The sequence below is a fragment of the Pyrus communis genome, chromosome 14, assembly GCF_963583255.1.
Source record: "Pyrus communis chromosome 14, drPyrComm1.1, whole genome shotgun sequence".
Taxonomy (NCBI): Eukaryota; Viridiplantae; Streptophyta; class Magnoliopsida; order Rosales; family Rosaceae; genus Pyrus; species Pyrus communis.
In genome coordinates, this window is record NC_084816.1 from 2,869,166 (window position 1) to 2,978,895 (window position 109,730).

At 37.0% G+C, this 109,730-nt stretch overlaps 10 protein-coding genes, 2 long non-coding RNA genes and 3 pseudogenes across 20 annotated transcripts; 6 read left to right on the forward strand and 9 right to left on the reverse strand.

The window, feature by feature from the left end:
- The first annotated feature begins 15,937 nt into the window (after positions 1–15,937).
- LOC137716420 (putative 4-hydroxy-4-methyl-2-oxoglutarate aldolase 3) lies at positions 15,938–18,762 on the forward strand. Its single transcript, XM_068455872.1, has 2 exons — positions 15,938–16,065; positions 18,138–18,762. Exon 2 carries the CDS (start codon positions 18,146–18,148, stop codon positions 18,644–18,646), a length of 501 nt encoding a protein of 166 aa, XP_068311973.1. The 5' UTR covers positions 15,938–16,065; positions 18,138–18,145; the 3' UTR covers positions 18,647–18,762.
- Positions 18,763–20,640: 1,878 nt separating this feature from the next.
- Positions 20,641–26,022, reverse strand: LOC137714176 (ABC transporter C family member 10-like; annotated as a pseudogene).
- A 3,188-nt stretch (positions 26,023–29,210) lies between these two features.
- On the forward strand, positions 29,211–30,104 carry LOC137714118 (putative 4-hydroxy-4-methyl-2-oxoglutarate aldolase 3). Its single transcript, XM_068453402.1, has one exon. It carries the CDS (start codon positions 29,343–29,345, stop codon positions 30,102–30,104), a length of 762 nt encoding a protein of 253 aa, XP_068309503.1. The 5' UTR covers positions 29,211–29,342.
- An 8,648-nt stretch (positions 30,105–38,752) lies between these two features.
- LOC137716583 (putative disease resistance protein RGA3) lies at positions 38,753–42,372 on the reverse strand (annotated as a pseudogene).
- Positions 42,373–43,276: 904 nt separating this feature from the next.
- Positions 43,277–46,912, reverse strand: LOC137714223 (COP9 signalosome complex subunit 6-like). 4 transcript variants are annotated; one of them, XR_011065420.1, is made up of 7 exons: positions 46,115–46,911; positions 45,623–45,918; positions 45,127–45,205; positions 44,920–45,012; positions 44,693–44,793; positions 44,162–44,217; positions 43,277–43,533 (listed from the first exon to the last, which is right to left on the reverse strand). XR_011065420.1 is itself a non-coding variant. In XM_068453486.1 (6 exons), the coding sequence occupies exons 2-5, from the start codon at positions 45,224–45,226 to the stop codon at positions 44,164–44,166; spliced, it is 348 nt and encodes a 115-aa protein (XP_068309587.1). In that variant the 5' UTR covers positions 45,227–45,918; positions 46,115–46,878; the 3' UTR covers positions 43,277–43,533; positions 44,162–44,163. The 4 variants fall into 4 exon arrangements, 1 of the variants encoding a protein (XP_068309587.1); XR_011065418.1 differs by having other exon boundaries at positions 45,712–45,918; positions 46,115–46,885; XR_011065419.1 differs by having other exon boundaries at positions 44,920–45,205; positions 46,115–46,912.
- A 744-nt stretch (positions 46,913–47,656) lies between these two features.
- Positions 47,657–50,582, reverse strand: LOC137715640 (putative disease resistance protein RGA3). The gene has a single exon (XM_068454982.1). The coding sequence runs from the start codon at positions 50,486–50,488 to the stop codon at positions 47,657–47,659; it is 2,832 nt and encodes a 943-aa protein (XP_068311083.1). The 5' UTR covers positions 50,489–50,582.
- Positions 50,583–51,946: 1,364 nt separating this feature from the next.
- LOC137715642 (uncharacterized) lies at positions 51,947–70,457 on the reverse strand. Its single transcript, XM_068454983.1, has 8 exons — positions 70,243–70,457; positions 70,027–70,162; positions 69,583–69,642; positions 69,172–69,250; positions 68,965–69,057; positions 68,738–68,838; positions 53,162–53,217; positions 51,947–52,142 (listed from the first exon to the last, which is right to left on the reverse strand). The coding sequence occupies exons 1-8, from the start codon at positions 70,455–70,457 to the stop codon at positions 52,061–52,063; spliced, it is 822 nt and encodes a 273-aa protein (XP_068311084.1). The 3' UTR covers positions 51,947–52,060.
- On the forward strand, positions 54,524–58,534 carry LOC137714093 (uncharacterized). Of its 2 annotated transcripts, XR_011065392.1 has the most exons (7): positions 54,524–54,846; positions 54,921–55,007; positions 55,090–55,164; positions 55,345–55,428; positions 57,114–57,275; positions 58,212–58,297; positions 58,420–58,534. It is a non-coding gene; the product is annotated as an uncharacterized lncRNA (long non-coding RNA). The 2 variants fall into 2 exon arrangements; XR_011065391.1 differs by lacking the exons at positions 57,114–57,275; positions 58,212–58,297; positions 58,420–58,534 and adding an exon at positions 56,130–56,378.
- Positions 58,862–62,762, forward strand: LOC137716426 (uncharacterized). 2 transcript variants are annotated; one of them, XR_011065674.1, is made up of 7 exons: positions 58,862–59,472; positions 59,546–59,632; positions 59,715–59,789; positions 59,970–60,053; positions 60,927–61,011; positions 61,902–62,063; positions 62,716–62,762. XR_011065674.1 is itself a non-coding variant. In XM_068455883.1 (6 exons), exons 1-6 carry the CDS (start codon positions 59,193–59,195, stop codon positions 62,008–62,010), a joined length of 720 nt encoding a protein of 239 aa, XP_068311984.1. In that variant the 5' UTR covers positions 58,862–59,192; the 3' UTR covers positions 62,011–62,246. The 2 variants fall into 2 exon arrangements, 1 of the variants encoding a protein (XP_068311984.1); XM_068455883.1 differs by lacking the exon at positions 62,716–62,762 and having other exon boundaries at positions 61,902–62,246.
- Positions 62,956–63,467, forward strand: LOC137714834 (uncharacterized). The gene is made up of 2 exons (XR_011065468.1): positions 62,956–63,072; positions 63,195–63,467. It is a non-coding gene; the product is annotated as an uncharacterized lncRNA (long non-coding RNA).
- LOC137715528 (putative disease resistance protein RGA3) lies at positions 63,671–66,436 on the reverse strand (annotated as a pseudogene).
- A 570-nt stretch (positions 70,458–71,027) lies between the features above and the next one.
- On the reverse strand, positions 71,028–74,510 carry LOC137715561 (putative disease resistance protein RGA3). 2 transcript variants are annotated; one of them, XM_068454909.1, is made up of 3 exons: positions 71,575–74,510; positions 71,415–71,479; positions 71,028–71,304 (listed from the first exon to the last, which is right to left on the reverse strand). In XM_068454909.1, the coding sequence occupies exons 1-2, from the start codon at positions 74,403–74,405 to the stop codon at positions 71,461–71,463; spliced, it is 2,850 nt and encodes a 949-aa protein (XP_068311010.1). In that variant the 5' UTR covers positions 74,406–74,510; the 3' UTR covers positions 71,028–71,304; positions 71,415–71,460. The 2 variants fall into 2 exon arrangements, with proteins under 2 accessions (XP_068311010.1, XP_068311009.1); XM_068454908.1 differs by having other exon boundaries at positions 71,028–71,479.
- Positions 74,511–75,743: 1,233 nt separating this feature from the next.
- On the reverse strand, positions 75,744–79,484 carry LOC137715563 (COP9 signalosome complex subunit 6a-like). Its single transcript, XM_068454910.1, has 9 exons — positions 79,046–79,484; positions 78,866–78,954; positions 78,564–78,657; positions 77,745–77,806; positions 77,559–77,637; positions 77,352–77,444; positions 77,119–77,219; positions 76,587–76,642; positions 75,744–76,018 (listed from the first exon to the last, which is right to left on the reverse strand). Exons 1-9 carry the CDS (start codon positions 79,383–79,385, stop codon positions 75,937–75,939), a joined length of 996 nt encoding a protein of 331 aa, XP_068311011.1. The 5' UTR covers positions 79,386–79,484; the 3' UTR covers positions 75,744–75,936.
- Positions 79,485–80,283: 799 nt separating this feature from the next.
- Positions 80,284–89,141, forward strand: LOC137715855 (peroxisome biogenesis protein 5-like). 3 transcript variants are annotated; one of them, XM_068455205.1, is made up of 16 exons: positions 80,284–80,403; positions 80,494–80,650; positions 80,766–80,900; positions 81,001–81,157; positions 81,858–82,051; positions 82,310–82,561; positions 83,155–83,277; positions 83,859–84,020; positions 84,821–85,011; positions 86,178–86,424; positions 86,685–86,769; positions 87,056–87,165; positions 87,329–87,553; positions 88,103–88,168; positions 88,456–88,550; positions 88,644–89,141. In XM_068455205.1, exons 2-16 carry the CDS (start codon positions 80,534–80,536, stop codon positions 88,720–88,722), a joined length of 2,238 nt encoding a protein of 745 aa, XP_068311306.1. In that variant the 5' UTR covers positions 80,284–80,403; positions 80,494–80,533; the 3' UTR covers positions 88,723–89,141. The 3 variants fall into 3 exon arrangements, with proteins under 3 accessions (XP_068311306.1, XP_068311305.1, XP_068311307.1); XM_068455204.1 differs by having other exon boundaries at positions 80,304–80,650; XM_068455206.1 differs by having other exon boundaries at positions 80,304–80,650; positions 80,769–80,900.
- A 12,056-nt stretch (positions 89,142–101,197) lies between these two features.
- LOC137714861 (scarecrow-like protein 18) lies at positions 101,198–102,571 on the reverse strand. Its single transcript, XM_068454018.1, has one exon. The coding sequence runs from the start codon at positions 102,569–102,571 to the stop codon at positions 101,198–101,200; it is 1,374 nt and encodes a 457-aa protein (XP_068310119.1).
- Positions 102,572–109,730: the final 7,159 nt, after the last annotated feature.

The window sequence follows — 109,730 nt, forward strand, 5'->3', positions numbered from 1 at the left end:
ATGGGTGACCCATCAGGAAGTTCTCGTGTGAGTTCCTAAAAAAAAACCGTGAGGGCGTGGTTGGGGCCCAAAGCAAACAATATCATGCTACGGTGGAGTCAGGCCCGGGAAGTGGTCCCGCCCGGGCTGGGATGTGACAATTTGGTATCAGAGCCTAACCCTGGCCATGGTGTGCCGACGAGGACGTCAGACCCCTAAGGGGGGTGGATTGTGACATCCCACATCACCCAGAGGAGTGATCCTTATATGTATATTCTCATCTCTACCTAGCACGAGACCTTTTGGGAGCTCATTGGCTTCGGGATCCATCAGAACTCCGAAGTTAAGCGAGTAGCGCGCGAGAGCATTCCCAGGATGGGCGATCCATCGGAAAGTTCTTGTGTGAGTTCCTAAAAACAAAATCGTGAGGGCGTGGTTGGGGCCCAAAGCGGACAATATCATGCTACAGTGGAGTCGGGCCCAGGAAGTGGTCTTGCCCAGACCGGGATATGACAGAAACGCACTGCTTTGCCGTGATGTATGATAGATTAAAATCATCTGAGATTGTTTAGACTTGTAAGACTGCATTTTAAAGTTTGTAATAAAAATCGAACTTTTCGTTTTACGTCCAATTTACTTCTTTTTTACTTCTTTTACATTATGCATGACTTCCCTGGACTTCCCAAGATTCGACTAAAGTCTATTTAAACTTTAAGGCTACTATTATAATCACCATTCAAGAATTATTCAAATAAACCGTTCGGTTTTCTCCCAAAATCTGATGGATTCCAAAACATTGTTCTTCAAGGGCTTATGTTGATATGCATTCTTCACTCGTGTTGCGCCACATTATTCAAGATTATCACTACAAAATATGAAATACAACAAAGTTGGAAAGTGTTTAACCATTTGTTTAACGTTGTGATAACAGCAATAATCAAAATAGTGAACAGACTTTTTATTTCATAACAGTTACATAAGTTAACCGTTTTTCAGTTGGTTGATTTGTTGGATTGATATATTTACTTGATAACAATTATATGGGTATATAATTTTTTTAGTTTGTCGATTTTTTTTTTTAATGATTAATTGAAACATTCACTTTATCTATTTATTTAGTAACAGTTAGATAACTAGATGATTTTTGAGTTTGTTTAATTTGTTTTCTTAGATGAACATTTAAAGGGGCCTATAAAATGGGCACTTTACAATGTTTTCATGATCAGATTAGGAGGGAAAAAAAAAAAATCGGAGGACAAAGAAAAATGGACCTAGCGTTCATCTAATGTAATATCACATCTACCACATTTATTAAATATGACCATGTTTTTTATACTCTTATTACTTTTTGTCTATTGATATTCTTTAATTTATTCGATTCGACGATAAAAAATTAAGAGGAACATGTGAGAAGTAAAAATGGGTATGTGGATAGCACCACCCTTTATATATGTAGGACTCAATCTATACATAAATGAGTCTACTATGTATTTACAAGAGACGTAATGTAGTGTAATTAGTTTTGTTTCATCACTCTCACCCTTGTATGTACTATGTACTAATGTAAGCATATTAAGCACCAAGTACAACGTAGGTTACATTCCTTGGTAGTTTTGGGAACAGAATCTTTAAATGCCAACACAAATAGATTAAAAATAAAGTTGAAACACTGAATTTACTTATTAAATTTATAACAGTCAGATGACTAAATAATTTTTTATTGGGTTTTGTTTTTAGATGAATTTTAGAAAGTGACTTGTAGAATAGACAATTTTGTTGATCAAATTACATTGCTAAATGAAAAAGATAAGGATGAAGATTGGTGGTGCCCTTTTCGTATTAGTTAGTTTTGTTTAATGTTTTGTGTTGCGTGGCTTCGGCGAGTGTTGTGGCCTTGTTGTTTCAGCTATGGCTATTTTAGCAGTGGCTTATGTGTGCATATGGTGCTTGATTTATCGCGTTTATCATCTTTTTCAACAAATTATACTTTTTGCATTTAGTTTTTGTGTGTGGTAGCATGTAGAGGTTTTATTTCATTTGTTGATTGTGCGAATTTTTCTCGATATCAAGAAATTGATCACTGCAAAATAGGTATATATTTACGACCTCTTGTAAATTTAGTTTGCGTGAAATCTTTTTGTACTTGCTTGTCAAAAAAGAAGAAGAAAGAATGAAGATGGCTTGAGTAAAAAAAGGAGCTAGCATTCGTCACTGTCATTTTTGTATGTGCTATTGTAAGCATATTAGATACCAAATACAAAGTGGGATACATTCCTTGGTAGTTTTGGAAACACAATCTTCAAATCCCAACGCAAATAGATTAAAAATAAAATTTAGATCGACCCAAAATATATCAACAAGGTTATACATTTACCAAATCAAAAGACAATTGAGTTGTATTAATCAATGTTGAATAAAGAGGATTTGTCTGTTGTACCTCTCTTTATATTGTTATAGCTTCTTACAAGTTTTTTTCTTGTCTCGAACATGTATGCGAATCTAGTGTATTTAAATCTTTATCAATACAGAAACCTTTAGCTTTCACATGGAAACAAAATATATATGAAACATTTCGAGTTTGATTGGAGTTTAAATAGCTGAAACCGTTTTTTGTGAAAATATTTTTGGAACCAATCGTTAGGAAACACTTCAAGTGCTTATTATGAAACTCAAAAATATTTTATTTTCAAAAACGTTTTTAGTCATTCTAAAAATGCTAGTTCATGATTTACTCGACCTGCGTGATTACTAAGGCCTCTTCATACATTGACTGTGTCACATCCCGACCCGGGGGGACCACATCCCGAACCCGCTCCACCATCGTAGCACCATATTGTCTGCTTTGGGCTTACCATTCTTTCACGGTTTTGTTTTTGGGAACTCACGAGCAACTTCCCAGTGGGCCACCCATCATGGGATTGCTCTAATCCCCTTCTCGCTTAACTTTGGAGTTTCGACAGAACCCGAAGCCAGTGAGCTCCCAAAAGGCCTCGTGCTAGGTAGAGATGTGAATATACATATAAGGATCACTCCCCTAGGCGATGTGGGATGCTACAATCCACCCTCCTTAGGGACCCAACGTCCTCGTCGGCACACCATGGCCAGGGTTAGGCTCTGATACCAAATTGTCACATCTCGGCCCAGGGCGGACCACATCCCGGGCCGGCTCCACCACCGTAGCACGATATTGTCCTCTTTGGGTTTACCATTCCCTCAAGGTTTTGTTTTTGAGAACTCACGAGCAACTTTCCAGTGGGTCACCCATCATGGGATTGCTCTAGCCCCCTTCTCGTTTAACTTCCGAGTTCCGACAGAGCCCGAAGCCAGTAAGCTCCCAAAAGGCCTCGTGCTAGGTAGAGATGTGAATATACATATAAGGATCACTCCCCTGGACGATGTGGAATGCTAACTGTCACATAAATCTAAGTTATGTTGAATAATACTCTACTATTTACGTAGAAAAAGAGGAGCAAGAAAATAAGCATGAAATCAAGCAAGTGTTTCATACGTAATAACATTGAATAAAATGGTCTTAAAAAAACTATTTTTAAGACTCAAAAAGTTAATAAAATACCGAGCAAGGACTTTAGGTTTAAAGTTGTGGACGTTCATTGCATGAGTGAAAGGAGGGAACTAATATATCGTTAAAATAATTTCGTGATTGAGTAAGTGAATTGGTCACCGATAAACTGCTCTCCAAATCCACAATTTATGACTAAAAACTAAATTATTGCTTAACAAGGTGCCAGCCAGTTAAGATTTTCTTGCTAGGTGTCAATATTTTAATATTATTAATTGGAACTGTCATTCAAATATGAGGGTGCCATATAGTCAAATATCCTAATGAAGGAGGATATTTTTCTTAGGATTCCGTGATCGTGACCGTTTATCTTATATCGTGCCGTCAGTTTTCGTTAGGTACTATTTATATTTAATTTAAAAGTTAAAATTTAAAATAATTTATAATCATACGATATAACAGTCAAGATCACGAGATCTCCAAGACCTCTAGGAAAAGGATCCTCGCCGGATCCTTTTCCCCTAATGAATAGGGTGTAAGATTTCCACCCTGCGCTACTTCTCTTTTATAAATGGGGGAACTTGATATAAGTCCAATTTTTTGAGCCAATAATAGGAATAGTCCGGTTTTTTAAAATAAGTCCAATTTGTTATATTTAATTATTTAATTATCAATAGTTATCTCTTCAATAATAAGATTTATTATAAAAATTAAATTTCTTCACAATTATCTCTTTGCTTATTTCTTTTTATTTATCTTTTTGTTATTTCTTATTCTTCCTCCTGCTTTAAACCCTATTTATAGATTTTATTTTTAATTTTTATAATCAACCTATATCATAGGTTAATTATATTTATCTACCTATATGACATATTCTTTTTTAATAATCAACCTGTCACAAATTATTGTGTCTTGCTTGTAGGTATGTTATGTTTTTTCTACCTTTTAATTAGGTTTCATATCTTACGTATAGGTATTATATACATTCATATATTTGTTACTTGAGTTAGGATAGAATGTTTTGTAGATAAATTTATGTTAGTATATTAGTTTTTTTGTTATAAGATATTAAATATATTTTTTTGGAGTTGGAAAATGCATAATATTAGAAGATTTTAATTGATTTTTAATATTTTTAGAAAATATAAAATGAGTATAAAAGAAATAAAAACATATAATTAGATAACTTGACTCACTCCTAAAAACACTCTACGTTTTTGGACCTGGATCTAAAATTGTCACATCCCGGTCCGGGAGGGACCACTTCCCCAACCCGCTCCACCACCGTAGCACGATATTGTTCGCTTTGGGCCCCGACCACGCTCTCACGGTTTTGATTTTGGGAACTCACACGAGAACTTCCCAATGGGTCACCCATCCTGGGAGTTCCCATGGAACCCGAAACCAGTGATGACACACCCCGATCGAGATCAGGGCATGCTGGCCGTCACGTGGAAGTGACGTAACCATGTGCACAGTGCGGAAGCTAATAAAATAATAATGTAAATAGTACGAATAAATAAAAACTAGTCTTACATAAAGTAATAACAACGAGTGCAAGCGTAAGTGCGACGCTAAGTTCAGAGCATAAAAGCCTAATGCAGTCCAGGAGAAAACGACGCAACAAAAGTACACCCGAAGGTGATCCTACACTGGTGATCGTCTGTCACATATTCCGGGAAATCCTCAGGGAAGCCACCAAACGTGCTAGCCAACTAGAACCTGGAGGGGCGCAAAACAAAAGCGTGAGTGGGAAAAAACAAAGCTTTTCGAAAATCATTTAATAAATAAGTTCTAACCCCTCGCCGTAAAACCTGTATACTTCCCAGAAAATAGAATATGTGTGTATATATATATATATCATGCTCAAGAATATGTTATGCCAAAACCTCAAAGTAAAATGCAAGTGCTCAGGTAATCACACGTCAATATCATATAATCTGTCGCCCGGAGTCACCTAACGTGACCTGTACGGCTGAATCTAGAGCTCAAATCTCAATCTCACTAACTAGACCTGCACACGAGTCGGAACCACCTAAAGTGGTCTGTACGACAAGCCTGGGTGTAACATATATATACGCTCAAGTGCTACGATCACGTGAAGGTTGTGCGAATAATCGCGGGTCACCTACGAGTCAGAACCACCTAGAGTGGTCTGTACGACAGGACTGTACACCTAACTTGGATCCAAGCTGAGCGTGTGGTGCGGGAGGTGAACATCACGTGAAGGACTGTGCCCAACTCTGGGCGGGAGCACTAACACCGGGGGTGCAGGTTATGAGCTCTCTATGCATCTCAAATCACTACTGAATGTAAACATAAATCACAACTCACCTGGCACTTACCTGTGCGTCCGCAGCACCAAACATACATATATATAAACAATTAACAATGCATAAATAACGGCAAAACTATAGGCATGGCATATAACGAATAAACGTTCTAAATGAATTTCTGGGAAAATATAAGTATATAGGTATATACGGAAAACCAAAAGCCCACTCACTGGTACGTGGAAGGGTCGTAACCCCCCTGCTTCGAGTGACCACGCTCGTCCTCGGGATAGGATTCACCTATATGCGAAACAACTATAAAAACGTTAATTTTAAAGCACATAACCAAACTTAAGAAATAAATTCTCATACAATGCTCAAATGGGGTGTATGAATACACCAACGTGATATACTCAACCTCAGGAACATCCCCATATTTTTAAAATAATTTTTCACCGTCGCACGTGCCCCCACGTGTTGGCCACGCGCAGGCACGTGCCTGGCACGTTGATGGCGTCATTTAACGCCGTCAGGAATATTCTGTTAACTTTAATGGATTCCGTCAACGGCGTTAGGAATATTCCGTCGTCTTCTCCGGCGAGGCTCCGGCGCCGAAAAATCGGGAAATTTTCAAATCGTCCTATCTTCTTCGTTTTTCAACCAAATTTCACAAAATTGGTACCAAAATGAAGCTTACAACGAGAGGAACAAAATCATAAGAATTTACATGTGCATGAACAATACCAAAAATCGGGTATCCCGAGTTCGACGTGAAAACGAAGGTATTCTTACCTGAAATGGGTATGGTTGGACTCTAATGAACCTTACGAGCATGGATATGTACTTTGTTTCTTCGATCTATGAAGATTTGATGTGTTTGTGTGTGTGTTCGTACGTTTGGATGGAAAATGGGAAGGGAAATGGCACGGGACAGGGAAAGGGTGAGTGTGTGTGTGTGGGGGGGGGGGGGGGGGGGAATGTGTGGTCCACCATCAGCCAACAACCAACCAAAAACAACCACACAACGTAAAGAAATCGCACTAGGGGCAAAATCGTCTTTTCACGCGTACGTTTTAAAATTTCCGGAATAGGCTGTCACAAGTGAGCTCCCAAAAAGCCTCGTGCTAGGTAGGGATGAGAATATACATATAAGGATCACTCACCTGGGCGATGTGGGATGTCATAAAAAGCCCCTTTATAAATTATTATAATAATTTTGAACTCTTTTATCTTTTTAATAGTAATAAAATTAAAAAAAAAACTAATAAATACAAAACTAAAATATCATTCAAATTTCTGAAAAAGGAAATACATTGATAAATATGGATGATTTTGGGTAAAACTATAAACAAAAAACATCAAACTTCTACTCCACGGACAAAATCTGTGCAACGTGATACTAACTCAACTCTTTTACTGTTTAAACGTCTTTTCACATTAAAAAGAGAAAAATATCAGTTAATTTTATAAATGTTGATGATGAAGGATTTGCCTTACTCTTTAATATACACAAAGCGATTAGAAAGAATCAAGATCCGAAATTTAGCTATCAGCTACAAACATAAGCTACTTCTATCCCGTTCATAGCAATTAGAAAATGCTAACTTCTCGATAAAACAACCCTTATGTCCCCCATCTCCAAAATTTTATTTAAATAAAAAAAACAAAGAGATGCAAACGGGAAAGAAACTAAGACCCGCAAATAGAACAAAAAAATTCAATGATAACGAAAACAAGATGAAAAATATCACTTGATTAAAAGCGAATAGGGCTACTATTTTTTATTTACGCGTCTCTCGTGCGTATACGGGCGACTTCGAGTCACTAAAATAATGTGGTGGTGGTGTTGGTTGATGGTATAAAAATAGAAAATTTCGAAAAGCTGAGAGAAGGCGCGGGGCGCGGGACATAGGGTTTGGCGGATCTCTCTCGGTCTGGGGTCTCTCGCTCAAAACTCCAAAAACCTAAAACTCCAAGTCTGCCAAAATATTTGTAGTTGTTGAGAGGTTGTAGCTGAGTGGGGGTGCATTTTGTCAGTATGCTTTAGACACGAGTGCATCGATTTCTTAACAAAGAATAAGGCAAAAAAAATAGGTCCCAAACCCCATCAGCAGCTCCGCTAGATTCGTACTTTGCACGTAAACCAACAAAATAATACAATTATTAAATAATATAATAAGAGAAATGTTAATGAGACTTTTAAAAGTGAAACTCTTTGCCGCTTATTTTTTAGCATAATATTTTATAACGTTGACATGAGAATTGTGTCAAAAAGTTGAAATGACGGACAATCTATAGAAAATCTCACTTTGAGAATCTTCTTAGCATTTCTCGTATAATAAAGTAACTAGGACTATCATGAATAAAATCTTTAGTCATCTTAATTTATTTGTTATTTATCATATGAGTTAAGTTACAAATTTGCTCCTTAAATTTTAGTCGTCGTTATGCTTTGGTCCTTATGTTTGTTTTTGTTTGAAGCTGGCCTTTAAACTTTTAAAAACCTATTAAGTGAGGATAATAGTGACGTCAATTACAAAAGTTGATAAAATTAGTAGTAGGCACAATTCAATTTGGTTAGTTTTTGGTTTGAACATACCACGCAGTTCAATTTTCTCATAATCATTTTTCTTGAGGTGAAAACTATTTTTTTTTTACTCGTTAGTTTTTGTGGCGTTTAAGCATCTCCAAACAAAACTAATCGCATTGGTTTTGACCATTTCTTAGCTTAGAAGCTTCCTTCGATACAAAAGTGGTCAAGTGCTAATCTATAGAAGACATTTTGAGCAAGTAGGTAAGTTAAAATGTCCTTCAAATTGAGTTCATGTGCTATTTAGTAAACTTCTGTAACAAAAATCACTTTCCGTCTTTATTACACATACTTTCAAATGTTTAAGAATCAATAAAGTTGGTGGATTAAAGTGGAAAATTCCAATAGTTTAGGAAGCAAATATGAAATTAACCTTTATAAATCATTGGCAACATTGTCAATGTCATAACACGTATGATTGAGAAATATAACAAATAAACGAAAACAAAAATGTTGTTGCTTTAGCTAAAAACAGCGGAATCCTCGCGAAGAAAGCAGACTGATTTATGGACCGTCCCTTTTATTAAGCAGACTGATTTATGGACCGTCCCTTTTATTTATTTATATAAAGTTGGTAATGAATAAAGTGCCAAAATCCACCCTACCCCATGGTTTCCCTCCATGCCAATGGCTATATAAAATTTCAGTGAGAGAATTTTACCACATAAGACTTCCTAGAGTTAAGATCCTTTCGGGTTTTCGCTATCCGGAATCTAATGATAAAAAATCCGGATAGTTCAAGAGAAAGAAAGATTCGGGCTCTTGTTTTATATGAGGTGAATTAGTGTAATGAGTTAATAAGATGCGCAAAATTTAATTTATGTGGTTCAGATTTCTAGATGAATCCGAACAAAATTCGGAGATGATCTCAACTCGACTTCCGAGTTCCTCTCCCCTCCCTTGGGACCAAACTCAACTGCTTTTTGACTCAAGAGCTAAAGCTATTAGCCATACCTCCTTCCCTTTTCACGGGTTCTTCAACCTTACTCCTCCTCTATACTATTTCTGTCCATTTATGGATACCATTTATTATTTGTTAGGTAGGTATTCATTGGTGCATAAATGCCAACTTAAATATTGTTCACGCAAAGGTCGTTTTTTCCCTTCCCCTCTTGGTATGGAAATGATAAAACTCTTTGCACTATTCGTTGTTGATCCTTATATATCTCGTATAAGTTGATCTAATTATATAAGTGAATTTCACATTCACGATGATTAACAATGTGATTAGTATATAATAACAAAATCATTTTATTCATATTTATCAATTACATTGTAGATTACATATAATACAAGGCAAGACTTATGTAGAACTTAATTATTCAAGTAGGTTTGATTTCCGTTAAGATGTAGTTAGCAAATAAGCTACGTACGTATAACAATACTCAATTAGTAGGTGGCATTGCTACATGTTTTGCTCGTTTGCTAGCAATTTTGTATTCACTATTTTTCTTAGTTATTAGTCTATTGTAATCGTATAATATTGGCTCCCTAATAATTGGGACGTAATTTGCTCCAATTTGTCTGAAGACGGTTTTTGTTAGTGTCTTTGTTTGTTTCTGCTCGTTTTTCAAATTGAGTGAATTCGTCTGCTGTCGTATTCTCATAGTTTCTATTTGTTTTGTGTCGTGTGATCTACACATGTTTGTTTGACGACGATTATGCAAGAATTTTTGTTTTTTCTCGTTGCTCTAAACCCTAGACCACCCGTTTAAGGGAACAAGTAAAATAAAAAATTCTTACATAAGTTCTTGTATTGTTGATTACCTGTAATGAGACCGAAGTTTCACTTTGGTTTCAATAGTTTCAAAATTGACATGAGTCCTATAGTTTGTTAGAGATTGAAAACAATTGTTAGAGATTGAAAACAAGGACGATAATTAAATCTGTCAATTCTTTTAATAGAATTACCACATTAGGGGGTACATTTGAAGTCAAAGGGAAAGTCATTACTAAAACAAGTTCGATACAGAAATATAATTTAGTGAGCATAAAGGCCCTTCGTCCAATTTAATCTCACATTTTTCACTCATAGTAATTTTGTCGATTTTTTTCTTACGAAATTAAGATATTGTCCTTGAATTGCCACAATTAATATGTATACTTAAAATCACAAAATAGTTAATGAAACTCCGCTCAAACTACAAAAATCAAAACCATTTTTTAGCATAAGGAAAAAAACATTTTTCTCTTTTCATTTTTCCCGTATACAAGAGATTATGTAGCCAATAACGTGACTGAGTCTCACCTGTGCAAAAGCATGTTATAAATAATCTGATTAGATATACATGTGATTAAGTTTGATTAATCAAACGAATAGAAAGTTTGGAGTGTTCCAAAAGGGAGAAGCAACAAAACGTGCCATGACTCTTCCGGTGGCCAGGAACTTTGGTCTGCCCAAAGTAGGGACGTCTAAGGAAGAACCGAAAAAGTGGAGCCAGGTCGATTGCTGGTGGAACCCTCCGAAATATTTGACTTTATTTGTGAGTTGGTACATTGCGTTTTCCATGGGAGATCTAAAATTCAAAACGTGTCATTGAGACCCTAGCTAGGGTTAGTTGAAATATTGGTTAGCATGTAAATAGATGTCTCAATTGCTTTTTCCACACCAGCACGAAAGTTCTATTGACGTTGTCCTATTTTGTTGTTTCGGATTTTTCTTTTTCTATACAAGCGATATTAAAGCCCATAAAACTAACATAAGACGTTATATATATCACTCAAGTTACAAACTTATTGTTTTACTCACAAAATATAATGAACGTATTTGAATACGCTAAATTAATGTTCTTTAACTGCATGTGACAAATTGATGAGAAACCTGAAGCAAATATGAAATATTAACAAAAGCGCTTTAGCTCGTGAAATACACCCGTCCTTAGCTATATAATCATTACTTGGGTGATACTGTTTACAAGAGATGGAAAAAAGTTTGATTGACACGAATAGTATTTTCGCTTTTCTTTTCAAAAGATTATGAAAGATGTTGATATTAATTATGAGATTTTTGTCTCTAATACTAAGAAAAAAAAGCTTTGTCTGCTCGTACTTTTTCTAATGTTGGACCAACGTCGATCACTTTGATGATGAGGAGATCAAGCGATTTTAGCTTTGTGGATGTGAGTCAAGTGAGCAAATAAGAACAATAGTAAGAAATAAATATAAATAATCAAAACCATGACTTTGATTTCTCTAAAAAGTAAATGAAACTAGAGCTTTACTGATCGTGAGATTTTTTTAGTATGCCAGAAATACGGTTTGATATATCAAATGTCATTATACAAGCGGTTGATATTTGAAAAAGAAATTTCAACCACTTTTATAATAACACTTTGTATACCAAATCATGTTCCTGACATACTCTGATGGTCTATGTTAATAGTCATTGATGGATGTTAACTTTGTAGGGCTTACGTGCGTTAATATTCGTTAATTGATGGATACTATCTTTGGTAGGGTTACGTTTATAGTCGTTAATGGATGAATGCAATCCTTGCAAGGTTTCTGTTAATGGCAATGTACGTCAGCAACTCACTCATTTAGATTTTTTTATATATTTAATTTTATTAGCTTTTCATCATGCGAGTGTTGCACAATGATATTGATACCTGAATAGTGAATTGTTTACTTAGCCTTTAAAGATCATTTCAAGAAAAATAACTAAATATAAAAATGCTTATACATATACCGTAATGCAAGGGTAATACTCTTCTTCACCGTTATAATAGAGGGTCACTTGCGTAAAACAGAGAGTTAGAGAAAATAAAATAAATATGCATGAGTGAAAGACTACTAACATCTCCCTTTAATAGTTTTTACTCATCCTTCATCCTTGCGTGAACATGCTTGGCTCTATTAAAATCTTTAAAAATTGTTAGAATAATGTCACCAAATTTGTACATTAAATTATGTGGCACCAATCAAAATTGTGCTTTAACTCAAGTTGAAATTTTATTAATAAATTATAATAAAAAGGTTAAGATTTGGCTATAATACTTACATGCAGTTAATACAATCACCATCTCAACAATCATATGGTGATAGTACTAAATACATATATTCACATGAATTATATCTAATCATCAGATGGTGATTGTATTAAATATATGTATGTATTGTAACTAATTCCAAAAATTTATATGGTATAGAATGTGTCATATTATTTAATGCATGAATTTGATGTATGTAGCACCACCCAATTCGTTTTCCTTATGAATTAACATGTTACATGTTTCTAACCAACTAAAATATCAATGGATAAAATTGTAACTTTCGAGCTATGTGAGGGCATTGAGTAACTCATGTCGCCATTTTGGCCTCGACTAGATCAAATCAAATAGAGTATATCTAGCTAAAGACTTTTACGTGATATGGATTATGGAAGATTAAAGGGATCCATATTTCTTACCTGTAAATCATGAAATATAATCATGGGTTGGGAAGGTTAATTTTCTTCAAAAGTTATAAATCGTGGGTACCACGTTTATTTCTTAAATATTTTTCTTCAGACCTACCATACCATTAGTTGTCTTCAAATTTTCTTTTCTTCCCCTAATAACCTATTTGCTTTGACATTTTGGGCCGACCAAATTAATAAGTGAAAGCAATAGATAAGAACCAAGCTCGTGTGACGACATAGTCATATGCCATATCAGTTCATGATATTGATATAAACAACTGTTCTCTTTTCTTCATGAACGGTTGAATATTCGAGAAAGAGAAATATGCATGTGTCTTAAAATTTCTATTACTTTGTTTTTGGTAAGGTCAATTAGGAGTTGTTTGTGATTGTGTCATAGAAATTCTTTCTTAATAAGGTTTGCTATGTACTTCTTTAAAAAGTACTTCTAAGTAGAAGTGTATTTTAGCAGAAATGCTTATGAGTAGAAATGTTTTTTACAAAAACAATCTTGTACAAGTTCTTACTTGTTAGTATTTTTCTTAAAAACTAACAATATTGAGTAAGGAAAAATCCGAACACAACCTCAGACAAAACCTGATCGCTAATACCTTGCTTTCTTACTTGTAATAAGAAGGGAAAAAAAAATGGAACAAAATGTATTAACCAGAAAGGGTCAGCTGCTACTATTTCTTAGCAACAAAAGCTGCTGCAGATATAAACTTTGCAGCTGCTCCCTGCCCGTGAGAAGCAAACGCGGCTGGAACTGATGTTTAAATGATACAATAAAGAGTTGTGCTACGTTTAGTCGCCCACATGTAAATGCTTCACAAAATCAGGAAAGGGAAGTTATCGTTTGTTTTTTCAACTTCCACTCTTTTGCATTTGTCTTTCAGGGTATCATAATTTTGAGTGTCAAAATTGCCACTCAGTACTACAGTCTAATGATAATCCTCTTCATTTGTAAGTGAGAGGTCTGAGGTTCAATTCTCGCCAAAAACGAATTTAAACCACATTATTGTTAGTCCATTGTGAGGCTTAGCCTACTCTCCCACCCCATTAGTATGGATAATATTATCTGTTCAAAAAAAAAAAAAACAAAAATGAGTGTGAATCAAGGCTTAATTGGTGGTTGGGTGTGGACTAAACTATTTTAGTTAAATGTGAGTGATATTTTAGTTAAATGTGAGTGATATTTTAGCCCTTACTAGCAAAAATGCCCGTGCTCCGCCGCGGGTTTTGAAACCTTAACCACAATTTAACACATCAATTTCTAAATAATTCAAAAAACAACCAAAGTAGATGAATCCACATGGTAGAATAAGTCTTTAAATTTGCATCTATATTCTATTGAATTTACATTAAGAGCCTATGTAGAACAAAAAAGTGGATTTCTACATATTTAGCTATATACAGTTTACATGATGAGTTTTTCATGCAAATTTGCGAGTGATGGTTGTTTAATTGGTATCTAAGGTGCAATAGTAGTTGGTGGTGATGTGGCTAAAATGAGAGACTCAAAATTGAGTATGATTCCTTGTAGCATAAGTAGAAAAGGAGGTGGCGCAACACAATTTGTCAGTGTAAAGTTACTTTTATCAAAGCTAAACTCAAAATTTTCTATAGGTATCAACAATAACTTTATGCATATTTGAGATAAAGTTGAACCTGATTTAGAGAATTGTCTAAAGCACATGTCACCACTATTGGCTTGAATGCTGCATTTGAACCGCTAATTTATTAAATAGCTTGAATGTTGCATTGGAACCGTTGATTCCCATCACAAAGAACTTAGGATTCTACATTGTCATCACCATTGATCTAAGAATATGCTCAAAAGGTTAAAAAAAAAACAAAATATCATCCTACAATACATAAGTCAAGGCACAAATCTATCTGCAATTAATTGAAAATGGTCTAATTATATTGGAATCATGTTTGAAGCAGGATTAGCACTTCACTCCCGCTACTTCGCCCACCACTCTTTAAAAACCAAAAACATCAATTCGATGCTATTCCAACTTCGTCATCCACCATTCTAAAGTTTCCTATTTGTTATTCGATTCTACCTTCAATTTTTTTAAGGGAGTCGTAGTGAGACACTCATGGTACTGTTTACTTTTAACGTTAAGGACATTTTTAGCCTAAAAATTCACTCATGGTACTATTCACTTACACCTTTATTTTGTCATTTTGATTAAAACTAAAGTTTTTGAGGACTTTTCGTTAGTTTTTTTTTTAAACCGCTGCTCGATCAATCAATCCACATTCAATTTTTTAACTGCTGCTCAAGAAGACTTTGATGGATTGCTTTGCATGAAGGAAACTTTAGAACCTGAAAAGAAAAAATAAAAGGTAGACTTCGATTGAATCAAAATCGAATTCTAATCCAAACTCAAATGACAAAATAACCAGAATACCAAACTGACTCTTCCCCCTCCAATAGCCACAATACCAAAGCATACAAATTCAATAAGCCCAAAGTTCCTGAAATCAAACCCATTATAACTTCAAAATATTACAGAATACCAATTTCAATGACCCCCAACAGTTATTCAAATTCAATAACCCAGAATACTAAATTCAACTCGAACATAATCCATAACAGCCCCAGAAGTCTAAATTCAGGGCTCTAGTATATAATAATTTGGAGAACTCATAGTAATTTAGATTCAAATCCAATTTTGTTTGTCCCATAAGCCGATTGCTTTCGGCCCTACTTAAATTCGAGTCTCGTTCGAACCGAGTACTTTTTTTTTGAGTCACTCCTATATTGGCCCGGACCGACCCCAAATTATTGTGACAAAACTAACCGGTTGCCTTCTAAAATAGATAAACTGACTTAAACCGGCTCTATAGTTGCGGGTCGACTTGGCTCGATGCATTTACAGGGCTGGGTCGGCCTATGGACCTAGTTTATGTGTAGCATTTGAGCCACATTTTCCGGTTCAGCGTAGGGTTAGTGACTAGTCCACAACATGACCCATGAAACCTCAGGAAATTAGTAGCCCAACCCTTCCTTAACTTGGACTAGCCCAAGGATATTCATAGAGGGAGGGAAAGGCTATTAAACTAACATTGGCGGGTACTGCAACTTCAAGGAAATTTCAGGGGGCACAGAACCCTACAGGATAATCTGTTGCCAAATTGGTAACTACAACTGAGACTCTTCAAGGCTGATATCGGCTGCTTTTGACTATCTTTTAACTATTTTATGTAAAAAGAATGAAAGACTTGACCGACTGAGCAAACATAGGAGAAGAACAAGAAGAAGAGTAAACACTGTCATCTCGTTCTCTTCTGGGTAAGCTTCAATTCCCTGTTTTCAGCTTTCCTCATGTAAGTTTGTCTGTGTTAGATGCTACGGCATGTTATTGGCTTGAAATACTGTCACTGTTCTTGATAAGTTTGCGTGGCGTTCCAGGTATAAATAAGTTGACGTCGGAATTTGGTATTTTAGAAAATGATTTTTGCGTTCTCATTTTCTCATCTGCTCTCGTCGCTCGAATCAATGGACCAAAACGAGGAGAGGAGTGCAGACGGGAAACCTGGTACTGGGGGAAACTACCCTTTAGCATCTTGTCAGATGTCACTGATCAATCCATTATACAATTAGATGAGTGCTAATGGATCAAAGATGTTAGATGCATGGCTTTTTTGTTCTATTTTATTTGAATTCCTCATGTTTTATTGGTTTTTTTGTCCCTAAGTAAAACTTTGTGAGTTTATGCCTCTAGTAATTCACTTAATCAAATTATTCATCCCTCTGTCCGCTCCTCTTTCCTTTTGCTAACTAAAGGACTGTTTAATCTCCTGCTGCTCATTCAACTTTTGGGGCATTTAGGAAGATTTAAGCTTGTCCTCATTAGGTTTCTCTAGATTTCCATCTGAAGATGTGGGATTTCGTTTTCCATTAGTTTAGTTCGTGCTGCTAACCTTGATCCATACTTTGGAAAGTAAATTTTTTGGAGGAAGGGGGAGGGGGGGGGGGGGGGGGGGGTGGGGTTTGTGTTTGTGATTGTCACTCTGTCTCTCTTGAATCTCGGTGTTGTTGACTGGAACTTGCCTAAAAAATCCGGCTTGTAGGAACCAAGGAAGCGTGCTCAAGAGCTCTTAAACTGCTCCAAGATACACTATTTTTCAGATAGTGGGACAAATTGGATCCTAGTAAACTGTGTCCTAGTATACTTTTTCACTTAATTGGTTATATCGAATGCAAATATGGTCGATGAATTTACCGAGCTTGCTTTTATATAAATCAGTACTCTGCAGTATACACAATGCTGGCGCCGTACTCGTCTAAACACTAAGGCCTCATTTGGCAGCTTGTATAATGAATCGGATAGGATTAATTATACGGACTCGGTGTTTGGTGCACTTCGGTATAAAATAGTTGGCCTCTTTTATACGGTCAGCACCCGCTTACTAATAATCTCGAAAGGCGAAGGATAATTAGTCCGGACACTGAATCAAAAACACGCTGTGCATTCTCTCTTCCCTCTTTCGATCAGAAACACACTGCCGTCTGGTTCCTCATCTTCTTCTCCAACCCAACAACCTCTTTCTAGGTTCTCAAAGCTTCAAACCATAATCTCTCTGTCTCTCTCCTCTCGATCTGGAAATTTCAGCAAATTTAGAAATTCTCAAAGTTGTCTAACTCCTTGGAAATCCTCTCGAACCATAATCTCTCTCTCCCCACTCTATCTGGAAATTTCAATAAATTAGGAGATATTTCATCTTATTTTTTCGGTTTCAAGGGATTAGAAGCCATGGAGATCATGGTTTGTAGTTGGTGGTGAGAAGCACAATGGTGGCGATGCTACGCCATGCTGTTTTTTTATTTTTTTGCTGATTTTTTTTTTTAATTTTTCTTATGTGTAGTTACCTTTTTTCTTCATTTTACCATTAATCATTATTTAAAAATGATTAAAAAATAATTATTATAATCTAAAGTTCTGTTAATCCAGCACACAATCAAACATAGTTGAAATTAGGTTTTGCTCAAATATGGGGGATTTTTTTATTTGCTTCTTGTTTTGAAGATAGGATTTGAAAGTCTTTCGGTTTCTAGATAATAACAAACACAGTATAAATAATACGACTATTAGTCCGATGTTACACCAAACGTCCGACTAATTTAGTCAGTATTATCCGATGACTATTATCTTATCCGACTTAAATAGTCAGTACAGTCCAACCTGCCAAACGAGGCCTAAGGTTCTTTTGATCCCTCTATTTTCTCGAGTATACTAGAATTCTAGGAATCTTTGAATGCGACGAGAAATTATTGTTTGTTTTGCTTGAGCTTATTCTTAGGCAGTTTTTATTTGCATTACCACATTTTAATAACGATATGCCGATTGTATGTATCTGCAGGCAAAAATATGGCTACGTTGGCAACTGCTGAAATTTGTGATTCGAATACCACTCTTTTGGAAAGTGGATGTTTGCGTGTGCTGCCACCAATTTTCCAGACATACGGACAATCTCGAGCATTCTCAGGCCCCATTACCACACTTAAGGTGTTTGAGGACAGTGTCTTGGTCAGACAGCTTCTCGAGACCAAATGCGAGGGAAGAGTTCTGGTTATTGACGGCGGAGGAAGCATGAGATGTTCTTTGGTTGGAGGGAACTTGGGACAGTTGGCTCAAAACATGGGATGGACAGGTATTGTGGTGAATGGCTGCATTAGAGATGTAGACGAGATCAATGAGTGTGACATTGGGGTGAGGGCTTTGGCATCTCATCCGGTGAAATCGAACAAAAAAGGCGTCGGAGAAAAGCATGTTCTGATCAACATTGCGGGAACCTTGATTCGTGAAGGGGAATGGTTGTATGCAGATAATGATGGCATCCTTATTTCAGCATCTGAATTGTCTGTTTGAATAAGCATTGTTGATTGATTCCCATTTTATTCTTGTCCTACCAATAAGAGGGATTGAGTTTTTAAATTCAGTTGTACTTGGAATTTCTTGTTTAAGTAGTTTTGTTAGCATATCAAGTAACCTTGTTTTTGTTATATTGCTTGACATTGGTGATGGGTTTGTAGATGTGTGTGGCCAGTTAGCCAAGGTTGTGTGCTTGCTACCTTGCACCAAATTTCAAGTTACCATCACCCTTAATTTTTTAACAAATATAAAATTGATAGACGAGTTCTTGAGTTTGTCCACCATCAATTATTTTGGTCATTTTGTGAAAAATCTCTGATAAGTAAGACTAAAATGACCAAAATACCCTCAATTTAATAAACAATGAGCCAAAATGATTGGAAAAAAATTGAGGGTATTTTTGTCATTTTTTGTCTTACTTAATAGAGATTTTTCACGGAATGACCAAAATGATTGATGATGGACAAACTTAGGAACCATTCCTATTGATTTTAAATCTCAGGAACCAAAATGAGGAGTTATGAAAATCTTAAAGACCATTTTGGCTAAAATGCCAATTTTCTAATATATATACTTGCCTCATTCTCATCCAGATAATTAAGGATTCATGTCACTCACAATTAAATTTTATATCAAACGTTGACATTAAAATGTCAAAAACACATTCATTTATTTAATAAACATGTATTCCTTGTGTAAACAGATGACCAATATAACATTTAGGGTAAATTACATAAAACTGCCTCAACTATTGAGTCAATTACAGTTTTATATCCCATCTTTAAAATATGTCAATGTCATACCTCATCTTACGAATTTGTTACAATTTCATACATTCCGTCAGTTTTTCTGTCAATTCTTCTGTTAAATAGTAACGTGGCTTGAGATAGAACCCACTCCCTATTATAAAAATTAATAAAATTTTAAAATTTTAATTAAATATTAAAAAAAAAAATAATTTACCTTTAAAAAATAATAAATAAATAAAACCCATCTTCCCCGACCCCTTCTCCTTCCCTGCAACCCAAATCCAAAACCACCCCAAACCCAGATCCCACCCACGCCAACATCGCCCCTCAGACCTACCTTCTTTTTCTTTGTTGCTGCCACATCATCCTCCTCCTACCCAACCCCAAGCCTTTGAGCTTGGCCACTGGGCATCCGCATCACTCTTGAAACAGCAGCACGGCACGGCCATTCGTCGATGCCATCCACCTAAGCTCGGTCATGAGGCACTCGTAATCAAGATTGCCCTCACTGAAGCAGCATAACTCGACTACGAACAGCATGGTAGCGAACAAGGCGACGAAGCCGATGACATAGGGGACGGGAATGTGGTGGAGGTGGAGGGTGGAGTGAGAGAGGAGGAGCGAGAGGGAGTTGAAGATGTAGGAAAAGTAGGAGGTGATGAGGAAGGTCCCGAAGAAGAGGACGAGAATGAGGATAAGGAGGTCGAGGGTGGCTGACGGCGAGTGCTTGTAGAGGAGGGTGCAATTAGGCTTTGAGGATTTGGGCATGGGGGTCAGATAGAAGAAGGATGAGGATGACGTGGCAGCGGTAGAGAAGGAGAATGTGGGTCTAGGGGGAGATGTTAGCGTGGGTGGGATCTGGGTTTGGGGTGGTTTTGGATTTGGGTTGCAGGGAAGGGGAAGGGGTCGAGGAAGATGGGTTTTTTATTTATTATGTTATTATTTTTATTTTTTAAGGGTAAATTATTATTTTTTAATATTTAATTAATTTTTTAATAAGGAGTGGGTCCCATCTCAAGCCACGTTACTATTTAACAGAAGAATTGATAGACAAACTGATAGAAGGTATGAAATTGTAACAAATTCGTAAAATGAGGTATGACATTGACATATTTTAAAGATGGAGTATGAAATTGTGACTGATCCAATAGTTGAAGTAGTTTTATATATTTTACCCTAACATTTATATCAACAAAAGTTCACAGGCAAATGAGCTTGTATGATCTGCAACCCGTTTCCTTATCAATCGTCTGAGTGGATGCTGACATTGGCAGCACGCGACCAATATTCTTTGACAAGCTGCTTAAATAATGAGCCTTCATTCTTCATCAGCTTCATTGGTTCATCATACTCTACTAATCTCCCAGTCATGGTAAATTTCGTTAATTACCATCACTAATATATATATTGCAATGCTTAATTGCTTACCATCACTAATAGTAAGCACTTTAGTGCAGTCCATCACGGTTGGTATTCTATGAACTACTGTTATTACAGTGCAGTCTGCGAATTCGGTTCTTATAGTTTTCTGCAGAATAGAGTCTGTTGCGTTGTCCATTGATGCAGTGGCTTCATCGAGGACTAGTATCCGGCTCCTCTTCAACAAAGCGCGTCCCAGACAAAATAGTTGCCGCTGTCCCATGCTCCAGTTTGTTCCATCTTGTACAACTGAAATCCAGGCATTAGCTCTTGTCTTACAGACATGGCCGAAAAACAGATTTCTTAGTCCTAGATACACAATTTGCTTACCTAAAGAATCCAGGCCCTCTACTTTTTCTTGAATGGCCTCTCGTAATTGACATTTCTCGAGAACCTTGTCCACATTGATAGAAAATAATGTTAAGTTAGAAAATGGAATGTATATAGAGCATGAATTTATTTACAATTCAACAGTAGTATACAAATAATCAAAAACCTCACCTCCCATATTTGATGATCTGTATGCTCTGATAAGGGGTCTAGATTGAATCTCACAGACCCGTTAAATAGTGTAGGATCTTGCGGGATGATCCCGAAACGCGATCTTAAATCATGAAGTCCAATTGTAGAGATGTCATAGTCATCTACAATTACTTTTCCGTCTGAAGGCTCTACCAGACGAAACAAAACGCTGATAAGAGTAGTCTTTCCACTCCCAGTCCGGCCAACAATCCCAATTTTGTTCCCTCCTTCAATTGTGCAACTTATTCCACGAAGAACTAGCGGAGAATCTGGCCTATATCTTACCTGCATAAGTTTCATTCAGTATATATCAGTATATCACACACAAGTCCCATTGTTCTTAAGAGTTTGCATTTTTTTTTGGGGTACATCGTTGTCATTACTGACCTTTAAATTGCAAATTTCTACTTTGCCAACAGTAGGCCAAGTGCGTGCAGGTCGGTTCTCCTCTTGTACTTCTGGAGCCTCACTGGGAATATGCATGTATTGTTCTACCCTTTCTACAGAAATGATTGAGTTTGCTAGCAGGCCCTGAAATTGGACTGACATTACGAGAAAGGCATTCAATGAGAGTCCGTATGACAGTGTCATCCCAATAAGGCCTGCCAAAAGATTAATCAACAATGTTAGAAGATAAACGAGATAGATGGTGTTACATAGACGATGGAAGCTGATGTTTACCAACCAGAAGAAGAAAAGTCAAACTGAATCAAAATAATGCAAAGTGCAGAGGCTGAGAGAACAATAGCACATAGCAATTCCAGACGTTCAATCAACCACTCATTTGCTGAAAAGTTGTGGAAGTCAACACTAGCATTTGCATCAATCAAGTCCAAGTTTTTTTACCAGAACCGATCCTCCTCTCCAAAAGCTCGGATTGTCAGGGCTCCGGCGATAGATTCAGCAAGGTGGCTTGCAAGTGCAGACTTCGTCGTGCCATTCATTCGCATCAACTCTTTTGCAGAAGCGAAGTAGTAATTCTATTTGCAGGAAAAAGAGAATCAAGCAGAAGATTTTCAGTTTAGAGAAGGCAAGAAGTTTATGCGGACGAATTCAATGATTGAAGTAAACAAGGAGGATGGATTTTGTTAGTGTAATACCTAAAACAGTATAGTAGCATAAATTGTCGGGGCAATCAGAAACATGATTGGCCAAGTACGATACACCAGTACCAACAATGTGCTGTACATGTGAAGAGTTCCCCCAACAGCGGTTAGAAACTTGGAAGCGACTTCAAGGTCGATGATGTTCATATCAGTAGATACCTGCACAAAATATTAGATGCCTTCCAGTGTGAGCGTCATTCGTTAAATGTAAAGCATTCTATTGACGTTTTTTTTCTTTGAAGCTCGAAAGTATTACCCGACTAAGTATCCTTCCCACTGGTGTTGAATCATAAAACAGCATCGGAGCTCGGAACAGAGAGTTCAGTAGTGTATCAAAAATAGATTTTGATGCTCCACACCCTAAATCGACTAGAGATAAAGATCGAAAAAGAACGGACAGTATCATGACACACATAACCCCGGAATAAACTACAAAGAGTTTGACTCTGGATACTCCATTATCCTGAAGATTGGAAGCCAACCAAAGCACTTGAATGAATTGCCCAACTAAGAACATCACATGGAAAAAAAGTGACAATGAGAAGTAGAAAAACCCTTTGCCCTGCTTCAAATACTGAATGTATGGCTTGAAACCCATGTCTCCGATTTCTCTCTCTTCTTGCTTAATAAATTGATTGCTGCCCGAAATTTTGTTCGGCTGTGACTCCGTTTCAAGTTTCTCAATCTCCTTTATAGATGCTTTGTGTTTTCTGGTGGAAGCATGTTCAGCTTGCCTTTCAGAATTTGCAGTGTCATTGTGTGCATTGACAAGGTCTTGGAACTCTTTACAAGAAGCTAGCAATTCTTGGTACGGAGCTTCTCTTTAAATTTTCCCTGAAGACATCAACTGTGAATAAAAAAAGGTTATATTTCGTGAACAGATTGCTTAAAGTATGAGTAATATTTAGCAGTTCTTGTAAATTACCAGTACTAAATTGAATGCCGGAAGGAAGTCTACTTGGTGTGTCACAAGCAGAACCGTCTTCTCCAACAGAGCTCCCATGACATATTCCTGGCAAACTTTCATGTCATACTTTAGTAGAAAAAATGAGACCATATTGTTAATTGCCTTGAGCGAAAAAGTACGAATTACATTGAATAGGCTAGTTGCAGTATGGGCGTCAACTGCGCTGAAGGGTCATCCAAGAGGTAGACATCGGCACTTTGATAGAGTGCACAAGCGAGTTGAATGCGCTGCTTCTGCCCTCCACTTAGATTGACACCTCTTTCTCCTATCTGAGTGAGATCACGGAATGGAAGCATCTCAAGGTCCTTTACTAGAGAACACTTCTCAAGTGTTTCTTGGTATCTAACACGATCCATAAGAGATCCGAACAGAATATTTTCTTGAATAGTTCCAGTTTGGATCCACGCAGACTGAGAAACATAAGCTATCTTCCCATACACCTGAACCTGCAATGTAAGGAAGACGTCGATCAGCTTACTAGCTAGACTTTCCCACCTATAATAATTCAATGAATTGTTTAGAAGATAAATTATTACATACAATGCCATTCATGCGTGGAACTTCTCCGAGAATTGCAGCTAAAAGGGTTGATTTCCCCGAGCCAACCTCTACACAAATAGCTACTTTTTCACCTGGTTTAACCACCAAATTGATGTTTCTTAATGTGGCTTTTGTATCATTAATACTATCCAATGAAATTTCGGAGGACCTAAAGATAACGGAATGATCCCCCTCTTTACCACTGCTCTCTTTCCTTGTCTGTCTGTTTTCCAACTCTGGTGCATCAAGAAACTTTACAATCCGAGAGAACGAAACCTTTGCTTCAATAAATGCTCCAAAAATGTCTGGAATCAACTTAATAGGCTCCTGAACTATGCACAAAGTTGCGAGAAATGTAAAAACATTGCTAGCAGACAGTGTAAATCCAATGACATAGCATGTCCAGAAAGTAACGGTTGATACCAACATAGGAGATGACCAGAACAAAACATTATAGTATCTTTTTTGCGACAATAATTTAGATATCCATTTGAGTTCTTCCGTTCTTAAGCCTTCGATGACATGTTTGAAATTTTTCTCCCAATAATACAGCTTCAATATCTTCATATTCGAAAGTGCTTCTGTGATGGCCTTCAGCCGCCTATTTTGCGCTGCCATGAACTTAGATTGATACTCATGCTGCAACTTTGCCATTGGAGAACTTGCCAGCAGCATCACTAGTAGTACCGTCAAAGCTGCAACGGTTGCCAGCCCCACACAGTAGTAAACAATGATTAATGAAAGGCACAGCTGAAGGCTTGTGGACCAAATCTGATGAAACCAGTATGGAAACTCGCCAATTCTGTAAGCATCCACCGCTACATAATTCACTATCTCACCAGGAGAATGTTCCAGCTTGGCAGAATTTGAGAGTCGTAGTTGCTTCTGATATATTGCTGCAGATATCAATGATCTTACTTGGAGTCCTATCAGTCTAGTTTTAAAGCACCATTGCCTCTCTGACAGTGACTCCAAGATTTTCATGATAAAGAGACCAAGAGTCAGCGCGTAAGCCTCGTATTTAAAAGATGAATCGCCTTGAGCAACCTTAATGAAGGCCAGGAGAAACAGTGGATTACTTGTCAGCGTGACAACCTTGATAAATGCAAATAACCCCGAAATCAAAATAGCTCTCCTCTGGCAATAAAAGATAATGGATACAACAGACGGGGAATGAGATGAACCTCCTTCCTTCCTTTTCCTCAATTGCTCCGTAAATATTAGGTACCAAGTTCTTGCTCGATCAGCCTGTCGCAATTGTGGAATATCTTCACTTCCAAGAATCTTTTGCTTGCCCTTCTTCATTAGTGGATTCAACCACCAAAATGACATTTTACTAAGTAAGCCTGCTGTTTCAAAAGGAGTTACATTATCATTCGAACAGATTTCACCTTTGATACCAGATTCCGCCCCTTGCAAAGGTGTGTAGAAAGCACCATCATGCATTTCTGGATCACCTTTTGCTAAGAAATTGCTTCCCTGAAAGGCACTAAATATCAAAAGGATTGATCCAGGGAAATATAAAACGTTTAAAACAACCTTAACCGATACTGCCTCATCAGTAACAGCTTCCCAAATTGATGAACTGCAAAGGAAAACTGCAAGCAAGAAGGCAAGAACTGAAACTGTTATTGCAATATATGGGGGGTGCAGCTTGTTTAGGCTTATGGTTAAACCGAGAACCAACCACATGAACCCTTGGAAAAGCAAGACAAGCCATCTATGGAGAGGTAAGGCAGTCTGCTCTGCAATTACTTTGTCAATGATTGTCCATATTCCAAACCCCAAGTAGGCCAAAGCCAAACCAGCATTTAAGCTCACTGATGCAATTGACACTGCAGAGAAGGTGTACTGAGACTCTGGTGGTGCTATAATCTTCTTTGATGATATTCTATACACGAAGAAGCATAACAAGATGAGTAGGAGCAAGATATCAACCGAAATGATCAAAATATTGTTGATACATGAATCTGGATTGATAATTGATAAAATTCCAGGACTGCATTCATTTCCAGATTCGGTTGAACAGTCTGAACTAGTGCAGAATAAGGTCCAGAAACCCTCCCCCATGTTTTCTCGTTGGTAGAGAAAATCTGCAGAATCACAGTGACAAAGGTTTTAAAGCAGAAAAGGAGCTCTATCTTAACTTAATTGTTTCACGCAGAAATATGGTACGTAGTATAGAACGGCACTGAATTAATTAAGGGGACAAATCTGCAGTGCATGAAATAAATAAGGCGAAGCAAAAACATGAAATTGCAATTCTTCGTGTTGTTCAAAAATTGTGGTGGCATGTTTCAATGTAGTCAGCCAAGTTCTGTTTCTACTCAAATGCAGCTAGAACTTCAAAGGTATACCGTTTCTCATGAGTTTACTTGCACCTTTACTTCCACTAGAATCAACAAGTAAAAAGAAACCGACCACCGACAAATCTCTCCATTCAATCAAAGAGCTCGAGAGAGATCAATCATCAACCTAATGTAAGGAATAATCATGCCACTGTCACGGCTTAGCAAGACATGTCATGGCATAACTTAACAAGACACAGAAAAGCCAAGGCAAGCCGTGGCCTAGACAACCCAAGACATGTCACGGTCTAGCACAGCATCACTCAGCAAGTGTAAGTTGTAGTCCAAACAAAATACATAGATACAAAAATGAACTGATTGACATTTGAACTTCAAAACGTGATTACATGGCTAAGAGCCTTCCTCTTCACCAATTTAAACAGAGCAGCATAGGAATTGGCTGTCGATGAAGCTATCATCAAGTTGGAAAGTAAATTATACTATTCAAAAACCAAACATATGTATGGTGAATCAACAGCATGAAAAGTACTCGAAAATGAAAGATTGCAATACCGTTCTATATCATGGACGTAAATGCACTTGGCCTTCGGAACAAACCCAGAAGGCAGAAAATCTCAGTATTTAACTCACTAGCATATCATCCCTCCTGGTGTAACTTGCTCTTGAGGGAAAAAACAGATCCTCATATGCTTGCATAATCTCACTAACTAAGATCAGCACACTAATTCTCCTTAATTTACGGATCTCTTGATTCGTTAGTCATTTTCTTATTCTTAAACTACCAGCTGCAACTTGTGTGTATGTATATAATTCTTAATCATTAATGTGAAACACGATGAGAGCTTGTCCTCCTCCTATTTAGTTCTTTTTTACTTCTTTTAAGCAGTTTTTTTTCTTGTACGCAGGAGACCTTTTATTTTATACAACAATTATCGCTCATGAGATTTGAACTAAGGATCTCCTTTCACACATGGCCTAGACCAATTTTAAAGGTTTCGTTTGACAACTATGCAAGTATTTACAATGTAGTTGTATTATGTATTCATCAACTGTTGTTTATAAAATTGGAACTTACGATCTCTTCCAGCATTATTCTTAATAACCTATGATATAATGTGTAATTAACCATCAATTCTAGCATCGGATTATAAAATAAAATGTTAAAATACATATGAGCACACCACCTGGTTAATTATAAGCATATGCCAGCATTTGAAGAAAAGAAAAATGTCCAAAACCTGCCAAAGTACTATGTTCAGGATCTCATGTTCTATTCTGCTTCAGCAAGCATATGGCCAATCCGTGGCCTACCCTCAATGGCCACATGTCGTCCATCAATAGCCACGGCAAAATCCATGGCCATTGCTAAAATTTCTAGTAATGTAGACCGCAATGTTGTCGTGGAAAATTAATGAGGCACCTCACAATTTTTTATACAAACGGAAAAAAAAAAATTAAAATCATAACCAGAAACATAAAGATCTATTTATAGCAAAATAAAAACAATTGTTCGTTCAACAAATAACTCCCAACTCACTAAGATTATAAAAAAAATCTCTAAAATTATTAATAATATGCATTTTAACCAAAATGTTACTTGAGATTGACATGATTTATTTTTGTTTGGCGGGCTACATTTGTCGTTAGCACAATGTAGATGATCTCATCAATTCACTAGGGTTCCATTAATTTTCACAATAATGAACCTCACCCTCAACCTCAAGAACGACCTAAAGAATAGACGTTTTTGATTAGTAAATTGCAGTGCATAATTGTGTGAAAGAAGAGAAGATGTTGGTGTGAGAATTCAAAAACTACAGAAAGAGAGTGAAAGCACAGAGAGAAGAGTTTATAGAATCGCAAGAAATGTACTACTTATATTGGTAGATATAACGCTGCGGGGACTACCCGAACTCAATAAGTTAATCTTATAGGGTAAAGATCCTATGTAAGATTCTCATCTGAACTAACTCATAACAGCTCATAACCAACTTGTCTAATAACTCCATTGATCTTCTGACAAGTGGGAATCTGTCATCCTTTGATGTCATAATTCTTACAGTTGGCATGTATCTTAAAATATGAAAACACCCTTCTCTCCGGAAGTTGATCGGATAGCATGTGATACATATAAAAACCATGGCAATTACCTTCCCAAGAGAAAGCTGTGGCATGCATCACAGAATCTTGTATTGTATTTCATTAATTTTGTCATCGTTGTCAATACACGAAACACGTTTCCAACAAAAAAATAATGAGAAACGTGGCTGGTTGTAATGTTGTATCGTTCCAAATTATAATATTATTAAATAAAAACTCAAATTTTGTCCCAGATTCGTCTCATTAAACCAACTCCAACCCTTGAAGTAAGTTCTAAATTTTCCCTTCTATTCCCCCATTTCATTCCAACCCTTATTCTAAAATGGGGTTAAGTCTTAAAACTAAAAAAAAAAGCCAAATTCCAACCAAGATTAATGGTGAAGTCCACATGTGAGAGTGGAACATATGAAATTGGACGACAAGCGCCCAAATTCACATGCACCACTCAAGGCACGCTCTTCAGCCAACTTCAAAGCTGCAAAGTGCAGCCCTTGCGGCCCCCACCCACATGGGTATGTCTCCCACTTGTCTGCCAATAAAATTGAGCCCAACGACTCTTTTGGTTGATTAATGGCTCACATTTAAATGGACTGTTGGTTATCCAACGGTCCATATTTATTAAATCTCATTATCACGAGTATCACGCTAAAAGATTTTAAGTTCACTTTTGTTAATTAATTAATAATACAAAACACGTGATCACAGCTCTTGATTAAAACCCCATGATGTTATAGCCATCAGTTTATATAACTTGAGTTTTTCTTACCCATTTTCTAGCCAAACAAACCACAGTTTTGTAGCTAGTCCCAACTTAAACAAATTCAAATTATAATGAACGTACCACACCCTAGTACTCCCACAATCCAAGGGTCTAACAGTTCTATCGCCATACAGAAAATAGACAGTATAGTACCAATAAAGCTGCAGCGTGAGAATTACCTCTTCTGGAAGTTGCTGTTTGAGGCTATCTTTAAGCGCTACATGCTCACCGGCATTGTTGATGGAAGTGAACCTTGTCCCTCAACTTTCTTGGCCGACGAGAAAGGAAATGATCGTGCGAATCCGGCCTTCGACATTTGGCACGAGAAGGATCAGAGCATCATAGCCTTGATGAAAGCAACCATCTCTGAAGATGTTCTACCACTGACAGTTGGATTAACTTCTTCACGCGATCTTTGGCTGAACTTGGAGAAAAGATTTGGAGTTGCAGGTGTGTCTTCAGAGTACCGGAGAAAACTGGCTGCTGCTTCTTTGGCCACTACTGATGTTTGTGATGCAAATGCTGTTCTTTTGGAGAGTGGAGAGTTGCGCCTTGTGCCGCCGATATTCCAGAAATATGGAAAACGTGAAGCATTTTCAGGCCCCATTGTGACGGTCAAGGTGTTTGAAGACAATACTCTGATAGTGGAGCTTCTCGCAACGAAAGGCGAGGGAAGGGTTTTGGTTGTTGATGGTGAAGGAAGCTTGAGGCGTGCCGTTACCGGAGGAATGTTGGCAAAGTGTGCCGAAATTATGGGATGGTCTGGGATTGTGATAAATGGGTGCATCAGAGATGTTGATGAGGTAAATGGATGTGAGATTGGTGTGAGAGCTTTGGCAACTTGTCCTGTGAGACCAGTCAAAAGTGATGGTGGCCAAAAGCATGTTCCTATCAACATTGGAGGAGTCTGGATTCATGAAGGAGAATGGTTGTATGCAGATGGTGATGGCATCCTCATCTCCACATCCCAATTGTCTATTTGAATCCCCATAGATGTTTGTTTGCTTCGTATCTGAAATTTTTAAGCCCGGCCAATAAGACTAATCAAGGGAAAATGCACTTCTTTTCTCTCTTACATTGCTCATATTTATTTATAGATCTAAACATCCCAATAAATATATTTAATTTGAAAGGAATGAGAGCAAGTTTTCATCTTTTATAATCATATTAATTAATAAAAATCCATCTTTCCGAAGAAAAAAAAATCATTTTAATTAATCACATAATCGTAAAGTATTTATAATTATATTTATATGAATTAAACTCACGTATCATCAACAAAAAAAAAAAAAAAAACAAAAAACAAAAAACAAAACAAAAACAAAACAAAACTCACGTATCTACTATATCAGGCCTTAGCTCTAACATCCTCAATCTCTTAAGTGGCTACAACATAAGTTCTCTAATCATATTTTTTTGGGTAAATTATAAAAAATCACCTCAACTATTGGGTCATTAACGATTTCATACCTCGTCTTTAAAAAGTTTCAATGTCATACTTATCTTCGAAATTTGTTGCAATGTCATACCTTCCGTCAGTCGTCTGTCAATTCTTCTATTAAATGCTAACGTGACATGAGACGAGCCCACTTTTTATTAAAAAATGATTAAAAACTAAAAAAATATTAATTAAATATTAACTAAATATATATAAATTAAAATTATAAATAAATTTAAAAAAAAATCTAAACTAAACCCAGATCCCATCAACACCCCCCCCCCCCCCCCGGGCGGCCGCGTCATCTTCCCCATCCATCGTCCCTCCCTGCACCCATCCTGCACTTCCTCCACACACCCATTTCCCATCTTCCCCCTCCCCCCCCCCCCCCCAAAAAACCCGAGCCCAACCTGCAACCCAGAAGAAAAAAAAAAAAAAAAAATCCCCATCTTCATCCCCCCTTTCCTTGCAACCCAGATCTCGTCTTCTTCAATGGGTGTGGATTTAAGGAGTGGAGTGTGTAGAGGAGGGAAGAGGGTGGGTGCGCTTTTTTTTTTCTTCTTCTTCTTCTTGGTTACAGGTTTTTTTTTTTGGGGGGAGGGGGGGGGGACGAATTGGGGTTTTTTTTTTTTTTTTTTTTTTTTGTCTCTCTTTTTCTTCTTCTAGGTTGCAGGTTAGGTGAAGGGGGGACAAATTGGGTTTGCTTTTTTTCCTTCTTTTTTTTTTTTCCTCTTCTTCTTCTTCTTTTGGGTTGCAGGTTGGGTGTGGGGAGGGACGAACTAGGTTTTTTTTTTTTTTTTTTTTTTGCTCTCTTTTCTTCTTCTTCTTCTTCTTTTGGGTTGCAGGTTGGGGTTGGGGGGGGGGGGGGGGGTTGGGAACGAACTGGGTTTGCTTCTTTTTTTTTTTTTCTTCTTCTTATTCTTCTAGGTTGCAGGTTGGGTGGGGGGAGGGGGGACGAACTGGGTTTGCTTTTGTTTTTTTTTTTTCTTTTCTTCTTCTTCTTCTTCTGGGTTGCAGGTTGGGTAGGGGAGAAGGGGTTGGGGTTTCGCGCCAGGGGGGTGTTTGATGGGATCTGGGTTTAGTTTTTATTTTTTTTAAATTTTAATTAATAGTTTTAATCTTTTTTTTAATTAATTTTTTATTAATTTTTTAATAAAAAGTGGACCCCGCCTCATGCCACGTCAGCATTTAATAGAGGAACTAACAGTCAACTGACAGAAGGTATAACATTAAAACTTTTTAAAGACGAGGTATGAAACTATTAATGACCCAATAGTTGAGGTAGTTTTTTGTAATTTACCCTTTTTTTTTTTACAACGTCAGTTTGCCTACATACAACTATACAATTTTATTATTTTGATTTCTTTTTATAACTCAAACATAGAGTGCACTCAATCGGAATATGACAACTAAATTTCATCAACATAAAAGCATTTGAAAATTAATTTCCGATATTTGAACGTAAAAGCCATTTCAATTTCCTTAAAGAATAATTTCAATCATAATTTGTACCTATGGCCACAACACATCAAAAACTACTTCTTGAAATTCATATCAATCTACTAATTTATCCAATTCATTGAAAAGCAGGAACATTGAAACCAAACTATAGAAAAACTTGATTAAATCTATGAATAGAAACTAACATTCATCAATCACGATTCACGAAATTAGATAATAATGAATAAAGTTTCATTAAACATCCACAACGTAAAATTCACATCAAAACTCTAGAATTAGAAACCAAATAATAAAATTCACAGTTACACTTTATATAGGTAAAATTCACTTTTTTTTCCTGATAAAACTACAAAATCAATCTCACTCCGACATTTTCCACGAGTAGGGAAATGAGTGGATCGGCCATTTTCAGCTAGTGTTAGAGATTTGGTCGACAGCCAATAAGGAAAATAAATAGGAAAGTATGTATGAAATAAATGCAGGATGGTTGTGGTATTATTGCTTTTATCCTACCACACCCATTAGGAGGCAGATTCTTTGCCCTCCCATTTTCCATGTTCTTCTGTGCTCTCCTATTTTGTATGGTTACGGTTAAGCCACGTTAATATTTTATATTTTTTTATAGAGATAATGAGACAAAAATAAATAGTAATATAAAATATTGACGTGATTTAACCGTAATCACACAATAATAGGAGGGCACTGAAAATGGAAGGACAGAGAATCTGCTTCCCACCCATTAGACAGCCAATAGGATCCTCATTCATAAGACAGGGACACCCTTTTCTTCTTGTGGTCCACCCACGTGGGTGCATTTAAACAAATTAATTAAATTAAATTAAGGCTAATTTTATAACTCAGTATTATGGTCTGGTGATTTTCCTCTTCACTTGAAAGTGAGAGGTTTTATGTTTGAATCTCGTTGATGGCGAATTTGATAGCAAATTATGTTAAATTTACAAACTATAGGAATGAGTATATTTATCAACACTTAAGAATTACCCTTAAATTAACACACATACATAGAACCACCGACATATTAATTAAATTAAATTAAATTAAACACACTTAAATAAATAAACACATTTTTTAATTAATTATGTTTGTTTATAATGCTATATTTGCTTTGTATTTAAAATTAAATTATAGAGATAAACAACGAATTTTATTTTCAAAGAACAAACCTACTAAGTACACACTTACAAGGCATACAAAATAAAAATATATATTTGTAAATAGTAATTGTCATTTTCCTTGCCCTCCTCCCTCTTTCCAAATGGGTAGATTTGTACAAAAAAAAAATACTATTTAAAATTAATAGGGGTTCGTTTAGATGTGTTTTTAAAATAATTGAAAACGTTTTTAGATAAAATGTTTTTGGGTTTCAAAAACACTTTAAGTGCTTTCTACAAGAAGTACCAGTTATGTGTTTCTTTCAAGAAGCACTTTAAGTGATTTTCCAGGATTTATTAGTATTTTTATTAAGGGTTGTTTTAAAAAATATTTGCACCAAAAACGTTTTCAGTCATTTTAAAAGTATTTCCAAGCGAATTCTAATAAGACCAACTTCATTGCCCTTACTCTTACCTTACCCTTGTCCTCCTAAAATTGGTGGAGATGCTCTTATCAAAAAGGAAATGGAAATAATAATGTTTTGCCAAAGAAAGAAAGAAAAGAAAAGAAAAAAATTAGATGGTGTAGATAGGAAGGTGATTTTTGCACCATTACTGGAAAACATAATATCGGAAAGCAACTTTTGTTGCGGATGTAATTGTCATATTCGGTTGATGATTTGTAATTTTGGGATAAAAACTTTACTCAATTCAGGTAGGACTAGTTTTATTTTTCAACTCGATTGGAACGGTTTTTTTTTTTTGGACAAGGAAACTTTATAAACCACAAAGAAACATATTTACAAACGAAAGGCCCAAAAACAGAAAAACATAAACAAGCAAAAGACGGACCAAACACCAAACGAGCAAGAGCCCAGCCAAACAGTTGAGGCCGAAAAACAGAAAAATACAAAAAAATCGAGAAATCCGCTGCTACCGTCTCTGCCAGAACAGTGCATCTCGACCTACAAATCCATGCTGACCACTAAACATCGCCTCGCCGATCCCATCATCCAACACCGATATGCTCCTCGAGCATAACCATTAAGTAAAGATAACCACAAACTGAAAAAGATCAGTTGGCTATCGAAGGACAAAAGCCCATGGAACACCATGAGCAACACTGCCACACATGGCAGACAACAGAAAGAAGGTGGTGGTGTTGGGAACACTCACGCTGGGAGAGAAGCTCTCTCACGGAAGGAGAGAAATGATTGGAATGGTTTTTAAGGGGATTCAATTTGTTATGTCATGTTTTTTATTTCTCGAGCCATGTAGCGCATGAGAAATTTTTTTGGTGAGTCAGGAACACAACTCATTACATCAAGTAGAATATACAATTGGTTAGAAATTTAAAGAATAAATAAATTTTAACCAATTGTATTATGACAATTGGTGTACCCAATTGTATTTCTGATACATTAAAAAATTTATTGTAGCACACCCCCTCACAATACATTCACATCCCCCACACAATATATTCATTCACATCCCCCAAATTCCTTACATGTGAGACTTCCCCGAAGATTCTTCAAGATTCTCAGATCCCCAAATTTTATTGCTTCTTGATTGCGACTGAAAAAACAATACACTCATCAAGGGTTTATGTGAGCGGTTTAAATATTTTTAATTTCAAAATCTAGCGTGGCATATGTAGCATATGTTACTTATTAATATGACATCAATGAGTTTTGTCTTCTTTCGATAAGAGATTTCATCATATGATCGATTGGATATCATCTCTCATCACCGGTAGCTTAACTTCATGAAATTATCGAAACAGAGGTCTGGGATCGCGTAAGAGACCGAGGAAAGGGATACTCTCCGGATTGACTTTGTGGGGATTATAGAAATCCTCATATTCTAGTCGTTCATTATATATCGTGTGGTCAGTTTTCATTATATATTATTTGTGTTTAATTTTAAATAAAAAAATTAAATTATTTCTGATCACATAATACACAATGAATAATTAAAATGTTAAAATCTTTAAGATTCCTACAAAATAGATCCAGATGAGATCCACAGTTTTGGACTAAGGAGAATAGGAGATCCAATCTCATTTTAAGTTGCAGGATCATAGGAGCTCGAAGCTGTTGAAGATCTCGATAGTGCGGCCCCTCTGAACCCTTATAACGCAGCCGAAGACCCACGTGCACGAGGCTGAGGAGGAAGAAGAGGAAATTGTGGCATGTGTCACACGAGACTTGTATTGAACATCCAAACCAAACCATATAAAAATTTGGTTATATCTATTAATAGAAACTAACATTCATCAATCACGAAATTAAATAATAATGAAAAATTATTAAACATCCACAATGTAAAATTCATGCTCAAACTCTGAAATTGGAATCCAAATAATAAAATTCACACAGTTATGATACATATAGATAAAATTCACATTTTTTTTTTTGCTGTAAAACCACAAAGTCAATTCCACTTTAACATTGCTATTATGGGAAGTGAAGAAAGTTGAGGTTTCCCATAAAATCAATTAGTAATTATATAGCGAGTATCACAACTTACTTATAAGCTAATGCAAAGTCTTTCCTCTTATCAATGTGAAATTCATTTTCAATATATCTCTTCATGTGTGGCGAATTTTCAAGCTTAGCACGTGTGATAACACAAATTGAGTGACATGAAACATGTGTGGCCGTTGAGTTTCACACATAGAACAACCTGCTTTAATACTGTAAAGAAAGTTGAAGTCCTACCATAAAACCAATATAATTTTCATTCTCAATAGGTAGATTTATTAAAAAAGAAGAAAAGTATAATTTGTCAAGGGGACCATAAAAAACTAACATTGACCATAACAACATCCATAACAAACAAAACTTCAACAACCAATACAAGACATAAAAAATTCACATTGAAGCTCAACATTACTATCATGAAAAAAGACATTATTATGAACTCACATTGAAACCCTAAAATTGATGGAATCCAAATAATAAAATTCATTGAGCCATAATATACACATACACATGTAGGTTTTCCTCCTAGGGAGAATAGTTCTCCATGTGCAACAGCAAAGCTTCAAGGCAACATAAAGATCCCAGGCCTCGGTAGGCATTTTAGTTCTTAGTCTAATACTACACCAAACATTTTACTAAGTCAGTCCAACTTAGTTTAGTCTAAAGCAGTCCAGCTTAGTCCAGCTTAGTCCTTAAAGCTAGTCTAATCAGAAATAGTTCGGTGCAACAAACGCACCTTTAAAATGTCATTTGCTAACCTATTGAGAAGTTGTGGCATGTTTTTTTTTTTTTTTTTTTGGTAAAACCTTTATGAAGAAATGAGACAATTTTATTTCAAACACTAGATTACAAAAAGAGGCCCACATACAAAAAAGTACCAAACACACAAATGGACCTCCCAACAAACCCAACAAAGCTCAACAAAAAGAGCCCAGCACTGTAGACAAAACAAAAGAAGTTTCTTGACCCTAGCGACCATCGCCTTCAAAGTTTTCCCGATCAACCCAGAACCAATCCTCCAGCCAACACCAAATCCAAACAAGCATCTCAGCAGAACCCAGCCACGAAAGCTGTCCCGATCGCCCCCGATCTCAGTCAGAAAGTGGAAGAAATCCGTGGGAACACCCCAAACAACACTGCAATCGAAGGCATATAGAGATAAGGAGGTGGTGTTTTAAACACTCGAGCTGATGAGTCCACCGAAGCTCTATGCACCCTCTCAAATGATCGCAATAATTTGCGTTGAAATCTGAATGCAGATCGAATTGAAAGTATTTGGGGAAGACATGCTTTGTGTAGAGACATTTTGGTTGAATCAGGAATAACTAGGGGGAAAGTTAACCCAAAAACTAAGAAACAGATGACAAAATGAAAAGCTTTCCTCCAACCCCCGCTACAACGAGGGCCGTCAGCAACGATTTTATACGGTGGGGAAATCACTCACACAGATGGTGGAAAAGACTCTCAAGAAGAGAGAAGGAACTCTCACACGGAGAGAAGATACAATGATGAAAGATTAAATTGTGGCGTGGTTCACACGAGACTTTTATTGTATATTGAAACCAAACTATAAAAAACGTGATTAAATCTATGAATAGAAACTAACATTTATCAATCGCGAAATTAAATAATAATGAAAAAAAATTCATTATACATCCACAATGTCAAATTTACAATAAAACTCTAAATAGGTAGATTTATTAAAATAGAAGAAAAGTAAAATCTGTCAAGGATGACATAAAACCTAATATTGACCATGACAATATCATTTTCATAACGAACAAATCTCCAACAACCAATACAAGATATAACAATTTCACACTGAAACTTTGTTTTTTAATTAAAACAACAATATCAGTTCCAATGCAATATTGCTATTATGAAAAGAGACATTATAGTGAATTCAATTCTAAAATCGATGGAATCCAAATAGTAAATTTCAGAGTTATAATATACACATATATATACGCATAGGTATTCGTCCTGGGGAGATTAGTTCTCCATGTGCAACAGCAAAGCGTTCAAGGCAATATAGAGACCCACAAACCTCGGAAGGCATACTTTGATGGTCTCTACACGATCACCCTTTTAGCTTCATCACTAGACTCCTTGAAACGATATGAATTTAGTTCTAAATTTCAGGAATCGGCGTCCTGGTGGTTCGATTTTATTTAACCAAAAAGATAATGCAGTGCAACTGAACAAGATGGAGTTGTAGGAAGCATGATCAACTGAAATGAACTGAGTTGCTGCTGAACTGAGTCGCTGTAGGAAACAAGATGCGGTGCAATGGAACTGAGTTGCTGCTGCACCTCCATCAGATGGTTTAAGATGGGCAACATGATCAACTGAAATGCGCTCAGCTTCCACCGTCTTTGAAACGTTAACACTCAGAAGACAACAAATAATTTAAACAGACAAATGATAAACCACAATAAATGCTTCTAGTAGGAACCAAGAAAACTGTACAAATCCCACAAGTTTTCCATAAGATATGAACGTAGAATATCTGGCCAACAGAAAAATAATTAGAAAGCCCCTTGACTTACAAATATTGAGACCCTAAAACTCATTGCACAAAGATTTCACTAGGGGCCATGATTTCATGAGGCAAATAAGAGTTGCCGGAACTAGTAATTTATTAGACGAAACATATCAAAGAGGTAGTGAGCATCGTATACAATGTCATCACACATAATTAATTGTAAATCGCTAAATTAGCCACCTGAAATCGGCAGGAGAACCCACCCGGAAACCCAACTTTTTCTGGGTTTTAAATTTTCTTCCAATCCGAAACTGATTCGTGCATGAAAAGCTCGGATGTTGGCGGAAAGGATTACGGCTCGGTGCCTCAAGTGTGGCCTCGGTCCACCATCAACCACCAGGACGCGACGATCTCGAATTCCGATTCGATTCAGCCATCATAGGCTTCTTTGTCAGCAATGGTTTACTCGGCCTCATTAATCACCGTCCTCCACCACCGAGGACGAGTCGCAGTTGTTGTAGAAGAGAGGGAATAGAGGTTTGGGACGCCGGAGAAGGGAAGGAATTGTGCCATTGGTGTCGCCGGAGAAGACAAGCCATGGCTGCCATGGTTGGAAGATGCGCAGATTTGTTGGAGAGAAGACGAAGGGATATGTTTGGTCACAGGATTAAACAATAATGAAGAAAAACTCATTAAACATCCACAACGTCATATTCACATAAAAATTCTCAGATTTATTAAAAAACAAAAAATACAATCCTTCAAAGAGGACATAAAGCCCGACATTGACTATGACAACAATCATAACAAAAAAATCTCAAACAACCAATACAAGATGTAACAAATTCACACTGAAACTCTTTTTTAAATTAAAACAACAATGTCACTTCCACTCTAGCATAGCTATCATAAAAAAAATACATTATTGTGAATTCACATTGAAACCCTGAAATCGACGGAATCCAAATAATAAAATTCACACAGTGCAACAGCCCGAGAACTCGGGAGGCATACTTCGGTGGTCTCTACATGATCACCCTTTTAGCTTCATCACTAGAATACCTGAAACGATATGAACAAATATTTTTACTAAAATATGTTTGTCTAATATAGCAACACACAACAGATTACATGAATTTAGTTGCAGGAAACAAACATGCACAGAACAATACCTTTTCAAATAGGATTACCCACAGAAGATGCCTTTGCGAGCCCCCACTAGTAATCAATAACTAAAGATTCAGCGGCCAAATAAACCAAAAAAAATGATGATGTTAAGCCACAGTCGATACATAAATGTATATCTAAAAATCAAATAAAATAAAATAGACGATCCAAATTACCGGATGATGTTTGGGATGTGAGAAATTTTAGGCCACTCCTCTCCACTGGCTTCTGTACAGCGACGGATAAGTTTCGGACATCTCCTGATGGTAAGATTCTGAATTGGTATTTTGCAGAGGAAGTCTGGCAGTGTTTCTAGCTCTTCGCACCACTCAATAGTCAAGGAAAAAAGACAAGGCATGATTGTAGGAAATTTAGAATCCTTTTTCTTCCACCCTCTCACGCCTTCCCACTCTTTCCAAGCCCACATCTCCCCGAAGGTGAGGTCTTTCAGTTTTGGGAATATCGAGGAGGATGATTTGAATGCTGCTTGGTCGTCTTCTTGTCCCAAAAATTCACCACCAACCTTTTCTATGAGCCTCATCTCCGAAAGCTTCAGTCTTTCAAGGAAGGGCAATTTACCAAGAGGAGGCACAGTTTTCCAATTTACACAATGACCAAGAGTAAGGAATCTCAACATATTTAAATTCGTCAACCATCTCGGCCAGGTGGGAGCCACAACCCCATTGATGCCTAAAGATTCCAGATCTTCTTGCGGTTGCAAGGCATTCAATATTTGAAGACTACTCTCTGGAGTCGTAGGGGACAGACTCAACAGAGTCCACCAATCAATTTGGAGATTAAAAATTTGTTTTTTATCAACCAATGGAAATTCCACAACCTCGCTTACATCAACCATATCCCCGGTAAGTAATATTGTGAGACTGCCTCGAAGGTTTTTCAAGCTTCTCAGATCTCCCAATTTGAATGCTTCGTCATTGCGACAAAAAAAAAAACACGACACTCATCTAGTGTTTGCAAACCTGTTAATCTCCCTATCCCTTTTGCCAAGTACTTCAGACCAGATCCCATCACATAAAGATGCCTTAAATTAATCAACTTGCTCATGTTACGAGGCAAATTTGAAAGTGAAACGCAACCCCGAATGACCAAGGTATACAAATTGTATAAATTACAAATAGAGTCCGGTAATTTCTTCAAATTAGAATTCTTAGACAAATCAAGATGCCTCAAATGTACCAATTGACCAATCTCCTCTGGGAGTTCTTTAATGGAACTACCGATCAAATTTAATGTCCTAAGACATTTCAATTGCAAAACAAAACTTGCGTCTATGCATAACAGTGATGGTCTTGAGCTAAAAACTGCGAGGGTACGTAGTTTTTTGCAATTGTAACATGAGGTAGGAAGTGAATCTGAATTGTCGGGAACAAATGTTAAGGTTAAATGGCGAAGCTTGCTGCCCAATCCCTCTATCTCACTGTTAGCACCTTGATTAGCATCCGTAATTGAACATTCCTTCTTGGTGAGAAAGTGCACAAAGTCATGTACAATATCATGCATTTTACAACATATAATCTTACCACTATCGTCATCTTCCTCAAAATCTTGGAAAAACGACCGTGCAACTAAGTTATCAAAAACAATGTTGCCAATTACGCCCTTATCTTTATTCCGTTCCGAATCAAGATAATCTTGTGCCATCCAAAGATTTATCAATTCATCCCTCTTTAACTCATAATCTTTGGGAAAAATTCCACAATATAAAAGGCAACATCTATCTACAGGGATCAAATCATAATAACTTAGAAGCAGTGGTCGGAAAACTTCTTCCTCTACTTCTTTCCAATCCCATAACTTACTATTCAAAACATCTTTCCATTCCTTCATTGTTCTCTTATCGCGCATGAGACTACCCAAAGTCTTTGCAGCAAGAGGCAAACCCTTACACTTCTTTACAATTTCCCTACTAATATCTCCAAACACTTCATACTCATCTGCTTCACTATTAGGAAATGCCATGTGATTGAAGATTGACAAACAATGTTGTTCACTCAACTCTCCAAGATTTATCGTGAAAGTGGTTGATCTCACCATACTAGCAACCCTTTCTTTTCTTGTGGTGACCAATATTCTACTACCTTCAGCACTATTTCGCATCAATGGTACCTTTAACTGGTCCCACTGTGTACTGTCTTCATTCCACACATCATCCAATACTAGAAGAAACTTTTCTTCCTCAATAGATCTAGACATACGTTGTAAGACATAATCCAACTCATTTGAACTTATGGACTCATCACCAATAATCTTTTTTGCAATCTTCATGACATCAAAAGGCTCTGACACACAAATCCATATTTTCTTTTTAAAATGGGCATTGACATTGGCATCATTATAGGCTAGTTGGGCTAAAGTTGTCTTTCCCATTCCTCCCATCCCTACAATAGGAATGATGAGGAGGCCCTTCCCTTCTTCGTCACTCACCAACTTCCTTACCAAACTATCCTTTTCTGTTTCTCGACCAAATATCCCGGACACATCAACAATAGACGAAGTTTGAGGTTTTTTAATAGCTTTATATATAGGTTGAAAATTAAACATTTCTTTTTTCTTACAGATTGCAGTTAGCCTCTCATTCAGATCCTTAATCTCTTGAGCAATTTTATGACGAGGAATTACCCGCCCAACATGGCCACAACAAAAGCAACGCCGGAAAACAGAGAAACGTACCTGTTTCTTAGGAACAACAGCACTTGAACCTTCCTTTTCTTGCTTCTCGACTTGTTGTCTCAAAATCTCACCGTTCCAGTCATCCAGCACATCTACCATGTCGTAGGATATTTCCTTGAGATTATCCATCCAGTCTCTCACGCTGGCCTCTTCCACTTGCCGTTGCTCTGCATCCTCAAGCACAGCCCGAATTGCTTTTAGATTGTCATCAAATTCTTTAACTTCTTTCTCAACGTTCAAAACAAGTTTCACCTCTTCGGCTACGTATTCATAAGCCATTGAAGCTAACTTTTCTAGTAGTGTGGAGATAAGCGCATCGGTCATTTTTAGGGTAAGGAACTTAGAAATTGGTTGACAGAGGATAAAAAGAGAAGAGTTGGAAAAGGGAAGCTGTATATGAAGAGAAATGCAGGATGTGGTTGTGTGCTATTGCTTTTCTTCTAGCTAGTTCATATAGACAATGGACATATATACCGCGTAGGTCTTCCCGTTTGCTTTCTGTAAAGCAAGATTCTTTGCGTTAATTACCAAAACGAAGATGGGAATATGGTACCAAAGAAAAGAAGAAGAGAAACGGACGAATGTCCCTCTTCTGCAATTTATATGCACTCTGTGGAGGGAAAGGAATAACAGGAACTTTTATGAGTGAATTTATTATTGCTACTGTCAGCAAGAAGGCTCATTTCCTTAGAGCATAATTAACCGTGCTACAGAATCTGAATGTCTTTCTTGAGTGAAGATCGACTTCCTACATGGAACTACGCCTTTCGTTTGGATGGCTGTTTGTTTGATTGGCATTCGTGCCTCTGTTCGCAAGCAAGCTCATTTCCTTAGAGCCTAATTAACCTTGTTACAGAATCTGAATGTCTTTCTTGAATGAAGATCGACTTACTACATGGAATTACGCCTTTCGTTTTGATGGCTGTTTGTTCGAATGGCATTCGTGCCTTTGTCATCAAGCAAGTTCATCTCCTTAGCGCCAAGTAACCTTGTTGCAGAATCTGCATGTCTTCTTGAGCGAAGATCGAGCTTCTAAATCCTACATGGGATTACGCCTTCCGTTTGGGTGGCTGTTTGTTCGATTGACATTCATTTGTGCCTCTTCTTTTTGTGTGGCTCTTGGGCCTTTGTTAATTAGTCCTTCTCGGGTGGAGAATTTGTACGGTGGTTAGTTTTTTCGAATTGTTGTTGCTTACAGTGTTCCTTTCTCTTCCCTTGATATCATATTTGAACTTTCAGGAAAAGGAAGGGCCGTTTTTAATAATTTTTCAGCCAATCAAAATGGCCGTTAAAGTGAGCCAAAAATAATTTTTGTATTTCAATAAACAATGAATTGAAATATAAATGATTTGGATCGTAGAGAAAAATTGTAAAGCGAGTTCTAATTAAGTGTATCAGAATGTAAGGTCTAGGTCTCCTAAAGATTTCAATTTCTACACCTCTATGCAGTCAAACGAAACCAGCAGCACCCAAAAAGTTGTCAAAGAAACTTTCAGAAATAAGCAGTCCGTCCACCTCTTCGACTGTGCCTTATCATATGCGGTGTTGAACTTGTCGACTAGCTCATTCGTTGTACTGCAAAAAAAAGAAATAAACGATAAGGAAGCTTTAGTATCATTGAATTTTGGATACATTGCCACATTCAACTACTCTACTGTTCACCCAACAAAAATATACGCACGCTGCAGAGTACAGGGCTACGCAAACTTGGTAATTGCATTAGTATCTCAGAGGTTTGGATTATGATCCTAATTGTGAATGTAATTCGTAAATTCAACTTATGACAACACATGTATTATAAACAACTTTATTCTAGTTGTAGGAACAAAATTCGTTACCACACATCACCTGAAAAAGATTGTAAAATCCCCCCACCCCCACCCCCGCACCCTACAATCGTTCAGGGCGCAGGAAATACTAGCAATTTCTAGATAGGTAGTCTCGGGTTTCAAACAGGAGAATACATGGGTATCAAACCCATGTGCCTAAGCTGCTCCCACTGAGCCCCCATTTGATCTTCACATCAAAGTCATTCACATGGAAAAGTTTATGTTTACATTCTATTGTTTATCTTTTTGCTGCAACAACTTTTTTACAGGACTTCCTTTGTAATAAAACAATGGACATTGAAAAGTTTAATTCGGTTCATAAAAATCAAATGCAGGGGAAAACATATTAGTGCAAGATATGCCACATCTCATACCTTCAGCAGTTGGTCAGCACAGCCAAATATGTAATCAACAAAGTGTCATTGTATTCCTACCAAAAATAAAAAAAGAGGTCAGCAACAAGAGTGATTCACGGGATAAAGATGTCAGCTTAATCAGCAGCCACTATCCACAATCATACATTACGTGAAAAGAGAGGAAAATATCTCGACAAAGAGGCCTTGCTTACAGTTATGGATCACAAAATCTTCCAATCCAAATAAACGACAAGATAAAGTTGATAAGTGGAATTATGAAGCTTAAATTAAGAGTTTTTCTGAACCACGAAGCATAAGTAATGAGCTCTACCGAATACGGCTCTTACCAATAATATAACAATTTTATTCTGATGAAACATATATAACTGGGAAGGGAAGGACCAAATCTTCTACCATTTTCCCAACACCATCCAAAATTATTATGCCATCTTCCCATTTTTAATCAACGTTTATTTCTCTAACAGTACAATTAAGTGCATTACAAATGCCTCTACTGGTGAATTCGCAATTGAAACGAGGAACACTCACCATCAAGAAGTCATCTTGAAATTTCCCCGACTCTATGGCAGGCAACCTTCTCAAAAGACTTGATACTTGTTGTAGCAGCGAATTTTCACAAGGTATGTCACCTGCAAGTAGAGAAACAAGAGCAATTATTATCAGTTCTGGACCTTTCTAAAACATGGCTCCCAGCAGTATGTATACATAAATCGCCAACACAAAAGCAACTACTTATACTAAAAGTATGTGCGTACCTTTCTGCATAGCAAGAAGATAGTGATGAAGCACTCTAATTCTGCTATTTAGCATCTTGATAGCACTGTGGATTCCTGTAAGATGAGCAGCCACTGCACACAACCCAGGTTGTATTAGTTTGTATCAGAAATAGATGAGCACGTCCGGTTACCTTTTGTGGGGAAGAACCGGTGTGAGATAAGCAACATAATCAACTGAGGACTCACATTGAGTCGCTGCTGAACCTTCATCAGATGGTTTAAGATGGGCAACATGATCAACTGAAATGCGCTCAGCTTCCACTGTCTTTGAAACACACACACACATACACACACACAAAATAAGAACAAAATCGTGCTTGAGCTGACAAAGATTAGCTGTGGAATCCCATCAATGACATGCATATCTCTACAGTTGTAAAGTTAACACTAATAAACAGATAAATGATAAACCGCAATAAATGATTCTAACAGGAACCGAAAAAACTGTCCAAATCCCACAAGTTTTCCATAAGATAAGAATGTGGAATATCTGGCCAAAAGAAAAATAATTAGCAAGCCCCTTGAGTTAAAAATATTGAGAGCCTAAAATTCATTGCACAAAGATTTCACTAGGGGCCAAGATTCCATGAGACAAATAAGAGTTGCAGGAAGTAGTAATTTATTAGACGAAACATATCAAAGAGATAGTGAGCATCGTATAAAAAGTCAAACGAAAGAATACCTTCCCACTGACAATGCTTCCATTTACAACATCACTCTTGGCAATTAATTTCACAAAATATCATAGGAGGTAAATTAGATATGTAGTACCTTTGATGGCCAACCACAACATAGTTGCTTTTGAAAGGAATAGTCGAGCAAGCACCATATATTTTTCCATCAACCAATAGTTGCCTCCATATGACTCTGCCACAATGAACAGTGAACTCTTTTGGAGGCTCTCATTTCTGTTGAATGCCTCCAAATCATTTTTCACAAACATAGTTGTGTTCCTCCGCAAAATTGTATCCAGTTCTTCTGAATTATCCCAAAAAACCAAAAAATATTAAAATTCATATAAATTAATAAAACCCAAAAAAAAAAAAAAAAAACGAAAAAGAGGAGTTGCGGAGGGAAACGAGGGATCAGAAAAGTCACGTTGGAAATTTGAAAGATTACAACTTTGGGTGTTGGAACTCCGCAGAAATGGAAGAAATTATGGCTAGGGTCATACCTTGAAATGGAAAATCCAGCTTATGATACAGCAACTGTAGCCCTCGAAGGTGCTTCTGCTCATCTCAGTTTCCCTGAATTAGCTGAAGCACTCCCTGTTTCGGTGTTTCCCATGGATATCGACGTTGCATCTCCGGCTTCGGAGGAAATTGAGCGTCAATTTAATAGAATAAATCACCACAATGTCATCACACCTGCAATCGGCCGGAGAACTCACCCGGAAACCCAACTTTTTCTGGGTTTTAAATTTTCATCCAATCCGAAACGGATTCGTGCATGAAAAGCTCGGATGTTGGCGGAAAGGATTATGTCTCGATGCCTCAACTGTGACCTCGGTCCACCATCAACCACCAGGACGCGACGATCTCGAATTCTGATTCGATTCAGCCGCATCATAGGCTTCTTCGTCAGCAATGCTTTACTCGGCCTCATTAATCACCGTCCTCCACCACCGAGGACGAGTCGCAGTTGTTGTAGAAGAGATGGAATATAGGTTTGGGACGCCGGAGAAGGGAAGGAATTGTGCCATTGGTGTCGCCGGAGAAGACAAGCCATGACTGCCATGGTTGGTAGATGCGCGGATTTGTTGGAGAAAAGACGAAGGGATATGTTTGGTCACAGGATTAATAAAAGAACTTAAATATTATTAATAATGTTATTAAAAAAACTTAAATATTGTCGGATTTCCGTTTTACAAGAGCATCTTAAAGAGGGTTAGCAATTTTTATCTCTCAAAAAGTGTCATTTGCTTACACTTTGAGAAGTTGTGGCATGTTTCACATGAGACTTGTATTAAATACTGAAACCAAACTATAAGGAAAAACTTGATTAAATCTACCAATAGAAAACAACATTTATCGATTACAAAATTAAACAATAATGAAGAAAAACTCATTAAACATCCACAATATCAGATTCACATTAAAATTCTCAATAGTAGATTCATTAAAAAAAAAAAAAAAAAAGGAATAATCTGTCAAACGAGACATACAGCCCGACATTGATCATGACAACAATCATAACAAACAAATCTCAAACAACCAATACAAGATGTATCAAATCCACACTGAAACTCTTTTTTTAAATTAAAACAACAATGTCACTTCCACTCTAGCATAACTATCATAAAAAAAGATATTATTGTGAATTCACATTGAAACCCTGAAATCGACGGAATCCAAATAATAAAATTTATACAATGCAACAGCCCGAGACCTCGGGAGGCATACTTGGGTGGTCTCTACATGATCACCCCTTTAGCTTCATCACTGGACTCCCTGAAACGATATGAACAAATATTTTTACTAAAATATGTTAGTCTAATATGGCAACACACAAGAGATTATATGAATTTAGTTGTAGGAAACAAACATGCACAGAAGAATACCTTTTCAAATAGGATTACCCACAGAAGATGCCTTTGCGAGCCACTGCTAGTAATAAGATTCGGAGCTAAATAAACCATAAAAATGATGATGTTAAGCCACGGTCAATGCATAAATGTATATCTAAAAATCAAATAAAATAAAATAGACGATCTCAATTACCGGATGATGTTTGGGATGTGAGAAATTTTAGGCCACTCCTCTCCACTGGCTTCTGTACAACGACGGATAAGTTTCGAACATCCCCTGATGGTAAGATTCTGAATTGGTATTTTGCAGAGGAAGTCTGGCAGTATTTCTAGCTCGTTGCACAACCCAAGAGTCAAGGAAGAAAGACAAGGCATGATTGTAGGAAATTTAGAATCCTCTTTCTTCCACCCTCTCACGCCTTCCCACTCTTTCCAAGTCCACATCCCCTCAAACCAGAGGTCTTTCAGTTTTGGGAATATCGAGGAGGATGATTTGAATGCTGCTTGGTCATCTTCTAGTCCCAAAAATTCACCACCAACCTTTTTTATGAGCCTCATCTCCGATAGCGTCAGTCTTTCAAGGAAGCGCAATTTACCAAGAGGAGGCACAGTTTTCCAATTTATACAATAACCAAGAGTAAGGAATCTCAACATGTTTAAATTCGTCAACCATCTCGGCCAGGTGGGAGCCTCAACAAAATTGATGCCTAAAGATTCCAGATCTTCTTGCGGTTGCAAGGCATTCAGTATTTGAAGACTACCCTCTCGAGTGGGCAGAGCCCGTGTATCAAATTGAATTTGGAGATTAAAAATTTGTTTTTTGTCAACCAATTGTAGTTCCACAACCTCGCTTACATCAATCATATCCCCCATAAGTAATATTCTGAGACTGCCCCGAAGGTTGTTCAAGCTTCTCAGATCCCCAAATTTGAATGCTTCGTCATTGCGACCAAAAAAAACACAACACTCATCTAGTGTTTGCAAACTTGTTAATCTCCCTATCCCTTTTGGCAAGTACTCCAGATCAGATTCCATCACATATAGATGCCTTAAATTAATCAACTTGCTCATGTTACGAGGCAAATTTGAAAGTGAAGTGCAATCCCGAATGACCAAGGTATACAAATTGTATAAATTACAAATAGAGTCCGGTAATTTCCTCAAATAAAAATTCTCAGACAAATCAAGATGCCTCAAATGTACCAATTGACCAATCTCCTCTGGGAGTTCTTCAGCGGAACTACCGATCAAATTTAATGTCCTAAGACATTTCAATTGCAAAACAAAACATGCGTCTATGCATGCCGGTGATGCAAAAACTGCGAGGGTACGTAGTTTTTTGCAATTGTAACATGAGGTAGGAAGTGAATCTGAACTGTCGGGAACAAATGTTAAGGTTAAATGGCGAAGCTTGCCGCCCAATGCCTCTATCTCACTGTTAGCACCTTGATTAGCATTCGTAATCAAACATTCCTTCTTGGTGAGAAAGTGCACAAAGTCATGTACAATATCATGCATTTTGCAACCTATAATCTTACCACTATCATCATCTTTCTCAAAATCTTGAAAAAACGACCGTACAGCTAAGTTATCAAAAACAATATTGCCAATTATGCCCTTATCTTTATTCCGTTCCGAATCAAGATAATCTTGTGCCATCCAAAGATTTATCAATATATCCCTCTCTAACTCATAATCTTTGGGAAAAATTCCACAATATAAAAGGCAACATTTATCTACAGGGGTCAAATCATAATAACTTAGAAGCAATGGTCGGAAAACTTCTTCCTCCACTTCTTTCCAATCCCATATATTACTATCCAAAACATCTTTCCATTCCTTCATTGTTTTCTTATCACACATGAGACTACCCATAGTCTTTGCAACAAGAGGCAAACCCTTACACTTCTTTACAATTTTCCTACTAATATCTCCAAACACCCCATCCTCATCTGCTTCCCTATTACGAAATGCCATGTGTTTGAAGATTGACAAACAATGTGGTTCACTCAACACTCCAAGATTTATCATGAAATTGGTTGATCTCACCTTACTAGCAACCCTTTCTTTTCTTGTGGTGACCAATATTCTACTGCCTTCAGCACTATTTTGCATCAATGGTACCTTTAACTGGTCCCACTGTGTATTGTCTTCAGTCCACACATCATCCAATACTAAGAGAAACTTTTTTCCCTTAATAAAGCTAGTCATACATTGTAAGGCATGTTCCAAGTTATTTGAACTTATGGACTCATCACTAGTAATGGCTTTTGCAATCTTGATCACATCAAAAGGGTCTGACACACAAACCCATATTCTTTTGTGAAAATAGGCTTTGACAGCGGCATCATTATAGGCTTGTTGGGCTAAAGTTGTCTTTCCCATTCCCCCCATCCCTAGAATAGGAATGATGAGGAGCCCCCTCCCTTCTTCGTCACTCACCAACTTACTTACCAAACTACCCTTTTCTTCTTCTCGGCCAAATATCTTAGATTCATCGACAAAAGACGAGGTTTGAGGGGTTTGAGGTTTTTGAATGGCTATTTCTATAAGTTGAAAATTATACATTTCTCTTTGCTTATAGATCACAGTTAACCTCTCATTCAGATCCTTAATCTCCTGAGCAATTTTATGACGAGGAATTACCCGCCCAACATGGCCACAACAAAAGCAGCGGGGGACAATAGGGAAACGTACCTTTTTCTTAGCAACAACAGCACTTGTGCCTTCCCTTTCTTGCTTCTCAACTTGTTGTCTCAAAATCTCACCGTTCCAGTCATCCAGCACATCTACCATGTCGGAGGATATTTCCTTGAGATTATCCAACCAGTCTCTCACGCTGGCCTCTTTCACTTGCTTTTGCTCTGCATCCTCAAGCACAGCCCGAATTGCTTTTAGATTGCGAGCAAATTCTTTAACTTCTTTCTCAACGTTCAAAACAAGTTTCACCTCTTCGGCTACGTATTCATAAGTCATTGAAGCTAACTTTTCTAGTAGCGTGGAGATAAGGGCATCAGCCATTTTTAGGGTAAGGAACTTAGAAATTGGTTGACAGAGGATAAAAAGAGAATAGTTGGAAAAAGGAAAGTGTATAGGAATTAGAGAAATGCAGGATGTGGTTGCGTGCTATTGCTTTTCTTCTACCTAGTTTATATAGACAACGGATATATATATATATATATATATATATATATATATATATATATATATATATATATATATATATATATATATATATATATATATATATATAAACCGCGTAGGTCTTTTTCCCGTTTGCATTCTGTAAAGCAAGATTCTTTGCATTAATTACCAAAACGAAGATGGAGGCCTAAGCACCTCTCTTTTCTCTCTGTACACGTCTCCCTCTTCTGCGGTTTACTCTCCGTGGAGAGAAAGGAATAACAGCAACTTTTATGAGTGAATTTATTATTGCTACTGTCAGCAAGCAAGCTCATTTCCTTAGAGCATAATTAACCATGTTACAGAATCTGAATGTATTTCTTGTGCAAAGATCGACTTCCTACATGGAATTATGCCTTTCGTTTGGGTGGCTGTTTGTTCGATTGGCATTCGTGCCTTTGTTAGCAAGCAAGCTCATTTCCTTAGAGCCTAATTAACCATGTTACAGAATCTGAATGTCTTTCTTGAGTGAAGATCGACTTCCTACATGGAATTACGCCTTCCGTTTGGGTGGCTGTTTGTTCGAATGGCGTTCGTGACTTAGTCAGCAAGCAAGTTCATCTCCTTAGAGCCAAGTAACCTTGTCGCAGCATCTGAATGTCTTTTCTTGAGTGAAGATCGAGCTCCTAATTCCTACATGGGATTACGCCTTCCGTTTGGGTGGCTGTTTGTTCGATTGACATTCGTTTGTGCCTCTTCGTCTTGTGTGGCTCTTGGGCCTTTGTTCATTAGTCCTTCTCGGGTGGAGAATTTGTACGGTGATTAGTTTTTTTTATTTGTTGCTTGCGGTTTTCACTTCTCTGCGGAACTGGTCTCCTTCGATATTATTATTATTATTATTTTTTTCCCTTCGATATCATATTTGAACTTTGAGAAAAAAGAAGGGCCGATTTTAACAATTTTTCAGCCAATCAAAATGGCCGTTAAACTGAGCGGAAAATTATTTTTGTATTTCAATAAACAATGAATGCAAATATAAATTTTATGGATCACAGAAAAAAATTATAAAACAGGCTCTAAGAAAGTGTGTCAAAATGTAGGTCAAAAAAATAGGCTCTCCAATCCTAACCCTAATTTAATTAGAGTGGCTTTTACTTTCGAGTTTTTATTTAGTACATTCTCCTTCACTTCCCTCTCATCCTCCCACCACTTCCCTCAATTTTTCTCCACTTCCGTCAATCTGTAGCAGAAAATAATAATAAATAACAAAAACAAAATGATTATCAAACGGCTCATATATTACCTTTTAAAAACTACAACCTAAAACGAAACAATAATGGGCATTGACAGTTGGGGAAACTGAAATTTATATTTCATTCCGTATGGTCTAGGTCTCATTAAGATTTCAATTTCTACGCCTCTATGCTGTCAAACGAAACAGCAGCACCCAAAAAGTTGTCAAAGAAATTTTCAGAAATAAGCAGTCCGTCCACCTCTTCGACTGTGCCTATCATATGCGGTGTTGAACTTGTCGACTAGCTCATTCGTTGTACTGAGGAAAAAAGAAATAAAGGAAGTGAGAATACAATTGTCATATTCAGCCACGTACTGCTTTAGTATCATTGAAATTTTGATACAATGCCACATTCAACTACTCTACTGTTTTACCCCAACAAAAATATACGCACACTGCAGAGTACAGAGCTACGCAAACTTGGTAAGTGCATTAGTATCACACAGAGGTTTGGATTACGATCCTAACTGTGAATGTAATTCGTAAATTCAACTTATGACAACACCAGTATTATAAACAACTTTATTCTAGGCGTAGGAACAAAATTCGTTACCACACATCAACTGAAAAAGATAGTAAAATCACCCCCACCCCCACCCCCACCCCGAACCCTACAATCGTTCAGGGCAGGAAATACCAATTTCTAGATAGGTAGCCTCGGGTTTCAAACAGGAGAATACATGGGTATCAAACCCATGTGCCTAAGCTGCTCCCAATGAGCCCCCATTTGATCTTCACAACAAAAATATACGCACGCTGCAGAGTGCAGGGCTACGCAAACTTGGTAATTGCATTAGTATATCAGAGGTTTGGATTATGATCCTAATTGTGAATGTAATTCGTAAATTCAACTTATGACAACACACGTATTATAAACAACTTTATTCTAGTTGTAGGAACAAAATTCGTTACCACACATCAACTGAAAAAGATTGTAAAATCCCCCCCACCCCCACCCCCGCACCCTACAATCGTTCAGGGCGCAGGAAATACTAGCAATTTCTAGATAGGTAGTCTCGGGTTTCAAACAGGAGAATACATGGGTATCAAACCCATGTGCCTAAGCTGCTCTCACTGATCCCCCATTTGATCTTCACATCAAAGTCATTGACGTGGAAAAGTTTATGTTTACATTCTATTGTTTATCTTTTTGCTGCAACAACTTTTTTACAGGACTTCCTTTGCAATAAAACAATGGACATTGAAAAGTTTAATTCAATTCATAAGAATCACATGCCAGGGAAAACATATTGTGCAAGATATGCCACATCTCATACCTTGAGCAGTTGGTCAGCACAGCCAAATATGTAATCAACAAAGTGTCATTGTATTCCTACCAAAAAATAAAAAAAGAGGTCAGCAACAATAGTGATTCACGTGATAACGATGTCAGCTTAATCAGCAGCCACTATCCACAATCATACATTACGTGAAAATATCTCGACAAAGAGGCCTTGCTTACAGTTATGGATCACAAAATCTTCCAATCCACCAATCCAAATAAACGACAAGATAAAGTTGATAAGTGGAACTATGAAGCTTAAATTAATGCGCTCTACCGAATACAGCTGTTACCAATAATATAACAAGTTTATTCTGATGAAACATATATAACTGGGAAGGGAAGGACCAAATATTCTACCATTTTCGGATGTTGGCGGAAAGGATTATGGCTCGGTGCCTCAAGTGTGGCCTCGGTCCACCATCAACCACCAGGACGCGACGATCTCGAATTCCGATTCGATTCAGCCATCATAGGCTTCTTTGTCAGCAATGGTTTACTCGGCCTCATTAATCACCGTCCTCCACCACGGAGGACGAGTCGCGGTTGTTGTAGAAGAGAGGGAATAGAGGTTTGGGACGCCGGAGAAGGGAAGGAATTGTGCCATTGGTGTCGCCGGAGAAGACAAGCCATGGCTGCCATGGTTGGAAGATGCGCAGATTTGTTGGAGAGAAGACGAAGGGATATGTTTGGTCACAGGATTAAACAATAATGAAGAAAAACTCATTAAACATCCACAATGTCATATTCACATTAAAATTCTCAGATTTATTAAAAAACAAAAAATACAATCCTTCAAAGAGGACATAAAGCCTGACATTAACTATGACAACAATCATAACAAAAAAATCTCAAACAACCAATACAAGATGTAACAAATTCACACTGAAACTCTTTTTTAAATTAAAACAACAATGTCACTTCCACTCTAGCATAGCTATCATAAAAAAAATACATTATTGTGAATTCACATTGAAACCCTGAAATCGACGGAATCCAAATAATAAAATTCACACAGTGCAACAGCCCGAGAACTCGGGAGGCATACTTCGGTGGTCTCTACATGATCACCCTTTTAGCTTCATCACTAGAATACCTGAAACGATATGAACAAATATTTTTACTAAAATATGTTTGTCTAATATAGCAACGCACAACAGATTACATGAATTTAGTTGCAGGAAACAAACATGCACAGAACAATACCTTTTCAAATAGGATTACCCACAGAAGATGCCTTTGCGAGCCCCCACTAGTAATCAATAACTAAAGATTCAGCGGCCAAATAAACCAAAAAAAATGATGATGTTAAGCCACAGTCGAGACATAAATTATTTCTATACTAAAACCCAAACGCCGGTGCACTGTTCACGGACAGTGTGCGGACGAAAACGCCCTCCAAATGCTTCTTTCTGTGCCATTTTTTATGTTTTTTTCACAGTAAAAAGGCGGCTTTGCCCTCATTTGCCTATGCGTCCTTCATTGCTCCGCCTTCTTCGTTCGCTTTTCTGCTTTTTGTTTCTCTGTGCACAGCGTTGCCCACGCGTCCTCATCCGTGTGCCTTTTCGTTGGATTTTCTTCCTGCTATACACGTGTTGCTCATCCAAGAACGGAAGAAAGATGGAAAATCAGGGATCTTCCATTTGCTTCCACGGATTTCTCGATCTCTCTCGAGCTCAGGTTCGTCTCTCTCTCTCTCTCTCTCAATTTTTTTTTTCAATTCGTGATCGAATTTTCTTTCCAAATAATGTTAGGTCCGTTGCCTTCGGGAAGAAAGTTTAAACCTAGAAAAGCATGGTTTTCAGGAAATCGTCAATCCTGCAGAAACCTTGGGTTTCCTGGTGAGTTCTCCAGCTTATTGTTTTTGAGTTTTCTTTTATGTGTTCAAATTTTTGTGATTTTAAAACCTCTCGGTGGCTACAGATTTCATCGGCTATTTCATCAATTTTTCGATTTGATCAGGATCGGTTTTTTACCCACGAAATCTAGCATGTTCTGGTGAGTTTCGTGACTTCTCCATGTGGCTGTTTCGAATTTTGTTTATGTGGTTTTCAATGTCCACATGGGTTTTTTGTTTGAATTTTGTATTTGTGATTTTGCATGTTGTTTTGAATTTACAGATGGCTTTTCTGTTTCAATTTTGATTCTGTGATTTTGAGAGTTTGTTTATATTGTCAGATCCAGCTTGGGTGTATGATCAGGAGACCTTGCTGTTTGTTTTTGGGCTTTGGTGTATAGACTTCAAAGCCCTTTGTGCACAAGGTAAATAATTTAGTATCTTCCTTTGAGGATTTTGTGTAACAAAATTTTTACTTTTTGTATATTGTGGAGGTTGAATTTTGTATATTGTGAACGTTGAATCTGTGCAAATCCATTTGTTCTTAATTTTTTTTTTGTGTATTTGGAGAATGTTGTTTCCTTTTTTTATGTGTTTTAGGTGGTGTTGCATAAGTTAGTCTCTTTTGTTCTAAGTTGTAAATGATTTTCATTCCATGTTATGTTGAGTTATGTTATTGCAGTATTGAAAAGAGATTGAGGGTTTTGGTTTAGTCTGACAGAGGGGGAGATAAAGAGAGAAGTGGATTATGTGCATGAATGGGGGATGTAGTTCATTGTTTCTAAGTATTTGAATTTCAGTTTTTATTTTTATGGTTCACCTGTATTCATTTTGGAATTTTTTTCTTTCTATTTTTTTTACGTATTGTTTTGGATAATGTGATTGGAGCTTACTGAAATGGGGATATAATGTAGGCATAATATACAATAAAGACTATAAACACGATAAAGAGGAAATCCTGATTAAGAGTGACTTTTAAAACAAAAACAAAAGAAAAAATGAACACAATGCAATCTCCTTTAATTAGCTCTTAAACCCTAATTTCTCTCTCTCCTCTCTCTCTCTCTCTCAAATCCATATTTCATTTTCTGAAAAGGGTTCAAGAGATAATTGTCTCTTTGTGTAGGTGGTAATCGAAGAAGTTTGGCAAGGGCCAATAGGACAAGGAGGATTGGATTTCAGATTGGCAGATATACAAGGCCTCCCTCTCTGTGCGTTTCCAATCTATACCCTCCTCCTATATTTTCATCTAAATCACAATTTATTTGATTATTTTACTGATTCTATTTTTTGGTATTTGAGTTTTTATCTCCTGATTATTTTTTCCAGAGGTTGTATTAATTTTCCTTTGACTGGAAATTTTGGGTTTCTTCAGATTCGCCTAATCCTATTGGTACTGGTACATAATCATATGAGAAAATTAGGATTTGAACATGTTAATTAGCTATGAATTAGTTTACATTAGAGAATATATGTGATTTTGGATTCGTGTTGGTGTAGCTAGGGGCAATTATATATGTGAATAGATGTTGGGTTGGAAGGTCTACTCATAAAGAAGAACAAATCTAAGGGTAGAGTGAAACTGAAAAACAGCCAAACTCAAAATGTAATTTGCCAAAGAGCACGATTGGCCCTTTGTTTTAAAATTTTCATACTCTACTTCTCATTCTTATGTACCCTTATGTATGGGTAACATGTATTCAACTTTAGAACTTTATCCGAAACCATTTGGTGGGTGTTTGGAATTTTGGAATTAGATTTTTCAATTTGTTTTTTGAATTCCTAACATTTAATCTCATTTGGGTTTAAGTCTTTAGCTATTTTTGTTATGAAATAGTTCATTGATTGCATATTGTTAATTTGATACATTCTGTTTGTGGTAGCTCCAATTTCTTGCTTTAAGAAAACCACTTGGTTGGTTTTAAGTTTTTCGTACTTTTCGTTGTCCTATTTGCAGAAAAACATGTTTTACAAGTTTGGGGACTGATATGAAATCATTTGGTGGATGTTTTTAGTCCTAATTGGAGAAGACTCTTTTTGCTCTGAAGTTTGTTAGTTGACAGAGATTACAAGTATAACATGGTGTTGTGTTGGATTTTGGTTGGTTTAGGTTGCAGAAGATGGGGGCTTTGGATTTAAAGAAGGTGGTGACAGGCACCAGGGGTCGCTTCTCATCATTTGCAATTGGTTACATGGGGTGTTTTCTATTTATTGGTTAATATTTTGAGCCTTTTAATCATCGGATACTGGTTGGAGAAAGAGTTCAACTTTGGTATGTATTTGAAAATCAGTTTTTTTAGTCTAATTATGTGGTATATATCTTCTGCAAATTCAAAGAACTTTATGATTATAAGCATTTTCATCATTCAAGGGAGTTAGAGACTTAAAATTCTTTGCACTACAACTTAGTCATGTTAGGCTTTTATTAGCATTGAGCGAAAACGATTTGGTTTTGTAGGTTTTGCAACTTATCATGTCAGACTAATAATTTTTCCATTAATTTCTCATCTTTCTTTTTCTTTTTTTCTTTTTTTTCTTTTTTTTTTTGGGGGGGGTTTACGAACATTAATTGTTTGATCCATGTTATACTATATTGAATGATAACATGTTAACAGTAGTTTTAAACTAACATGATCTTGCCCCATTTCGAAAGCAAATTAAATAAATAATGATGGACATGCATGTTAAAAATATTGTGAATTTAAAGAGGTGAAACCCAACTCACAACTGCTACCTATTTAGTTGAACACAATTTTCCTCTGCTTGGTTGATGAGAAAATGTTGGGAAACAAAGGAGCACGATTTGAGTGCTATTGTTATGATGGATGCTTTTTTTGACGAGCTTATTAAGTCTTGGATAATTTATGAATTTAAGATCTTCAATTTTAGTATTTAAACAGTAATATGGTTTTTTTTTTTTTTTTTTCTTTGGTGCAGCGGTTAAAGATGGGTGCGAGGAAACTTTAGAAAATATTAAGGAAGGCGAATTGATCATGGTATTTAAATTTTAACATTTCAATTTCTTAAAATTGGGTAAATGCTGGCATTTAATAGTACTTTGAAGATGGATTTTTGACTTTGAGTTTTGACTCTTTGTTGTGCTTTTTTTTTTATTTTTCAGTCTTTGGCAAGCCATAATACATCATAAACAAAATAATTGGGTTTTAGTAAATATTGATTTTGTAAAATTCTTTATTTAAATTTCTAGGTTCTGATGAATTCTCATTTAGAGTTGGTGACAACCAATCGACTCATCACCAACTTTAGATCAAGATTCAAGTATGCCTTAAATGTGTAAGTCATGTTTTCATTCTATTTTGTTGATTTTGTCATCACAATTTATTAGAAAGTTGGGATATTGGTTAATTTTTAGACTTGGATTTTAACTTTTTATTTGTATTTCTGGAAGATTGCAGAAAGCTTGCATTAAGATTCAGCTCTCCGATCCGAATGACCTTAAGATTGATGGCTGAATTATTGTAAGTATGTCTTTTGTCACAGGTTTACCCATGTTCTTTTGTCCAATCATTTCTTGACACTATATTAGTAACCCCAATTATTATAAGAATTAATAGATTAAGATCCATTTAGATTCGATATACACATTTTATATCTGGAACTTAGGTTAGGTATTGTCTATATATCAAACATAATGCATGAAATATATTAAAAAAATCTAAGATTTGTTGTATGTGGATTGTATTTGTTAAATATTTTGTATATAAATTTTTTCTAACAATTTGAATGTAAATAGTATTAATCTTCTATCTTACAATCTTTCATATGTTTGGAATACAATCTTACATACAATTTTTAATCCCGCAGCAACGCCGGGCATTGATTTCTAGTTTATATACACTAAAACCCAAACCGGGTGGTACTGTTCTATAACAATGTTTTGACGTAATTGTCCTTCGCTGCTGCTGAGTCTGAGGCTTTTTCCCTGTTTAGAACAGTTAATTTACAGATTTGCCCTCATTTGGTGCTGTCTGCTGCTTATGCTTGGCTTGGACTTTGTTTCACTTTTTTTTATTGGTTGCGTTTGTTTTTGCTACAGTGCAGCACAGTTTTGTCAAGCCCACGTGTTGGTCATCGCGTACTGCTTTATTTGTGTTTTATTATTTCTATACTAAAACCCAAACGCCAGTGCACTGTTCACGGACAGTGTGCGGACGAAAACACCCTCCAAATGCTTCTTTCTGTGCCATTTTTTATGCTTTTTTTTCACAGTAAAAAGGCGGTTTTGCCCTCATTTGCCTACGCGCCCCTCATTGCTCCGCCTTCTTCGTTCGCTTTTCTGCTTTTTGTTTCTCTGTGCACAGCGTTGCCCACGCGTCCTCATCCGTGTGCCTTTTCGTTGGATTTTCTTCCTGCTATACACGTGTTGCTCATCCAAGAACGGAAGAAAGATGGAAAATCAGGGATCTTCCATTTGCTTCCACGGATTTCTCGATCTCTCTCGAGCTCAGGTTCGTCTCTCTCTCTCTCTCTCAATTTTTTTTTTTCAATTCGTGATCGAATTTTCTTTCCAAATAATGTTAGGTCCGTTGCCTTCGGGAAGAAAGTTTAAACCTAGAAAAGCATGGTTTTCAGGAAATCGTCAATCCTGCAGAAACCTTGGGTTTCCTGGTGAGTTCTCCAGCTTATTGTTTTTGAGTTTTCTTTTATTTGTTCAAATTTTTGTGATTTTAAAACCTCTCGGTGGCTACAGATTTCATCGGCTATTTCATCCATTTTTCGATTCGATCAGGATCGGTTTTTTACCCACGAAATCTAGCATGTTCTGGTGAGTTTCGTGACTTCTCCGTGTGGCTGTTTCGAATTTTTTTTATGTGGTTTTCAATGTCCACATGGGTTTTTTGTTTGAATTTTGTATTTGTGATTTTGCATGTTGTTTTGAATTTACAGATGGCTTTTCTGTTTCGATTTTGATTCTGTGATTTTGAGAGTTTGTTTATATTGTCAGGTCCAGCTTGGGTGTATGATCAGGAGACCTTGCTGTTTGTTTTTGGGCTTTGGTGTATAGACTTCGAAGCCCTTTGTGCACAAGGTAAATAATTTAGTATCTTCCTTTGAGGATTTTGTGTAACAAAATTTTTACTTTTTGTATATTGTGGAGGTTGAATTTTGTATATTGTGAACTTTGAATCTGTGCAAATCCATTTGTTCTTAATTTTTTTTTTTTTGTGTCTTTGGAGAATGTTGTTTCCTTTTTTTATGTGTTTTAGGTGGTGTTGCATAAGTTAGTCTCTTTTGTTCTAAGTTGTAAATGATTTTCATTCCATGTTATGTTGAGTTATGTTATTGCAGTATTGAAAAGAGATTTGAGGGTTTTGGTTTAGTCTGACAGAGGGGGAGATAAAGAGAGAAGTGGATTATGTGCATGAATGGGGGATGTAGTTCATTGTTTCTAAGTATTTGAATTTCAGTTTTTTTTTTTGTGGTTCACCTGTATTCATTTTGGAATTTTTTTCTTTCTATTTTTTTTACGTATTGTTTTGGATAATGTGATTGGAGCTTTTAAAAGAAAAATATAGAGGTTTTTCTTTAGCTAGAGAGAGGACGTGAATTTGTCAATCTTTGGCTATTCGTGTAGACCATTTTGATCATGGGTGTATTAATCTATGGAAGATTTAATGAAAAAGATGTAATGAAAACACCATGTTTACTCAAAAAGCATATTGATTCCGATTTCAATTTCTTACTGAAATGGGGATATAATGTAGGCATAATATACAATAAAGACTATAAACACGATGAAGAGGAAATCCTGATTAAGAGTGAGTTTTAAAAGAAAAAAATGAACACAATGCAATCTCCTTTAATTAGCTCTTAAACCCTAATTTCTATCTCTCCTCTCTCTCTCTCAAATCCATTTTTCATTTTCTGAAAAGGGTTCAAGAGATATTGTCTCTTTGTGTAGGTGGTAATCGAAGAAGTTTTTCAAGGGCCAATGGGACAAGGAGGATTGCATTTCAGATTGGCAGAAATACAAGGCCTCTCTCTCTGTGCATTTCCAATCTTTACCCTCCTATATTTTCATCTAAATCACAATTTATATGATTATTTTGCTGATTCTATTTTTTGGTATTTGAGTTTTTATCCCCTGATTATTTTTTCCAGAGGTTGTATTAATTTTCCTTTGACTGGAAATTTTGGGTTTCTTCATATTCGCCTAATCCTATTGGTACATAATCATATGAGAAAATTAGGATTTGAACATGTTAATTAGCTATGAATTAGTTTACATTAGAGAATATATGTGATTTTGGATTCGTGTTGGTGTAGCTAGGGGCAATTATATATGTGAATAGATGTTGGGTTGGAAGGTCTACTCATAAAGAAGAACAAATCTAAGGGTAGAGTGAAACTGAAAAACAGCCAAACTCAAAATGTAATTTGCCAAAGAGCACGATTGGCCCTTTGTTTTAAAATTTTCATACTTTACTTCTCATTCTTTTGTACCCTGATGTATGGGTAACATGTATTCAACTTTAGAACTTTATCCGAAACCATTTGGTGGGTGTTTGGAATTTTGGAATTAGATTTTTCAATTTGTTTTTTGAATTCCTAACATTTAATCTCATTTGGGTCTAAGCCTTTAGCTATTTTTGTTATGAAATAGTTCATTGATTGCATATTGTTAATTTGATACATTCTGTTTGTGGTAGCTCCAATTTCTTGCTTTAAGAAAACCACTTGGTTGGTTTTAAGTTTTTCGTACTTTTCGTTGTCCTATTTGCATAAAAACATGTTTTACAAGTTTGGGGATTGATCTGAAATCATTTGGTGGATGTTTTTAGTCCTAATTGGAGAAGACTCTTTTTGCTCTGAAGTTTGTTAGTTGACAGAGATTACAAGTATAACATGGTGTTGTGTTGGATTTTGGTTGGTTTAGGCTGCAGAAGATGGGGGCCTTGGATTTAAAGAAGGTGGTGACAGGCACCAGGGGTGGCTTCTCATCATTTGCAATTGGTTACATGGGGTGTTTTCTATTTATTGGCTAATATGTTGAGCCTTTTAGTCATCGGATACTGGTTGGAGAAAAAGTTCAACTTTGGTATGTATTTGAAAATCAATTTTTTTTAGTCTAATTATGTGGTATATATCTTCTGCAAATTCAGAGAACTTTGTGATTATAAGCATTTTCATCATTCAAGGGAGTCGAGACTTAAAATTCTTTGCACTACAACTTAGTCATGTTAGGCTTTTATTAGCATTGAGCGAAAACGATTTGGTGATGTAGGTTTTGCAACTTATCATGCAAGACTAATAAATTTTCCATAAATTTCTCATCTTTTTTTTTTTTTTTTTCTTTTTTTGGGTTTACGAACGTTAATTGTTTGATCCATGTTATACTATATTGAATGATAACATGTTAACAGTAGTTTTAAACTAACATGATCTTGCCCCATTTCGAAAGCAAATTAAAGAAATAATGATGGACATGCATGTTAAAAATATTATGAATTTAAAGAGGTGAAACCCAACTCACAACTGCTACCTATTTAGTTGAACACAATTTTCCTCTGCTTGGTTGATGAGAAAATGTTGGGAAACAAAGGAGCACGATTTGAGTGCTATTGTTACGATGGATGCTTATTTTGACGAGCTTATTAAGTCTTGGATAATTTATGAATTTAAGATCTTCAATTTTAGTATTTAAAGAGTAATATGGTTTTTTTTTTTTTTTTTTTTTTTTTTTTGTGCAGCGGTTAAAGAAGGGGGCGAGGAAACTTTAGAAAATATTAAGGAAGGTGAAATGATCATGGTATTTAAATTTTAACAATTCAATTTCTTAAAATTGGGTAAATGCTGACATTTAATAGTACTTTGAAGATGGATTTTTGACTTTGAGTTTTGACTCTTTGTTGTGCTTTTTTTTTTATTTTTCAGTCTTTGGCAAGCCATAATACATCATAAACAAAATAATTGGGTTTTAGTAAATATTGATTTTGTAAAATTCTTTATTTAAATTTCTATGTTCTGATGAATTCTCATTTAGAGTTGGTGACAACCAATCGACTCATCACCAACTTTAGATCAAGATTCAAGCATGCCTTAAATGTGTAAGTCATGTTTTCATTCTATTTTGTTGATTTTGTCATCACAATTTATTAGAAAGTTGGGATATCGGTTAATTTTTAGACTTGGATTTTAACTTTTTATTTGTATTTCTGGAAAATTGCAGAAAGCTTGCATTAAGATTCAGCTCTCCGATCCGAAAGACCTTAAGATTGATGGCTGAATTATTGTAAGTATGTCTTTTGTCACAGGTTTACCCATGTTCTTCTGTCCAATCATTTCTTGACACTATATTAGTAACCCCAATTATTATAAGGATTAACAGATTAAGATCCATTTAGATTCGATATACACATTTTATATCTGGAACTTAGGTTAGGTATTGTCTATATATCAAACATAATGCATGAAATATATTAAAAAAATCTACGATTTGTTGTATGTGGATTGTATTTGTTAAATATTTTGTTATTTAAATTTTTTCTAACAATATGAATGTAAATAGTATTAATCTTCTATCTTACAATCTTTCATATGTTTGGAATACAATCTTACATACAATTTTTAATCTCACAGCAACGAGCGGGCATTGATTTCTAGTGTATGTCTAAAAATCAAATAAAATAAAATAGACAATCCAAATTACCGGATGATGTTTGGGATGTGAGAAATTTTAGGCCACTCCCCTCCACTGGCTTCTGAGCGACGGATAAGTTTCGAACATCTCCTGATGGTAAGATTATGAATTGGTATTTTGCAGAGGAAGTCTGGCAGTGTTTCTAGCTCTTCGCACCACTCAATAGTCAAGGAAAAAAGACAAGGCATGATTGTAGGAAATTTAGAATCCTTTTTCTTCCACCCTCTCAACCTTCCCACTCTTTCCAAGCCCACATCTCCCCAAAGGTGAGGTCTTTCAGTTTTGGGAATATCGAGGAGGATGATTTGAATGCTGCTCGGTCGTCTTCTAGTCCCAAAAATTCGCCACCAACCTTTTCTATGAGCTTCATCTCCGATAGCTTCAGTCTTTCAAGGAAGGGCAATTTACCAAGAAGAGGCACAGTTTTCCAATTTACACAATGACCAAGAGTAAGGAATCTCAACATGTTTAAATCCGTCAACCATCTCGGCCAGGTGGGAGCCACAACCCCATTGATGCCTAACGATTCCAGATCTTCTTGCGGTTGCAAGGCATTCAATATTTGAAGACTACTCTCTCGAGTCGTAGGGGACAGACTCAACAGAGTCCACCAATCAATTTGGAGATTAAAAATTTGTTTTTTATCAACCAATGGAAATTCCACAACCTCGCTTACATCAACCATATCCCCGGTAAGTAATATTGTGAGACTGCCCCGAAGGTTTTTCAAGCTTCTCAGATCCCCCAATTTGAATGCTTCGTCATTGCGACAACAAAAACACGACACTCATCTAGTGTTTGCAAACCTGTTAATCTCCCTATCCCTTTTGCCAAGTACTTCAGGCCAGATCCTATCACATAAAGATGCCTTATATTAATCAACTTGCTCATGTTACAAGGCAAATTTGAAAGTGAAACGCAACCCCGAATGACCAAGGTATACAAATTGTATAAATTACAAATAGAGTCCGGTAATTTCTTCAAATTAGAATTCTTGGACAAATCAAGATGCCTCAAATGCACCAATTGACCAATCTCCTCTGGGAGTTCTTTAATGGAACTACCGATCAGATTTAATGTCCCAAGACATTTCAATTGCAAAACAAAACTTGCGTCTATGCATAGCAGTGATGGTCTTGAGCTAAAAACTACGAGGGTACGTAGTTTTTTGCAATTGTAACATGAGGTAGGAAGTGAATCTGAATTGTCGGGAACAAATGTTAAGGTTAAATGGCGAACCTTGCCGCCCAATCCCTCTATCTCACTATTAGCACCTTGATTAGCCTCCATAATTGAACATTCCTTCTTGGTGAGAAAGTGCACAAAGTCATGTACAATATCATGCATTTTACAACATACAATCTTACCACTATCGTCATCTTCCTCAAAATCTTGGAAAAACGACCGTGCAACTAAGTTATCAAAAACAATGTTGCCAATTACGCCCTTATCTTTATTCCGTTCTGAATCAAGATAATCTTGTGCCATCCAAAGATTTATCAATTCATCCCTCTTTAACTCATAATCTTTGGGGAAAATTCCACAATATAAAAGGCAACATCTATCTACAGGGATCAAATCATAATAACTTAGAAGCAGTGGTCGGAAAACTTCTTCCTCCACTTCTTTACAATCCCATAACTTACTATTCAAAACATCTTTCCATTCCTTCATTGTTCTCTTATCACGCATGAGACTACCCAAAGTCTTTGCAGCAAGAGGCAAACCCTTGCACTTCTTTACAATTTCCCTACTAATATCTCCAAACACTTCATACTCATATGCTTCACTATTAGGAAATGCCATGTGATTGAAGATTGACAAACAATGTTGTTCACTCAACTCTCCAAGATTTATCGTGAAAGTGGTTGATCTCACCATACTAGCAACCCTTTTTTTTCTTGTGGTGACCAATATTCTATTGCCTCTAGCACTATTTCGCATAAATGGTACCTTTAACTGGTCCCACTGTGTACTGTCTTCATTCCACACATCATCCAATACTAGGAGAAACTTTTCTTCCTCAATAGATCTAGACATACGTTGTAAGACATAATCCAACTCATTTGAACTTATGGACTCATCACCAATAATCTTTTTTGCAATCTTCATGACATCAAAAGACTCTGACACACAAATCCATATTTTCTTTTTAAAATGGGCATTGACATTGGCATCATTTTATAGGCTAGATGGGCTAAAGTTGTCTTTTCCATTCCTCCCATCCCTACAATAGGAATGATGAGGAGGCCCTTCCCTTCTTCGTCACTCACCAACTTACTTACCAAACTATCCTTTTCTGTTTCTCGACCAAATATCCCGGACACATCAACAATAGACGAAGTTTGAGGTTTTTTAATAGCTTTATATATAGGTTGAAAATTAAACATTTCTTTTTTCTTACAGATTGCAGTTAACCTCTCATTCAGATCCTTAATCTCTTGAGCAATTTTATGACGAGGAATTACCCGCCCAACATGGCCACAACAAAAGCAACGGCGGAAAACAGATAAACATACCTGTTTCTTAGGAACAACAGCACTTGAACCTTCCTTTTCTTGCTTCTCGACTTGTTGTCTCAAAATCTCACCATTCCAGTCATCCAGCACATCTACCATGTCGTAGGATATTTCCTTGAGATTATCCATCCAGTCTCTCACGCTGGCCTCTTCCACTTGCCGTTGCTCTGCATCCTCAAGCACAGCCCGAATTGCTTTTAGATTGTCATCAAATTCTTTAACTTCTTTCTCAACGTTCAAAACAATGGACATATATACAGCGTAGGTCTTCCCGTTTGCTTTCTGTAAAGCAAGATTCTTTGCGTTAATTACCAAAACGAAGATGGGAATATGGTACCAAAGAAAAGAAGAAGAGAAACGGACGAATGTCCCTCTTCTGCAATTTATATGCACTCTGTGCAGGGAAAGGAATAACAGGAACTTTTATGAGTGAATTTATTATTGCTACTGTCAGCAAGAAGGCTCATTTCCTTAGAGCATAATTAACCATGCCACAGAATCTGAATGTCTTTCTTGAGTGAAGATCGACTTCCTACATGGAACTACGCCTTTCGTTTGGGTGGCTGTTTGTTTGATTGGCATTCGTGCCTCTGTTCGCAAGCAAGCTCATTTCCTTAGAGCCTAATTAACCTTGTTACAGAATCTGAATGTCTTTCTTGAATGAAGATCGACTTACTACATGGAATTACGCCTTTCGTTTTGATGGCTGTTTGTTCGAATGGCATTCGTGCCTTTGTCAGCAAGCAAGTTCATCTCCTTAAAGCCAAGTAACCTTGTTGCAGAATCTGCATGTCTTCTTGAGCGAAGGTCGAGCTTCTAAATCCTACATGGGATTACGCCTTCCGTTTGGGTGGCTGTTTGTTAGATTGACATTCATTTGTGCCTCTCCTTTTTGTGTGGCTCTTGGGCCTTTGTTAATTAGTCCTTCTCGGGTGGAGAATTTGTACGGTGGTTAGTTTTTTCGAGTTGTTGTTGCTTACGGTGTTCATTTCTCTTCCTTTGATATCATATTTGAACTTTCAGGAAAAGGAAGGGCCGTTTTTAATAATTTTTCAGCCAATCAAAATGGCCGTTAAAGTGAGCCAAAAATAATTTTTGTATTTCAATAAACAATGAATTGAAATATAAATGATTTGGATCGTAGAGAAAAATTGTAAAGCGAGCTCTAATTAAGTGTATCAGAATGTAAGGTCTAGGTCTCCTTAAGATTTCAATTTCTACGCCTCTATGCAGTCAAACGAAACCAGCAGCACCCAAAAAGTCGTCAAAGAAACTTTCAGAAATAAGCAGTCCGTCCACCTCTTCGACTGTGCCTTATCATATGCGGTGTTGAACTTGTCGACTAGCTCATTCGTTGTACTGCAAAAAAAAAGAAATAAACGATAAGGAAATGAGAATACAATTGTCATATTCAGCTATGTACTGCTTTAGTATCATTGAATTTTGGATACATTGCCACATTCAACTACTCTACTGTTCACCCAACGAAAATATACGCACGCTGCAGAGTACAGGGCTACGCAAACTTGGTAATTGCATTAGTATCTCAGAGGTTTGGATTATGATCCTAATTCTGAATGTAATTCGTAAATTCAACTTCTGACAACACACGTATTATAAACAACTTTATTCTAGTTGCAGGAACAAAATTCGTTACCACACATCAACTGAAAAAGATTGTAAAATCCCCCCCACCCCCACCCCCGCACCCTACAATCGTTCAGGGCAGGAAATACTAGCAATTTCTAGATAGGTAGTCTCGGGTTTCAAACAGGAGAATACATGGGTATCAAACCCATGTGCCTAAGCTGCTCCCAATGAGCCCCCATTTGATCTTCACATCAAAGTCATTCACATGGAAAAGTTTATGTTTACATTCTATTGTTTATCTTTTTGCTGCAACAACTTTTTTACAGGACTTCCTTTGTAATAAAACAATGGACATTGAAAAGTTTAATTCGGTTCATAAAAATCAAATGCAGGGGAAAACATATTAGTGCAAGATATGCCACATCTCATACCTTGAGCAGTTGGTCAGCACAGCCAAATATGTAATCAACAAAGTGTCAATGTATTCCTACCAAAAATAAAAAAAGAGGTCAGCAACAAGAGTGATTCACGGGATAAAGATGTCAGCTTAATCAGCAGCCACTTATCCACAATCATACATTACGTGAAAAGAGAGGAAAATATCTCGACAAAGAGGCCTTGCTTACAGTTGTGGATCACAAAATCTTCCAATCCAAATAAACGACAAGATAAAGTTGATAAGTGGAATAATGAAGCTTAAATTAAGAGTTTTTCTGAACCACGAAGCATAAGTAATGAGCTCTACCGAATACGGCTCTTACCAATAATATAACAATTTTATTCTAATGAAACATATATAACTGGGAAAGGAAGGACCAAATCTTCTACCATTTTCCCAACACCATCCAAAATTATTATGCCATCTTAACATTTTTAATTAACGTTTATTTCTCTAACAGTACAATTAAGTGCATTACAAATGCCTCTACTAGTGAATTCGCAATTGAAACGAGGAACACTCACCATCAAGAAGTCATCTTGAAATTTCCCCGATTCTAGGGCAGGCAACCTTCTCAAAAGACTTGATACTTGTTGTAGCAGCGAATTTTCACAAGGTATGTCACCTGCAAGTAGAGAAACAAGAGCAATTATTATCAGTTCTGGGCCTTTCTAAAACATGGCTCCCAGCAGTATGTATACATAAATCGCCAACACAAAAGCAAGTACTTGTAGTAAAAGTATGTGCGTACCTTTCTGCATAGCAAGAAGATAGTGATGAAGCACTCTAATTCTGCTATTTAGCATCTTGATAGCACTGTGGATTCCTGTAAGATGAGCAGCCACTGCACACAACCCAGGTTGTATTAGTTTGTATCAGAAATAGATAAGTACGTCCAGTTATCTTTTGTGGGGAAGAACTGGTGTGAGATAAGCAACATGATCAACTGAGGACTCACATTGAGTTGCTGCCGAACCTCCATCAGATGGTTTAAGATGGGCAACATGATCAACTGAAATGCGCTCAGCTTCCACTATCTTTGAAACACACACACACACACAAACAAAATAAGATATGAATGTAGACTATCTGGCCAAAAGAAAAATAATTAGCAAGCCCCTTGACTTACAAATATTGAGACCCTAAAATTCATTGCACAAATATTTCACTAGGGGACAGATTCCATCAGACAAATAAGAGTTGCAGGAAGTAGTAATTTATTAGACGAAACATATCAAAGAGATAGTGAGCATCGTATAAAAAGTCAAACGAAAGAATACCTTCCCACTGATAATGCTTCCATTTACAACATCACTCTTGGCAATTAATTTCACAAAATATCATAGGAGGTAAATTAGATATGTAGTACCTTTGATGGCCAACCACAACATAGTTGCTTTTGAAAGGAATAGTCGAGCAATAGTTGCTTCTGAAAGGAATAGTCGAGCAAGCACCATATATTTTTCCATCAACCAATAGTTGCCTCCATATGACTCTGCCACAATGAACAGTGAACTCTTTTGGAGGCTCTCATTTCTGTTGAATGCCTCCAAATCATTTTTCACAAACATAGTTGTGTTCCTCCGCAAAATTGTATCCAGTTCTTCTGAATTATCCCAAAAAACCAAAAAATATTAAAATTCATACAAATTAATAAAACCCAAAAAAAAAAAAAAAAAAAAAAAAAAAACGAAAAAGAGGAGTTGCGGAGGGAAACGAGGGATCAGAAAAGTCACGTTGGAAATTTGAAAGATTACGACTTTGGGTGTTGGAACTCCGGCAGAAATGAAAGAAATTATGGCTAGGGTCATACCTTGAAATGGAAAATCCAGCTTATGATACAGCAACTGTAGCCCTCGAAGGTGCTTCTGCTCATCTCAGTTTCCCTGAATTGGCTGAAGCACTCCCTGTTTCGGTGTTTCCCATGGATATCGACGTTGCATCTCCGGCTTCGGAGGAAATTGAGCGTCAATTTAATAGAATAAATCACCACAATGTCATCACACCTGAAATCGGCCGGAGAACTCACCCGGAAACCCAACTTTTTCTGGGTTTTAAATTTTCTTCCAATCCGAAACGGATTCGTGCATGAAAAGCTCGGATGTTGGCTGAAAGGATTAAGTCTCGATGCCTCAACTGTGACCTCGGTCCACCATCAACCACCGGGACGCGACGATCTCGAATTCCGATTCGATTCAGCCGCATCATAGGCTTCTTCGTCAGCAATGCTTTACTCGGCCTCATTAATCACCGTCCTCCACCACCGAGGACGAGTCGCAGTTGTTGTAGAAGAGATGGAATATAGGTTTGGGACGCCGGAGAAGGGAAGGAATTGCGCCATTGGTGTCGCCGGAGAAGACAAGCAATGACTGCCATGGTTGGAAGATGCGCGGATTTGTTGGAGAAAGGACGAAGGGATATGTTTGGTCACAGGATTAATAAAAGAACTTAAATATTATTAATAATGTTAATAAAAAAACTTAAATACCGTCGGATTTCCGTTTCATAAGAGCATCTCAAAGAGGGTTAGCAATTTTTATCTCTCTGAAAGTGTCATTTGCTTACCCTTTGAGAAGTTGTGGCATGTTTCACATGAGACTTGTATTAAATACTGAAACCAAACTATAAGGAAAATCTTGATTAAATCTACGAATAGAAAACAACATTTATCGATTACAAAATTAAACAATAATGAAGAAAAACTCATTAAACATCCACAATATCAGATTCACATTAAAATTCTCAATAGTAGATTTATTAAAAAAAAAAAAAAAAAAAAGGAATAATCTGTCAAACGAGACATACAGCCCGACATTGATCATGACAACAATCATAACAAACAAATCTCAAACAACCAATACAAGATGTATCAAATCCACACTGAAACTCTTTTTTTAAATTAAAACAACAATGTCACTTCTACTCTAGCATAACTATCATAAAAAAAGATATTATTGTGAAATCACATTGAAACCCTGAAATCGACGGAATCCAAATAATAAAATTTATACAGTGCAACAGCCCGAGACCTCGGGAGGCATACTTGGGTGGTCTCTACATGATCACCCCTTTAGCTTCATCACTGGACTCCCTGAAACGATATGAACAAATATTTTTACTAAAATATGTTAGTCTAATATGGCAACACACAAGAGATTATATGAATTTAGTTGTAGGAAACAAACATGCACAGAAGAATACCTTTTCAAATAGGATTACCCACAGAAGATGCCTTTGCGAGCCACCACTAGTAATAAGATTCGGAGCTAAATAAACCATAAAAATGATGATGTTAAGCCACGGTCAATGTATAAATGTATATCTAAAAATCAAATAAAATAAAATTGACGATCTCAATTACCGGATGATGTTTGGGATGTGAGAAATTTTAGGCCACTCCTCTCCACTGGCTTCTGTGCAACGAGGGATAAGTTTCGGACATCTCCTGATGGTAAGATTCTGAATTGGTATTTTGCAGAGGAAATCTGGCAGTGTTTCTAGCTCTTCGCACCACTCAATAGTCAAGGAAAAAAGACAAGGCATGATTGTAGGAAATTTAGAATCCTCTTTCTTCCACCCTCTCACGCCTTCCCACTCTTTCCAATCCGACATCCACGCAAAGCAGAGGTCTTTCAGTTTTGGGAATATCGAGGAGGATGACTTGAATGCTGCTTGGTCGTCTTCTAGTCCCAAAAATTCGCCACCAACCTTTTCTATGAGCCTCATCTCCGATAGCTTCAGTCTTTCAAGGAAGGGCAATTTACCAAGAGGAGGCACAATTTTCCAATTTACACAATGACCAAGAGTAAGGAATCTCAACATGTTCAAATCCGTCAACCATCTCGGCCAGGTGGGAGCCACAACCCCATTGATGTCTAAAGATTCCAGATCTTCTTGCGGTTGTAAGGCATTCAATATTTGAAGACTACCCTCTGGAGTCGTAGCGAGCGGAGGCCACCGATCAAATTGAATTTGGAGATTAAAAATTTGTTTTTTGTCAAACAATTGTAGTTCCACAACCTCGCTTACATCAATCATATCCCCCATAAGTAATATTCTGAGACTGCCCCGAAGGTTGTTCAAGCTTCTCAGATCCCCAAATTTGAATGCTTCGTCATTGTGACCAAAAAAAACACAACACTCATCTAGTGTTTGCAAACTTGTTAATCTCCCTATCCCTTTTGGCAAGTACTCCAGATCAGATTCCATCACATAAAGATGCCTTAAATTAATCAACTTGCTCATGTTACGAGGCAAATTTGAAAGTGAAGTGCAATCCCGAATGACCAAGGTATACAAATTGTATAAATTACAAATAGAGTCTGGTAATTTCCTCAAATAAAAATTCTCAGACAAATCAAGATGCCTCAAATGTACCAATTGACCAATCTCCTTTGGGAGTTCTTCAGCGGAACTACCGATCAAATTTAATGTCCTAAGACATTTCAATTGCAAAACAAAACGTGCGTCTATGCATGCCCGTGATGCAAAAACTGCGAGGGTACGTAGTTTTTTGAAATTGTAACATGAGGTAGGAAGTGAATATGAACTGTCGGGAACATATGTTAAGGTTAAATGGCGAAGCTTGCCGCCCAATGCCTCTATCTCACTGTTAGCACCTTGATTAGCATTCGTAATCAAACATTCCTTCTTGGTGAGAAAGTGCACAAAGTCATGTACAATATCATGCATTTTGCAACCTAGAATCTTACCACTATCATCATCTTTCTCAAAATCTTGAAAAAACGACCGTGCAACTAAGTTATCAAAAACAATATTGCCAATTATGCCCTTATCTTTATTCCGTTCCGAATCAAGATAATCTTGTGCCATCCAAAGATTTATCAATATATCCCTCTCTAACTCATAATCTTTGGGAAAAATTCCACAATATAAAAGGCAACATTTATCTACAGGGGTCAAATCATAATAACTTAGAAGCAGTGGTTGGAAAACTTCTTCCTCCACTTCGTTCCAATCCCATATCTTACTATTCAAAACATCTTTCCATTCCTTCATTGTTTTCTTATCATGCATGAGACTACCCAAAGTTTTTGCAGCAAGAGGCAAACCCTTACACTTCTTTACAATTTCCCTACTAATATCTCCAAACACCCCATCCTCATCTGCTTCCCTATTACGAAATGCCATGTGTTTGAAGATTGACAAACAATGTGGTTCACTCAACACTCGAAGATTTATCATGAAATTGGTTGATCTCACCATACTAGCAACCCTTTCTTTTCTTGTGGTGACCAATATTCTACTGCCTTCAGCACTATTTTGCATCAGTGGCACCTTTAACTGGTTCCACTGTGTATTGTCTTCAGTCCACACATCATCCAATACCAAGAGAAACTTTTCTTCCTCAATAGATCTAGACATAAGTTGTAAGACATAATCCAACTCATTTGAACTTATGGACTCATCACTAGTAATGGCTTTTGCAATCTTGATCATATCAAAAGGGTCTGACACACAAACCCATATTCTTTTTTGAAAATGGGCTTTGACAGCGGCATCATTATAGGCTTGTTGGGCTAAAGTTGTCTTTCCCATTCCCCCCATCCCTAGAATAGGAATGATGAGGAGCCCCCTCCCTTCTTCGTCACTCACCAACTTACTTACCAAACTACCCTTTTCTTCTTCTCGGCCAAATATCTTAGATTCATCAACAAAAGACGAGGTTTGAGGGGTTTGAGGTTTTTGAATGGCTTTTTCTATAAGTTGAAAATTATACATTTCTCTTTGCTTATAGATCACAGTTAACCTCTCATTCAGATCCTTAATCTCCTGAGCAATTTTATGAAGAGGAATTACCCGCCGAACATGACAACAAGAAAAGCAGCGGGGGACAATAGGGAAACGTACCTTTTTCTTAGCAACAACAGCACTTGTGCCTTCCCTTTCTTGCTTCTCAACTTGTCTCAAAATCTCACCGTTCCAGTCATCCAGCACATCTACCATGTCGGAGGATATTTCCTTGAGATTATCCAACCAGTCTCTCACGTTGGCCTCTTTCACTTGCTCTTGCTCTGCATCCTCAAGCACAGCCCGAATTGCTTTTAGATTGCGAGCAAATTCTTTAACTTCTTTCTCAACGTTCAAAACAAGTTTCACCTCTTCGGCTACGTATTCATAAGTCATTGAAGCTAACTTTTCTAGTAGTGTGGAGATAAGGGCATCAGCCATTTTTAGGGTAAGGAACTTAGAAATTGGTTGACAGAGGATAAAAAGAGAATAGTTGGAAAAAGGAAAGTGTATAGGAATTAGAGAAATGCAGGATGTGGTTGCGTGCTATTGCTTTTCTTCTACCTAGTTTATATAGACAACGGATATATATATATATATATATATATATATATATATATATATATATATATATATATATATATATATATATAAACCGCGTAGGTCTTTTTCCCGTTTGCATTCTGTAAAGCAAGATTCTTTGCATTAATTACCAAAACGAAGATGGAGGCCTAAGCACCTCTCTTTTCTCTCTGTACACGTCTCCCTCTTCTGCGGTTTACTCTCCGTGGAGAGAAAGGAATAACAGCAACTTTTATGAGTGAATTTATTATTGCTACTGTCAGCAAGCAAGCTCATTTCCTTAGAGCATAATTAACCATGTTACAGAATCTGAATGTATTTCTTGTGCAAAGATCGACTTCCTACATGGAATTATGCCTTTCGTTTGGGTGGCTGTTTGTTCGATTGGCATTCGTGCCTTTGTTAGCAAGCAAGCTCATTTCCTTAGAGCCTAATTAACCATGTTACAGAATCTGAATGTCTTTCTTGAGTGAAGATCGACTTCCTACATGGAATTACGCCTTCCGTTTGGGTGGCTGTTTGTTCGAATGGCGTTCGTGACTTTGTCAGCAAGCAAGTTCATCTCCTTAGAGCCAAGTAACCTTGTCGCAGCATCTGAATGTCTTTTCTTGAGTGAAGATCGAGCTCCTAATTCCTACATGGGATTACGCCTTCCGTTTGGGTGGCTGTTTGTTCGATTGACATTCGTTTGTGCCTCTTCGTTTAGTGTGGCTCTTGGGCCTTTGTTCATTAGTCCTTCTCGGGTGGAGAATTTGTATGGTGATTAGTTTTTTTTATTTGTTGCTTGCGGTTTTCACTTCTGCGGAACTGGTCTACTTCGATATAATTTTTTTTTTTGTTTTTTTTCTTCCTTCGATATCATATTTGAACTTTGAGAAAAAAGAAGGGCCGTTTTTAACAATTTTTCAGCCAATCAAAATGGCCGTTAAACTGAGCGGAAAATTATTTTTGTATTTCAATAAACAATGAATGAAAATATAAATTATTTGGATCACAGAAAAATATTATAAAATAGGCTCTTAGAAAGTGGGTTAAAATGAATGTCAAAAAAATAGGCTCTCCGATCGTAACCCTAATTTAATTAGAGTGGCTTTTACTTTCGAGTTTTTATTTAGTACATTCTCCTTCACTTCCCTCAATCTTTCTCCACTTCCGTCAATCTGTAGCAGAAAATAATAATAAATAACAAAAACAAAATGATTATCAAACGACTCATATATTACCTTTTAAAAACTACAACCTAAAACGAAACAATAATGGGCATTGACAGTTGGGGAAACTGAAATTCATATTTCATTCCGTATGGTCTAGGTCTCGTTAAGATTTCAATTTCTACGCCTCTATGCTGTCAAACGAAACAGCAGCACCCAAAAAGTTGTCAAAGAAACTTTCAGAAATAAGCAGTCCGTCCACCTCTTCGACTGTGCCTATCATATGCGGTGTTGAACTTGTCCACTAGCTCATTCGTTGTACTGAGCAAAAAAGAAATAAAGGAAGTGAGAATACAATTGTCATATTCAGCTATGTACTGCTTTAGTATCATTGAAATTTTGATACAATGCCACATTCAACTACTCTACTGTTTTACCCCAACAAAAATATACGCACGCTGCAGAGTACAGAGCTACGCAAACTTGGTAACTGCATTAGTATCACACAGAGGTTTGGATTACGATCCTAACTGTGAATGTAATTCGTAAATTCAACTTACGACAACACCAGTATTATAAACAACTTTATTTTAGGCGTAGGAACAAAATTCGTTACCACACATCAACTGAAAAAGATAGTAAAATCACCCCCACCCCGAACCCTACAATCGTTCAGGGCAGGAAAGACCAATTTCTAGATAGGTAGCCTCGGGTTTCAAACAGGAGAATACATGGGTATCAAACCCATGTGCCTAAGCTGCTCTCACTGAGCCCCCATTTGATCTTCACATCAAAGTCATTGACGTGGAAAAGTTTATGTTTACATTCAGTTCATAAGAATCACATGCAAGGAAAAACATATTAGTGCAAGATATGCCACATCTCATACCTTGAGCAGTTGGTCAGCACAGCCAAATATGTAATCAACAAAGTGTCATTGTATTCCTACCAAAAATAAAAAAAAGAGGTCAGCAACAATAGTGATTCACAGGATATAGATGTCAGCTTAATCAGCAGCCACTATCCACAATCATACATTATGTGAAAAGAGAGGAAAAAATCTCAGCAAAGAGGCCTTGCTTCCAGTTATGGATCACAAAATCTTCCAATCCAAATAAACGACAAGATAAAATTGATAATTGGAACTATGAAGCTTAAATTAAGAGCTTTTCTGAACCATGAAGCATAAGTAATGAGCTCTACCGAATACAGCTCTTACCAATAATATAACAAGTTTATTCTGATGAAACATATATAACCGGGAAGGGAAGGACCAAATCTTCTACGATTTTCCCAGCACTATCCAAAATTATTATGCCATCTTCCCATTTTTAATTAATGTTTATTTCTCTAATAGTACAATCAAGTGCATAACAAATGCCTCTACTAGTGAATTCGGAATTGAAACGAGGAACACTCACCATCAAGAAATCATCTTGAAATTTCCCTGATTCTATGGCAGGCAACCTTCTCAAAAGACTTGATACTTGTCTTAACAGTGAATTTTCACAAGGTATATCACCTGCAAGTAGAAAAACAAGAGCAATTATTATCAGTTCTGGACCTTTCTAAAACATGGCTCCCAGCAGTATGTATACACAAAGTGCCAACACAAAAGCAAGTACTTGTACTTAAACTAAAAGTACGTGCGTACCTTTCTGCATAGCAAGAAGATAGTGATGAAGCACTCTAATTCTGCTATTTAGCATCTTGATAGCACTGTGGATACCTGTAAGATGAGCAGCCACTGCACACAACCGAGGTTGTATTAGTTTGTATCAGAAATAGATGAGTACGTCCAGTTATCTTTTGTGGGGAAGAACTGGTGTGAGATAAGCAACATGATCAACTGAGGACCCACATTGAGTTGCTGCTGAACCTCCATCAGATGGTTTAAGATGGGCAACATGATCAACTGAAATGCGCTCAGCTTCCACCGTCTTTGAACACACACACACACACACAAAATAAGAACAAAAACGTCTCCGTAAACCCTGGTTGATAATAATAAATAACTTTAAAGTAGAAAATAATGAATAAGCCTAACCTCAATGGTATAGCTTGAGCTGACAAAGATTAGCTGTGGAATCCCATCAATGACATGCATCTCTACGGTTGTAAAGTTAACACTCATAAGACGACAAAGTTTAAAAAGATAAACGATAAACGGCAATTCAAATAGGAACCAAGAAAACTGTCCAAATCCCACAAGTTTTCCATAAGACTCTGGCCAATAGAAATAATTTGCAAGCCAGTCCAGTTACAAATATTGCGACCCTAAAAGTCATTGCACAATAGATTTCACTAGGGACCATGATTTCATCAGACAAATAAGAGTTGCAGGAACTATTAATTGTACAGTAGAAGACAAAGAAAAAAGAAACACTACAATCTTAACTAAAACTAAGAAAATGGCAGCAAACAACAGATAACGCTGTGGTACAACACCATCAATGTGGGGTTGTTAAGAAGCTTAAACAACCACCTACTAAATTTTAGACAGCTTTATGTTCGACAGAGTATTGAAAGAACTGGAACCGGCACTGGGGCACTTTTAGTTTGTTTGCCACAGTTCTCAAGGATGGCTTCCTAAGAAACACCAAACGTGCCCGAATTCCAATACAATATCTCAAGCAAACAACCACCAACCAGCACAAGCTAAAATAAGCAACATGGTATATACAAGAACGAGAAAGCACTACATGCACATGCTGCCATGATAAAAATACAAATTCATGCTTCAGCCGTAGATATGATACCACATAGCATACAAATTCACAAAATTAGAAATGCATAGGTTCACATTTAACTGGAAATGCCCACAAAAGCTCACGTACACAACAAGATAACAATGCAGCTAACGTACCACTTTCGTAAATAGTGATTGGGAGATCCTTTTGAGCAGCATTGATCATAGGGTTGAGAATAACATAAACAGGGCTTTCATTGATATCCATCAGCTGCGACATTAGAAAGTAGAAACACACATTCTTATCATGGGAATACCGAAAACCAAATGCAGTATAAACATCATGCCGAAAAACTAGACTCTCGAATTCAAGAATCATTCATAATTCGTAGACGACATGATTCGGTCGCTAACAGTACAGTATCACGTAATGCAAGTATCTACGGGTTCGAATAATAAGAAAAGAGCAGAAAAATTACAGCTTTGTGGATGTTCATGTCAGATTCCTGAGCATCTGTTCCAGTAGAGTACCACCCCAGTATGTAAAAGTGCGGGAACACCTTCTTATCTGCAAAAGCAAAATACTGCCACTGATTAAAACCACAAAAATGAAAAATAAAATAACAAAAAATAAAAGCTATGAGAAACGAGAACGCAACAGAGCTCTTGCTTCTTCTCGAGGAAGGCGCGGTCGAGGGAGTGAGTTGCAGGATCGTAGAGGAGCTCGAAGCTGTTGAAGATCTCGACCGTGCGGCCCCTCTGAACCCCGATAACGCAGCCGAAGACCCGCGGACACGAGGCGGAGGCGGGGTCGGAGAAGGAAGAAGAGGATGCTGCTTCTACTGCTCCGTCGGCGCCGTTGTTGGGCGGTGGTGGTGTCGAAGTGTTGGTGACGGGCGGGTGCATCTGGGACTTAACCCTAGAGTAGTGGTCGGAGATGTTGACGATCACCAGTGGGTGGAGCTTGAACGTCAGCCCGCTGCTGGAGGATTCCGCCATTTTTTCCGATTTCGAGATTTGGTGGTTTTGGTTTTTTGGCTCTTCGGAGCTCCGGTTTCGGTTTTTGCTTTTGCTCTTCTCTGCCTTCTCTTTTCTTTTTATTTTATTTGTGATTTCATTGCAGTTTAATTTCCGAGTTGGTGACTTAACTCCGTTCGTTCAGTATTTGGGCCTGAGTCTGGTGGGTTTTAGAACCATGAAATGGCATCTGGCCCAGCCCATATTTTACAAACTTCAGACCTTGGGCCCGTTTAGTAGAGGACGTGCTGATTTTTTTTTTTTTTTTTAACAAACAATATTATCACCATTTAGTATTATAGTCCAATGGTATTCCTTTTTCTTGTAAGTTAAAGATCTTAGGTTCTGTTCATTTTTATAATGCGATTCAAATTCGTGAATATTTCACTTATCAATGAAGATGAATACTACTAAATAGAAGAAGACATGTCGATTTGAATAAAGCCCATCGCTTGAAACGCTTTTCCAACGTCACACGACCCATGAGGAAGACGAACCAAACAAATAAAATAAAACGTTTTAGTTAAAATGATATATGAGATTGACATAACTTTTTACTTTGATATCTGAGATTTGAAATTAACATAATTAGTTTCTGAGTTTGTTCGTTATGAATCATTTTTGTGAAAAATTTCTTTTAATAAGAATAAAAATGATAAAAATACTTTTAAATTAATAAAGTCAAAATGATTTGACAAAAATTGATAATGTTTTTATCGTTTTATTTTTATTTAACAGAAACTTTTACAAAATAACCAAAATGATTAGTGTACCACAATCTCATAGACCAATTTTATCGAAAGTAAAGATTTATGCTAATATCACATTGCATTTTAAGCTAAAAAGCCATAAAAATAAATAAAATTAATTAATCTGATAACTTTGACAGACGTCACAGACCAAGAAGAGGAACTGAAACGGGCATCAAGGCTCTGTCTCTGCTGTAATCCCCTCAATCCAAATCCCAACAAACACACTCGTCATTTCTTCATATTTTCCGGTTGGTCTTTCTAAAATTATTATTTAAATAATTCACAGAGAAGAAAAATACGCACAGATATTTACACGGTGGGTGGCGGTTGTTTTGTAGTTCTGGTGTGGATTGAAGAGGAAGAAGAACATCGGCCGCCATGGCGATGCGCGAGCTCGTGACCGGCGGAGCAGCTTGTGCGGTTCCGGGCCAATCTTCTTCCTCCAATCCTTTCGGCGCCCTCGCCAACGCCCTCATCGGCTCCTCCTCCAAGCAGGTTCGTCTTTTCTTCCTCCTTTCAATCTCCCTGTATTTCATTCGTTTCGATCAGCAATTTAGTCGGAAACGGCGGCGACGGCGTCGTTTTGTTGAATTTCGGTTTAATTTGTCAGCAGGAGAGGTTGAAGGAGATACCTTCGTCGACGCCCACTGTTTCCGAACCGCAGTTTTATCCCGACGGCCATGGACACCTGCAACAGCTCCCCGGCTCCGAGCTCGACCGGCCGTTTATGCAGCCCCGCACTCAGGTTCGACTTCCAAAGCTCCAATCTTTCCCCACTGATTTTACTCTAGTATTAGAATTTACTTACCTTTAATTTTGCTTAATTAGCATTCGTTTTGTGTCAGAGCTCGGAGTTTCTTCGAAACTTCAACTCGGTTGATGGCAACAGACTGCTTGACAATGCATGGGACGAGGTACAGAGTTCTCAGCCCGAGCCTATGCATATGCCTCAACACGACCGCATTTATGATATTAGACCTCAGCTTCAAACGACTTTGGATGGTAAATTTCTCAAAGTGCTTGTTATTTACCTCTTGATTGTTGCACTTCATTCACAACCTGCTAGGCTTTCCGCTTCGTCCATGTTATTTCGCCTTCTTAAGTAAGTAACGAGTGAACGACATAAATGGCAAGATTACTTGATCAAGAATGGATATTGGTTTCTGTGTTTATCAACATTGGAGAATGGTACAGTTGCTTGTGGATGAGTGTTTGTCAGAGGCTTTTATGCCCAAAACTGGCATTTGAATAAGAAAAAAACACATAATAGGCGATACTTTGGAGTTTTGGATTTCGGTGCTGCTACTTTTAATTATTTTATATCTTGAAACGTTTAACTTTGAAGTGAGGTAGAAGCTTGAAGTTTTAGTTAATTTTTTTTTCTTTTCAATTTCCAGTTAATGTACGAAACAGTTTATTGGCTCAAGTGAACCCTCGAACTGATCAATATGCATTTTTTTAATTTTTATTGAGATTTTATAGTTCAACCAGAAAAAAGGAAAAGCTCTTTTGTGTTATTTCTCTTTTTGGATGAGTTGTAGGTTGTTATCTTCCCGCTTTGTGTAGTACTTTATGCTTAGCCTAAACTTCTGGTCGTTGCTTCTGATCAAATAACCAGGAGTAGTGTCTATCCTCAGCATAAAGGATTATTAATTTATTTTGAGATTTATCTATATTTTTCCCTTCTAAATATGTTTTGCAGGGCCACCACAAAGGGTGTTGTCAAGCTTTTTGCACTCATTTGTTGAAAGTAGTCGTGGTGGAATGCCTTTTCATCCCACTCCACTTCCAGTGTTAGGATTGTCTGCTGGTGACAAACAATGTATACGTGATCGCACCAGCATCATGGCCCGGCACTTCTTTGCTGATAAAAGTGAAGATTTTATTAATGGGCAGGTTTGAAATTTCTCTTACCTATGTTATATTGGAATTTGTCTGTCATAAATCTAAATTAATCTTCATTTCTAGTAGTAGCTGTCAGCTTGGTTTTTTTTATGAGCATTCGATAGCACATTTTCTGTTTCCTCATTGTCATGTTTTTGCTTGTCTTTGGGGTTTGTTTCAGAAGTTTGTATCTTGAGTTGTTCCTTTTCTTTCCAAAGAGAATCTTAGTCTCAAGAGTTTAGGTTAATTTTCTATTTTCTATTTTTCCAGGTAAATGCACTTTTATCTTCTTTAGATATTGACAGTGATGTCAACAGTAAAGGACCTCTGCCTGCAAGGTTTCGGGAACTGGACGATTATTGGAATGAATCCCAAGCTATAACAAAACCTGGTGCTCACACTGCGCAAGGATGGGTCACTGAATTTAGCCAACATAGGTTAGATCATGGTGATCCCAATGCGTGGGCTCACTCATTTGAGCGACAACATGGTGCCAATGGTTGGGCTTCTGAATTTGAGCAGGTAAAGGAGTATTGTAGCTTGTATGTCAATTGCATTCACTGATTCTATTCTCACTTGCTATTGATCAATCATTGACCTTCATAATGTGATGGAGAATGACGCTAGCAATTATTTATTGTTATCATCGATTTACCAACCAAGGAGGTTGGAAAATGTGTGCTTGAGTTAAAATTTGGTGGTGGCAATATATTAGGTTTTTTTAGGGTAATTTACAATATTCTGGGGTTTGGGGATTATTCCTGTGCAGTGTATTGGCCTAGAACCAGGGGCTTCTTCAAGATGAAGCACGTAGTACATGGTGGAGTATGCTTGTAATATAGAAGCACCGAAAAGTTTTTTAACCTAAGGAAAATAGAAAAGAAAAGAAGAAGAATATATAAGTTCTGGCCCCTTGATTAAAAACTAGGCTTACCACCTTAGTTTGGGTGCATCACACTATTGTATGTGAGTTGACCTTGAACTGAAAATGTAAGACTGTGTATATGCTGCTTGATACCCCGTTGTAATAGGATTTGGATTTTAAAACTATAATCAATACAAATTTTATATGAGAGCTATATTGATGCATAATTTTCCGTTTCCCGTGGTTACAGGAACAGTCCCAGTTGATGTCTGCAGATCATATGAAAGGTGTAAATATGGCAAGCTTAGCTGCAATGGAGCAAACTCGTATGCTTGCAAATACGCTAGCTCAGAATGAAGAACCAAAGTTTCAGGTTTATACACGTTCTTCACACTGTTTCCAAGACTGAATTTTGGGACATTTTTTTTTATTGAATATCACATCAGCAAATGACTTTTGGAATCAAGCACTCTTTCCGAGCTTTTGCACGCCTTGTAATTGACTTATCATTTTTGGCTGAACCTTTTGGACTGCAATAGTCACTAGTCACAGAATCTATTATAAATGATGCTAATGTTTGTAACATGTCATTTTTACACCATTTTTTACATTAGTGCTTCCAAGTATAACAAACATGGAATTACTAAAGATGAATTCCTGTAAAAATTCTCATGAAATGCTCCAATTGCTGTTAACTGTATTCACTTTTAGGTGTCCTTGTTAGCTTGTGTCAACTTTTTGATTTTGTAAGCAGACGCTTACATGAATTAATCTCTGGATGTTTTGGCATTATATAGCTCGGGGGCTGTTAATTATCATGACATGTAGTCAGAACGTTGTTCCAATTACATGTGATTTGTTATGATGGGTATTAATGATGCAATGTAATTGCATTCTTGTTTTTTGGAATTATTACTATCGTCATTCATATATTTTACTTTTCGGGGTATGTAGAAGTCAAGGTTTCTCCAGTTTGTGTCAAAAATGAATCGTGGTGAACTCATTATCGATGATAATCAAGTCAAGCCGGCAACATCATATGGGGACTGGGCATCGGAATATCAACAGCAGTATAATGCGGGTCCTAGTTGGGCTGACGAATATGCACGTGGCGAGGTAGGAATCTGGTCTGAATATGAATATTTGTTCCCTAGTTTTATATTTACTTTCAGCATCTGAAATATACCAACCAATTTTGAACCCATTTTGCGATACTTTTCCTATTTGTACAAGCGATTCTGCCTAATTACTTATTTTGGGGTGTTGAGGTGAGGTGTTCATGTTCTGGTTTATGAATGGTATGAAGAAAGGGTGGGATGAGTTAGTTTCTGGGATGACTTGTGGTGCGGGATGACACATAAAAGAAAAGGGGAAGTGGTTTCCTCACACCCTTTTTCTCCCATGCACAACCCTTTTTAGATCGTAGGAGAATCAAGGGACGAAAATAAAGAGTGGTGTCCGAGAATCATTTCACAAGAAAAACCTTATACATAAAAAAACCAATGTAATTGAATTGGTAATTATAATGCGTCTAACTTTTTGTACATATACTTCAACAAAGTTCAACATACATAATACTACAAAATTAAGAATATGCTTCTATATGTTGGAGCAATCGAGCTTGTTTTGAAGCGGAAGAAACCAAAGATGCTTAACAAAAGTATAAAAGAAAATATCCTATTGTAAATTTGTGTTGCGACAAGGCTAGAAGTTCATACTTAAAGGAAAATGAAACCCATTTATAAACTTTTTTGTGGGTAAGTTGTGGTCACAAATGGAGAATGATAGTGATTTACATGATCCTTCTATAAGGTGGCAAACTCATACACAAGGTTTTATTTTTAGTTCCTTGATTTGTTATGCAATGAGTTCACTCCAGTTCCAATTTCTGCTGTCTGATTCTGATGGTTTTCCAGCTATCTCATGGACCCAATCAATGGGCAAATGAGTTTAATTCTGAACAAGAGCATGGGTCAGTTGATGATCAGTGGGTCAATCAGTTTACTAAGTTGCATGTGGATGACTGGGCAGAGGATTTTGGAAATCAGGTTGGTGAAGGACTCTTGGGGGACAGTTCTGCTGATAGCTGGGCTAATGCATACAATGAGTAAGTCAAATCGTTCTTTTTTGAAAAAAAATGTTTTTCTACTTTATCAGCTTTATATTCTACTTTGGGGAAGTTGGTCTGATGTATAATCCAATAGCTAATGAATGTGTCATATATTTGCAAAGTTACAGCAACAGTAACATCTTGGCCATGTTTGTTGGCTAGGATTGGACTAAATCAGAAAACTTACTAGATTTAAGGTACGTTGAAGTAAGAAATGAAGGCAAACTTCTAAATTTTTTCCAAGGTGAAAAAAATAGATGAATTAGTTACATGGTGTTAATATCCTACCATTTTGTGGGGTATTGGAAGGGATAAGTTTCCTTTAATGACTATTCCCTCGACCTTCAACTTGGACAAAAGTTGGAAGTTGGCCTCCATTTCTTCCTTCCATACCTTGAATCCAATGAGTTATTCAATCCAATCCTAGGCACTAAACGTGTGCCTTAAGTTTGCAGTGATTTCAATCAAGTGAATCATGCATTTCTGTTGGTGGTTTTGGTCTGTACATTGACACCTAGTGCTGAAATGAATGCATCTCATGGCTAAACCGCTAAAGTACTGGAAATTCAAGTGATTTAATGTTCAAATATTGGTCCCCTTTAAGCATCACTCAACTTTCTTTATTTCAAAAGAGGGAACTTGAGTAATGAAGAGTGGATTTTGCAGTTCATGAGCATGGGCTTTGTGAGATTCCTCCCTCTCTTGTTTCTACTTGTATAGTTATCAACTTTGTATCCTATCTTTCAGACCAAAAAAAAAAAAAAAAAAAATTATAAGATACTTGATGACAAGAGTTGTTGGTCTGGCTGTCAGGTCCTTGGTTTGCTCCCAAGTGGTCTAGGGTTCGACTCTCTCCCACGGTACCCACCTAGTAAAATGCTAGAGTTTCTCGCTCCCCAAATGTTGTGGGGTCCGGTGGGGGGACCTATTGATTAGTCAGGTCAAAGACTCAGATACACTAGTTTCAAAAAAAAAAGAAAAAAAAGATACTTAATGGGTTTGTTAACTTATATGTCTGTCTGTTTAAGATATTTCGAGTAATAAATGTTGATTCCATTCCTCGTTCATTAAACGGGCTTGGAGGACGTTGTGTTATTACTCACCTTCTATGGTATTCATTATTTCATCCTTAAAGAAAACTTATCTTCCTTTTCAACAAGCAGGTACATGAATGAGCAAGCAGCTACGAAACAGCGTAATGATGCTGCAAGGGGAGTTTATGTATTTTCCGATATGAATCCTTACGTTGGTCACCCAAACCCACTAAAAGTAGGCCAGGAAATGTTCCACAAGGGTCTTTTGAGTGAAGCAGTGCTGGCATTAGAAGCCGAAGTTCTCAAAAACCCTGACAATGCTGAAGGTTGGAGGCTACTTGGAATAGCGCATGCAGAAAATGATGATGATCAACAGGTAATCCTACTATGTTAATATTTACCATCTAGCATTTACAAATTGTATACTTTTGGCATATTCCTTGTTTTTAACCCTTAGCATAGGGGGTCTCCATATAGTTGTACTATATGAACTCCTGAAAATTTCATATAGCCGTACAACATGCTTTAAGTCAAAGAATGACCTTATTTCTACCCTATATCTAACTTATACATGTGTTTCAGTGTGTTTTAACTCCATAGAATGACAATTAATGTCCTGAAATGTAATCTTTGCAGGCTATAGCAGGTATGATGCGTGCACAGGAGGCTGATCCAACAAACCTCGAAGTGCTTCTTGCTCTTGGAGTGAGTCATACAAATGGTCAGTCATTCTTTCTCCATTTATAAGTAAAACAGTTGAACCTCATTTGAGTAATCATTAAAGTTCCAAGCAACTGATCATACATCATAGTATCCAGTCAATGACACCCCTGAAGCACACTAGTTGTGTGAATATTTATGGTCTTTTTCTGTTTGCCAAAAAAAATCTGGCCTTTTTCAGTTTGTAAAAAAAAAATGTGATTTTTTATTTTTTCAGAAACAAACTCTAGGAAGCAGATACTTCTCTAAAGTACTTAAAAACTGATAAAGACTCTTCAAATTTGCAGAACTGGAGCAGGCGGCTGCTTTGAAATATTTATATGGATGGTTACGCCATCACCAAAAGTATGGGGTACTTACCAAACCAGAGCTGTCTGATTCCTTGTACTATGCTGATGTAAGTGTTCACCTTTAGAACCTTTATGGTTTTGTGGGTCTTAATATTCCCAATATATTCAGCAGAGGATTTTTTTCCCCAAAATTGTTTTTAGCGCATTGAATTGCTTAGTGTTACCCCTAAACCTATAATGTATGAATAAACCTTATTTCTAAATGCACAGGTTGCTAGATTATTCAATGAAGCTGCTCAGATGTCACCTGATGATGCTGATGTGCACATAGTACTTGGTGTCCTTTACAATTTGTCAAGAGAATATGACAAAGCTATCGATTCCTTCCGGACAGCTTTGAAACTAAAGCCACAAGATTACTCGTTGTGGAACAAGCTTGGAGCAACACAAGCAAACAGTGTTCAGAGTGCTGATGCGATATTCGCTTATCAACAGGTAATTTGGGTAATCAACCCTTGTAGGGTTTCTTCTTTCTAACTTACCTTATATGTAAAATGCATATGAATCCTTTCATTCTGAAAGACTAAATGTAGGATGAAATAGTCACCTTAGCCACTGTAGCGTATAAGAAATTGACTGCAATTTATAATCCTAAGATAAACTTTTGTTAGTGAGTGTTAAGGAAAATTGTTACTCAGATGCTTCTTGAACTAGCGGCTTTCCAAAATTGTTCAAAGACGAGTTTACAATTTTCCTGCAACCCTTATTGTCATCGGTTGGGGATTCTCCGTCAACAATAGTTTTATCTTTATCTTTCCTTATTAACAAAATAAACAATTCCATAATTTTTGTTTATAGTTGTTACTTTTGTTTTGTTCCTTTCAATGGGCTTCGGTGCCTTTCAGTACATTATGTGATAGATGTACAGCTTTATTTAATACAGAGTGCATGTTTGTATTTCTGTGTTTAATTGACTTTCGTGAATATTTTATACTATCTACTTTGGACTAACTTTTGTTTTTGGTTCTTTCTCTGGGTATACAGGCACTAGATTTGAAGCCAAATTATGTTCGTGCATGGGCAAATATGGGTATCAGTTATGCCAACCAGGTTTATTCCTACGCTTAATTCATGCTCACTATCAATTTGAAATTTTAGACGGGTAATGAATTTTATTATTTCCTACCTTGTTTCGAGTTTGAACAATGTTTTGGTTTCAAACTTCGATGCTGAGAGAGAGCGCTCAGTCCATGAATTTTGACTAGTTATTGCTTGTTATTTGACTTTGTTATAAGTAATCAAACTGTTAGGATAGTGTCTCCCAGTGTCTTAAATTTGGGATCCGCAACATTGTCTGACCGGTTATTTTCTTTCTTCCCCTCTGGTTTTGCATCTAGGGTATGTATGAGGATTCCATACGTTACTATGTCCGAGCACTGACCATGAATCCAAAGGCAGACAACGGTTGGCAATATTTGAGAATTTCGTTGAGGTATGTTAAGTATCAAAGGTAGGAAAAAAATCTTTTAAGCCTCTCTTTGCAAGATACCTATTAAATACGTTACTATTCTCGTCTTTGTTGCAGCTGTGCTTCTAGGAACGACATGTTGGAAGCTTGCGATTCTCGGAATCTAGATGTTCTCCAGAAAGAGTTTCCGTTATAGAACATATATCCATTTCGGGTTGCTGGAATGAAAAACCGAAATATGCATCCTCTGGTGCTCCCGTCGGAACTCTGATTTTAGAAAACATTCACCTTTACGGTTCATCCTCCGGTGCTTCTTAGCAAAGTCTGCCGGTTTTGGTAAACATTATCCGACGGAGGCGTAACTCGAAAGAACGAGCGGGCCATTAAAAATTCATCGAAATGAAATAAGTCTTGGCACTTCAAAAATAAATCGTCGATGTGTAACGCTTCTTATGTATAACAGAAATCAGAATCATAGCTTACATTGAAAAAGGATGTAAATTGTAATGGAGTTCGGGTTTGTTCATATCTGCTATAGTTGTTTTGGTCATACTGTTGGTGCTCATGATTTTTTGTCAAATTTTTAAGAATTTTCAAAGTATGAAGTTTGAAGTACGCTAATTTCGCCGGTTTAAGAGATTTTGTCTTTGATTGCGAAGGTCCCATGTTCAAATCTCCTTTCCTCTAGGTTTTCTTGTATGTAAAAATAAATAAATAAAAATTGAGATTACTCATATAAGTAAACAGAAATAGTTTGATATGGCAAGCCATTGATATGCCCAACATTCTTTTTGCTGATTTTAAAAAATGGGTACCTAACTTCTTGGAGTAATTTCAAATTCGTTGTAACCTCTTTAACACATTCCAAATGACTATCTAAAGTTTTGTAAAGTGGACATCTATTAGGTTCAGTAGCGTTCAATGATAACATGGATAAATATTAAGCGTGCTTTAATTCTCAACTCTCAAGTCATCAATGGGGACTTGAATCTTCAAATTGACGCCATTTAGCTAAGCAAATTTATGGTTTAACTTGGCTAAAATTGGTCAATTTGGGAGAGTAGGACTCCAAAAACGTCAATTAGTGAAAACCAACTTTAGATTTTGCCATCTCATCATTTAATGATAATAACGTCATCACTTAATTTTGATAAAATTCCCGGTGATCTACCAGATGTCTAATTTTCAAAACGTTAGGTAGTTATTTAGAATGTTTTAATATGTAAAGTTTAATTTTTTTATACCCTAAAAGTTAAAAGTGGAGGACAAGGATCCTCTCCGGATCCTCTTTGTGGGAATCCGGGAATTAATCTATCGTGTCCGTTCATCATACATCTACAGCCAGTTTTCATTAAATACTATTTATATTCAATCTTAAATTTTAAATAATTTCTAACCACAGCCAGCTTTTGTTAAATACTATTTATATTCAATTTAAAATTTAAAATTTAAAATAATTTCTAACCTCACAATTTATGATGAACGAGTACGATTAATTGATCATCTGGATTTTCACAAAGAAGATCTGAGGAAGATCCTATTCCAAAACTAGAGTCTGGAATTATTCACGGCGCATCCAGTGGTTAAAGTCAACCATTAATGCTTGTCAAAATTGACCATGTGAATTCTGAGAAGGTCTCCATACACGGATCTTTGCATCTTAATAAAGTGATAGAACCATCAGATACTCAAAGGGCCATTTTGTCCACAAATTCCCAATTATTCCTGCAGCTGCAACAAAATAATGTTGGGGAACTCATGATTGTAGTAAATTTGTAAAGAATCTCAAGGGCGGGATTGTTCATAAATTATTCATATTTTAACGTGAATTTTCATGTTAACATTATAAAACATGAAAAATACTAAGGAGACTTTCAAAAGTGAGACTCTCTGACATCTTATATTTTTTACATAATATTTTATAATGTTGGCACGAAAATAAACTTTAAACTGTGAGGTGATATACAATCCATGGATAACTCCACTTTTGGAGAGTCCCTTTAGCATTTTTCATAAAATATTACGACAAAAACATGATGCGACAAAAAATGCATTGAAAGTTGCACTTTTAAAAGATTCTTCTTAGCATTTTTCATTTGTAAAATCCCAAAAAACTGTCATTTTTTTCTTTTGAATCTTGTAATCATAAGATAACACATAATTCACTGTTTCATGAGTTCCCCCTATAAGGCTCCACAGCCTATAGACAAAAATTAACTGCCATGGTCTAATGATCCATTGTTCCCCTTGCGTGTGTGCTGAACCCAATGCCACAGTGGTCTCTCTCACTCTAAATCAATCATTTGTGTTGGATAATGCAAGAGGTTCTGAATATCAATAAGGGAAGAGAGGAGTCCATGGTAGCATACGAACATCCACAAATTCGTTTGAGACTGCTTTTGTTTAAAATGCTTAAAACATTATTAATATAAGCATGTTGAAATTTTTATAAAAAAAATTGAGTTCTTTCTGCAAAAGCACCTAACAGGTTTTCACCGAAAAATGCTTATATGATAAAAATTGTAGTTGAAATTTTTTTATCAAACGTATTCAAAAAGTATTTTTATTTGTCATATAATAATACATTCAGTTATTCTAAAAACAAAACCAAACAAACTCTCGTCTTTCTCCAATGTGGTTAGATGCACTAAAGTCAAGATTACCTACAACATATCGTAAATTATAAAGTCAAACTATGGACAACTTATAAATCATGTATCAGTATAAAAGTACAGTTAACCGGTTGATTTAATAAAGAAAAAAGTAGAAACCAACCACACACACATGCACTGAAAACTCAACGCAGAGAGTGTCTGGTCTCTGCTCTTGCTTTAGCTTGCAGTGCACGGCCAGCCACAATATCCATCCCTACCCCCCTTTGGCATATATAGAATTAACCCCACCTACGTCCATCCCCATCCCACCATTCATTATTTTCTGCACTCCATCCACATATAATATGAATGTAGTTTTTATATATATGAATGTATGTGTGTGTGTGTGTGTAAACTGATAGCTCTGGTTGTAGTAATATTAATCCATTTATATACATACGTACTACAAACCCTATATATATATACTGATAGCTCTGGTTGTGGTAATATTAATCGATTTCTATACATACGTACTACAGACCCTAAAGCAAATTAATTACACGCGCGCGCGCACATATATATATATATAACACGATTAGGGAGAATCTTGTCTGTCCCTCTCCTCTAGCTGATCCTCGTCTCTTTCAGTGGTCATACCTTGTATATACTTTCACTAGCATCATTCCCCCCACGCTTCATTGATTCATTACCATCCAAACTCTCTCTCTCTCTCTCTCTCTCTATCTCTCTCTCTCGTTGTAGGAAGTTTGACGTGAGAGAAGATATGATCAGATAACCATTGATTTCCTGAGCTTCAACAGTTACTATATAGAGTTATTCTAGGGAGACCAAATTTTTTAAACTAATTTTACAGACTAAATAATGTGATTGTAGATGATTGGATTATTAATTAAATGTCAATTAACGTATTTGTTTCTTATTGATGACATATTATTTGGTTTGAAAAATTTTATCTCCCTAATATTACTACTCTACTTTATGTTATTGTGTGTGATCTCCATGGACAAGTATTCGCTAGGGTTAATATTACTAATAGTGATAAAGAAGGCCTGACAATAGTGTGTTGTTCTTGTAGATTAGCCAGCTACTTATACTGTTATACATCAACATCCAAATACTCACAACTGATGCACACCCTGACGGTCCCCAATCTTCTGTGTGTGTGTATAATACACACACACACACACACACACACACACACACACACACACATATATATATATATATATATATATATATATATATATATATATATATATCTATATCTGATCGACAACTTGAATTATTGTACCATATGTCCTTGGAGAAAATAAAACAAAATAAATTTCTACAATGCATGGTGTATGTCTCTTCAATGCACATCATATTACGACTTCCCTACCCAACACAAAAGAAGAATTAAATTAAGGGAGATGATTTGCACAGGTCTTTCACAAACTAATTTTTATTTTTAACCATTAAATTGAATAAAATAAGTAAAAATAATGATTAAGACTAAATAGAGATGTGTAGAAGGTTGGAATAACGTGTATTTATCATTTATCTAAAAAAAAACCCTAAATCACTGGGAATAGTGGGAAAAAATAGCGTGTGCATGCTGTGGAAGAATCAGGTATGTATTCAGTGGACGGTGAGGTTGGGGACGATTTGACTATTTTCCTCAAGTTAATTAGTGTAAGAAGTAGGTCAATATGCCTCGAAAATTGAAAACAGATTCTTAAAAAAAAATTGATGCATGGAAGAAGAAAGGTAAAGAGCAGCTAGCCGGTAAATGCTGTGAATAAGTTGAAGTTATCCTTTCTTTCCGCTCTCAGCTTTCTCTCTCCGAATCACTTAACAGACACATGCATAGAATTGCTAATAAAACATATGCATAGGATAAGTGGCATACAATTTCAAGGCAAATTGGACGCTTAATTTCGATTTGTGCAAAGTGTTTTGTAGGTAGCTATTCCATAAAGAAGATGCCCACTAACCAGAGACTTGTATATAAAAATAGGGAATATGCAATGCTCCACGAATAAGAGGCATTTTTTTTTTGAGCACCAGATACCATATCATAAAAGGCCTACAGAGAGGCAAACAAACATACAATAAACAAGCAGTGACAAGGGGTAAACCACAAAGACCCCTCCACCAAGTAGAGGCGTCACCCCCAGCACCACCAAAACAAATTAATGAGGACAAGGTAGTCCGTCATTATTCAATACAAAGACCAACGAAGATGGGGGCCTAACGACCCAAACGACATCACTCATCTCCGTAAAACCACCCGATGCAATCTTGTGAGCCACGCCATTAGCAGAACGGGGCACCCAAGACCATCGGTAATCAAGGAACTTCCCCCCTAGCTGTTTAACCCGAGCCAGCACCAGGAATGCCTCCCAACTACCCCTAGACAGCGAGCTAGATAAACAATTAATCGCTTCAAGGGAGTCTGACTCAATAATTACATACCTTACTCCCAACTCTTCACCGAGCTGGCACACGTGCAACAACGCATAAGCCTCCGCTGCAGCAGCAGAAGGAGCAGATATAGCATACCGCGCTGCAGCCACGAATTTTCTCTCCATGTCCCGCGCAATCAATCCAACAAATCCCATCTTTGAGGCCTTGGATCAACTAGCATCCACATTAATCTTCACAAAAGGAGCGGCCGGAGCACACCACCGCGCCACCTGGGTACCCCTCCTCCCGTCACCCCCTCCCCTAACCCCAGCCATTGCCTTAGCACCAAAAAACGAGCTCATAGCCTCAGAAACATCAGCCAAGACTTTTAAAGGGTTAACAGACATCCCTTTGAAAACAAAATCACAACGAGCTTTCCAAATACACCAACATGTAAAAACAATATAAGATTGTCTCCACATTGTATCTCCAAAGTTGCAAAAATTCGGAGAGAATACCTTCTGAATCCAGTCCAGCCAAGACGGGAGAGAAAGACGATCCAATTTATACCCCAAAGCCCCACCAAACCAAATTGGCTCAACCCAAGAGCAAGAAAGGAAAATGTGCTCAATGGTTTCATCATGGCAGCAGCAAATAGGACACGTAGAGGTCAGAGAGGACCGTCGTCGGTGCAGGGCTTCCCGAGTAGGAAGACAATTGTGCACCGTAAGCCACAGGAAATGTCGCAACTTGGGGGGCACCTCCAGCTTCCAAAACGCCTTGGGAACCCCACGCACAAAAGGCCGACGCTTGTCCCTCCTAGCCAGTGATCTACCTTGCAGCCATCTATAACCCGACTTGACCGAATAAGTACCATTCTTACTCAAATCCCAGATAAGCCTATCATTACGACTTAGATCCCCCAGAGGCGTCTCCTCAATAGCCTGCAAAGCCTCCCCCGATATGAAAGGCTGTAAAAAGCTAAGATTCCACTGCCCCGACTCCGAACAGATAAGCGCACTGACCCTTAAACTGGGAGTAACCGCAACCTGGCCAACCGGCACCGGATGTCCAAGGGGCAAGGATGGAAGCCACCTATCCTGCCACACCCGCACCTCCTGACCGCCCAAAATCTGCCAATGGGAACCCTCCTTGATCACGTCCCTGCCACATATGAGGCTGCTCCATGCCCAAGAAGCCCGACCACCTTTCTTCGCATCCCATATCGAGCCATGGGGAAAATACCAGGCTTTAATCACCCTAGCCCACAACGAGTCCGGTTCCGTGATTAAACGCCAACACTGTTTAGCGAGCAGAGCATCATTAAATTCCATAAAGTTTCTGAATCCTAAACCACCCAAGTCTTTTGGCAAACCCAAAACCTCCTTTGAGACCCAATGAATCTTTTGGGCTCTCTCCTTGCAACCCCACCAGAATCCAGCCACCAACGCATCCAATTCCTGATAAACGGCGGCGGGGAATTTGAAAATGCACATTGGGTACGCCGGAATAGCTTGGATAACAGCCTTAATTAAAACCTCTTTACCGGCACGGGATAGAGTACTTTGTTTCCACCCTTGTAGTTTTTCCATTACTCTTCCTTTCACATAAGCAAGACCACGCTTTTTCGACCGGCCCCAAATAGCAGGGACCCCCAAATAGGTCCCCGGATTGCTAACCACCGCCATACCAAGGGCATTCCCCATCTGATCAGCGTTCACTTTCGGAACATTTGCCCCAAAGAAAACACTTGATTTCTCCAAATTAACCTTCTGCCCAGACACCACACAAAATTTGTCCAGCATATGTTTCAAATTCCTGCAGTTTTTCACATCTGCCCGCAAAAACAGAAGGGTATCATCCGCAAAGAAGAGGTGAGAAATCACGGGTCCGGATCCACCACTCTTAACACCCGCCAACCTACCTTGGTCCACCGCACCCTGAATCAGTTTGGAAAGAACTTCCCCCACCAAAATAAATAAATAAGGAGAAAGAGGATCCCCCTGACGGAGACCCCGCGAGGGAGCAAAAGACTCTCCAGCCTGCCCATTTAGGAGAACAGCGAACTTGACAGACGAAATACATCCATTAATTAGCGATCTCCAACTACTGCTGAACCCCATTCTTTCCATTACCGCATCCAAAAAGTCCCATTCAACCCTATCATACGCCTTCTGCATATCCAGTTTAATCCCCATTTCAAATCTGTTCCTGGCTTTCCTTCCCTTCAGATAATGAAACATCTCATGGGCTATGCCAATGCAATCCTGAATTTGTCTACCCGCCACAAAAGCATTCTGAGATGGAGATATGATTTTAGGCAATAATACCTTCAACCGGTTAGCAAGAATCTTTGACAATATTTTGTACGAGTAGTTACACAGGCTGATAGGCCTGAACTGCGACACAAATTCCGGATTAGGGACTTTGGGAATCAGTATTATATTAGTCTGATTTATCAATCTCGAACCCGCGACGTCCTGAAGCAACTCTCTGACCAGAGCCGAAACATCTTCCTTCACAATCTCCCAGTATGTCTGATAGAAGATCCCCTGGAAACCATTGGGGCCGGGAGCCTTAAGACCTCCTATATTCCCAGCAGCCTCCTTTATCTCCTCCTCCGTAACCAGTGCAGTTAGCGCCTCATTCATTTCTGTCGAGACCGAGGGATTAATGCAATCTAGCAGCGACCCCCAGTTACGTTCCCCTGCCGAGCTAAAAACTGAAGAGAAATGATTATCCACTAAATGGCGCACCTGAGACGGATTTTCCACCCAGTTCCCATTCTCAGCCCTAAGCTTCACAATCTTATTTCTCCTACGCCTCTGAAGGGTTGAAGAGTGAAAAAACTGAGTGTTTGCATCCCCCTCCCTCAACCATTTTACCCTCGATCGCTGGCACCAATAACTCTCCTCTTGGAGTCTTAACTCATCAATCTGCCGAGATATCTCCCGAATAAGAGGCATTTTGTCTTCTGACGAATTTTCAAAATTGGTTATAAATTTTGAATTGTGCAATGACTTTTTTTTTAAGAATAAATTCTATTTTGATAAGAGAACGGATTTTGTACGTAACTATAAGTAATTGGACCACTCATCATATATTAAATGATTTATAGTGGAACTTCAACTTCTTTCATGATATCAGAGCAGGTTATCTTATGTGTGAACCAACGGCAACACGTGACAGCTCCACGTCACCAAATTTGTGCGTATATTAGGCTTGAAAATTCGTTACACGTGAGAATGTTGTAAAGGTATATAAAAGCTCAAGATGTCTCAAATATTGCCACTTGTCAACAGATTAGGCAAACAGTTGTTAAGTCTGTTATACATGGTTGCTTAGTCTGTAAGCAATGTAGCTTGTGTAAATAGGATCCTTGTAATGAACTGTGAGTTAATGAAGGGGATATAACAGAAAGCTGATTCTCTCTCTCTCTCTCTCTCTCTCTCTCTCTCTCATTTATCTCTCTCTAAATCTCCATTGCTGCACTGCACACACTTCCTTCTTCTACTTCATATCTATAAGAATGTGTTAAAGAATGAATCTCACATTGATAAGAAAATGGATCTTGCATGTGCTTATATGTATATATGTAATTAGATTACTCTCCAAAATGAGGAATTATTTTTGTCTATTTTGTATATTAAAAGCCTTTGAATTGGTTACATGTGTTATATTTGAATTCCTCTCACTAATCAGTATGTTCACGAGTAATGCTACACTTATCACTTAATTATACCATCATTTATGTCATCTCAAATAGAGAGGGCTCGCCAAAGCATGTGGGTCACATCTCTATTAGCTAGAGAAATGGTACAACTAGATAGTAAAAGTAGCACTTTTGTATGTTATAGTAATACTACTGTAGCACCAAAATTTGCATTTCCTTGCAACACACGGGAAAAAAAAACATTTTCTAGCGTTTTTGTTTTAAAACAATACTAAATGTTTAGCTTTTTTGTTTTAAAACAATACTCTTAAATGTTTTAGTTATAAAAGTTATATCTTCTAATTATTCACTAAAATATAAAAATGGTTACAGTTATTAATTAACTAAGCATATGATTATGTAACTCCAGTAGATTGTATTTAGAATTCTTATGTGATCTAGAAGATCTTATTCCCATAGATTTGTATTACTTGTGAGGCAAGCAAGCTTACTATGTTTACTATAAATAAATACAAAAATGATGAAAATCAACATCACATAAATTACCCAAACTCTCTCTTATGTCGCTGCCCTTCTCTCTCTACCTTTAGTTACATTTAGGCCACAACAAAAATAACTTATTTTTGGTTAGTTATTAGGGAATCAATATCATTCTTATGGAAACAAGTTAAGGACGTCGTGCCTTTCACACTCGTTTTTATGCATGTACACTTCTAATGTATTTATAATTTTTGTGTTGAATAAATCAAAAGAGAATAGAAGAACGAAAATAAACATGAGTTTGTATGAAACCTAAAAAGGATGTTTGTGTTTTTTTTTTTATGACAACAATATCGTTAGTGAGTTAAATTATTAGTTGTTAGGGAAAAAGAAAATCGGTAAGGATCGAACCCGCACTAGAATACATAAACATCAATCATTTCTTTACAAGCAAGAAAACAAAAACACTGGCTTTTATAGCAAAACCCAATATAAAAAAGGAATACATAAATTTTTTTTTTAAATAATTAATAATATCTATGTAAAAAATTTATAATGCTCCGAAATATAGAATACTATTTAACTGTTGAATTTTTGTATTTCTAACCAAAAATCTAATAGTAAAGCAATCCAAAATATATATCCGATACTATTTTTTTTTTTTTAGTGGAGAGAATAATTGAGAGACGTGTGATAGGGCCGGGCATCAACTCCCAAACATGTCAAGAGCTAGCAATGGCTAAAAAAAAGGTTGAGTTTTGTTTTGTCCAAACAAACTGAACACATTGGCCAAAAGGTTAGTCTGAATCAGATGGAAATTAAAGATGGATGGATGGATGTCAATGCCATGTTGCCACCAACCCTAGCTATAGCCCTGAACCTGAACCTGAACCTGATTCCTCATCACTCAGTCATGCATATATGCCCCAACACGCAAGCCCAACCTTAAGGGAAGAAGCTCTTTGCGTTATTGCTATGCCTTGTAACCATCGTATCACTCATGTCAGTACGCAACCAACCAAACTAGACATAGAACTTTTCCGTATAATTAACATACCTAGCTAGAGCTTCTATATCAGCAAACCATAGTTTTCATATCTAATTTAATTTTTTTAGTTAAATGGATGGTCTATTACATTTCCATTATTTACATAAATTCTTAAATTATGTGTGTGTGTGTGTGTGTGTGTGTGTGTGTGTGTGCGTGTGTGCACATTCTTTCTGAACCAATATTACCTACAGACATGTATGTAAGCAACATTAGGGCAAGGTTGACGACAAGCAAGGGCAACGTCTTTCTTACTAAGCAACATTAGGGCAAGGTTGACGACTAAAGAAAGCCATATATTAGGGAAAGGTGGATATAGAAGGCTAGATAGCTCGAAGGTATCATTGTAAGTAGCTAAAAGATTAATATATATCCCTAAATTTACTTTAAGTTGAAGGTTCATTAAATCTAATTTCCCTTTTGGAAAGATATACAGGCGCGCGTGTGTGCAAGGAGATAGTGAGAATTAATTTCAGGGTTAGGTTAATTGAAGTGTGTGTTTGTGTGTGTGTGTGTGTGTGTGTATTAATAAAATGGGCAAGTTTGACAAAAAATAATAATAATAACAAGGGCAGGCTAGGTAGAGGAGATCATATATTTTTGTGTAAATAATTTAGGGTAATGCTAAAAAGACTAAATTTGCAAACTAAATGATGTGTCACCAATAAACACATCAATCAACATTAAAGTAATAATCTGATCATTAACAACATTATTTAGTTTACAAAATTTAATTTAAAAATTTAGTCTCCTTAGCATTACCCAGTAATTTATAAAGAGATTAATTAAGTGGTCCTTAATAACAAGGAGAGGACAGGAGAGATCCCTAGCTAGGCAGGTTTTGGGACGTATGGTGATAGAGGAGGCAAAGGAGAGCATGATATGGTCTGTTTTGAGAAATTTGATGGTGTTGTTGAGGGGACAGACGGCATAAATTAGGGCAAAAAATAGTGCAAAATCAAAAGACATCGACAGGCATATACGGCTACTTAGTGCTATGTATATGCTCTCATGCACTTCCACGCCTCTTTAATCAATCTCGCGAAAGCACAACAACATTCATTGGAGGAAGGGAGACAAAGGAATTTTGGGGAACAAGGAGTGGTTATTTGCAATATTTTTACTACTTTAATTAAACAATGCCCCTCTTTTTTTATAATTTATGTTAACAAAAGAGAGAGATGATCTTTAGGTGTCCAAGGTGGGAGTGCATGATAGATAACTGATCAAATCAAAGTCTTTGGCATTTCATCCAAAAGTGAAGTACATAATTATTAATTAATTAGCATTAAAAAAAGGCATCTAACGAAGTAGCATATGTATAAATTAGTGGCCAAAATACTGAGTGATTTTTTTTATTTTTTGAATAAATGATATTATCTTTGACAATAATCAAACTTAAGATCTCTCACTTACAAATGAAGATGAATATCACTAGACCATAGTACTAAATGGCTAAATACGAGTGATTCTTTGATTTGAAGTTTTAAAAGGACGTGCATTATTTAATTGTAGCCAGGAGTGAAAATGCATTTAGCTAAAAATTAGTCCTATCCTTCGAGACTCAAACTTCGGAGAAAAGTAGCATATAAACTAGCTATATAGGGTTATATATACACGGAGACAAACAACCCCCTAGAAGAAAATGATGCTTAAAGGAGTTCAGATATTGAAACTAGCTGATATATCATAAAAGTCAATACTCAATAAAAAGAGGGAATTAGATGTGCTCCCGTTAACCCTTTAATTTGTTTGCTTCCAAATTAATGGCCAGAGAGGAATTGGTTACACAATTGATTACATAATTACGCATAAGGAAAAAGAGGATCTTAATTAAGGGGATAAATCCCAAAAAATATAATAAATTAAATAAAAACCCAATATTTATGAGATTCATATCAAACAATAATTCATGATCAATTTCAGTCTCTAAAGAAAGAACAAACTGTGATATTGGAAAAACTGATCAGGAGCTCCCTCTAGCTGTGTGTCTTCAGTTCACATGCAACGTCCACAAAGATTCACCCTACTCTTTGCATGTATGCTTAGGCTGATCAGCTGAGTAACTAGTTAGGAATTTTAGGAATGTTTAGAGATAGGCAGAAGAATAAGGGAAAAAGAAAGAGTACTACTCTTCTCTTTGAGTAGAACAATTCAGTGAGTTCTTGAAAATACTTTAATGGCAGCTCTTGCTTCATAAATGCAGCTTTTTGTACATATAAAATCCTCTCTATATATGTATATATAGATATAAAAATATGATAAAAAGACAGCGGTGGATTGCCCTGGTAGAAACGGTTTTTCTCTTTAACTTACTTTCCAGCCCGATTCAAACCCTCCCTCTCCTTAATCTGGCTAATAAGAGTAGTCATATAGAGATGAAACAAGAGGGAAAAGCTCAAACCCAGCTGGCAATATAGCTGAAAAATCAATCAGACACATACATTATGTGTATATATATTTGTAATTAGTGCCAAGAAGAAACAGAGAAAAGGGGACGATTCTGCCAACCTAAGAAAAAAGAGTCATTGAGAATCCTCAGCTGGTAACCCTCAGAAGGATAATGAAGCCGCAGCAGAAGCTTCGCCTGCGAAAGCGCAAACGGACTCAAAGCCACATTCTCAAACCCCGCCCTCCGCAGCACCACCTCCCAAAAGGTCTCGTACCTCTCGTGCCGCTGCTTCCTCTTCTCTCCTTCGACTCCCACCACGTCCTTAACCTCCCTCCCGAACCACTCCTCCACCGCCAGCCTCTCCCGGCTGTTGGGCGGCAGCGTAGCCTCGAGGGACTCAAAGACGGCGCCGTAGTGGTCGAGAGCCTCCACGAAGCGGTTAAAAAAGAGGGGGTTGTTGTGGTTGGCTTCTTTGTTGGCGACGGTGAAGACTTTTGGGTTCAATGACTTGATCTTCTGGAGGAAGAGGAGGAGGTCACGTGAGTCGTCCGTGACTAGGGTGTGGAGGTAGAGGACGCAGTTGACGGCTAGGGCTTCGTTTTGGTGGAGGCCGAGGGTTGAGGGGGAGATTAAGTCCGACGGCCGGGCTGCATTGTTTAGGACAAGGGGGTGGAATTGGAAGGCCAGGCCGAGTGACTGAGCGAATCTAAAGAGACGCTCACCGGTTCGGAGGAGGAGGGTGAGGTCGCGGCCGGTGGCTGTGATTCGAAGCGTGGGAGGTGGGTGGAGTGGTGAGTTGTAGGAACGCTCGACGAGGGCCTGCATAAGTGGGGGCCACTGGACGCCGTGCATGATGTCGAAGTCAAGGATGTGGATTGAGAGATGAGATGAGTCTATGGATTCAAGGATGGCTTGATTGGCCGTCAAGTGGCTAAACCGGATGAATGGGGTTATCTGGTTTAGGGTTAGGTAACACGAGTGGAGTGTCTCCTCGTTGTCGTCCTCCTCCTCGAGTAACATCGGCGGAAACAAGTAGTTGGAGGAGGAGGACGCGGACGCACTGGCGGCAGTTGTGAGCGCTGTCATTGGGCCGATAGTAGTGCGAGAGTAATTAGGGTTTGTATTGAGGCGGAAAGAGAGGGCTTTGACAAAATAGTGGGTTAATCTTTCGGTGGAGTCTCCGAAGGGAGAGGAGTTTGAGGATAAGAGAGAAATGAGGCGGTTGGCGGAAGGGAAGTCAAGGTGGGAAATGAGCTCGGCGCAGGTAATGAGTAAGTGGCGGAGGTGGGTTTGTGAAATGTCTGGAGATGTTGACATAATCAATGGAGGCTGATCAGAAACGTGGTGGTGGTGGTATAGTTGTAGATCTGAGATATTGTTGTTGTTTGGGTGGTTTTGATGATCTTCTTTTTCTTCTTGTTGGATATGGGAAGAATTGAATGAGCCCATGAGCAATCAGTTGTCGGTGATGAGATCTTCACGCGAATGATCACTAATTATATATATTCTGATTGATCAGATGAGCTTTGAGCTTAGGTAGCTAGCTGCTGCTTTCTTTAATAACTTGTGATCTGCAGGCGCAATCATATATAGCTGTGGCAATAAGTAGCAGCAGCAAACTGTGATACCAGGTATATTTGGGGAAATTGGTCTCTCTTCCCTCCTCTCCCTCTCCTTGCCTACACAAATTAATATATATAATACTAGTTAAATAGTTACGTAAGAAATTAATTGCACTCTGGAAACCTGGAGCCTGCTCACAAGGGTTTGAAGAGAGATATCATTTGTGATTATGGTTTGGAGAGAGTTATCATGCTCAGTTTACAACGAGATTAAGTAATAATCTAAATTGGTAGACTAAATTAGCAAACTAAATAAGGAGTCACCAATAAAATGAGCACATTTATTAACGATTAAGTAATAATTCAATCATCAACTTCTATGTCATTTAGTTTACAAAATTTAGTCTACAAATTGAGTCTCTCTAACATTACTCATGCGCTAATCATTCGTTTGAACTCGCTTCACAAAATATATGAAAAATATATATCATACGATCAGATCTACTCTAGGAGATATTTTTCAATGTGACCGTCACACGAGATGGTACACCACGTGTTCCTATCAAACGGATTTTAATAAGATGTGATCTCATTATATGTTATGCTGCTGGGAGCAGCTTTCTATGAGGAGGATTATCTACCAGAAGCTGAAATGCTTGCAGTATACAGTAACAGTGTCATTGTACACTGCATTACCCTCTCTCTTACAATTATTGCATAAACTTATTTCTGTTCTTGATACTTTTTATAATGATTTTACGATATATATTGTACTTGCATATTACTAACAAGCCCAATATTGTTCTAGTTCCTGATAAATCCGATGACTGCAGAGTACCTACATTATGATACCTTAATTGTACACCTCCATATAATCCCATATTGCAGCCTACTTAGAGTAACAATACGTGCAACAATATATATAAACACGTAGTGCTATCTACACATTTATTTTTTACTTTACACACATTCATCTCAATTTCTAGCTGCAGATCAAATGAATTGAAAAAGATTAATGATAAAAAATAATAAAAGTGTATGAGAAGTAAAAATAAGTGTGTGAATAGCACTATCCTATATGTGTATATATATATGTAATCTGTTTCTCTCTGAGCAACAACAATGTACAAGATGTCTCTCTCAATTTTTATCTATATGACTTAGCATTGTTGATCACATTGAGTACTCCATCCAACAATGGTGGGACATCCACAATATACTTAGAAAGTTAAAATATTATTAATTAGAGGATGCATGCACATGATGTTCTTTTGATTAGATATTTGGCATTATGTAAATGTTATCTAATGAACATTCATATTTAAATAAACTTCATTTGATTAAACTGAAATAGGTTAATAATCTAATTATAATGTAATACTATGTTTATCTATAATTAATCAACGATTCAGATGTTTAAACATGTGTACAATATTCATAAATAAAGGACATGTGAAATGGAGAAAAATACTCTTTTCTCAAACGTACATTGTCCAAATTGATTCTGGGTCAAGGAATCAATCGTTGACTTGGGAAGTCAGTTTATTCACTTGGACTATTAAATAAACACTCATGCTCCACAGTAGTTGCTAGCTAGCTCACTGTTGTGTTATGGTGAATGGAAAAAAAAAAAAAAATCCATGTATGAAATTGGGAATACAAAATACGTGAATAAATGTTTTTTTAATAACAATGGATAATTCGCTCTTTGTAAAAGTGAGACTTTTTGTGTTAAAAAATCTCGTACTGATGTATCAATGTAAACCCTCAAAACTAATCCTGCATTGACAAATAGTACGTATGTGGTAAAAAACGAAAATTAGTAACAACGTTTGGGTGATTAGTAGTGAGCCACTAATTCGTTTCTCAAAAATCAGTTTATTTAATGAGGTTTCTTGCATCTAAATTAAATTGAATTCAAAGTTAATACACCGAATAAGATAGAATCCTTGGCAATAGTTTCCTAAAAAATATGCACACACATTGATCAACATGGAGTTTCTAATTTCATTGAATCTGTCAAATTCGCACATGAGATTTCTACTTAAGCTTGCATTCATGAAAACTGAACAAATTAATTGTGATTTTCTTTTCTAAAATGAACAAAAAAAATCTACAAAGCAAAGTCGTTGAATTTCCTCTCGTGGGTTTGCGGATATCCTTGTTAAAATCGGCCATTAAATTAACTGAAACCTTTGTGTTGTCATTTGTCACATACCATTTGATTTGTTTGGGAAAAACACACCTTGGGATTTGGGGAGCTTGAAATACAAGTTGCTTCCACCCTGAATAGTAATTGGATTGCAAAAATGGAAATTAAACCCTCGTTATATAAATTTCGGTAATTAATTAACCGTATTCACTGCTCATGATCAAATATATAAATTAAAGGAGTTTTAACGAAAAATCCGCGGTACTGTTCACTTTAACGAAAAAATACATTTTTACACTAAAAAGTCAATCCTGATACTATTCATTTTACCTTTTATTTTATCCTTATCATTAAAACTCAAAATTTTCAGATCATTTTTATTAGTTTTCCATCAATTTGCGTGCGAAGAAGAATCAGTCTAGGTTTTGGAGGATAATGTCTTTCATTCATGGTAGGAGTAGTTGGACAGTCAGTAGGAGCATGGCTTTCATTCAGGTTTTGAATCTTGACGAATTCTTCTTCTACTAGGTTGTCCATTTGTGAATTATACATATGCAACAAGAAAATCATATTGAAAGAATTCTTTTTATTTAAAAATTTAGATACGTGATTTGAAGTCTCTTTAAATTAAGTTAACGGTAACATTTGTTTTTATAAAATTATTAGCGGATGTCATCACGTTATTCATTTTCAAAGTCCCTATCTTCATTTCTCCAAAAAAAAAAAAAAAAAAAAAGGTCCTTATCTTCATTTTTAATTGTGTTACATATGACATTAACTTTCGACAGCTGACTGACGAGCAATGTAAGTAATAACTGAAATAATTGTAATGACACTTGGCATTGTTTTAGTGAAATAGTTTTTTAATATAGTGGTGGTTGTTAGAAGGGTATTGTAGTAATTGTGACATGTAATGATTTGGCTATATAAGGAATTGGTAGCCTTAACTGTAAAACAAGGTTGTAATACATTCAATCAAAAGAATCAGTTGCTTTCTCTTCTTCTCTCTTTTCTTCGCTCTCAAGCTTTATCTTCAACTGTCAATATGTATCATCGCCGGTGCTGGCTTGTCGCCAACTTCAATCCTGAATGGGCTTTCTCTGCTGTTCTGTCTCTGATTCCGACAGAGTTTTCTTCGATTAACGCTCGCGAGAGTTGAAAGTTCTGAGAATCTTGAACTGCGATTGATGCGTATGGAGAATCAAGTGATTTCGTCTCTGTGAATTTGTGTTTCTATATGTTTTCTGCAATCTTGAAGTTGTGATCATTGGTATTGATTCGATATGCTAAAGACGGTTCGTATGAGTTGAAGATTTGAGAATTTTTTATTAGAAATTGAATTCAAGAAAGTGTTGTTCTTTCTGGGTTTTTGTCTTGGAGTATCATTCTCTAGGATTTGTGAATTTGTTGAAGGTTCATTCTGTTAATTCGTAGAGAAGGGGTTATTCTTTTTGGGGATTTTGTTGAAGATTAAAGATTGTTGATTGGTAGAGAAAGTGTTATTCTTTCTAGTGATTTTGTTGAAGATTGAAGTTTGTTTGATTGATAAATAAAGTGTCATTCTTTCTGGGAGTAATAGTGTTTTCTTGGAGTAGTAGTATTTCTGGTTTTAAATCTTGGAGTATTATTCTCTCAAGATTGTCTATGTGAACTCAAGCTTTGGTTTGTTTAATTGTTTTCGATGGCATCTTCATCATTCAAAGTAGAGAACTTGTTGGGTATGCTTACTATAAAACTCAGAGATGATAATTTTGCTAAGTGGGCGTTTTAGTTTCAATTTGTCCTTAAGGGATACAAACTGTTTGGTCATTTTGATGGTACCACTGTGTGTCCACCTAAATTTGTTGTTACTATGGAAGCTGGTATTACAAAGGAAATTACATATGAGTTTCTTGAATGCTAATCTACTGATATGGCTCTCATTAGTTTGTTGTTAGCTACACTAACAGATGAAGTAATATAGTATGTTATAGGATGTAGAACAACTTTCGAGGCCTAATCCAATCTTATTGAAAAATATGCCTCTTTTTCTAAATCTCGAGTGACTTACTTGAAGACTGAATTGCGTATAATTCAGAAGGGTACGGATAGTATTGATAAGTACTTGTTGCGATTGAAAAACATTAAGGATCAATTAATTGATGCAGGGGAAGTAATTTCTAAGAATGATATCATGACTGCTGGTTTGGCTAGTTTACCAAATGAGTATGATGTTATTAGAACTGTTATATTGGCAAGGGAATCATCTATTACCTTGAGGGAATTTCATGGTCAACTATTTGGTGCTGAAAAGGAAATTGAAAGAGAAATGAATTTGTTGTCTCAAAGTATGTTTACTCTCTATGTTCAAGGTGCTAGTTCTAGTACTACTACTGGTATGGGTTATCGTTCTAACATGGACATTCAAGGGTATCATCTGGTGCATCTTCTTCTAATCCTTAGGGACATAATCACATTCCTGCTATCACATGGGGAATTATTGTACAACAACCATATGGTTCATCTACTTATCCATCTATTGGCCCTTGTGATTCTCAGACATTCTATCTGGATACATCATTATCTCCTGTCCCAGGTCAAAATGCTCAATCTTTTCGTTATGGTCTTGTGAGTCATTCAAATTCTGGAAATCAATTTGTTCCTGAGGATTCATGGATTGTAGATTTAGGTGCCTCCCATCATATGACTGCTGATATATCTTCTTTGACTTAAGTTATTTATTTCCAAGGACCTGAGAAAATAACCCTTGGTAATGGTTCCAGTTTACCAATTCAACATACTGGTTCAACTATAATTCAAACTGATAATTATTCCATTAATCTTAGCAAAGTTCTTCACGTTCCGCACATTGCAAGGAGTCTTCTTTCAATTAAACAATTGTTTGCGGATAATAAAATTTGGTTTATATGTGATGAATCTAATTTTTATGCGTAGGACAAGAAGACAAGGGATGTAGTGTATCATGTAAAGAGTAAGCCAGAAAAGTTGTTTCATATACCTGTGATTCACAAGTCAAGAGGTGTACAATCTGTTACAAATGAACATGTTGCTTGCTTGGGAAGATTGGTGAAATCAAGTGTTTGGCATCAAAGGTTGGGGCATTCTACTTATGATATTATGTCTGTAATGTTGAAATAATCTAGGGTAATACATAGTTTAGATGATAAACACACTACTTGTACTTCTTGTATTCAAGGGAAAATGTCAAGAATTCCATTCCTTATTAGAAATGACAGATGCTTAGTTCCTTTTGAGAAGGTACACACTAATATTTAGGGTCCATCTCTTATAAAATCCTTAAAAGGATATCAATACTATGTACTTTTTGTGGATGAATATACAAGATTTGTTTATATATTTCCCATGTGCAATAACTCAGATGTGTATGCAATCTTTGTTAAATTCTACAATTTTGTTCCTACTCAATTTGGGATGTCAATCAAGGGACTTGAAACAGATGGTGGAGGTGAATACACCAGCAAGTGTTTTACATCCTTTTTGGCTGATAAAGGTATTATGCAGTTTATTTCTTGTCCCTACACTCCTTAACATAATGGAGTATCTGAGAGGAAACACATACACATAGTAGAGACTGCATTAACTCTTCTCAATGTTGTTAGTCTATCCACAGAGTTTTGGTATTTTGCCTGTTCTTATACAGTTTTTCTAATCAATAAAATGCCATGTAAAACTCTGTCATTTAAGTCACCATATATGATGTTATATAACAAGGTTCCTAAGTTGCAATCTTTGAAGATTTTTGGGACAACAATTTTTCCTTGGATAAGACCTTATAATGTCAATAAGCTACAATTCAGATCGAAAATGTGTACTGTCTTAGGCTATGCAATGGGATACAAGGGGATCATATGTTATGATATGCAGATTAAGAAATGCATTATATCAAGGCATGTTATATTTGAAGAGTCATTGTTTCTTGCAAAATTGGGTTTATCTCATAGAAATGATTAGTCTGTGAATGATGGTTCTCAACCTTCACATGTCATTGTGCCAGTTCCAATACCATTGCAAAATTCAAGTCATCAATCTGGGAATAGGAATAGTGCAGCCTCACATCCAAATGCAATTCATACTACTATTTTTGGAACATCACTGAATGATACATCATCTAGTAATTGTGCAACTCATCATACACCATAGTCTCAAAGATCTAATTCTTCATCAACATTAGCAAATAGTCTTACTCTTTCCCTTTCCAATGATACACCTCATTTGATTCATGTCTTCAATCTAGCACAACTCCAGGTAATACTACCATTCTCTAAATCATCTTTTGGAACTGATTCTTCTACTATTCCAGTGCATCATAATAGGCAACATGGTATCCAAACTCGATTACAAACAGGAGCAATTTCTAGAAAAAATTATGCAGCTTATCTTACTACATTGCCTGAGTTGAGTTCATTACAACTTATGAACTATTGTTCTAGAGAAACTTGGTGTGATACATGTTCTGGTGGATTCTCATTTATAGCTAATATACAAGAAGTTGAGGAACCAAAAACGTTTCGAGCTACATCAACCAAATCTGAGTGGCAATTAGCCATCCAAGAATAATATAATGCTTTAAAAACTCAGGGGACATGGGTTTTGGTTCCACCTCCATCTCACAGAACTATAATTGGAAGCAAATGGATGTACAAAGTAAAGAAGAACCCTTGTGGCTCAATTTCAAGATACAAAGCGAGGTTAGTTGCACAAGGCTACACACAAGAACAATGATTGGACTATTCTGAAACATTCAGTCCAGTTATAAGACACACTTCAGTGAGGATTATTCTAACTCTTATTGTTCAATATGGATGGAACATGAGACAGTTGGATGTTAAAAACACCTTTTTACATGGTAATCTTGAGGAAGAAATATATATGA

Excerpts from the sequence above, each read along its gene's own strand:
- LOC137715640 (XM_068454982.1), bottom strand. The coding sequence starts at position 50,488 with ATGGCTGATGCCCTTATCTCCACGCTACTAGAAAAGTTAGCTTCAATG.
- LOC137715563 (XM_068454910.1), bottom strand. The coding sequence starts at position 79,385 with ATGGCGGAATCCTCCAGCAGCGGGCTGACGTTCAAGCTCCACCCACTG. Across the intron at positions 77,807-78,563 it reads AATCACTATTTACGAAAGTG|AGATGCATGTCATTGATGGG; the intron begins GTACGTTAGCTG and ends TTACAACCGTAG. Across the intron at positions 76,643-77,118 it reads TTCAAGATGATTTCTTGATG|GAATACAATGACACTTTGTT; the intron begins GTGAGTGTTCCT and ends TATTTTTGGTAG.
- LOC137715561 (XM_068454909.1), bottom strand. The coding sequence starts at position 74,405 with ATGGCTGATGCCCTTATCTCCACACTACTAGAAAAGTTAGCTTCAATG.
- LOC137715855 (XM_068455205.1), top strand. The coding sequence starts at position 80,534 with ATGGCGATGCGCGAGCTCGTGACCGGCGGAGCAGCTTGTGCGGTTCCG. Across the intron at positions 82,562-83,154 it reads GGGCTTCTGAATTTGAGCAG|GAACAGTCCCAGTTGATGTC; the intron begins GTAAAGGAGTAT and ends CCGTGGTTACAG. Across the intron at positions 84,021-84,820 it reads ACGAATATGCACGTGGCGAG|CTATCTCATGGACCCAATCA; the intron begins GTAGGAATCTGG and ends ATGGTTTTCCAG.
- LOC137714223 (XM_068453486.1), bottom strand. The coding sequence starts at position 45,226 with ATGTGTGTGTGTGTTTCAAAGACAGTGGAAGCTGAGCGCATTTCAGTT. Across the intron at positions 44,794-44,919 it reads TCTTCTTGCTATGCAGAAAG|GTGACATACCTTGTGAAAAT; the intron begins GTACGCACATAC and ends CTCTACTTGCAG. Across the intron at positions 44,218-44,692 it reads TTCAAGATGACTTCTTGATG|GAATACAATGACACTTTGTT; the intron begins GTGAGTGTTCCT and ends TATTTTTGGTAG.
- LOC137716420 (XM_068455872.1), top strand. The coding sequence starts at position 18,146 with ATGGCTACGTTGGCAACTGCTGAAATTTGTGATTCGAATACCACTCTT.
- LOC137715642 (XM_068454983.1), bottom strand. The coding sequence starts at position 70,457 with ATGAGGCCGAGTAAAGCATTGCTGACGAAGAAGCCTATGATGCGGCTG. Across the intron at positions 70,163-70,242 it reads AGAAAAAGTTGGGTTTCCGG|CCGGAGATGCAACGTCGATA; the intron begins GTGAGTTCTCCG and ends TTTCCTCCGAAG. Across the intron at positions 69,058-69,171 it reads AGGTTCGGCAGCAACTCAAT|TGGCTGCTCATCTTACAGGA; the intron begins GTGAGTCCTCAG and ends GGTTGTGTGCAG.
- LOC137714861 (XM_068454018.1), bottom strand. The coding sequence starts at position 102,571 with ATGGGCTCATTCAATTCTTCCCATATCCAACAAGAAGAAAAAGAAGAT.
- LOC137716426 (XM_068455883.1), top strand. The coding sequence starts at position 59,193 with ATGCTTCTTTCTGTGCCATTTTTTATGCTTTTTTTTCACAGTAAAAAG. Across the intron at positions 59,473-59,545 it reads TCGATCTCTCTCGAGCTCAG|GTCCGTTGCCTTCGGGAAGA; the intron begins GTTCGTCTCTCT and ends AAATAATGTTAG. Across the intron at positions 61,012-61,901 it reads AATACAAGGCCTCTCTCTCT|GCTGCAGAAGATGGGGGCCT; the intron begins GTGCATTTCCAA and ends TGGTTGGTTTAG.
- LOC137714118 (XM_068453402.1), top strand. The coding sequence starts at position 29,343 with ATGCTCACCGGCATTGTTGATGGAAGTGAACCTTGTCCCTCAACTTTC.